The sequence below is a fragment of the Chaetodon auriga genome, chromosome 12 (genome assembly GCF_051107435.1).
Source record: "Chaetodon auriga isolate fChaAug3 chromosome 12, fChaAug3.hap1, whole genome shotgun sequence".
NCBI lineage: Eukaryota > Metazoa > Chordata > Actinopteri > Chaetodontiformes > Chaetodontidae > Chaetodon > Chaetodon auriga.
Window position 1 is genome coordinate 20,770,419 of NC_135085.1, and position 142,400 is coordinate 20,912,818.

General features: G+C 42.9%; 8 protein-coding genes across 15 annotated transcripts in view; 1 reads left to right on the plus strand and 7 right to left on the minus strand.

Moving 5' to 3' along the window:
* Positions 1 to 1,797: 1,797 nt before the first annotated feature.
* vapal (VAMP (vesicle-associated membrane protein)-associated protein A, like) lies at positions 1,798 to 17,821 on the minus strand. Its single transcript, XM_076744517.1, has 6 exons — positions 17,666 to 17,821; positions 10,547 to 10,699; positions 8,235 to 8,338; positions 6,710 to 6,790; positions 4,455 to 4,634; positions 1,798 to 2,790 (listed from the first exon to the last, which is right to left on the minus strand). Exons 1-6 carry the CDS (start codon positions 17,721 to 17,723, stop codon positions 2,629 to 2,631), a joined length of 738 nt encoding a protein of 245 aa, XP_076600632.1. The 5' UTR covers positions 17,724 to 17,821; the 3' UTR covers positions 1,798 to 2,628.
* Positions 17,822 to 18,939: 1,118 nt separating this feature from the next.
* rab31 (RAB31, member RAS oncogene family) lies at positions 18,940 to 27,611 on the minus strand. Its single transcript, XM_076745648.1, has 7 exons — positions 27,393 to 27,611; positions 26,355 to 26,434; positions 25,485 to 25,566; positions 23,332 to 23,403; positions 22,832 to 22,938; positions 21,790 to 21,899; positions 18,940 to 21,178 (listed from the first exon to the last, which is right to left on the minus strand). Exons 1-7 carry the CDS (start codon positions 27,426 to 27,428, stop codon positions 21,081 to 21,083), a joined length of 585 nt encoding a protein of 194 aa, XP_076601763.1. The 5' UTR covers positions 27,429 to 27,611; the 3' UTR covers positions 18,940 to 21,080.
* Positions 27,612 to 28,586: 975 nt separating this feature from the next.
* Positions 28,587 to 37,268, minus strand: ralbp1 (ralA binding protein 1). Its single transcript, XM_076745389.1, has 10 exons — positions 37,162 to 37,268; positions 35,177 to 35,474; positions 33,596 to 34,027; positions 33,121 to 33,470; positions 32,403 to 32,564; positions 31,576 to 31,707; positions 31,073 to 31,183; positions 30,809 to 30,930; positions 30,600 to 30,720; positions 28,587 to 30,427 (listed from the first exon to the last, which is right to left on the minus strand). Exons 2-10 carry the CDS (start codon positions 35,424 to 35,426, stop codon positions 30,122 to 30,124), a joined length of 1,986 nt encoding a protein of 661 aa, XP_076601504.1. The 5' UTR covers positions 35,427 to 35,474; positions 37,162 to 37,268; the 3' UTR covers positions 28,587 to 30,121.
* An 815-nt stretch (positions 37,269 to 38,083) lies between these two features.
* On the minus strand, positions 38,084 to 52,155 carry twsg1a (twisted gastrulation BMP signaling modulator 1a). The gene is made up of 5 exons (XM_076745390.1): positions 52,043 to 52,155; positions 51,022 to 51,181; positions 43,291 to 43,390; positions 39,559 to 39,819; positions 38,084 to 38,557 (listed from the first exon to the last, which is right to left on the minus strand). Exons 2-5 carry the CDS (start codon positions 51,145 to 51,147, stop codon positions 38,376 to 38,378), a joined length of 669 nt encoding a protein of 222 aa, XP_076601505.1. The 5' UTR covers positions 51,148 to 51,181; positions 52,043 to 52,155; the 3' UTR covers positions 38,084 to 38,375.
* Positions 52,156 to 54,043: 1,888 nt separating this feature from the next.
* Positions 54,044 to 88,559, minus strand: ankrd12 (ankyrin repeat domain 12). Of its 2 annotated transcripts, XM_076744438.1 has the most exons (13): positions 88,368 to 88,559; positions 69,671 to 69,784; positions 67,043 to 67,193; positions 65,255 to 65,326; positions 64,715 to 64,852; positions 63,620 to 63,823; positions 63,229 to 63,371; positions 62,634 to 62,781; positions 57,782 to 62,202; positions 57,099 to 57,197; positions 56,693 to 56,836; positions 56,485 to 56,580; positions 54,044 to 55,339 (listed from the first exon to the last, which is right to left on the minus strand). In XM_076744438.1, the coding sequence occupies exons 2-13, from the start codon at positions 69,728 to 69,730 to the stop codon at positions 55,154 to 55,156; spliced, it is 5,862 nt and encodes a 1,953-aa protein (XP_076600553.1). In that variant the 5' UTR covers positions 69,731 to 69,784; positions 88,368 to 88,559; the 3' UTR covers positions 54,044 to 55,153. The 2 variants fall into 2 exon arrangements, with proteins under 2 accessions (XP_076600553.1, XP_076600554.1); XM_076744439.1 differs by lacking the exon at positions 65,255 to 65,326 and having other exon boundaries at positions 88,368 to 88,557.
* A 1,799-nt stretch (positions 88,560 to 90,358) lies between these two features.
* On the minus strand, positions 90,359 to 96,021 carry ndufv2 (NADH:ubiquinone oxidoreductase core subunit V2). Its single transcript, XM_076744630.1, has 8 exons — positions 95,778 to 96,021; positions 94,738 to 94,800; positions 93,403 to 93,465; positions 92,874 to 92,990; positions 92,560 to 92,728; positions 92,079 to 92,188; positions 90,642 to 90,718; positions 90,359 to 90,553 (listed from the first exon to the last, which is right to left on the minus strand). Exons 1-8 carry the CDS (start codon positions 95,817 to 95,819, stop codon positions 90,460 to 90,462), a joined length of 735 nt encoding a protein of 244 aa, XP_076600745.1. The 5' UTR covers positions 95,820 to 96,021; the 3' UTR covers positions 90,359 to 90,459.
* A 578-nt stretch (positions 96,022 to 96,599) lies between these two features.
* acss2l (acyl-CoA synthetase short chain family member 2 like) lies at positions 96,600 to 110,899 on the plus strand. Its single transcript, XM_076744631.1, has 18 exons — positions 96,600 to 96,911; positions 97,066 to 97,261; positions 101,641 to 101,732; positions 102,275 to 102,378; positions 104,119 to 104,191; positions 104,386 to 104,461; positions 105,034 to 105,118; positions 106,141 to 106,278; positions 106,733 to 106,903; positions 107,057 to 107,190; positions 107,809 to 107,941; positions 108,542 to 108,598; positions 108,905 to 108,985; positions 109,313 to 109,421; positions 109,650 to 109,718; positions 109,931 to 110,107; positions 110,235 to 110,309; positions 110,407 to 110,899. The coding sequence occupies exons 1-18, from the start codon at positions 96,788 to 96,790 to the stop codon at positions 110,532 to 110,534; spliced, it is 2,022 nt and encodes a 673-aa protein (XP_076600746.1). The 5' UTR covers positions 96,600 to 96,787; the 3' UTR covers positions 110,535 to 110,899.
* Positions 110,900 to 122,257: 11,358 nt separating this feature from the next.
* The window catches only part of mtcl1 (microtubule crosslinking factor 1), a 64,046-nt gene continuing 43,903 nt past the window's right edge, over positions 122,258 to 142,400 (minus strand). For 3 of the 7 annotated variants that reach the window (XM_076744506.1, XM_076744505.1, XM_076744504.1), the window contains 6 exons: positions 139,352 to 139,519; positions 135,563 to 135,835; positions 134,279 to 134,620; positions 132,896 to 132,972; positions 130,803 to 132,381; positions 122,258 to 123,539 (listed from right to left, as the gene is read on the minus strand). In XM_076744506.1, coding sequence (XP_076600621.1) covers positions 123,336 to 123,539; positions 130,803 to 132,381; positions 132,896 to 132,972; positions 134,279 to 134,620; positions 135,563 to 135,835; positions 139,352 to 139,519 — 2,643 coding nt within the window. In that variant the 3' untranslated portion in view covers positions 122,258 to 123,335. Of the gene's footprint in view, positions 123,540 to 124,371; positions 124,399 to 129,053; positions 129,112 to 130,448; positions 130,597 to 130,802; positions 132,382 to 132,895; positions 132,973 to 134,278; positions 134,621 to 135,562; positions 135,836 to 139,351; positions 139,520 to 142,400 lie in introns of those variants that run through there. The other 4 variants (XM_076744510.1, XM_076744507.1, XM_076744508.1 and 1 more) reach the window with 3 other exon arrangements.

Consider the following 142,400-nt stretch of genomic DNA (forward strand, 5'->3'; position numbering starts at 1 on the left):
CCCTGCTCCTACTCCAAGTGTTTCTAGGGCAGCTTTGAATTTATGTCTTAGATAGGCGTTTCAGGCAAATTGTACAGCAATGTACTTTTGTACTTTCAGTAAATTTTTGAACGCAGGACTCAATATTTTTATGCTTCTTCCACCACTGCTTCCTGCAAAGAATAGATGGGGATGTTTTCCATTGTGAGTGGCAACCGAGACCATTGGTTGATAATGGAAATCTGTCTCCTGCATTATGGATTTCTCCCCATGAGATTACGAGCACAGAAACCATAAAATAAATAGCTGTGCAGGAGATGACAGAAAACTGGGTGAGCATGTGAAAATACTCCTCAAAAAGCAAATCACAAACAGAAAATGAAGGAAAAATAACTAAATAAATGAAAATAAACAAGTTACGAAGCAACAAAATATACAGGGAGGCAGCCGGGAGAGAGAGATTGATTACTGATGCACAATGGTGGCAAAGCCTTAGAAATCTCTGAGTGTGATAGAAAAACATGCCCCCCCCCCCCCCCCCCGCCTTCCTGTCTCCCTCCAGCTGTCACTATCTAAAGAAAGCAGAGACTCGTCTTTGACGCATTACGCCAATGAAACTGTACAAAGTCAAAGGTAAACCCTGTTTATTTCTTTGTATATAACGTTACACTAACACTGTGCGACCGTGACTATGGAGCGACAGAAACAGGCCTCTGGATGAAAGAACCTCCTCCGCCTCTAATTTGGGCTCATAGCTCTTATTTAACATCTGCTTTGTTCATTATTTCCTGGACAATACTGGATTTTCAGGCCAAAATTAACAACTTTCAAACAGTTTTCTAGCACGATAAACACAAATATTTTAATAAGGATCCTTTAAATTGAGCTTTTAAATAATAATGAAAACATTTTACGGTGCTGTGGTGGAGAGCTTAGAGTATAACAGGGACATTCTTCATAACTGCAAACTTATCTTAGTTAATTAGAAAGTACAGAAATCATGTAAATACTGATATAGCTAAAATCAGCCTATAGACCTGCAGCCATGAGGCAACTCACAGCTCCTCTACTGCCCATATTAACAATCATGTAACTTTCAGCTTGTCACACACTCACTGTATCTCCACACAGTAACAGGAAAGCTTGTTTCATGTTATTCTCTCTCTCTCTGCTGCCAAGTAGAAAACAGAAAATACTCTAGTGGACTTTTCCCACGCTACCCTGTCCTCAGGAGTCAGTGTGAATCATATTACTTTACGCTTTAATAAAATGATTGCAGGTTTCACTTTTGGGGAAAATGCGCCTCTTGTAAAGGAGGTTCTGTATTTTAGCCATCATGCTGAAATGAGTGGAGTGTGGGGCCAAATGACCACTGCAGATTTTGGCATCCAGAATGCCGTCATGCACCAAAAATGTACCAAATTACCTCGACAGAAAAACCTCAAAAGTGGCAGCCTCTATTTTAGGAAAGATGAAGCTATTTAAATGTATGAAATCCAAACTTCCACCTTGATTATTCCGGTCGGTAAATAAAGAAATCAAGCCTGTATAATAAATTTTCTTCATTTTGAGCTCAAGCAGAGCAGACAACTGAAGCATTTTGGCAACAAGCAGCTGAAAATGATATTAGCCAAATTATATTAGCTAAAATATCAAGTGTAATTAAAACACATGGTTAGCTCACACACTGTACTTTGTTCTTGTTCTAAGAAAAAGCATCCAATACAAAATGTTGGCGTCAAAACTGACATTAAACTCGGCACACAAACACTTCAAATAGTGAATAATTGAGGGGGGAGACAGAGGAAAAGACTGCTATCAAAACCACATTTTTTCATTTTTATTTTTTCAATGCTTAATACCATGGGACAGGATTTTAAGAATGGAGACCTCATTTCAGTCAATATTTGCCTCAGAAGGAATATGTGATTTGTATAATAATAATAATAATAATAATAATAATATAAAGTCTGCATTGTGAGGAAAAGGAAAGGACAGAAATGTACAAGGAGGAGGCACATTTATCCCCAGCTGGACCTGAACATTCCAAGACAAGAAGTAGAAATTACAAACTGAACAGATTTACTTCAGAGGCAATCCAGCGACAGGTAGCAACGTCTTTTTGATGGAAGTTCTTTCCTTTTCTGTTTAAAAGGATTTTTAAAACAACATTTACATGACACCTAACATTCCATTCAATTCCTATTTAAAACAACAGAGAGAGAGAGAGAGAGAGAGAGAGAGAGAGAGAGAGAGAGAGAGAGAGACTAATCTTTTGACTGCCTCTTGCCCATGGTTTTCACTCTGGGTGCATCTTCCATGTTGACTGATAGTATACACCTTTCACACCTTTCACTGTCCCAGCACATTACCTGTATAATCCAGCCATCAAAAAAAAAAAAAAAAAACAGAAAACAAAAAAAAAGGAGCAATCACTTTTTGTCGCCTTTCTTTTCTCAGCCCTCTGTGTGTACTAACCGCGTGAGATTGTAAAAAGGCGACGCCTTCGAATGATGCTGTACAGATGTGTTCACTGTAGGCCACACTACCAATGATATGGCAAAGTCAACAGAAAGACTTCTCGGTTTTTCCAGGCCTGTTTCGTTCCGGAGCCGGGGCGGGGGATACGGCTGGCATGCATCTCCCAGTCTACAAGATGAACTTCCCTAGGAAGAATCCGATGAAGATGGCTGCTATGACGACGAGGAGGGAGGGCAGGGAGGCGGTGCTGGCTTCTCGGCCGAGGAGGCTGGTTGAGTTTGTTGTCATGTGGTCTGAGCGGGGTACCTTTCTCATTCTAATGCCTTCGTCCTGTGACAGAGGAAGAGGAGGAATGAAGGACATGTCAGTGCAGAGCAGAGCAGGAAACAGCCAACAGATCAGCGGAATACCGGTAATCTCTAACAACTGAGTCAAAAACCTCAACCGCGCTCCTCTGAAACCAAAGCCTCTCTGAAGAACACACTATGTCATTTTCACATTGGACACCACTTTAAGTACATGAGCTACAAACCCAAATCCACATCCCGGTGCTCTCTGCCCCATCTGCACAGATTCAGTTTGAAATCTTTGGGGTGGGTGTCTAACACTCCCCCTTTCGGGCGCTCGCAGCTGATCAGAGAAAAGAAATTCCTCATCGATGTCATCATGACACATGTATCTGGCATCGATCGTGAACTGACGGATTCCAGATACGTCTTCTGTTTCATGTCACTGCAGAGCAGATCTTTTTCATTCCAACACTTTTCCTACAACAGAGATTCTTTAATGTCTTCAGACATATGTTGTATTCTTCTGGCAACGGTGTCATTTGACAGAGAGTCCACTTTGTCAGCTGCCTCTTGGCGAAGAGGAGACGCGCAGATCCTTTACACACAGTTTAATCAGCTTCTTCGCTTTGGCAATGTTGAGAAGATGCCTTCAGGGCAGCTGTTCCTCCTGAATGCCAGGTGGATGCGAAAAAAAATGATTATTCATATAGCTGCCATGAATGCATGTATTTTTCCATTAGCAAGGGAGTGTGAATGAAAGACCTGCCTAAGGTCACCTTTTATTGAGCGAGTGGGCTTACTAACTAAATTCATTAAGATTTATCTCAGAATAAAAAAAGCACCTAAACTACTCTTCAACTGTCAAGCTGCAGGTGCTTTGGATGCAGCTGTCGAGTCAATTTATCGCTCGAAAAGCTTTCGTTACTCCACAAACCACACCACAGGCTCTGACAAAACCATATGAAATATAATCGTCTTTATGTTTTTATACGTTATGACATGACTTTGGCTTGGTTGTGGGCAGCCTAAATATGACTGACATCGCACTGGCATCATTCATTTCTCACTCAGGTGGTTGAGGGCAACCAGTTCTCATTCCCAATTTGTCCACTACAAACGCTTTGGACGAGCTGGAGATGAGAAGAGGTTGAGGAGAGAACATGGGGAAAGGAGATTAGCATACAATGTGTGTGTGATGTGATGCATCATCTAATATTAATTATATACATAAAAATAAAGTCAATGAGGGAACTTAACAGTCCATTTGCACACAGTAATAACACGCTACCTGTACCTCTTATCTGGATAAGGAATATGCATGTTAATGCCAGGTAAATACACACAGAAAGCACTGCAATCACAATGTATTTGCAGGACCGGTTGGACCACACCTGGAGGTCTAGCTCGCTTTGTGATTGGATCTCATTTAGGTATAAATGCAGTCTGTACAGTTTGGCCTTGTTCTAAAGAAAACACCTGACCAACATGTGAAAGTCACCAAATTCAACCTCTATAGACTCTACAGACACTACAGGCTGAGCCCTGAAGGAGCAGTATGACATCACCTTTCTGATCTTTGGATCCACTCTAAGCCAATCATTTCCTCTATGGGCTTCTTGCTCCACAACACGGTCCAAAAATCACCTTTGATTTCAGTTTTATTGTGTCATCATGTTATGAATGTCATTTATCAACACGTCCAACCTTTAATTGCCGGTTCTCCTCGACCAGCTTGTTGATCTCAGCTTGCTGCCTCTTGCACTTCTCCAGCACTTTCTTCAACTCCGTATCGTCCAGCGAGGCAGAGACGGGCACCGAGGCTGCCGATGCGTCGCCCTTCACAGAGTTCATCACCGGGGCTGCTTTGGTCGCCTCCACGTCATTCTGCCCGACAAGCAGAGGGAGAGAACCACTGAAGTGAAATCCAGCACGCCCTGAGCTAAGTAGGGAGGTTAGCCTCTAGACGGGAGCCGGTGCCAAAGAAAGGCAGCCTTGTCCGAGACCCACAAGCTCACAGCGCCAGATCAAAGAGACCAGGGAGGAAATGCATCCCTCCAGAAGTCATGTTTGATGTGGCTTTGTTTTGTGGGACAGACAACATGACGGCATGGGGAAATGAAGGGCCTTGTAATGGAAATACAACTACTGTATTGTAGTTGAAGGTTGACAATACACAGACAGGACATGTTATTTTCCCTTGTGCCTTAATCAAAGGCATGAATTTACAGTAGAAGCCCATTAAGGCCCAGGACGTTTTTAACCAAATTATACTGAGTGCTCCAGCAAACTAAGGATGTTCCTTCACAAATCAACAGGAGAGATAAACAAGATTACAGATGTGACCATGTATTTGATGTTGTTTCAGAAACCCTGCACACTGTCAACCAGCTGTTCTCTCAGGTAAAAGAAGTGGTCGACAGTGTGGGGAGTTTTTGCTTCTGTGGTGTGCGAGTACTTTGTAGTAAGTAGTAATTGTTACCAGCTTTGAGCACTTGACAGTTTTTATACTTGCTGGTACACACATATTACGTTGGTACTAAAAACACATCAAAGTTTATAGCCAGCTCTTTTTACACACGACAGAAATGTTGATCCTAAACATACGTTTCCCCATTGTAACATTACACTTCACACTACATCTCCATCCTAGTTCACATGCTGCACGTTACATACGAGCTACACATGCCAAAGCCGAGAGCAGACACCGTACTGACTCAGCAGTCCACACGCTCACACTGTAGCTTCTTAGCGTAAGCTAAATCTGGCCCTGGTGGTGTTTTCTCCTGAACTGTGAGGGCCTGCTGAGCTGTCCAGCTTATCCAAATCCTGATTACTCTGAGGCTCATTAATACAGGCTCACAGTGTTCACAGTCACCAGTTTATAGAGTACAAACTAATGCAATCCATTACAACAGACTGTGATAAATCCTATCTTTGTACAGTTTACAATGGTCAGGTTTATGTCGCCACTCCCTGTAGTTGTGTGTCTCATGTATGACTGTAGGGACCGACTAAACATGAGAAACACGTTTAATGTTAAGCAGTCCAATACAACACCACTACGAGCCAAGTTGAGGTCTTGAACTATTGTGTTCGCACAATACAGCGTTTGATACTTGACCGTAAACTAGTGGTTGGAGCAACCAGCTAAGTAAACACCCACATCATTCAAACTGTTCCTCTGACAGAGCTCTTCTCTCTCACCTTGAAATGGCTTCACAACAGCTGCTCGTGGTATTCACAGCGGACCACTCGGCCTTGATGTAGGCGGCATAGGTGACGTTCGACGTGAAAATGCAAATGCAGTGCAAAAGGTGGCTGGTGTTGTTGTGCTCCTCACCAATCAGATGCAGGCAAAGTATTCATGCACCCGACAACAGAGCACTGACAAACTATACGATGTGTTTTTTTACGCTGAAGAAACTATATTTACTTAAGCGGCCAACTCGCTCTGTTGACCTGGGAAGCATCTAGACCGTTATGTGCCACTACCGACACACTTGGACTTAACAGATGATTAGCTCACCTAACAGCAAAGAGTTTCATGAAAATAATGCTCCAGATCTGCCCGCAAAAATGACATTTTCACCACTTGAAAAAGGGAAGTATTTTAGGTTAGGCTTGGGAAAGACACAGCTGATAATTTATTGAAAGAATAAGCAAGAGAAATGCACATTAAAGGCAAGAAGGAAAACTTGGGAAGCTTAAGTTTTTCCTATTTTTGCACCTGGGACAGGGTGCCTTGGCTGCTTTTTCCACTGTAACTGCACTCTCTACTTATTTGATATTATAGTGATGGATTTTTTCCAAAGTTTTTGCTTTAATGGAAAGCCATGGCATTCTGGAAATATTCAAAGTTGAGCATTCGACTCAGGTCCTTGAGCGGCAAAATCATACTTTAGGATTTGATTTAAATCATTGGAAATAAGCTGGTTTTAATGTGCAGCAGTGCCTCTTACCACTTTATCGTTTTCAGAAGGCAGCTCGAAGACACATCTCAGCTTGGAATCCATGAGATCATCGGGTTTTGCATCTTTCCACTGGTGGAGATGAAAAATGGGCATGTTATTCATCAACTCAAACTGCTAGCAGCTGGATTCTATCCACACACACTTCAACCTACTTCATACTATTCACATGCAACGCAGCCTTGAATCTACATTACATCAACATAAAACATACAAAGCTTCATTTAAATAACAGTTATAATCCCAGCCTCATTTTCCTTCACAACATAGCCACAAACTGACATGCTGTCAAGTGTACGTTTTTCCATTGGTTTAAGGTCTGTATTTTTAGAATGACAAATTTCCATAAAGTCAGCTTCTGAACTCGAAGACATTTGTTTTGTGATTTTTGAAACTCAGTCACAAGGGTGCACGTGGTTAAAAGTGCTCATAAAGGGCAGTAAAATAAATAATCTGCGTGATAAGTGAAAGGTTATCGCACAGAATTCCAAAGAAGTTGAGTAACGCCATGGAATCAATCTGTCTGATAAAACAGTAACCTTATTAGATCCCAGTTTACTTTTCAGAGCCAGTCTGAACTCTGTTCCCCTCACTTCCTAAATTCTGCTCATCATTCAAAACAAGCCAGTTCAAGAACACCTCTGTGGGGTATGTGCATGTTTTACGGACTGACTTAGCCTTTGCTGCCCTCTGGTGGACAGCTGGAGAATGCATCTCAGTTTGTTTGACATTTTTATGATAATGGTCCAAGAACAGGTCCAAGAGCAGAGAGCTGTATGCATAGGACTCTTAACAGCAGAAAACCCACAGAAAACTGTCTTTATCTTTTATAACTGACAGATTTGAGAACAAAACACACACACAAAAGTCATATTGAAAATTGGAGTTTAAAATAGTATGTTCAGTGTAAACACTGCAGTTTAATCATTTATTGTCTTTATTATTACAGTTTTGAGACACTCCAGGATACAGTTTATGTGTGTTCTCCTCCATTCGGCTGTTCACTGTCTATTAAGTGAAGCATATTCTGAGCTGCTCTAGTGGCAAGAGTGCCTAGTTTCCTGTAAACTGCGGTGAACATTAACTTATTGCAACAGGAAACAAAATATTTTTTGCTATAAAATCAGTCTGGAAATCAACCGATTTATCTGCTCTTAAATAATCTCTTAAATCGATCAGCTTCTTGTTTGTTTTGTTTACTAAAATTGCAGCTGGTTTGGACCGTTTACTTTGGTGGGGTCACACTCAGTAATACGGTAAATACTGTGGGGGACCTACACACATAATCCAAATGAAACTGGTTTCTTACACAAGAATACACAAGAATACACTGTAACACCGGTATGTGAGCAAACACTTGTCCGGCTACAACTTCAAAGCATCCTTAGTGGATCTGCAAACATTAAAATGGCTAGTGACTCAACAACTGTTATGAAATGAAGAGTAGGTGCTAAAAGTGGGTTCCTCTATACAACATCTTTGCTAAAAGCCCTGAAAGCCAATGAAAGTCACTCACCAACGAATCCATGTCAGAAACATTTGGCGGGGCAAAAATCGTCTGCACCATGAATTTGTGTTTACTTTTCTCGTTGGGGTCATAGTCAAAGGGCTGTAGCATGACTGTAAATCAGAGATGAACAATGTTAAAACAGTTGAGCAGAGACATCTCTGCAAAGAAAACTGATTACTTAAATAGTCAACATAGTAAATCCAAAACATCCATTCCAGTGAAACACACGACCTCTCTTAAAAATCTAATTTGCTTAAATTTGATACAATTACACAACTTATTTATATAGTTAATTCTATTTAATGTGGAATTCTCAAATCAGTACATCTGACCCGCACTGAATCCGACTGTCATGTTGTTGTCTTTTTCCTTTATTGTTAAATTATTCCATGTGCTTTTGATCATGTTGTCGATCTTCCAAATTTAATTCAGTGAATGTGAAATGCCAACGCCACTGTCCATTTAAGGAGAGACTCCATCCAAAATTGAAAGAGTATCAGTCTCTCCCATGTAGCCTTGATGGATGGCTGCTCCATTATGGAGAACACCAGCTGGAGCCAGCTTGAATTATTGTCACTTATGCTGTATGATGGTAAATATGCATTCAAAGCAGCTGGTTAATCACTACACCACACGACTACCAAGCAACAAACGGAAGCAGTGTGTTTAGTCACATTCTGGATAACACATTTGGAACGCAGGGAGCATGAAGACAGAGGACTAGTGGATCATGCAACTGGACAGGTTTGAGGGACTTCTTTGGACATTTCAACTAACATAACAACTAACACAAACCTAATTTTGCCATCTTTGTACAGACAAAGATGTTTACACACGTTGCTTTCAAGGTTGTTCCACTAATATTCCTGTTGTCATGATAAAGTTCACATGCAACATTTATATTTCACCTTAATCAAATACATCTGTCATGATAGTACTAACTGTGACTAAATGTTTGTCAGTACTCAAAATCTGTTGATTTTTGTTGATGTGTGTGTGTGTTTGTGTGTGTGTTTGTGTGTGTTGGTCTACTTTACAAGTGTCGGTTATGTGTAGGGGATGCTAATGCCAAACTGTAGCAGGACAAATGCTGATGTTTCAGCTACGTTCTAAGTCTATTTAAAGCAGCAGTAGAGGCTTCAGTCTAGCTAAAACTAAGCCTTACGCCTTGCAATCATATACAACAGCCTAGTACACAGCCAACACCTGAGCAAGAAGGGCATCTGACACAGGACAAAGACTAAATTAAAAAAAAAAAAAACTGTCAAAATTAACACTAGATTTTTGTGACAGTCTTAGTGTGACTACTGCAATAAGACTGGTTTCAGCCGCTTCCTTTTAGGGCACAGACACACCCAGCTGATAATCGGCTGCAGGTCATTGTAACCTGTAGTTCTGGCGTCATGTACTGTTGACTCTACTCAACCCTTATCAGCAGCCAATGAGCTGAATCAACACGCTGATGTCTGAATTTGGGTATTCACAAAACTAAAATTGTCCTTCAATAATACAATTTGGAGCATTCTTCATGATTTACCATAATTATGGTTATCAAGAATAAATACAATCACAATAACCTAGTCAGACAACAGTGTTTACCTGGGCTCCACCTTGCTCACCTTACTGCCTTCATTGCATCTTGGCTGGATAACTGCTTTGCATTTAAAAGGTAGCCAGTGACCCTCCAATCAGTGAGTGTCTCATTTGTTTACAAAAATCTCTTGTCGTGTCTATTTAAGACTTCAAGGTATCCTCCTCTCCAGTATCTCTCCTTTTTGGACAAGAGACTCATCTTTGTCAGATGCATTATACAGCATATGCTTCCTCAGCCTTGGGTTACAGGAATTTACATTTGTTAAAGCTAAAAATACTGGATGCCAGTGCTCACTTATTTAACCGACCAAGCGAACACATTGTGCAATTATAAATGATAAAAAAAAAATTGTGTGCAAGTTATTAAATTTGGCCATGGACGTGTCCATTGATGATGAACGGTAGCTGTTACAGCCGTAGTCCACAACTGGTATAGAGGGCAGTTTCAGTTCACATCCAATATGTAGACTGTAACACTTGGGTCACAAGCGGAATGTGAACCGCAGATTTGTGTGGTAAAAACTGCTTCCACATATCACAGCTCGGGGATTTTAACACCTCAGCTTCAACCTAACATGTGGTCTTGTCGACCTATGGCTACATCTCCCAGACCTAGTTTCCATCTCAGGTTTCCCTCTGTCTCTCTGAATCAGCATAACAGTTTATGGACTAAAGAGAGGTCTCTTTCACTAAACTAAACGCTAAAACTCTGACTTAAAACTTACCAGAGATAACGACAGTTGCTCCGGCATCAATGACGCCGCTGTTTGGCCGTACACAGTACCTGCGCGGCGCAGTCGTCTTCACTTTGAAACATACTTTTCTGTCAGAGGGGTTTTTCAGTTTGAGGTTGGTGGTGACTACATCTGTGAAAGGACCTAATGGACACATAATGACAAACACAAGTACATTATTATTTTTGTATTTTGCAGTACATTCCTCTACTGTGCACACACCTCCACAGCATAACAGCAAATGGGAAATAAAAACACCAAAAAATATTCTTATAGCCGTACTTCTCTAATACAAACATACAAAGCAGTGCAGTCTACTACTTTAACATGTCTTTGCTATGATTAACCACTGAAAGAAAGCAGCACATCATGCGCAAATTACATCCAAACAGAGCTGAAGGAGAAACCAAAATGAAATTATCTCCTGCTGCATGAAACTGCAACGGAGACACGATAAGCTGGCGTGAATTGGCCAAATGTAGAGTGCCAGGCATTTAACTTAAATATGTTGCATGTTTATGTAGAAATGGGGAAATTCAATATTTCAAGTTACACCTCATCAGTGAGACAGACAAGGCTGCAGTGTCCTGGTGCCAAAGTTAAAAAATGTCAAGCTACAACTGAATTAGATTAACATGATTAAGACAACTAACTGGATAGTGATTTCCTTGGCTTGAACCTGGATGGCAGGATAGCTTTACCATAAATATTCTAAAAAAAAAAGCAATAGATGAAGAAATAGACAGTACAGCCCTGATATATTCACTTAAATAAGTGTTACTTCTATACATATCAATTATGACTCACATTATATTTTCTAGTATATGAAAAACTGTGTTAGTGGCTATGATTTACTATGGACTATAACTGAAGACTTTTCAGATACTCATTCGTAAGACACGCTATGCATAACTGAAAGTGGAGACAACTTTTCAAAGGTCGCTAGCATTTCCAAGTGGTATCACTGTTGGTGGTGTTGTCACAAAGACAACCGAATCACTTTCCGTTTTCCTTAGAGCAGCAACTACGAACAACACAACAATAACCTTCTCCATTTGCACCATTAAAACAAAGCAATCCAATTAAGATAGTACAAAATGATACTTACAACTAGGGCAGCAAGTAAACAGTATTTTCATAAAAATGGTGAAAAACATCAATTGGTATTTCCTAAAGCCCAAGATGATGTCCTCAAATGTCTTATCTGCCCACAACCCAAAGAGATTCAGTTTACTGTCACAGAGGAGTGAAAGCAGTAAATATTCACATTTAAAGAAAGTGAAAGAATTGACTTTTTTTAAATTACTCAAACTGATTAATTGATTATTACAATAGTTGCAGATTAATTTAGTAGCTAACTAATTGTTGCAGCTCTAATTAAAACATGAGTTTAATTTGCCATTGTAAACAGAGGCCAAAAGATAACATAATCATAAAATAACACTTTTCAAGTATTCATACCAGTGACACTACATGTAAACAATGCAACACACAGTCATCCAAGGAAAAGCAACATCAAATAATTTGTCCGATCGGTACAGCCATCTAGATTGCTACATCACTACTGGCTTGTTCACATAGCACAGATCTGCCTACTTATGTGAAGTTTGGAAACAGAAGTAAGAGACCATTATATACAACAATCTCTACAATTCGCCTGCAAAGCTAATGGTGGATACCTTCAAGATTGATTATGCTCCAAGATCGTGAGATCGCAGACCCCAAGTATAGCCTTTTAGCAATATTTCAAGTGCAGCATAAAATATTTAATCAAGTACACAACCCTGATGAAGGGGCACTACTACCAACAAATGCAAAGCTGAGCTCATGAGGATCAGGACCTCCAAAAATTCCCACACGCCTTGCATGTCTCCAAAGGAGATAGGCCAAATCACCTGATTCAATTATGAGTCTTTATCAGACAGCTAATTTCATATACAGTAGATGACGTCCCATGTTCATTTTGGAAATTAAGGTCCTTCTCGACTCAGGTCATATATCAGGACATCAATAGGTAGTCCTCAATCTTGTGACAGAGTTTACTTCAAATTAAATCTTTAACCACAGTCACCACCACCCAGCTTTGATGAGCCATGTCCTGTCAACAACACAACTGGAAGTCAAAGGTATGCAAAACTCAATTAGCTTGCAAGTCTGGGGGTAAACAAGCCCCACAATCACTGGCTGACATAGGGGGTTATGGGTGAGGTTTACGGATTTTACCTTCTACGCTATATGCCCATTGTCCGTCAAGCGTTTATTCTGATGTCGCAAGTTCTAATATAAACTTGGGTTTCATAGAATTTATCTAATGCAACCAGGGGTATTTACAAATTATCAAGCATTTGAAGGTTGAACTCGTGATAATAAACAACTTCGCCCTCAGATCCTTTGAGGAACACACCCTTGTGAGATCTATTCCAAAGAAGATTCAAATCTCTAGACTGGAACAGAGCTCAAACTTTATATTTTCTCAATTGCTAAACCACTAGTTGTACACATCACAGTGTCATGCGGGGCGAAACAAACAGTGCAAGTTGTAAGGTCAAGACAATCACAATTGACTGGTTGGCTATACAACTTTATTTTGATTTTGTACTGAGAGGTTACACTCCTGCCTGAGAGGTATTTTACTTAGTTCTTAAGAAGGCCAAATAATATGTGATGAAAGAAATTACAACTTTTGTGCAAAGTTACCAAAAGTTTTATCCAATAACTCTACATTATTACAAAATAAACTCTTACTAAATAATCATCAGGTTTCTCTTGTGTCTTGATCTACAAGACTAATCGTGAAAACATCTCATTGTATATAGTTGTCTTTGATGTCACCAGAGTCAAATATGATTGTGATTTGCCCAAAGATACATAAAAACATGGAAAGAAACAGAAACACTTAAAATATTCTTTTCATACTGTTTTACAGCTTGGCTGTAGGTCTGGAGTTCACAAGGCTACACTGAGTCCTCCTTCACACAAAGTGCTCAGAGAGATAAGAAGCAATGCATGACCAGATTGGAGTGGCTCCACCCAGCAAAAGCTAACATGTAGAGTTTATGGTGATGACTGAGGTGTTGTTTTCAACACAGGTGCGTCACAAAGGCATTCCTACAAACCTGAAAAACCTCGACACAGGCACGGTGTCTGCAACATCTGATATTTCTTTGTTCATTCTCTGCTTTTTCCTGAATAGCTTTTTAGAAGCAAGGGGCAAAGAATATAAGACGCTGCCTGCTGTGATATTACCTGGTTATTGTACGAAAATTGTTACTGGAGTGAAGTTTGATCTATTACCATATAACTAGCAATGATGTTGATGGACAGTTAATTAATGTTCATGAGGTTGACTCAGAGCAATAATATGAGTCCATTTCTTAAGATGAAATAATGACCTTCCAGATGACTTGGCACAGTTCAAAAGTACATTGCAGGCATGATAAGTACGGCTTGTGGGGCAAACAGGAAACAGTCACTTTTGACTAATGCACTATCCATATGAAATTATCAAGAGCAACACCTGCACTTTCAATGACAAAGACTAAGGAGGTAAAACGTCTGTTTATTTATCAAACCCTCTTCTGTAACACAAGCTCAACAACATTTAGACCTAAGACAACTGAGCAATTCCTTCCACAAAAGGATTTTAAGGATGTCTGAGATACAGTGCTACACTATGTGTGTTCTGTACACTGTGAGCATGACTAAAACCAATCCTGAAACAGATAAAATGACTGGGAAGCAGTTGTGCGCATCAAATGTACACCCACATAGCCTGCATCCATTGCCTAACTCTGAGATGCCACCTTTGCTCAAGCAGCGTTAGCACCGTCTCTCTCATCTCTTTGCGTGTATGCTGAGTTAGGGTCCCCCAGGCCAGTCCTACTCTAAAAATACCAGCCAAGGAAAGGAGGGCTGCCCCCTCTAGCTTGTTGGAGGAATCCCAACAGAGGCTCTAAAACAGACCAGCTCTCAGATACACGCAGACCGATTTAGATCGGCCTCTGTGACAGTAAGGGAGCTGTGGTCATCTTCCATCTCCTCATATTGCTTCTCAAAGGCAGAATGGAAACGTTTTCATTTCCCTCTGTGTTCCTACTAAAACACAGAAAACATTGAAAACAAATATGTGTGATCCTTTCTCTTGCAATATAGTGGTTTGGAGGTGGTGGTAGTGGTGGTAAACAATTAGACTGGGGCCAAGGCGCAAAAATGAAACTTTCTGCATAACACTTGTATTCAGGCTCCAGCCTGCGTAGACAAGAGGTTAAAAAGCAGAGCTATTCAAATTGTACTAGAGCAGATGCAGTGCTTGTGTAGCTTTAAGTTAACTTGCTATAATCCTCCTACTAAGACGAAATACCAATATATTTGAAACTGTTTTGCATTTTGATTTACATTTCTTCTTCATGCTTCAGATTACACATTTTGTTTGGCCTAACAGAAAAGAACACTTGTTTGATTATTAGTTAATGATCAGTATCAACATCACCTTGGTATAACTTTGGAATATAGCCTTGCATGCAATCCAGTGTACAAAGGGTAAAGATTTAATCTGATGACAGAAAACGTAAACCGTGTGACTGATCAGTAATCAGAATAAGTCTAATTAGTGCAGAATTTCTTAATCAGGTGAAATGAGGTCCATGATCAGATTATGATGGACCATGTCTCTGTCATCAGACTAAATATCACTTATCAAGTTAAGGTTCAGCTGCAGGACAAACATTAATTTATGTATATGGGTATATCTCTTGACCCCTTTTTTTCATGTATCCAAAACAAACTGACTGGACTGAACAGTGCAGTCAGACATCTACTCTCCACCTTTTAACTATGTGAATGAGGAAGTTGACTGTTAAAGCACCAAGAACTTGTTGCATAAACTAAAGGCAAGTTGGATCAGATGCTTACAATCATGTTTTGTTGTCAACAGTATCATACCCTTGCAATTTCAAAGCAAAGCAGTGCCTCATGCAGGAAGGCTCTATTCACCACCAAACATCATGCACCTGACAATCTTGGAACCCATCAGGTATCATCTGACAACGATTTAGCCACTGGTGGGAAAAGCCCATGTATCGGGGCTTCTGGTATAGTCAGGAGAGATCCAGATCCAGATATAGATACAGATATCTCTTCTGTGTGCCAGTCACTGTTTACAGTCCAATAAGTAACGTCACTTTGAAACTTGAAAACATCTTCATACACAACAAATCTACATATGAATGCAGATAAATTTTAAAACGCTGTTAAAAAGATAAATCATTGTCAGACAACAGTTGCTGGGTTCTGAGACTGTATTTTGGCCAATGTGTTCCATGTCTTCTGTGCTTCATGTGGACCGTTTACCTGCATTCAACCAAAGCCCGCTCAAGTGTGATTGGTCAATACTACTCTGACTACCAAAGGAAACGTACCAAAGGAAACATGCATTCATATGTAGATATCTGTTTATAGTGCCCATGCACCTGATGATGAAGCCAGAAGTGGCTGAAGTACTCATGATATAAACAAAAAGTTGATCAGTCTAATAAAGCCCAGGGAGTGAAGGGGTTGGGATCAACATGAGGCTTTCTTTCTTCTTGTCAGTCTGAGGTATCTGAGCTATGTAATCGTTTATAAAGGTGTGACAAATCAGTTGCACATAGAATTCCTCATCACCAAAACATCTCTGCGACGTTACCACACCCAAAACTATTCTGTGGGTCTGGTATTTGAACTAGTGACCTTTCTAACAATCCTGTCAAGTCCAGGCTACAATCAGCATCTACTCATACCTAGCCCTAACCAACAATAAGTCTCACAGGATCAGCAAGACAATGGGCTGAAAGATTCTTGGTTCCATGACAGTGGTATATTCATCAGCAATAAAACAGTGTCTCATTGACAATAATGCCTACAGCAGACATAGAGACCAGGAACTAGGACAAATACAAGACATGCAGAGGAGAATTCCAGGTTTAAAATGAGTAATGCTCATGACAAATAGCTAAAGTGATGTAATTATATTACAATACCATGGCCTTAGCATACTAGCTACACTAAAACGTGTACTCAAATCAGTACAATACAGTTTCACTGCTAGTTGTTACCTCTAACACTTGTAATGGTCACCTAATAACAAGAGCAACAGTTGAAATCACACGAATGTCATAAACTTCAACGCCATCTAGGAGTTTCTGGAGCAATGAGACGAGGTTGACATCTGTGCAAAATGCAAAACACGACCATTTGTCGTTGGAGAGTAGAAAACAATGTAGCTAGATCTCAACTTTTGCATTAGCCACCTAGCCTAGCTATCGTTAGCCAACGCTGGACTGACACATCACTGAACGTTATCACTGCCGGGCAAGCAATCAGTGGTCACCAAATGTGTGGATTACTTTGATTTCTCATGAATGAGGGGTGAAAACAACGCTGTCCGTCAACATATTTTACTACGCAAATAAAACGTTTACGGGAGAAACGAACTAACGTGAGCCAAGCGTTGCTGAAAACTGCCTGCCTGTTCGTTATTAACCTTAGTTAGCCAAGTTTGCCTTTCTGTCAGTCACTTTTACTGCCTGACATGGCAAAGTGTCTGCCAGAGGTGTGTCAGGCTGGACGCTGCATTTGTCGGGAAAAAAAGTTAATTTCCTTCCATACTACGTCCGGGTTGTGAGCGGTAAGCGTTTCAGGGACTAGGCTGAGCCCCAAGGAAACAACAGTTTGGCGTCGCTAATACTACTAGCAACAGCATAACGTTAGTAGCTCACGTTGCTACTAAACTCCAAGCACTTGCAAATACGGTGCGTCCTGTGCTCACTATAATTTCGTTTTACAACCACTGACAGTTGTCCCACATTCTCCCACGTCTTTGCTGGGTGTTGTCAGTGAGCTGGTCATGAATGGCAGGCGGTCGAGATGCACGCCACGCCGGCTATCCACGTCACTACAGTGCGAGGATACAGCGGCCCGTCTTGTCCCTGGCTAACTTAAAATGGCGGTGAATGCTAGCTAGCTTGCTAGCAACGAAATTCGCTTGAGGGAGTGTGAAATCTTTTCAGTCAGGTAATTCTCCACCACCACTCGCTGGACATTTCCCACGTCAAGAAATCCTGATTCACCTACCTTTAAATTTGAGGTCGGAGGGAGGGTCAAGAATGAGAATCTGATCCAACTTTGACATTTTAGCTGGGGGGATGCACTTGATTTCGGTATCGGGGAGTAACTGACAAGTGGAAGTCCTAGATCCCCTGCCACTACTGAGTCAAACGCTGACTGAGCGCTGCGCACGAGCATGTGGGTACAAATACTTGAACGCGCGAGCGCACAGCCCTGTTGCGCGCCCTCGTGGCTCAGCACCTGATGTGATTATGGAACAGTAAACTAGTTCAACTGGGCTGACGTGAAACTATTTGGGAGGAAAAACACTTCACAAGATGAGAGGAGTCCTGATTTGACCCTTATTCAGAGAAATTAAGTTTCTTGCTCTGTTTTCAGGTTCAAATACACACCAAAGTCCATTTTGTACACGTACACTTTAGCTAAACATGTGGGAATTGTTTCACTTTCGGTTACTTCCCACACTTAAACTCACACGTTGTCAACACATGGTGACTATGGTACATTTGGCTTGGCCTCCCTTAAAACTATTCTCTTTTTTTGTTTGTTTGTTTGTTTGTTTGTTTGTTTTAATTTATACAGTAAAGATAAACCTCAGAATATGTAATTTCAGATGGCACACAGGAGCACAGGAGTAATTAAATGCAGGCTTATGAATTAATACAGCAAAGTAATATAGCAAAGAGTACAAACAAAAGTATATTTTCCACTTGTGTGACTTTCAGGACTGCCATTAGTCTTTGTGACCATTGTTAAGTAGATCAAACTGCAGGATCACTTTCTGATCTGTCTAGATTCCAATCAAACACAATCAGACATGTTTGTCTATGACTGTGACTTTGTCTATTAACTATTTATATCCCACTTTACTGTCTTAGAGACCACTGACAACTGTAGCTACGGTTAAATCCATCTCCGTGACAGGAAGTGGAGACCTCCCCTCTGTAAGCTGCTGAAGGAGTAATCCACCGCAGTGTACTGAACGGGACTCTGCATGCAGTTTGTGCTGTTGACAGCTTTTCAAAGGGTCACGTCAACCATATATCTGCAAAAATAAGGCAAGATTAATATGTTGAGTGTTTCTTATTTTGGGGTTAAAGCAAACAGGTTGTGGGGAAAACAACACTACTTTTCCAAAGTTGGAGTTTCTTAAATACTGCTATTACTGGAGTGAAAGCTTCATGAAAGCCAGACTGTAGTCCTTTAAAAGTCATATGATGATCTTTAAAAACACGTTATCCTTACAGTGGGTGAACGTAACACAAAAAACACAACAGAGCAATACAATAATCACTACTTTATTACACGGATTAATATACAAAAGTTAATCTGTCCTACAGAGGATACAGGGAAGCATGACGTAGGCACACAGTATAAGGATGGCTGCAGATAACTGGCAGTTTCAACGTTGACTGGTACACATACAATTAGTCTGTACTGATTTAGTCAAGTCAGTCATGCATTATTCTAGAAGTACGCACTTTTTAGCCACGTCATACGTTTGTTTAGAAAAACATTAAAAAGGCACTTGTGTGGCAACAATATAATACTTGTTGAACATGTCAACATTTGATCTCTAATAACATTTCGTCATGTCGTTTTCTCTCGTCTGGAGGTAACATCATGCCAAACTGCATTGAAAAATCTGCATTTCATGAAATTTGTCTCAGTCTATACATCTGAGCCATCGCGCAGCTCCGACTTCAGTTTCAACTTTCAATTTCAGCTAATCACCGTGTGACATTTTAGTGGAGGTTGTAGTCAAATGTATAAATATTTGCATGAAGCAAAATATCCTTTAATATTACACGTGACATGTTTTCATGTGGAAACTCTGGATTCAGAAGAAGTCAGAAAGTCAAGAAATTAATTGGCAGATTTTTGAAAGAAGTTTGGTACGACTTTCCAAAATGAGTCCATAGTTGCATTAAAAACTACAAATTTAGCTCTAATATCTTCTCATACATGTTGGTAAAAACAGTACATTTTTAAATTACTTTTTAATTTGTACTATCAAACATAGGCACAAATGTAAACATGTTTTTAATCTATGGCAAGGCAGAACCAGAAACACTGTTCCACAGGAAACCATGATGTATTTAAGTCAATGTTCATGTTTTATCAAAAAATGCTGTTAAGGAGTACTGTGACTGTTTCAACACTTACAAAAAACTAAGAGTGTTAAAATGGATGCAAAGGTGCTGTTATACATCTCTCAAGTGGTCAAATCCAAGGGTCCTACTGCCGCAGACACAGAGGCCAACAATACAGATAATCTTAGTTTACACAACTGGGCTAAAGACTATTTTCATCGTTATCCTTTTTCCACTTTTTTGCAGGCTAACATTGATTGGTTCAGGGCCATATGCCCATATGTGCTTCTCGAGATTGTTAGTACAAAGAACGCGACGCTTTTGGAGCTTAAACAGCTTTAGAGTAAAACACATGCAGGTCGTTTTTCCTCTTAACACTATAAATGTAACCCATGTTCGAGTAAAAAAGAAAAAAAAAAACTACATGGAAAACTCGTGTTTGGCAGTCGTATACAGTCACTAAAGTGAAATCTCAGACAACACATTTCAGCATGTAGAATATCTTTAGCACTATGTAAACAATTCTAGTATTGATCACAGTGTTTCAACAGGGCGTGTCATACTGTATTTACGATGTAGGCCTTTAAGCTGTTCACTCTGCAGCATTACAGTTAACCCTTGTACAGCAAATGTGGGTGAGAACACATGACGAAGTGGAATGTAAAGCCGCTGCGTTTAAGCTACAGAACTGAAAGCTTGTCTGAGGTTTGATGTCGACGACCTCTTCAAAATTAAATTCTATACAAGAGTGATACATACATGTACATGAAAGTGTAGTCTCGATAAAAATGAATATAAAAACAACCCCTCATTTTAATGTGTGCGACTTTAGAGCCACAGTGCGATGAAAATCTACGGAGCAGTTGACTCTGGAAATGAAAATGCAAAACCTGGCTTTAAAAAGCACATCAGCTGGATCACTTGTTGTTAATTTGTGCTAAAGTTACTGTGGAAAATGGGATAAAACCAGCTTTTTGTAATGACCTACTGTATGGAGCATCCCCGCACAGACAGAAATCTTAATGTAATTCAGGTAAAAACACCACCAGAGGGCGACAGACTGGAGACTCTCTGCTTTCTGGCCTCATCAGAGTCCACACTGCTACAATTAAATGGAATAACTGTGCAATGACACATATAATACTGTTGGTAGGTTTTTCTGTTTCATGTTGCAGTTGACCACACGTGCAGGCTGACCTCTGTCTGTCCACTGTCTTGTCTTTCCCAGGTGTAAGACACCGTGAGCATCGTGGACAGCGTGCTGTGCTGTGCTGTGCTGGTGGGGTCCGTGGTGCTGAGGGAAGTCATCTCATCAGCCTCTGCTGGCACTAGCAGCACCTCCTGGCGGGCGGAGCGGGCTGCCTGGTGAGTTTAAAGGACTCGTTGCTCTCCACCTCAGGGTTTTCCAGGGGTGGAATCTGTTTACCTAAACACACAGCGCAGGGGCATTTAACTCTTTCAAGCATGTCAAGTGTTGCATTACTACCACTGTGATGTATTTGGCAGTGCATCCTCGTAAACATCCACTACAAGTAGCCATGAAACAAAATATGATCTATCTGCAAGCCAAAGCACAACACCAGGAGTACAGCTCAGCCTAACACAGTACACACTGTAAGACCAAGACATGCCAACTCCACAAAGTTATTCAGATGAGAGAGATATTTCTAAACTAACATTAATAAAAAGATATTTAATGGCATTTGTCTTTCCCACATTATGGCAGAAACCTGCAAAGCTGAAGAAATGACAGCAGTAAAGGCACATTGACAAACCACCAAAAGTCCTTAGCAACACAAGCAGGAAATGAGTCAGATTGATTTAGTCATCGGACTGATTTATTTTTTATTTATTTATCTTATTTTATTTTTTCTTGTGTCATACCATTAAACTGGTCCATCCCTTATGAGATTACATGGCATGTAAGGAAACAACGTATAAATACTGAAAGGCAGAATACGGAGAGGCGTCTCCAGCCTGTCTATGAGCACATGCAGACACATGTGACACAACACACAGTAAAGACGTGGAACCTACTGATTTTCTGAAAGAGCTCCTCAACATTGACAGCATTTCTGGCACTGGTCTCGATGAAAATAGCTGCAATTGATTCAGCAAACTCCTTAGCTTCCTTCATAGGAACTTCCCTGTGAAACAGAGGGACACTCATGTGCGTGGAGCGTGGAGGGAGGTTCACAGTTAACAAGGGTTCCATAAATAATCAGCATTTCATCGTCAGTGACTTCCACATCTCGAGCAGGTTTGCTCTGAGGTCTGCTACAGAAGACCAGACATGAAAGAGGGGTCAAGGTTTAACACTGAATGCTTTAGTTTCCCCTGTGCTACATTAGTGTGGCATCACCGTCCACAGAGCGAGCAGACGGAACAAAAATATGCCCAGACAGGACCGTGTGTACAAGTCCACTGCCATACTTTGAGACTGATGGTGGGCAGCAGGGACAGTGTTTAAAAATGGTCAAAGAGATACTGGAAAGTGTCTTAGGGATACATTTATCAATGTTTTGGAGGCATTTCTGTAGCTTTGCTGCAGTCAGCAGTTAAACAAAGAACAATCTGCGGTTTAAGTTCATTCTTTTTTTCATTAATGAAGTTATTGAGAGTGTGCAGAACAAAGTATTTGTCAGTTGAGTGAATATTTCTAAAGCCTCAGCTGGTTTCCACAGCCAGCCCTGCTCCAGTCATCTTACCAGACAATTGAAGATCACAATGGCAATTATTGAGACAGGATATTCTTGGCACAGTGGACTTGACGTGAGCTACGTAACAGGTATAACAAGAAGATTACCTTCTTGTTTTGTTCACAGTGATGAGTCTCAGCTGTGAACAAAGACACGGACGACTCGTTTGCTAAACCTGAAAGAGCGCGCTGTGCTGAGAGTCTTAAAAGGAAGTGATGCAGTGAAACGAGAGTCAGAGCTGAGACCGCAGTGACTGTGGAGGCGAATGATGAAGCAACACAGAGAAAGGGCATTTCTGCCAACGGGAGAGTGGTTCATGTTCTAGAACACCTAGTAGATACAGCATGTGACCGAGAACCCGAGAGTCTGGGAAAACTCACCTGATGTCTCCTAAATCATTCTTGTTCCCTGCTATGGCTACAACGATGTCCTCTGGACCGTGCTCTTTCAGCTCCTTCACCCACTTCTTCAGTGTCTGGAAAGAGTCCTGAACAACAAGAACACACGGCCCAACATTTTCTACAACTTGTGTCACACATTCACCGCGCTGGATGGTGTTTTTCAGACGAGTTTCCATTAACAGACCAGGAAAGAATGGCATTTGTAGGTCATGGAAGTAAAGCATCCCAGAGTGATGGAAAAGTAACTGAATTTTACATCAGGCTCATGGTGTGAAAGCAGCTTCTTCTCTGCTCCGGTGGTACAGTGAGGGTGAAGGGCTGCTGCAGCCCCTCAGAGAGCTGTCAGGCTTTCAGTCCAGGATTCTGTCATCTGGTCTGGGTTAAGGAACATGATGAAACCACTGACGCCGCCACCACCCACCTCAAGTTTAATTTACGGTCTCTGCTTTGACTTAAAGAAAAAAAAACGTTGTTCTTACCAGTTTAGTAATGTCATACACAATGACGGCAGCAGCCGATCCTCTGTAGTACATTGGAGCTAATGAGTGAAACTAAAAAAAGACAACACATTTACAGGAGTCAGTCAATATATCCGATCAAATCTCATTTACATAGTACAGATGTCACCCCAAATGCTTTTTAAAGATGACTTCAACAACAGTGTATGGCCATTCAAAGTGAGCACAGACACGTGTTAGCCCATGAAAGTCGAACACAGCACGCTGTACTGTGAGCAGACTATGTCCATACATTCTTCAGAGATGAGTGGCCGACGGAAAGTTTCAGCTCCTCGTGAACGTTGCTCCACTGTTAAGAAGAATGTTCTTATAGAGAACTGTTTACAGCCTCTAAATACTATATACAAACTGTATTTAACTGTACCTTTAAGAGTTTTCACTAAAAAGGCTTTTGTTTGCATGACACCAAAATCCAATATTTATATCATTAAGGCCTTAGAAAACATGGTGAGCGTGTTTTCTTCACCAAGAAACATCCAAATCTTTAGTTTAATGTTTCAAAACCTGCTTCACCTCGCAGTCCTCTCGTCTTTTACTGGAGCACTTCACAGCACGTCAACACCACCAACTGTTAATATGCATCACCACCGACTGCAGTCAGCACAAACGAACATCCCATCATCCCTCTGCCCTCCCTCCCCCTCGCGGCAATACAAGCAATAAGGACAATAAGGAGGCCTGCTCTTCAAAACACTGCACTACAGAACCACAGTACAGCGTCTTTACGCTGCACTTTCTCTCTTGGTTGTTCTATATTGAGAGTTTTGACTGTGTCTTATGTTGTTCCCAGATGTTTATGGTAGATGATGTGGTAAATTACAGTCAGGTGTGATGAGTATAATATTCGTCACACAGATAACGCAGATTTTAAAAAGGTATAAGGTTAAAGATACGCCCACCTGTTGAAGGTCACTCCAAACAAATACGGGGCAGCATATCACCAGCTTACTACAATCTTTGGCTGCAGCTACTGGCTGCCGTTAGCTAGTTAGCTCAGTTAGCCGTGCAGTAATAGTGGCCCTATTAACTGAGTGAGTCTTCCCGGACCAGGAGCTCAGAGCACTGCAGCCGGACCAGGACAGGACAGCCTCCAAGACTGACAGAGGCCCGTCTGACCACAGGGATGACAGTGCCGAAGTGATTTATAGTGACTCTGACTCCGAGGAGGATGGAGACATAGCAGGCGGAAACAAAAGAGGAGCGAGAGGGAGGTCGGGCCTCAGCAGCATGGAGAGCCAGAATATTTCATAATAATAAAATTTGTTTGTGTAGCACTTTTCTTACCAAAGTGCTTCGCAGAGAAAAAACAGCGTACAAACAACTTACGTCTAACTCGGTAACAACAGTTTATTTCCACCAAACCAGAGCTGATGATCATTGGAACAGTTCAGACAAACCAAGACGGTTTTGTTGAGTTTTATTTTGTTTCAAGTCTGAATGACGTGCAGAAGTGAAGTGAAACTTGTATTCAGACGGTGTACAGTTATACGGCTCCTTTCTTTACATTTATTTGACTAAAAGAGCAGAGAAAGCTTGTGAAATGTCACAACCTCAGCACTCACATACTCTCCCAGCTAAAACTCAACTATCACCTCATGAGGCACAAAGTGGTGTGAGGAGACAGGACGGGCCGGGACTCGAAGCTGTCTCAGAAGTAACATCAGAACTGTTAGTTCTTCACATTCTGTCCATAATGCAGGTTCATCTTTTGAATGTTTTAGGTTCTGGCCGTGTCTTCCACACTGCACCTTTAAACCCTGGTTACAGATGTTTCAAGGAATCATTTTCACGCACAGGCAGAAAAAAGCTCGCACTAATTTTCCATGCTGTAAGCAGGTCTGGAAACCTTCACACCCCCACCGCCGCCTCAATTAAATGAATCACTGTGATGATACCACAGTGAACTTTGAACCTTAACTAAATCATCCTATTTCATGCCTAATAATAACTTTATGTCATGAGGACGACTGACAGTGAAATGATTGTGTCACTGCTTCCTCATGAAAAATGTAACGGAAAATTAACTTTTCCAGAAACGTGACTCATAGAGTCATGTGTGTTAACTTAAAGCTAACAGTAAGTAAATGAGGAGTTTCTGTAGTGAGCGCGCTCACCCGTTCCTGTCCGGCTGTATCCCAGATCAGAAATTTGTGCAGTTCGTTCCCACATGGCACGGTTTTGGTTAGGAAAGATGCTCTGTGGATGATAAAGATCATTTCACAACAATGCTGTTCTTTAAAAAGGCACAACAGGAAACAAATCAGTCCAAGTCAGCAGGAAACAAACAAGATGTCTGACAGTGAACTAGGGTTGGTCAGAGGCCCACACAACAACCGCCAAACAAGAAAGGGCCAACACTGTAGTAACAATGATTAGGTGGGCTCGAACGTTTGTTTAGAGATGACTTAAAGGGACAGTTCACCCCAAAATCACAAATACCAAATCAAAGCCTGGTCTGACGATGCTAACCTGTGGAGATTATCTTGCACCTAACTGATACTGCTAGCTAATGCAACAGCTGAGCAGAGGAGGGCGCCATTCATGTTTCCGTCCTGTGAGCCTCTCCTGCATGAGGAGACGCAGGCTACTGCTGCTCTCTGATAAGAGAGGAGACAAGAAGGCTAATCCATTTTTCAGACAGCAGAGTTCTTATTATTCCCTCTGTAAATCAAACTGTTTATCTTAAAATGTCTCTTTGTGAGGAGATTGAAGATCTGATTACTGTGGTCAGTTATAATCGTACCAACATGTCAGCTGACCTCAGCACTAGCATGAGAGATTTCATTTTAATTTTCCGTTTATTGAGAATAATTTGCTTGGCTTGACGCCCCATGTAGTCCAACTGATTGAGACTGTTGCCACTTCAGATGTGATTGGACATGATTTGACATCAAAGCCTGACTTGAAGCATAACGTTTCTCTTGTCTGATTGATTTCTTTCCTGCTGTTTCACTGTCTTCTGTGAGGTGTACCACAAAGCTTACCCTATTGTGGGACTTATGTTGTGGTCAAAATGGTCCTGGACGAATCGGCAGACAATGCTGGATTTCCCAACTCCAGTGTCCTGGAAGCAGAAGTTTGCACATCAGTCACAGCACTCTGGACAGATTCACTACATTGATCCCCATTGGTTAGCCAACTGCCTGGTCACATGGCCACCCTATCAGATCCTGACTGGCCATGAACTCCACTACTAGCTCTGAATTTAAGGTTAACATTACTTGCAGGACGGCACGCTGCATCTCCCAATCACCTAAATATCAGATAATTCAACATGAAAGCTTGCATGTCATTTATGCTCCATGTCATTCTGGTGATCCAAACATAACAACAGCTCTTCTCCATAAACTCCCCTACAGATCACACAGATAATCATGTGTACCCCTCCAGTCCAGAGGCTAACAAACGATTGGTAAAAACAGTTAAACGTTTGTTGTTGAAATACTTGTCAGCGGCCCTGTGGCGGAATGCAAAGGCCTGGTAAACGTTGAAGTGGCTCTTAAAGAAACCACTTCCCCTTTACCCCATTGATCAAGCACATCTGTGTCGTCCAAGCTGTCCGTGAACGTCCCGGTCACCGTCTATTTAAAGGCACCGCGGTGTTTTGCTAACGCAGCAGGAAATCTAACGGCCGGCACGTAGCGGTCGGTCTGGGGATGACGTAATGGATGATAAACTGTCAAAGCCGTTAAAAAATGAAGACAAAAACTTGCTGGAAAGTGCAATTAATCGATTAAACGATGAAAAACGGACGAAGACGATGAGGAAATAAACGTTAGACGACCGCTGCGCCCACCGGCCGATTAGCTGCTGGTTTTCAGTCAACTAGCAATCAATAGTTAAAATGTTAAGTTTTCAGACAAGGAGCAACACGATTAAAAAATAACCGACATTTAGCGAGACTTCGTGTCATCTGGACTCACTAAACTTCTGTCATCGTCAACATGTTGTCGGTTAGTTAGACTCGCAGCAGACAGAAGGAATTTCCCCCAAAGTGGATCAACAAAACATCTCCCACTTACCCCCAGAAGGCAAACTTTGAGCTCCCTTATGGCCATGGTAGGTTGTGAAGGTTTTTAAATCATTGTTTGTCAGTGTTCACTCAGTGTCTTTGTCCCGTCATGCTTGAAACTCAGATTTTTTTCCCTTCTTCTTGGATAAAAGAGAAACCCAGCCCCTGAGACAGACAGACAGACAGGGTGACCATCTACTCTAACCTAGTGTCAAGTGGTGTCGCTGACAAGTAGAACTTCCGCTGGTGGCTTTCAAAATAAGACCCGCAGCGCCTCATATGCTCCATATTGCGAATTTCCTTGAGAAGAATAGTCTCCTTGGTGTAATTATAATTATTGTTTTCCATAAAAATCCAAATAACTTAATTTAAAAGATCTTAAAACTAAACTCTTTCCCCATAGTATTTCAACCTGTAATTCGAAGTTCTTTACATATGAGCACTAGAGGCTTCAGATTTTTACATCACAGTTGCAATTCATAAAATCATGCCTGTACATAGATAACATCAATGCACTTTTAAGGGAAAAATTCCCCCTGCAGGCAATGCATATGAAAATTGCCTTCTAGTCTGAAAGCATGCACAGATGTTATTCTTCTCTAACATCCATGTGAGGTAATGATATGCAAAATACTACACATTTTACTGATGGAATAAAAATCATCTTCACAGACAAGGTCATTGTGTTTCAGTAAGGAAGCTTTGAAACTAGATATGAATTTACTCATCCATAAATGAACTAATTCCCACGTGAGACAAAAGAGACAAACTGCAACAAATTGCAGATTAAGGTCAGCCCGCCACGAACTTCTCTATTTTCTATCCAGTTAAAGTAAAGGTACACTTTAATTTTGAAATCAAGTTTACTTACATCCGGTCTCTTTCTCGCTGATTTTGTGCAACTTCACGCTGCTTCTTTCCAAATCGGAAACCGTTTAAAGCAATGACCAAAAAAAGTCGGGTGGTTCCACTATCTCTGAGCTATTAAGACTTGATTCTGAGTTAAAAACCCAACAAGGACGCGCCTCACTTCCGCATCATGGATGCACAGCTTTTATTTCCAGCCTCATTAGGCTGGGAGAGGGGAAAGTATTCAGAGAATGTGTAATGGAAAATAGGAAGTGCTAAATATGGACCACACTTCCAGCCAACATAGTTGAGCAAAAAGGTAAACATTTGGCTGTGTATCAAAGACAGATTCAGATGAGTTATTCGGATCGACACTTTATTCTTCACAGCATTATTCTGTCTGCAACAATAAGCTGCAAAAGCTTGGAACAATATGAAAATAACCTCATGAGAAGCTTCTGAACACAATCAAGCGTTTATCTGTTTCAGTCACAGGATTAATAACAAGTTGAATCATGAGTCCAGATGAGATTGATTTGATTTGCTTGTGACCAAAGCAGGGCAGTCACACTAGCATACTCCATACAGGTCATTAATAATAATAATAAAAAAAAAAGAAACATAAGAGCTGAAAATACAGTATGTTTGCAATTTTACAATAATATACACAAACAGTAAGTAAGTCCGGTCATGCCTTTGCTCTAAATATCACTGAACGATGACAGCACTTTGTAACAGTCATGGATCAGCCGTGAAATGAAATGATTGACTTGTAATCTTGAGTTTTTTCTTACTCACTTCCAACTGATGCCACGAACAACAGCTCATCACCAATAACGCATTAAGAGTTACAAAAAAAACGCCCGTGTCTCCGCGCGCGTTTTGGCGACAAGAAGCATAACTACAGATCTGTTATTCCATCATAAAACTGCACTAACGTCGTTTGCCATGTTTCCTTCTTTGTGCAAGACAGGCAGAGATAACAGAGAAGATGATTGCACTACAGAGCAAATGTCGTTTGACCGTGTGACGGTAACGACCCTGCCCTCCCAGCTGTTTGTCCACACGTCGCAGTGATCAAAGTACTTTTGTCATCCACTGGTCGGCTGCAACGCCACAGTGTTTATGTGCATCTGCTGTTCAGAGAAAAGAAAGCATCTACAATGTATTTATACACATATCCATATATTACTAAAAAGCTGAGATTTAAAATCAACGTACTTCTTGAACAGTCATCCGTATTCTTCAGAATACTACTTAAATATATAATATATAGACAGACCAATCGTAAATTCTTCATTATTCAAAGAGCTTTTGTATTAGTGGTTCTCTGGGGAGGCGGATCCAGTCTGGCATCTTCAGTTATGGCACAGTTGTCTCTGTCCTTACAGGTCAAATTAGCCTCTGGGTAACGGGCACAGTGAGATACAGGAACTGAGATTACATCTGGTCTATTCTCACTTCTTCGGCCTTTACCAGCAGAAAATAAACTTTGTCATGTACTGGCAAGGCGCCTACCTCCATCCCCTTACCTGCTTTCTGACTCCTTTCACCCTCCCCTGCCCCCCCGCCCCCCCTTACAGGCTTGGCACTGTGATTTTGATAAAATGCTCGTCTCTCTCAGCAGTAGCCAGTTGTCACCGCAGCAGCTACTCTACTTGTCGTTTTTTTGTGTTTTGCATTGGAAAATGGGAAACAAGGTATTTGATTTCCACAGACAGGGTAACAGATTCTTCCATGGCGGCCACTCAGTGGACACGATTACTGATGAACCCACGGATCCAGCAAAGTGAAATCTCCAGTGGATAACGAGTGACGCTACGGGACAACTGACCAGCGGCAGAGACGTACAGCAGCACAGAGCCACCGATGTGTCGCCGATGTGGCATCTCACATGTTGGTGTCTCTCCTGTCTTTGCTCGGTGAGGGCTTCGAAGGATCCTTCGCCACCTTGCCGTTGGCCGAGGCAGCGGCGTCTGCACCGGCGGCCACCACCGCCACCGCGGCCGAGCGTTTGGTTTGCTCCTCGCCGCGGGGCTCTGGGCTGGGCTGCGCGGGCGGGGCCTGCTCGGCCGGCGGCTGGACGGTCAGTTCCTGCTGCAGTTTGTGGCTCTGCAGGAGGCGAAGCTGGACGCGGAGCTCCAAGATGGCTTCCTGCTCCTCATGGATGGCCTGGTTCAGGTGGGTGTTTTTGTTCTACAGGGCGTTAAAAGCACACACGGCGCTTAAGAAAAGTTCATCTCTGGTAATATTTACAGAGAAAATCTTCATCCGATATTTGCTCAGAAAGAAAGTTTATAAACAAAGTGATATTCTAAAGTGTACTTTCAGACTTCCACACTTCACGTACGCCTAACGTCCTTCTCACCTCCAGTTCCTCGTTTTGCTTCTGCAGGTCTTCAAGAATCATCTGCAGCTCTTCCTCGTCTTCACTCTCACTCTCACTGTCTGATGAATATTCCTCCGTCTCGCTGCGGCCCTGCTGCCGGCTGAGGAGCACAACGCTGGGTTACCACTCAGACCTTTAGTCCACGCTGTGACGTCACACGACACCAGATTTAGGACCTCCTGTCTTACCTCTGTATGTCTGCAATCTCTGCTCGCAGTCTCTCGATTTCCTCCTTCTCCGTAGCAATCTGTCTGCGAAGCACCTGCTCCAGAGAGATCAGCTCCTCCTGCTCTGTCAGGATCTCATTTTCCTGATGATGGAGAGGAAACACGAGATTATTCCATCTCAGGCCGACATACACAGAGATTGGTTAGAGTTGAATCTAAGTGGACGATCTGTAGCACAACTTTTGTTGGTCAAAACACATTCATGTACGTTTGTGTGTGACTCACCTGTGCTAAGAGGAGGTTGATGACTTCCTCTTCATTCTCAGTCATTTCCTCCTTTGAAACATCTTCCTTTGAGAGGCTTGCTATCTCCTGGGCTATCTTACTCTCACACTCCTACAAGGCCAAAGCGGGAAAGACACGGGAATAAATCACAACAGTCAAACAACTTAATCCATCAGACCGTATCAGAGAGGTGTTGATTCGTGTCTGTGGTCATTTCAGAGGCTGTTCTTTGTGGTATGGTTGTACTGGATTGCATCATAAGGTGTTCTTCGTATTCTGACACCGTATGCATCAGTACAGAAATTACAAACGAGTGCAGAGCTCTTGAATAAAAGCAGCTCATTATGTTTATGTACATTAGCCTACACTGGAAATTCACATCAGTGCTGTGACTCAACAGGCGACATCTCGTAATATGTGGGTACGACTGTTCTTGCTCTTGTTGAATTACATGAAAAAACATCCATCAGCATGCATGCATGCAGTATCCAGACACAACTCACCTGACGTTTGGCCTCCCTCAGCTTGCGTTTTAGAGCAGTCAGGATCCTCTGAACCTCCCAGAGTCGCTCCTCTTTAGACAAGTCCTTCACCCCCGCCTGCAGGTCCCTGTGCAGGCAGTTGAGCAGGAACTCCTAAAACACACGTCAAAATTTTGTTGACACTCCAAAACAACTTCAGATGAGTGCAACAGTCAGATAAGTCCTTAATTACAGCAGTCAGTGAAATAAGGTGCAGAGCTCAGCTGAAGGGAGAAGAAACTTTAGAGACGTCCTTCAAAGTTCAAAGCTGCTTATACAAAGTTAAAGTTGTCTGCACCAGGTGTGCGTCTCCAGTTTTTCGTTTGTTTTGCAGTGTTCACTGGCATGAAAATAAATGGCGGGAACGTCTGGCACATGGTGACAAAATATGAAGTCGCGGCACACAGAGAACCAGAGGCCAAGATAAAAATGAGCACTGCTGACTAGACAATGTAATATAAACAGAAAATGCTGACTTTGCTAAATTGCTGCTGCAATATTTTGTATCTACTTTGTAACACTTTAATCTCTACTACAAAAAAATAAAAAGATTTGGAAATATTTCAGAGTACTTCAAAGTAGCATATTTCTCAGAAGACGTCAGTTTACGTGCAAACTTTATCAAAGGTGTCGTAAAGCAGGTGCAAGAAGCTCACATTTAAGAAGCTGAAACCGGCAAAAACAGCTCATCTGGCTCTGTCCAAAACTTTAAAAAATCCACCTACCAGCACCTGAAACACTAATAACTCACATGTTATATCTGGTTTGTTTAATCCATAGAAAACAAGCTGCAGCGGGGCTGAGCCTACCTGTCGTCGAATCTCCTCTTTGATGCTCTCCTGGGTCTCGGGCAGCGCCGGCATCGTTGCCATGTTGGACCAGCGGAGGGGCCGCACCACCGGCTTCAGGACTACGTCTCCAAACAGCTCCCTCACGTGCGTGAAGAACATGTAAAGAACTCGGTTCCCAATCTGAACACAAGGTAAACAAATGAGGGAAGGCGTGGATTTACTGCATCCTGTCCTGCGTGTGAGATGGTGTTTGTATTTTACGTGTTAGACCGCAGAATGGAGACAAATCGCCTCGACATCACCTTCTCCACATCATAAATTCCTGCATATTTACTCAGCCTGATTACACTGACCGTGGGCTCTGCTCGTTAAATGAAAGAAGTGTCTATTTCACAGTGTTGTGGCTACTGCTGCTGTTGGTTGAGAATAAGTGGAGCAGCCACAGAGACGTCCCCTTTGAGAATATATTAGCTTCACTAAACTGGGCCAGGGTTTAGGAGATGAACTGACTGTTTGATCCAATAAAAACTCGGGCCTGCTGCTAAGGGAAGGTTTCTTATCTTTTAGGTACACAGCCTGAGCCCTAGATCCATTTTTCTATTTGATGTTTCCTTTGCATGCTGCTGTTGAATTTACTTCTTCATATGATCATTTCTCCCCACTTCCTTCCTTTGTTATCTTTTCCCATTCATCCCAAATTCCATTTACTCAGCTTCGTCCGTCCTTCCTCTCTGACCTGTATGGTTGGGTTGAGGACAATGGAGATATTCTGAATATTCATCTTGGTGTCCGCCTCCCTGACGATGACGTGGTCCATGTGCGTGACGAGCCAGGAGAGAAGCAGTCGGCTCTCCGCCGGCACCTCGGCCAGCAGCCTCTGGAACTCCGTCACCTTCTCGGCCTCCACCTGCCGTCCACAGGCGTCCTCGAAGCGCTGGGCCAGATCCCGGCCCAGCAGGTTCTCTGGCAGCTCGCGTAGGTACTGCTTCAGGAGGCTGGCAACCGTGTGGGGGTCGTACTCCTCCAAGCAGGGGCACTCCTCACGGTCATATGCTGCTTTCAACTCATCCACCTTGGACTTCATGCCTGCGAGGGACAGAATCTGATGTGAGTATCAATCAGACATGCAAAAATTGAGATACACTCAAGTACTACTTACATCTTTTATAACCTTTTGGATGGAAATCAACAGCCTCCTAAAGTTTCTGTACCTGAGACTCGGTAGATGCCTTCACACTTCATGCCATAGCTTTCAATGTAGTCCACACACTCTCTGAAGATGGCTGGCAGCTGGAGGCCATCATACAGAGCTGTCCTCTTGACAGCTTCAGCCAGAGGTGCTCCAAAGATGGGCCTGAAGGTGGGGACCTCCACTGGGACGGGCTCTGCCTCCGTTGTCGGTTTCTTCTTCTTCTTCTTCTCTTTCCATTGTTTGACCACGTCAGCAGCCGTCAGGTCCTTCGATTTCTTGTCCTTGGCCTTGTCCTCTTTGGGGCCCTTCTCCTTCACCTTGAAGTCCTTTTCCTTCTTCTTGGAGAAGCTGGGCTTCTTGAACACGTGGATTCCTTTGGAGCGCTTCATCTTGGACGGGCTCTCTGCTTCGTCTGCTGAACTGTCCTCCTGGAAGGCGGCGTAGCCTTCCGCTGTGAAAGTAAAACAAAGAGGCAAAAATAGGGTTAGATCTGAGGAGAGAAACACCCCTTGTTTCTTATCCTCCTCCTACGACAGGACCATAATAACAGTGAAATAGAAACAGGAAGAGAGATGTGTGAGAGAGAGAAGACAGCAAAGGAGGGGGAGAATGGGGACTTAGAAAAGAGGTCAGCCACCAATTTAGCATAGCTCCCACTGCACCTTACGCCTCTCCTCTCTAGAACAAGCTCAGTTAAAACATTTTTCCTGAGAGCAAACAGCTACAGGGTGGTGTCAAAGATAGTCATGTGGCTCTTCACAGTTTTGGTCTTCCTCTAGTTATCTGCACTCTGGGTTTCCCTGAAAACAGACCCCGTTTCTCTCACCACTGCCGGAGACACACCTTCACTGGGCTCTCTGGGTGTGCTCTGAAACTGTCCATCTCTTCCTCTCTCCCACCATACCCTGTTGTTAAAGCTAAACACAGTCATGGAAAAACCCTGATAGTAAGTGGACAATGAGCCTGACAACCCCTCAGTGAAAAACATTCTCAGTAGAGGAACATCTCTCACCGCTACAGCCAGCAACAGCCAGCCGGATGGAAAAGTAGGAAGCTCTCTCTCTCTTTCCTCAACAAATACTACTGAGAAGATCTTCAGCAACATTACAATTGTGTTCTGACCTGAGCTGCTCTTGGCGGCCTGAAGTCGATGACCTATATGTACTTGGCAGCTCCATCATGTTACAGGATAAGGACAGTAATATTCTACATATTTCTTACAGTCAGCAAATCCCGTTAATACAGTGCTGTGTAGCCCAAAAACGACTAAAACACTGTTTAAAAGCACATCAATGAACACATACCCTTTACCAGCAAAAATGCCGTCTTCATTACTTTACTCAATTACTTCTCATTTCCATGCTAACCACACAGTGATCAAGTGGACTGAGCATGCAAGATTGCCAAAATGCTACTACATTAGTGGATATTACATAACTATTAAGGTCTTACAGTGTATATTACAGTGTAGAAGAAGAAGAAGAAGAAAATACTCCTGAACATTGTTTTGTTATAGACATAAAGCCTTGAAAATGTCCAATGAGTGACCTCCTGCTTTTAGTCAAACTGTCAATAATAAACCTTCAAGCTCATTTCTTACTCCTTTTCTCCTTCTTCTTGAACTTGTTCTTCTTCTTGCTGTGCTCTTTGTCATCATCTGAGACGTAGGCGTCAGGCGCCTCGTGGTGATGGCCATCATGGGGTGGCGAAGGTTCCCCGGTGCGGTACAGTCCGGGGAACTTGGTGGGACTGATCTCCTCAGAGCTGGGGGTCCGTGCCACGCCCCCTGGGTGCTCAGCCCTGCGCTGCTCTGCAGGGCTGCTGCTGGGCGGCAGGAAGCACTCCGTCATGGCTGCTCTGGTCACTTCTGTGACTGGCACATCACCTCGCCATCACACCTGCAGCGGGCAGAAAAACAGGATGTGAACACATGAAAACCCAACGATCGACTTCTCCGGTCATCTCCTGTGGTCCAGTTTCCACGGACTGTGTAATTATTTGTTATCTGCACCTCTGAGGATTTTTCAAAGTTTTTAATTTTGCTTGTATATTTATTTTTGTTGACTTGCAGTAATACAGATCATATATACAGATGTAATGAATTACCGAAGGATTTAAAAAGCACAATCGAAGGACTGGACTAAGTTCGTTGCGGTGTGTTTTATATCTTCTCTCCATTTTTTTCCCTTGCTCTACTAAGGAGGACGCTCTTGCAAAAGAGATTTCAATCACAATGAGTCGGATTGAATGAAGGTTAAGAAAAAACTGCTATTCAGAGGCTCTACTAAGACCTGCTTAGCACCACAGAAGAATTCACAGTTTTGGTTTCAGCAATGGGAATTTCACATTGTTGAAAGCGTGTCAGGGCAGGTGGATTAGGGGAACAACACAGCTGTAACACACTTTAAACAATTAAACACTAAAAACTTAAAGCTAACACAATTAAAATGCAGGCAAGCTGTGGCAAATAAGTTAAAATCTGAAGCAGATCGGTTGATTAGTAGCCCTTCCCTGCTTCTACTTCTACTTCTTCTTCTTCCTCCCTTTATATTTTAATGATGTCTGTATGAACAGAACAGCTGCAACAGTAATGTCCTCCCAGCAGATGGGGCTCTGCTACATGTATGAACAATCACGTCCCCATGTCCTACTTCTAACACGCCAAATCTGACATCAAAACTGCAGTCCACCTCATCAGTCAGTCGGTAGCAGTGATTTATCTCAAAGTCCTGATGCCTATAAGCAGGAATGTGTTCATCTGGCGATCTGAATTCTCGCGAGAATAATCTGAAACAACACTACGGATGTCTCAGCTGTTTATGTTAAATTAAGCACAAAGGGAGCTGCTCAGCAGGCAGGTTGTACATGTTTTAGGAAGTAGGTGAAATTACGTAACAACTGGAAGGGTGTTGTGTGTTTTACAAAGATAGGATTGAATTTGCCCGACTTCTTATTTCAAGATGTCTCTAGAACAGACACCGGGTTGGAAAGCTCCCATTACGTATTTAATAAAAATAAGTCAAGTGGTTAGTTTGGTGCATTCACGGTTTACCCAAAAAATGCGCTGCAGTACAATAAACAAAATATGATAAATGATTAAAGCACGACAGCTTTACGTTCACTTAAAGTGTCCTAATTGAAGTTTGTACACAAACATTATGAATAAAATCTGCCTGTCTGACATCTTAATCTTTCTTCGCTGTGAGCACATTACCTATTTACTTGCTTTGTCCTGTTTCCAGAGGGAAACTAATCAAACACAACCAGTCACGTACCATTAACTTATTGCTAGAACACCCTCCTTAGCTTCTGTATTGATGGATTAAATCACATTTATATTAAAAACATTCACAAAGTAGAAGCTGTGCACCTCTGAATGGAGGGGCCCTTATGCTAACGGTAGTTCAGCTAGCTGCCAACCTGCTAAGCTAGCTGATTAGCTGGCCTCTCCGACACAATTAAAGCTGCCGTTTCGTCCCGACCAACCAAACATGAGATACATAGTTAGCTACATGTGCTAAACTCTATTTTGCAACCGCTCTGCTGCCGTTGAACACACAAATCACAAAAGAAAAGAAACTTTACCAAGTACCATCCCGTTCGGTCAGTTTCAGAGAGTGGCTTCCGGATGTCTGTATACTAAATAAACCCATCTGCGCTTGCGCGGCAGCCAAAGTGCATGATGGGAAACGTAGTTCAAAAGCAAACGCTATAATTTCTTTGCGCTTTCACCGCAAATGTATAATCTATGTAGGTTTCTTGGCCGAGGACGATCTGGAATTAATGAAGAATGTTTAGGCTGTGGTGTCGTTCTGATCTTAACCACAAGTCTGCTGCAAGACAAACTGTCAAACAACATTTTGAATAGCAACTATAATCTTAATTTGGTGAAACCACTTGCTATTCTGAATCATGTGTACTTTCCCATCCGCTGTGGTTGGACTCAGAAGACCGGTGGTCATCCTGACATATGAAACACATTAGCCCTCTGATCTCTGTTGGCACCGTGTGCTCAAAACCCACAGCTGCAATGGCGAAATGAGGTCGTGATTCAATATCATAAAAAAGACAAACAAGGTCTCATTGTGCGTCTGGTACATTAGTCTGTGCAAACTGCTGTTGCATGCCAATTGGGAACAGAATCAGTGATAGGGCACCCTGCTGCCTTTTGAAAATGCACTGGCATTACAAAGAGCATTTGTGTGTGGCGGTGAGAGATTGGCATCAGTAAACGCTCCCTTTCCCCTCCGCTTGCATGAGACGGTCAGTGAGCACTGGAACACCTGTGGACCAGAATGGCATAATAACAACTTTGTTTCCCCAGGAAATGATGCGTTTCCTGACTCGGGCAACACTAGGCTCAGATTAGAGCAGGAGACGAGCAACCGGTTGGACAAACATTGGCTATTCCACTCATTCTATGCACTTTTCACACATCTTTTTAAGACAATACAGTAAAGTATGAAAAGTATTTTAAAATCAGACACATTTCCATAAAACAAAACAGTCCATGTCACCAAACTTTTCTTTATTTGGCATGAGACTGGGATTTAGCAGACCGTAATTGTAAAAATACATTATTCATATACACCTCTAGTAAAAAACACTATTGAAAACATATCTAAAAATATACAGTGAGACATAACAGCAGAATAAAAACAATTTGCAGGGGTAAAGGTGGGGTGTAGGGGGTATTTTACAAGGTAACTGAGGAACGCTAACACATAATTGTCATAGTTTCCTCTGCCCTCAGTCCTCTGGTATGGCCCAGACATTTGGTACCAATGTGTGCCCGCACGTCAGAAGAGACAGTTCATGCACTTCACGGCCTTGCTGCCGTAGTCCACACACTCAGGTCCGATGCACTGGCAGCAGGCGTTGTGAAACCAGCGGTACTTGGATCCTCCCATTGACTCACAGTATAGTTTACACTGACGGATAGACACGCAGTCGTCAAAGTAGACCACTGTGCACATGTTTTCTGAAATAAAAAGCACAGGCGAAGCAGAGGGCGTGAGTCACAGGTCCAGTAAACGTGGTCCAGAAAAAACAAGCAACATTTTAAAGTCATTACCTTTAACCCTCAATGTTCCTATTTTTACGACGGGGGTGAAATTCATTTGCTGCAACGAAGCATCACCCTTTGTTTTGGTGAGCTTAATGAGTGAACTGCTGGGCTCTGTGGGAACACTCTCATGATGAGTGTGTCTTTATAGCAAATAGGACCGGCTTAGAGGTGGACAGCCAAAACAGCCGCAAATGAAAATAAAGACATGGCAGCGGAGCAACACTTTCAACCCAGTTACAACTCCCTGAACTGCAGTTCTTTTTGGCATTTCAAAATGTGAAAGCCTGACCCAGCCTGAACTGGTCTGAAGACTTTGTAGTCTACTTCAGCTTTGGGTCGAGTCTGATTTTATTACCACGGGTCGTAGCGAGAGCCCATAAACGCAAATGAAAAATCTGACTGGACCTGACAGAACCAGACAGCTATGTAATAATAAAGCATGTGAGCAAAGCACGTTTTTTTCCTGATATAGTTAAACTTATTCAGAAACTTTATGAGTGAAGTGTATGTGGAGCAAGTTCTCTAAAGGGGATTAAAACCACCGAGAGGCAGCAAAGTCAAGTGGCTGACCACACTTTCCTGATCCAGGTCTATCAGAAACACCCGATGGTTTCCCTCCAGCAGGGCTGCAACTATCAATTACTGTTGATCACTGTTGTTTTATTACTCAATAACCTGTTTTAAGAATGCCGATCACAATATCACAGAGCCAAGAGTCAAAAACTCAAAGACAATTAATTAAATGTAGCAGAGCAAAAATACAATATTTCCCTCTGAAATGTAGCAAAGTGGAGGTATAAAGTAACATAAAATGAAAATACTTGTGTCTTTTTTGAAAGTTTTGGACTAAGTTCACACTGAAAAAGCAGATTTCAAACTTCCACAGATGAGGGACCAAACTGTTCGAGCGATACCTTGCGTGTCGTAGCTGGCGTGGATGCTGTTTCCAGGCACGGAGACGTTCTGGTGCTGGTTGTCGAGAGACTCCAGGAAGGACACCAGGTTCTCGTGATGGGAGAGCTCCTCGGCGACGGGGAAGGACACCACCATCATGTTGATCGGCGCGTCGCCTTCCGTGAGGGCGCGGAACAGCGAGGGGATCGGGCGGTGCAGCTCTTCCACGGTGCTCTTCGACGTGGCCGGAGAGTCGCTGTAGTTCTTGGGGTTACACATCCCTGATTGAAGAAGATGGATGAAGACATTAAAGGGTCAGGGTGCATCTTAAGAGAATTATCTGACATAACCAGGCTTTGCTGTCAACAGTGAATTTCTACCAAAGAAATAGTCCCTACGAGCCCTTTGTGGATTATTATTAGGAACTGTGACACTGTGCCTGCAAAGATTGAATTTCTATTCTGTTCAATACAATTGACAAAGCAAATTCCATTCAGCTCACTTGCATTGAGGTCAAATTTCCCCACAGCAGAAATACAACCACCTGAGACACCAACAAAAACTCTGCAGAAATGTCTTAATATTTAAAACGAAAAAAAAAAAAATCATATATAGTTTATTAATGAAACTGTTCAGCTGTATTTTCTGTAAATTCTATTTCGGTACTTTATCGTCCAAATGTTGTTTCAAGGCCTTCTCTACAATGCCAGCCATCAAATATCTTTCATTTAAATTCACTTCACACAAAAACAACTTTGAGACATTTAATCTGAAGAACGTAAACTCTTCTTCGCGTCATTAATTCACAGATATATTGGCCAGGACGTGTCGCTATAATCCTCGATGCTAATCACAGCCTTGACTGTGGTGGAGGCAGAAATCTCAGATCTTAAAACCTGGGGGAATAAAATCAAAACTATCCGCATGTCGAGATACAGCGAGTTTGTTTTTCTTTTGTGATTTGGGTGAACTGACCCCTTCAGCACACTGGCAGGGCAGCGAGTTTATTTGTAGATCATACTCAAAAAAGACAAGCTTAACAGTTAAATGGTTTCACACATGATTTCAGGGCAGTTTTGTAAAACCGCACGGCTGTCAAGAGTATCTTGTCTCAATTAAGGTCTTTTTAACACTTCATTTAATTTCCAAATACAGTAGTAATCACTTGACAAAGTCCCCACATCCTCAGATATGATCTTCCTCGCCCTTTGAATGAGTCAAAGTGAATTATAGCTAATGGGTAAATCATTTAATGGGGAACGGAGTTTGACAGAGGAATTGGATTACAAGCCAGTGCTCAAAGCTGAGCCAGAGCAGCTGGTTTAGATAAAGCATACACATGGGTCCTCCCTCTCTCCTCCTCCCCTCCTCTAAAATACAAACTGTCCTCTCCCCACCGCTCCTCCACTGGGCCGCTCTAACCACTCGCAGATACACACTTCAAAGTAGCCAGCGTTTGGCACAGTAACATGTTTGGAGTGGAAACTTACTTAAAGTGGTCATAAGGCTAGCGCTGCAAGAAAAAAAATAAAAACAGATAAATGAGAAATATACTCGCTTAAAGCTACAGGCCATCCTCTGTGTATTGTAAAACGGCCTGTCCAAGAGGAAAACTCCACCAGAACATCTGTGCAGCAGCAGCAGCAGCAGCAGCAGCAGCAGCAGCGAGTTCAGCGCTCTGTGTCAGATACTTGTATTTGTGTTCCACATGAAAGGGCTGTCGTCAAGCCTCCTTGTCAGCACGTACAGCAATATCTGTCTGTCAAAGCTGATCTGAGAGCCTACTGGTTTAAAATGGCCAGGCCAGAAGGGTTGCCCCCTCTCCCAAAGCACACCTGAGTCAGATAAAGGACCAAGTGCCCCTGGACCGGAACCTCCGCATGAAGTGACTGTTAACATGTCTCGTTGGAAAGTAAATCAAACGATGCAAAAGGAGCACAAAGAGAAGCTAAACAACTATGACGAGACACAAAGTGACTTCAGAGAGATGTAAAACAATGAGAAAAAGACACAAAACAATCAGAGGGAGATGCAAAATCACTACAAAGAGACTGAAATAACCACAATCAGATGCAAAACAGCCACACAGACACGCGAAACAACATGCAAAACAACCAGAAAGAGACGCAAAATGACCACAATGAGATGCAAAGTGACCAGAAAGAGACACACAACACTGTAAAAAAATGGGCACTAATAAGAAAGGCATAACAATTAAAAGGGAACAAAAAACAACCGCAACAGGATGGAAAATGACCACAAAGAGACAAAAATAAATAAATAAAAAATCACACTGGCCCCTTAAAAAAGAGGCATAACAACTAAAACTGAACCAAAAACAAACACAAAGAGACTCAAATTGACCATAATGAGATGCAAAGTGACCAGAAAGAGACACAAAACATGCAAAATGACACTAAGAAAAAACACTGAAAAGAAACACAGAATGACCACAGATTCGCAAAATTACCCACAAGGCCAGACGCAAAAAGACCCGAGAAATTAAACACAAATAAACTCAGAAGAGGAGTTTTTGTGTCCTGCTCCCATGTCTGTGTGCAGGGGTCTCATAAGCTAAGAACCAGGACACTTCTACTCATTTTACAAACACGTCTTCATGCTTTGAATCTGTGTCAGACGCCTCCTGTCAGAGGTGTCCGATCCCGCCCTGCTGGTTCGTTAACCAGCCAAATGTTTCCTTGTTAACAAACGCGGTCGTTTTGGATCTGGCTGGGAGTTTCACCCCCGCCGCACCTCGGCAGGAGGCCGAAAGTCAAAGTTCACTTGAGCGGGTCGGCCTCCTCGTCCCCTCTCTTTTCCGGCTTCTTCACGCTTTGATCTTCTGGAGTACCTCGCCACTTCCTGTCCACATGTGGAGGTGCTTCTCAGCAGTGACAATATTCCTTTAATTTCCTCTGCTGTCATAAGCGCGGCTCCTCTTGGCTCTGCTCTGCGTTAACCTCCACAGTGCTGCTCTTCAGAGGCACGGTCGGCGTCTGGCTCCACTCACCTCGCACTCGTCTTGTATCAGAGCAGCAGCACTCTGAGCAAACGGAGCGTCGGCCGTCGAGCGCGTTACAGCCACAGCCTCAGTTTTCACAGGGAGAAAGTGTTCTGCTGCAGATTAACACGACTGAGACTCAAGTGTCGCGTGTGTGGAGAGAGAATCATTTTAAACCCATATAATCCCACTATGATCAGTTACAGGGCTTCACTTCCTGTTATCTGTATTTAACTTATTCAACCGTGCATAATGACTTGTTTTTACATTGTTTATATTTTAGCTTTGGACGAGACCCTGTCGTGACATATAGGGGTCGGACCTCTAGCAGCCTCCTGAAGCCTTTTCAGACCCCTGATTGGCCAGCGTGGCTTTAGGATTTGGGTTATATGACCACCTGTTGATTTGGCTCTTTCCAGCGCTTCAATTGTGTTTTTGTGTTGGACAGAGATTTTATTTTAAAACAGTTCCTGTTCTTGAGAACAAAGCAGGAAAAGGTCTTGGAGATGTGACTTTAAACTGTGCCAGTCCGACACAAACCTAACATTTCAAACGGCGTCTTCGCTGGCAGACGTTCAGCTCAGCCGTGTGTCATGCTGACCTGCATGTTTGTACCTGCTAAGTCACTGTAAGTCCGTTTAAAACAGGAACGTGGGCTAAACCGTTAAGTTTTTCCAAGTCCAAAATTACATGCTGACTAACGGCGGTCAGCTTCGAGACATGGTGCTAATAAATGAGACGCTGCACTCACCCACGCAGTCGCAGCACTCTTCCCAAAGGTTCCCCAGGCAGAGCATGCACTCTTTACAGCACGAACAGTTCCCATCAGACGGACGACACTGGCACAGCTCCTGCAGGGCGCACACACACAGACACACACAACATTAAAGCATAAAACAGCATATTAAGCCTATTTAGGCTTTTAAATGAGGGTTATCCTTTGTGTTTTGGCTTTAGCTCCTTATTGTTTGGGGTTCCACAGATCGAACTGCAGTATCCGTCAAGATAATCATAATAACTGAACAATTTTTCACTTTTAAATGTTCCTTTCTTTTCTTCTGTCCTTGTGTTTTACAGCAAACCAAAGTAACACATCACTTGTGGCAGACTGAAACATGTCAAGCAGTTCAAAATCATGTTAACAAGCAATTATTCATCAAACTGGAAAAGTCATGAAGTAAAACAAACAACGTTAAGTGTGATGTTACGATGTGCAACATTAAAATTAAAGGCAATGCTTCAAATTACAGCCCCACAAAATACAGCACAGCCCGTCATAATCTACAGTTAGTCCTGGTACTATTTTTAGTAATACTACTACTACTAATAATAATAATAGAATAGGTACAGTATTTTTGAGTTCCTATGTTGTATTACCGTATTACCCAAGTTTTCATCATGTTTTCTTGTACCAACATGTATGTACTGTTATGTAACAGTGGATGTATGTACTGTTACGTACTGTAAAGGTACATCGTTAGTACAAATAATTATGCCATAAATCAGGAAGAGTTATGCCCTTCGATGCTTCCTCAGTCTTCTGTTGCTCCTGTCCCAACTTGTTCGAAACGTGTCGCTGCATCAGATTCAGAATAAGCAGATATTCACAGAAATCAATGAAGCAAAACATTAAATATACTGTGTTTGTGCCGTTGTACTGAGCTCACCAATGTCATTTTAATAAGACTGGAAAAAGCATCTGTCCATCACACATTAATATTAAAGGTCAATCTAAAAGCTCCGGCAGCGGCAGCATCAGAGTGAAAAAGCACACAGCAGACACAACGCAGCATGTAGACACGCTGTACAAACAGGAGACGTGCCATTAAATCATCAACAGCAGGTCTGCCTCATGTACAGTAACTATTACCAGACACATTACAAGACAACTGCACTCCACACGTGGCGAGCGCGGTATCTATCTGGTATCTATCTGGTATCTATCGAGGTACGTCAGCCCGTCTGCAGAACGCTGTGATACAAAATAAACCTCTGCTGTATTTCCATTCATGAACAAGGCAGGTCCCGACGGGTCAAAGGTCAAATCATTTTCATGAGTGGTTTCACACTGAGGCTCAGCAGACAGCAGGGGGATGTAACTAATCACTGCACTGAAGTACAAAGTTGAGGTACTTGTACTTAACTTATTTCCATTTTATGCTACTTTACACTTCTACTCCACAATACTTCAGCAGTACAGCATTAAATTAAAATTAGCTCCATCTTGATGTCATTCAGAAGCCGCTTTAAAATACCGATAACAAGTAAATAAAAATGAATGTAACGCTTTGACTGGAGCCACCTTGCATAACATTTTAAGAAAAAATAAAGACAAAAGAAGACCCCAGTTATCATAAACCAGAATGATCCTTTAAGTCAGGGATGAACAGACCCCATATGTTGCATAAGTATCTGCAACCAGCACTGAACTTATTAAAACGGACCTGATATCGACAATCTGATCCACATTAAAGACAGTTTCCAGAGTTTTCCAGTGAGTTTCATGCAGTGTGAGGAAAAGATGGCACTGAGTCGAGGTATTGGAAAAAGATGGATCTGTGTATTTCTACTTTAAGTCCTACTCAAGTCTCAGCTCAGACGTACTTAGCAGTTTTTCAACCTGTCAGCAAAACAAGGCAACATTTACAGGGTGCTTTGTGATGAAAAGAGAGGATGAACGGTAGGGAACTTCAGGCGTTTTAAGTGATTTCTCACAGTTTTTAAATGCAGATCTGGTTCACTGGGTTCGTTTTTGTATTGTGCTTCTCCATACGCAGGCTTGTCAACACAGGGAAAAAAAGCGCTCTTGCAGAAAATTTCTCATGTAGCTTTTTATAGACGGGAAGGTAATATTATTACAAGAGCTTCTGCAAACATCCAAAAACACGAAGCCTCTGCTGATCCCATAACTCTTCTGCAAACACTTAAAACCAAGAAAAAAACGCTTCATTCCTCAACTCCAGTTTGTCTCCGGGGGACACGGAGACAGTGAAGGAAACTAAAATGTGTAGGTGGGATTGAAAAGTGGGTGAGACTGCCAGAGGAGTTCCTCTTTCTCCCCCCTCTGCTCCCTCCTGACACAGAACAGGGAGCACATTCCTCTCAGTCAAGGTCAGCGCGATGAGGGAGGCAGAGGGAGGGAGAAGAAAACACCTGGAGAACAGAACATGGCTGCTGCTCCCCCCTCCGACAACACACTTTCCCCCTCCTTCCCTCCCTTTCTCCTCTGTTCCGTCTCTCCTCCCTCCCTCCTTTTTATACTCTTCTCCCGTCATGTTGCCTCACTCTTGCCTCCTTTTCTGTTTGTCTGTTTCTTTACCCTTTCTCTCCCCCCGCTGCTCCTTTATATCTTCGCGGAGGCCATCTCCTACACGTAAACAGTCCCAGCAATGATAAAAGACTCTCCAATGACTCACCAGTGAGGGATTGCAAAACCACACACAGTTCACTTAATCACCAGCCTCTCAATCCCCAAACCTCTGATCAAGATCTGATGCCATGAGTAATTATGACTCTCAAAGGTGGAATTATAAAAACTAAACAGCTGCCCCAGAGGAAAAACATGCAACTCATATTTCACAAATCAGATTTCTTTACTTTTAAAAGCCATTTCATGGTAATATAAGAGGCCGTAATGGACATGGAGCTGGAGCCAGAAGGTGGTTAGCTTCACTTAGCTTAGCATAGCGACTGGAAGCAGGGAGAAACTGCTTGCTTGGATCTCTCCAAAGTTAACATTCAAGCACCTCTGACCCTCTAAACAATGGGAAATATACACCTTCTTAGATGAGAAAACACCTCTCAGCTAGGAGGCGACAGCTTAGCATAAAGATTGGAAGCAGGGGGAACAGCTAGCCTAGCCTGACTCCATCCAAACCAGCACCCATAAAGCTCACTTATCAACATGTTATGCATTATTTGTTTAATCTGAACTCAAGCAAAGATGTACAAACTAAAATTTGTGGTTTTAGAGGGAGAGCGAGGAGGTTTAGCTTAGTGTAGCATTAGCACTAGTTAGCCTGGCCTGCAGTGACTTCCTGTTGTCTTAATATATGGAAAAACTGTTATACGTCAGTGAAAAATTACCTACTAAAAACTGCAAATGATCATTTTTACAATCACGTTAGTGTACGGGTTAAACAAACAACATATAATGTGTTAGTAAGTGAGTTTTACAGGTGCTGCTCGGCTAATTTTTGACAGAGCCTGGTTAGCAGTTTCCCTGTTTATGCTAGCTAAGCTAATTGTCTCTTAGCTTAGCGTGTAGACATGAGAGTGGTACCAATCCTCTAACTCTCATCAAGAAAGCAAATTAGTGCATTTCCCAAGATGTCAAACTACTCCTTAAAAGCAAATAGAGGAACGATGCAAACATAAATTAGTGGGTGTTCACTGAAATTTGTGAATTCTTTGGATTCTTGTCTGATGGCACCCCAAAGAAGATTTCACACAAAGCTAATGAAGTCATGAATCTTAATAACACACACAGAAAACTTGCAGAGGGACAAAGAGACATCAACTGCTCGAGCCTTTGAACAACTGGAGGCTGAAAAACGACATCCACGGTTTGATTTTGGCTGCAGACATTTGGTGCATGTCATTCCCCCCTCTCCCCTCTTTCCCTGTCAGCTTTCCAATGAAGACACAAGGCAACAATAATATTATAATCATTTATCAAGCGAAAACTGGCAAACGCTGTCTGCTTTGCTGCTTTTCTTTGTCTCAGAGTAAACTGACTCTCTTTGGCTTTTGGACTGTTGGTCGAACAACAGAAGTAATCAGAAGACGTCACCATTCTGACATTTTGCAGAATAACCTATCATAAAAACTACTGGACACGAGCCGTGACAATCAGTAGTTGCGACCCTCCAAACATCAATTTCCTCACTGAAATGGATGAGGTTATCTCGGCGGCTTGAACAGCTCTTACGAGGCTGCCTTTGCCTCTCAGGCGGAAACTGCTGCAATCAGTCAAAACTCAGCTGCAGCGAGACAAAAGGACTCTGGAGAGAAAGTGAACGTGTGCTGCCTCGTCCTGCCGAGCGACCGCTGCTGTGTGCTAACTTTGAAATCTGCTGCCACACCCTGCTAAACAGCCCGGCCTGCACAGAGCCGCAGGTCGTGAAGCTCGCCCAACTGTATATTTCCCTCAACCAACCTCCCCCCACAGACACACACACCTCCTCCTGACCTTAGCCTCCCCTCCCTCCTCCTCCTCCTCCTCCTCCTCCTCCTCCTCTCATGTTCTCCCACCCTCAGGGGTTTTGGGGAATTCAGACAAATGACTTGAGATGGCAGCAGAGCGTAAAAGCGAGCGTCGGACAGCAGATCCCACTAATCACTAGCAACATGGAGCTTCTACAGAGGAGCTATAAGCGGAACCGTTTCTCCTTCACGGCACACGCACCATCGCTCTCGCCTCTGACAGCTAGCGAGTTGGTGTCGGCGGGGTCGCGGAAGCTACAGAGCTTTGTTGTCCCGGCTGATGATTCATCAGGCGAAATAAGCCACCTGGAAGCAAAAGAGCAGGAGCAGAGCCACAAATGTTCACAGGAGGTTCAGATTTTGCAAAGTGAGCGCAGGAGGAACAGAAGTTTGTGGTTTGGTAGCAACAAGTTTGTGCCTAAAAATGCTTTAAAACACAGGCTGGAGTCTAAAAAGGGCCACTGGAGGCTTTACTGCCTGTGAAGACACGAGAAGTCTGGAGTATTATGTACTTTTCTTAAATCTTTAGCTTGAAAAACTATTTTAATAATCAATTGATTTAATAATTTATCAAGCAAAAATTCCATAGTCGTTGCATTCAATTGTTTTTTAATGTGACGTTTTCACCTGAATATTTTTGGGTTTTGTGTTATTGATCCGACGTGAAATTTGAAAACGTCACCTCTGCCTCTGAGAAATTGATCAATTGATCAAGTGTGAAAATAATTGAGAGATTAATCAATAATTTAATAAGCCATTAGTTGCTTGTGCATGTCGTGTTTGAGCAGCAGGTGTTACTCAAAGTCACATTTAGAAAGAGGAATTTTAGTTTTTGTTCTCGATGCAAAGAAAAGTTCAGAAAATTCAAAGCTTCCTTTGTAATTTGCGCTATTGTGTTTCTACAGTTATAAACTGAATTATCTATTGTCTCTTGTCTGCATGCCTTTGGTTTGTTTTTGATGGTTTCTGCTTTTAGAGTTAAATTTAACTGAATCTTTGCTTTGTTCATGGCTGCTGCAAGGTGAGTTTCCCTTGAAGCAACAAAAGATTTAGTAAAGGTTTACTTGGACAGAACAAGGCTGAATGACCAACCAAAGTGGGCAACTGTCCAGGAGCCGGAGACCCCTGAGGACCCAGATTCACTGGGGGCCAATAAGTTTTAGGTAAATTACTGCATATTTATGAAGGAATCTGAACCAGGAAACTGAGGCAGAACCTGCAGTGTTGGCTAATTTTGTGGCCCTTTTAGGCCACAAAAAAGCGACTTCATGTGGTTCAAATTAGGGCTGCGACTGGCAATTACTTGAATGATTGATTAGTCTGTTGTTGTTTTTTCTATTTTATAATTTGCTTGTTAAAATACATCAGAAAATAGTGAAAAATGTTGGTCACAATTTCCCAGAGCTCAAAGTGACGAACTGCTTGTTTTCTCTGACAAACAGTCCAAAACCCAAAGGGATTCAGTTTCTAATGTTTTATCAAAGAAAATCTTTTCAAATCTGTACATTACAAAGGAGTAAACATCTGGAGAAAATTAAGAGTCAAAATTGCTGCATATAAACTTTCTGTTGATTGTGGTGTCTTAGAGGATTAGCAGTAAATACTAATCAGTTCTTTTCTAGACTGAGACTTCAACAAATGCTAAAAAGGCAAAAATCAATCCTTAAAAAGTCGTTATCACTCTGTCAGTGGATTCAATCAATCGACCGACTGTTTCAGCTCTAGTAAAGGGTTGTGCCGTCTATTCTTCGTCCGCTCTGACTCTTATCGACGCCTCCTTTCCAAACAAAAACATCTATTTGCAGACAAAGCTCAACTTCCTGTGACTGACCTCAGCTGCCTGCAGCAGCTACCTGCAGCTCACTCACACAGGTGAAACGTCCACTGAGGTTAAACACAGTACTTTACAGATGTTAATGGGAGAGGCAGGGCCACTAAACACACACACACACACACACACAGGACAGAGGACAGGCAGCAGCTCAAATCTGACTTGACAGGAGGTGGAAAGACAGGCCAACACTCCTCTTGATTTTTTCCCTCAAAACAACAAGAACGAATGACAGAATGCGTCTCAACTCCGGGGTCCCGCCCCTCCGCCCCTCACCCGCCGGGCTTCAGCCGCCACGGAAAAAGTGACACAAAGGAAGTGATGCCAGAAAGTCAACAGAAGTCAAAAGTCAGAGGGTTTGATGTGAAAATAAAAAAGCGAGTCTTCACATAAATCAGACCGAGCGAGCCATTTCAGCCACTGGCCAAAAACATCACGACCTGGAAGTGACCTGCAGGCGTCGTGCAGGTAGAGAACAGGTGTGCACGCAGCCGCGCAGTTAGACTCACATCTCTGCTCCTCTGCTGCTCGCCTTCCTTGCAGACCTCGCTTGGCTTATCGAAGGAATGTATCTGCATTCTTCACAACAGATTCCAGCTTTGTTCTCCGGTCCAGATCCGCATCAGGACACGGGTCGATTTCAACTTGAATTTGGCTACTGCTGGATTTGTTTTCTTTTTTTTTTTTATCGTGAAGTATTTGCACGAAACCGAGCCGCATTAACAACAGCTGAGACACATTTTCTTTAGCCACCCGTCGAAGGAATGCTACTGCACATTTTGAGTCTCTCCTGGCAGTTTAATGCTCATTTAAACTGTATTAAAAACAAGTTAGGTTCTGACTGCTCTGCTGCGCTCCGAAACTGAACCGAGTCCGGCTGCAGACGGCATTTAATTTGTGTTCTTGTCAGGAGAAACAACAGTCTCTGTTTACACAAAACAGATGTAACCCTGGAGGATAAAAAGCTTGAACTTGGCTGCACTCGCATAGAAATTTCCAACTTTAATCAGCAGAAAAGCTCGGCTGAGTTCAGCACGCATAAGATTAGATTATCTGTCTGCAACCATAAAGTCACCTCAGCGCGGTGGAGCTCGTTTGTGAGCGGTGATGTGGAGATTTCTGGGCACATTTTTAAAAGAATCGTGGGATTTCTGATGATGCAAACCACATTTTCATGTAGTTCCATTGTTGTTTGACACTGACAAACAGAACTCCACAGATTATATTACAAATTTAAAGTATGGAAAGTAATATCTGCTAGTAAGGCTGGTTAGTTTTACAGATCAGTTGATTGCTTTGACTGTGAGTCAGAAAATCAGCGCAGCCACGGTTCAGAAGGGGAAGGATGAGCTGTTCATGGAAAAACTGTTGTGCAAATCCAACATTCAGCATCTAGCGCTCTCAGAGAAAGTGTGGACAGAGTGTGGAGACCTTGGTGTCCTTTACCTGGATGAGACACTTGCTGACGTCGCTCGCGCACAGGGCTTTGTTGCAGCCGGAGGTCAGAGACAGCCCTGACAGGAGGAAGAGGAGAGCGGCGGCGGCGGGGAGGATCAGCTCACCAGGCCTCATCCTGACGGCTCACCAGCACGGCACTGGAAAACACCTACATCAACACGAGACACGGGACCTCAGACACCAGGCAAAGACAAGCAAACAAACGTTCATCACTGACATTCCACAAGAGGAAGGGTGAGGAGCTGCATAACAGGACATAAAAGACACACTTTGAATATGTAAACCAGCAGAGAGGCTTTCCTCACACTGAGCTGGAGCCTCATCAGGTCTCAGCTGTAAAAATGATCTGTTTCTCTTTACAGTTTGAACTAAACGATAATGATGAATAAAGCGTTTCTTCTTATATTCTTTTGTGTGCTTCATGCAGTACAGGAGATCCGAAATCAACATTTTAGTGCTTAAACTCACACATCAGAGCTAGAAAGTGACGCAAAGAGGAGATTTTAAATGTGTAAGAAATACAGTGAAAATCACAGCTTTGTCCTGCACAACCAGAACAAACTTTGCAAGAATCACATTTCTAAAAAGGGCCTGCGTCACATTTCATTCAAAGCCAGCTCTCACTCACGTTACTGTGGAATAACAACACACACACACACACACACACACACACACACACACACACACACACACATCTGGCAACATCAGCTTCCTTCACCTATTTTTTTTTTTTTTTTTTTTTTTTTTTAGTCAAAGCACAGCACATTAACACACCGTCTAATATCGCCACTCTGCCTTTACACTTCTCCTCTTTGCTGCACATTGTTCCATTTCATGACGGGGAGAGAACATGTGAGGAACATTAGCTCCCTCAGTCATGAAGGCGTTTCTTCACCTCTTTCTGCGCTCATCGCTAACGCCAAAACTTTGTTTCACTCGCGCGCAGCTACAAGAGAATCGAGCGCAGAAAACAGCGAAACAAAACAGACGGAAGAAGCTTCAAACTCACCACAACGCTGTTGACGAGTTCACGACTTTTCTTCTTGGGAGGGAGTGCGGCTGTTTTCTCTTTGAACTTCTCCAGGATGGTGTTCTGCCGCCGCTCAAGTGTCCACTGTGTCCAGAGGGCGTCAGTCTCTCCGCAGCAAAAAGCGACAGGCAGTCGGGCGCCTTAAAGGCACACACTCCATTTTCTACCCAACGTCTGCGGAGCCAAACACCGGGCCTCAGGTCACACACACACCGGCTCAGTGTCTTCAGGGTAACGGGCATGAATGATCCGCCTCACCGCACCATAAACACAACCAAGACATTACATTTACGGTTGCGCCTCGCCGGAGTCGCGTGCGTAAAAGTCCTGTGCGTAAAATCTCCGTTTATCTCTTTTTAGCCCAAACTCCGGCCATTGCTCGGCTGTCCCGGTGGCCTGTGTTTGGCTTCTTTTACACAAGTAAATCTCTTCTCTGAAGGCCACCCCCACTCCATTAAACAGCCCTTTGTCTGTGCCCTTATCAGCGGCCTTGTGAGTGCGCTCATTAGGTGAGAAAGGGCGATTCGGAAGCTGTGAAGCTGCTCAGGCTTCCCGCTGAGGAGCGTCCCTGCGCTCATTTGTAGCAACCCTGCAGAACTGCTCTGATGGGCCATTTGACTCCACAGGTGTTTACACGTGTTTTCCCGAGGCTTCATCAAACCCACAACAGGCCCCACTTCCAGCCTGTAGGGCAGGAAAGTCAGCGGGGAACACACACACCTTCAAAGTAAATGTGAGCCAAGAAGAAGATGCCAAATCACTTAAACATGACCAAAATTATCATTGTATCTAAAACAACCTGAGTCATGACGCTAAGAGGAAGTATGAGTCACGTGTTCAATGTGATGGTTGTGGGTTAAAATGAGCTGTTTGAGGGGAAAGTGACTCAGTTTTACTCGCTCTAATTACACTGACACTGGTTTATCAAGTTCACTTTCAGTCACTTCGGAGGCTTTGTCTTGTACTGACGTGTGTTTATCATATTTAGTCTGACCCTGTTGATGTAAACGGGAGTTTGTATGTATGTGTCTCAATTTACCACTGGTGCAAGAAGTATTTTACTCACACAATCACCAATTAAAGAAAATTTTGAAGTCAAAGTTAAAGTACTTGAATAAGCTTTTGCCGGATTAAATTTATCTTCCATATTACTGATGCAATAATTCGTAATTTGATATTATTTAAGTGCTCAACTCAAATTCCTCTTCATTTACAGAAGTGAGATGAAATTAATCTTCTGCTACGAACAAATGCAAATTCATAGATTCTGGACTTATCAATGAGGAAGGAGATTTTCTTTTTAGGAATTTTTAACAAACTTTTTTTTTTTTTTTTTTACCTCTTTGTAGAAAAACTATCACACAAACAGACACAAATCATTCTTCCAATCAGAGTAATTTTATATGTTTTAAAACATGTCTGGAGTGAGACCCTTAAATATATATTCATATATTATATGATGGTAGATATATTAGTTTTGTTGGAAAGTGAAACGACAGTCAGAGCCTCTCCCTGCTGTCTGTAAGTACATAAACCATATGCCAAAACAATGAAAAGCTGCTGAAAATGTTTGACCTGCATGAATGCAGCCTCACTACACACTGGAGGCTGCAGCAGTGCTTTATTTTCTGAGTGGCTTTGTTTCACTTAACCTGCATCAGTCTGAGAAGTTATCCACAACCATCTAATCCCAACATCAAGTTGACTGGACGTGCAGTGCTGCGTGCAGCGACATCTACTGGCTGAGGACAATCCTGCATTCTGCAATCTGAAAAAGAAAGCTTATTGCAGTTTCTCAAGGTAACAGCTTTCAATTTTTTGTCTGAGCTAAAAAACTCAAAATATTCTATTTACATAAGAACACATCAGATTTGAGAAGCTGAAACCAGTGAATTAGCTGTTGTTGCTTCATAAAAAACAAAACGATTTCAGCTCTAATTTGTTGAGCAGCCTTCAGATGAATGACCCCAAAACCAACAATTTTAATTTCACAACAAATAAAATTTATTCAATTATATATTACAAATATGTACAAGTCATGTAACAAGTAAATATTAAAATAGACATTTTTTAGAACTATCGTTCAAAAGGCATTATGTTGAAAAAATAGGTTTTGTTGTTGTGATCTCACATTGAAACTTTAAAAGTTGTTTTTTTTTTTTGTTGTTTTTTTTTTTCCTTGGAAGCCACAACAGACTTTAATGCGCTTGAGACACAATGGACAACACATGAGGAGTGAGGCCGCAAAAAGGACATGACACAATGGCGCAAAAAAAGCTGGAACACTTCAGTAAACCTCACAATTAAGTCCACAGTACAGCTTTTTAGGAAAAAGTACAAACAACGCAACACATGCACAGCATTTAATTGCCAAAGTCAAAAAACACCAGCTGTGGCGTGGAGCTCCAGATGAGGAAGGAAGAGAAACAGTAAAAACAAAAAACACAACAAAAGCCAACACATGCTTAAGAGTTTAAGCCAACAACAACAAGAACATCACGGACGAAGAGGACACTCGATATAAAAACCAACTTTGGTCCATTAAAACATAAGACAGAACGAGTTTACAATCAAAATATCTATTATTTTTTGTTTTTACAGGTTTAAAACAATAATTACATGACTATTTACAAATGCACAATTGTTTATGTATAAAATAAGTTAAAAAATTAAGAGCACAGTCTGTACACAATGTATGAACACGCACTTTGAAAACAATTGAAATCTTTCAGTTGTGTGACCCTGCTTGATGAGGAGCAGTAGCAGGTGCTCGTCGTCCGTGCTTCGCTTCTCGCTGCAGCTCCCTGCACCGCCCACCCAGCTTTTGGTCTCTGCTCCCTGGGCTTCATCTGTGGCCTGGACCCCCGTGTTTTGTGCCGGGCACCGTCGGTCCCCGTCCCCCCCTCCTCCTGGTGGGCGTGCCGTTTTGGACTGTCAGAGCTCAGGAGTAAAATCGTCTCTTTTCTAAGTGCTCTTTTGTGTTACCGCCGCATTCTAAGTGCTACGTATTTCCTTTTCCTCGAATGTGCGGGCTGCCTCTCGCGTCCTTAACGTGGCCGCCGCTGTGGCAAAGCGCGTCTGTCCTACAGCTCATATCGGGGTGAGGTCAAAGTCGTCGTTGACCTCCACGAGCGGGATGTAGAACTCGGGGATCTCGAAGATACTGGTGGACTTGTAGGTGGCCGGGTCCAGCTCCTGCAGTTTGAGCTGCCACTCCAGACGCTGCACGGCGTTCAGGGCCGCCGCCTCGTGCTGCTGCCTCATCAGAAGACACGTCTGTGGAGGGAAGAGACTCCAAATTATCCTCTTATCCAAACAGATGTTGTTATTTAGATCAAGAAAGTCTATTTCTCCAGAAAGAAGCACAAAGACGAATCCAAAAAATTTACAAAATCCACCATATAGGCCAGGATGGTCACCTGACTACTGTTTAAAGGCAGCACCACCACAACACAATCAATTATCAATCGTTCTTTGCTTCCAAGACCACAAAAATCCCCACGTTTCTCTTAAATCTTATGAAACTACCAACTTAAAGAAACAAGCACAGTGTGACGCAAAGACACAGGATAACCTAATAATCTGGATCAAGTGTTCACCGAATGCCACAGACTGCAATGTTTACATCTTCAGCTTTGCCAGAAGCTCAGTTTACTCGTACAGAGAACAACATCCACTGCACGACTGCTGTTTGTTCCACTAATCTTGTTTTCAGTTAATACAGTTGTCAAAACAGGCCACTGAAACCTGTACTGACTGAGACCCACACAGCTAGGATGTCCCTTCATTTAATGAGCTGCTGTGGTTTGTACACAAGCACTGCTGGATGTTACTGTCTGTAGTCCAAAGCTTCCTCTGAACTGACTTCAGACTTTTTGACTTTCATGTGTTTCCTGCAGCAGAGTTCATGTGCAGGCAGCTGGAGCCCGGCGTTCCTGCCATCTACGAATCCTTTTGGTACGAGGTTAAATAAGTGAAACTTGTAAAATCAAGCTGTCTATCAGCGACGCCGAGCTGATTATGGCTGGAGTAAAAGAAAGACAGTGATCGGTGGCATCACCTCATTACACGTTTATCTGGCTGTGAGACATGAGAGGAGAACGAAACAACCTGACTCTGAGTGATCCTGTTCAGCCTGTTTCCAGAATATCAACGGTATGTAAGAACTTAGCCAGAGCAAAATTAATCAGTGCAGTGACTGGATGAGATGTTTTCTCCCCAGTATGACGTGCCAGTAACGACTGGCCAATATTTCCCATCACCAATCAACATCCAAACATTTTAAGCACCAGTGTTTGGGATTTAGTGGCGTCTAGCAGATGCCAGTAAAGAGATCACTCCTGACTCCACGCTGTCCTTCTCTATGACTGCACCTCGCGTTAAATGGAGGCGGGCGGTGGAAACAGACGCAGCGATCTTACCTTCAGTTTATCAAACTTGTCATCAACATCTTGTAACCAGGACATGAACTGCCTGGCGTTGAATCTGTCCCTCACTGACGTTTTGCCGTCATCGTTCTGTGAACCAAAGACAACAACCCGTCAAACACAGAATGTTTCCACACACTGTGTAGAAGCTGCTGAAGACCCTCGCAGGTGTGACTTTGGACCGCAGCTCCGTGATGCTTACCTGGACGTCTTGAGGCATGTTGTACACTTCAGCATCCAGTAGAACTGTACAGGCACTGAAAGGCAGAGTCTGATTGGCCAATGTTCTTGCCGCCCGGTAATGGACTCGTAAGACTTCCTGTTCGTTTGAGACAATCAGCTTTTCCTGATGGAAGGAACAACAAAAGTCCCATTAATCCTGAGACTCCGACCTTAAATGTAGCGTTAAAACATGTCGTCAGTATCTTGAGCACTGATGCCCCATTAAAGTCCTGAAGAGGGTGTAAGAACACACAGCTTCAAAATGTGAAGAGGGTTTTCAAAAAAGGCTTTTTTTACAATGTGTTCTGCAGCTACAAGTGGATATAAAATGTCTGGAGGTGATCAACCGAACAAAAACAAGGAGCTCCAGGAGTTAAACTACGTACCCTTTCAATGCTGTGCTGCAGTCGTAGTTTCATGCGGACCACCTCCTGTTGTTTGAACATCTCCTTCAGCTGCTCAGGTAATGACGGAGGTGGAGTTATCTGTTCAAACAGTGGAGAGGAAGACGGTTCAAAACGCTTCATCAACGCTGCAAAGTGATGTCTGACGAGTCACCGTGCAGATATCAGAAGAATATACTCAGTTCAGTTTACTTTTCCTTCCTCTTGGCAATATTTACTCAACAGTAGATAAACTGCTAATGTGGTTGATATCTGAACAGACTGAAACACTCCCAGATAAATTAGGGCGCGTTCTCACTGCAGTTCATTTCACTGTCAATTAATTAATTAAGAAATATAACTGTCACCCTGCATCATCACAACTACGTTTATGAATCGAGCAGGTTTGGTATGAGATGGACCTGAGGGACAGGAGGATCTCAAATTAGCATCACAGTAACTGTACAAGCTCACCTTTGACAAACAACATTAGCCTAAAATAATCAAATTAGAGTCAATAACAGGAATCATTGTCGTTTTGAACCTGCTGGAGTACGGCGCCAAACCCTCACAAAAATGTGTGCAAAATTAGGTAAAAGAGTCGCTTCCTACAATTAGAACAGGCCAATTTATGGGTTAGAGTTAAAACAAAAACTCTGCCCCAGTTCTACTAAAGAAGAACTCACAGTTGGTATGCAGAGCTTGCTGAGTGGGTTCCCATCTAACAGGTAGGATCCATTGAAGGTCACATATTCATCATAATACTGTGGTGGCTGGGGGGTGACGCTGCACAACACTTTGCGCTTCTCCTCGATCTTCCTCCGGATGTGCAGGAACTCGTAGTAAGGGTTGGCCCTCTCTGTCTGGTAGGGTTGGATCTCCTCCAGCTTTATGGAGTCCACAATAGCAGCCAGAGACTGCTGGCCTCTCTCCCTCTCCTGCTGAGTGGAGGAGCCTGACTGGGAGGTGGACACTTTAGGCATCTTCCTCTTGCGTGGATGGGGCACGTGGATGTCCACATCCTCATCGGAGTGAATCTTGACCTTAGCCCCCGAAGAGTCGGAATCCCGGTCTCCAGACTGCGGAGAGGAGCTCCCCGAGGCGCTGCTGCTGAAGTCGGTCTGAGCTGCTGACTGGATGGTGCTTTGACTCTGCTCCTCTCCAGATGAAGATGACTCTGGTTTCTCATCGGCAGAGGTCACCTCCATAGGCTCTGAGCTGGCCTCTGGTCTAGATTCAGAGGAGCTCTCTGCAGCCAGGCTGCCCTCCACTGACAAGCTCTCTGCTGGAACAAAACCAGCAGCACCTCCGCTGTTCTCCAAGCTCTGCGGGACGTCGGCCACCTCCTCGGCCTTGTGTTCAGGACTCGCGCTGTAGGACGGCGCTGGGGGCAAACCGTCCCTTTTCTCCACCTGAGCATCGAGACACGGACCTGCAGCATCACTGGAAGGTCTCGGTTTCTTGCAGTCCTGGTTGTTCACATCCATGTCCTCTTGAGCACATTCAGACTCTGAGCTCGATTTGCTAAAACCTGGCAAGGAGTCCCCTGAAGTGGAGCTGGGAATGTGCGAACTGGTGGACGGTACGGGACTTCCTGCACCCTCTGCTCTGAAGCTTTCTGTATCAGTTTGCACAATCTCTTGTTCTGCTCTATCAGCACTCTCCAGAGGTTTGTCTTTAGGGTCAGAAACATGTGTGGTACCCGATTCCGTCTGCTGCAAGCTCTCCATTCCAGAAACAGCGAGTGGTTCCCTTTGCTGGAAGGTTTTTGTGGTTGTGGTCGCTGACGGCTCTGCAGGTAGACAAGCTGTAGGTATCGATGGCTGATCAGAATCCTTGTTACTACATTCTGCCTGTGAGTTCTCTGTCAGACACGGGATGTCCCTCACAACAGGAGGATCAGAAGAGGAAAGAGGTTTCTGCTCTGTTGACCCTGGTTGAGATCCACCACACTCTGGAAGTGTCTGGTTTTTACTCTCAGGGTCTTTGTTTGACATGTGTGGCGTTAAACCACCGGAAGCGGCCCCTTCTCTCTCTGTGACTGAATCAGAAACTGAATTCGTACATTGTTGGCTCGTGAGGCTCTCCTCTGGGTCTGCTGAGGTCTCTCTTGCCTTCGGCTCCTCAGGAGGCTGGCTGGGTTTTGGCAGATTTTCAACAGCTTTACCTTCAGTTGATGAGTTGGCATCCTCGTCCAGAATAGCCCTGAGGTACGGTGATTCATGTCTGCCGGACAGCAGCGTCCGGTTACTTTGCAGCACATCTGGAAGACTGTTGCAATCTTTATCGTGAACAGACGGCGATCTGGTGGCTTGAATGACGAGGGAAGACTGGAGGAATGCGGGTTGAGAGTCTGAGGCTTCCAGGTTCATGTCAGAGTCATATTCAACATGTTTGGGTGTTAACGTCGTCGCCTGACACGAGTCCTCCGAGCTAGCGACAGAAACCAAGGACACGGACCTGGACATGAGGCCGCAGCGCTCGCTCTCTGGTCTGGGTGATCTGGTCAGACAGTTTTCAACAGCTGACATGACCTTTGCGCTGATAGAGGGCAGAGTCTTTCCATCAAGCGACACTGTTCTGGAGCTGGTGCCGTCCTTCAGAGGTTTATCTCTGCTGTGGACGTCGGACGCTTCAGAGCTTTTAGAGCGAATGAGCTCTTTACTCAAACACGCTTCAGTCTTCATTCTGTCTTTCGGCTTGGACTTGCCCGGATCTGCCAGGGGCCTCTGTTTAAGCCTTTCCCGCTCTTTCTGCTTGATTTTCTCCAGGTGTTTGCGATGCCACTGCTCAATCTCCTGGTCCTTCAGGCTGAGCATGCGCTCAAAGCTGGTCTGCATTAAGTCGTCATTCACAAGCCTTTTCTCTTTGGGCTTGGCGTCTCGTGTTGCCGGCGAGGCTTTTGATTTGGCCTTGTCTGCATCTGTCTCGCTGGATTTGGCCTTGCTGATTTTGGCCTGCTGGGAGCGGTCTTTGTGCCGGTCTTTATCCTTGTCCTTGTGTTTATCCGGGTCTCTGTCCCGGTCTCTCCGGTCGCGATCCTTCTCTGGTGTTCTCACAACTTCCTCCTTTGATTTTGTAGATAAGGACTTGCTACTCTCGGACAGATAGCTCTTCTTCTCCTCTAAAAGTAACTTCAGGTTGGAGCTCGATGAAGTCCCGTCTTTTATTTTCTCTCTCTTTTTGCGGTCACAGTCCTTTTCCTTTGAACGATCAGATTTACTATGATCTGCGGTCTTCTCCGCAGGTTTTCCTTTCTTATCAGAGGTTGTGCGTTCCTTCTCTCTGTGATCTCCAACACCATATTCTCTGTCCTGCCTGTCCCTGTCAGACCGCTTGTCGAACTTATCTTTATTTTTCCGGCTGTCCTCGTGCTTTTTTGTTGTGGATAAAGATTTCAGTTTTTCATTCTCTTTGTAGTTTTTATCGCCAGGCGAGTGGGAAGAAATTGCTCCCGTTTTTTCTTTTTCCTTCCAACGATCGACTGAATTCTGCGGCTCGGCTTTGTCAGAGTGCTCCACTTTAACCTTTTTTTCCTTGTCAGGATGCTTTTTCTCCACTTTTTCTGAATCCTTCTCCTTTCCTGGGAGCCTCTTGTCAGTTTTCTCGCGTGAGCCCTTCTCAGAGGGCTCCAGCTGTTCTTGATCAGCTGTGATCCCACTTATGGGTTTCTCCTCTGTCTCCTCTTTCATGCTGTTGCTCTGCAGCGTCTCCTCAGGAATCCGCCCTGAGCCGTGGCAGTCCACCTTCTCGTCACGCTCGCTCAGCTTTGAATCCTTTACCTTCTCCTCTTTACCAGCAGCCTCCTTCCGCTCTTTTTTCACCGCCTTGTCTTTTTCTCGCTCCTCTCTCGGCCTCTTTTCCTTGCTGCTGGAGTGTTTCTCCTTCGTGTTTCTCTCATCTTTGACAGGAGAGGAGTCAGAGGTCTTCTGAAGTGAGCTATTGTCTTCACCTTCCTTTTTCACTGGCAGAGATTCATCCGTCTCATCACTTTTGAAAAAATTTTCTTTCCAGAACTCTCTGTCAAACTCCAAATTCCTGTGGCTGTCTTTCCTGGCCTCCTTCTGCCTGTGGCGGCTCCTCTCTGCCTCGTACTCCCTCCTGTGTTTGTCTTTCTCCTTGTGTTTAAGTTTATGCTTCTTGACTACTTTGCCATCTAAGTCGGTCTTCCGTAAGGCACCTTCAGCGCTGTCTATACTGTTTCCTATGCTGCCGTCCTTGTAAGGACTGTCGTCCCCGTCTACGCTGGGGTCTTTCTGCTGATGTTTGCTCTTTTCCTTGTGCTTACATCCCTTGGTGCTGGAGCCTTCAGTGCAGTAGTCTGTGTCTGTGTAGTGGTTGTATTTGACACCGTCCACCGGACATGAGCTGTCACTGATGGAAATGCACATCTTAGTATTTTCCTGTTTGAGTGGTGTTTGTTTGTCAGTCAGGCTGTGGTTCAGTTTCGGAGACTTTATGGATGACAAATGAAAGAGGTGGACGGATGAGTCATCTTTAGGACTGAAAGACATCTTGAAGGAGTCTTCCTCCCGACCCTTTTCTGTGCTGTCAGACACAGTTGCGAGAGAGAGGACCAAAGTTTTGCTGTTCTCTTTCCCATCTTCTTGGTTTTCCTTGTTTTTATTCTGACTTTTGCTCTTCCTCTTGACTTTGCCTTTCTCCTTTTGCTCAGCATTCTCCTTTTTAGATCTTGTATCCGCCTTGACGCCCTCTGAGCTCTGAGAGCAGGTGGGGGAGTTCCTTTTCTCTGGAAGGCTCTCCATTTCATCGCTGGAGGTATCGGAGCTGCAGTGGACACGGGACGTCTTCTGCTTTTTGGACTTGGAGGAGGAATCCCCTTTGCCGCTCTGCTTTCCTGCCACATGATTCCTATCTTTGTCCTCCTTCTCCCGCTGCCGTAGTTCCCTCCGGAGGATGTGCCTGTCATTGAGGGCTTTGCTGAGGTCCTCCTCCTCTTCTTCGTCTTTGAACTCATACTCATCCAGCCCTGGAACGGACGACGACGCTTTTGTGGGCGGTTTGCCATCCGAGTCCTTTTCAGTATCAGAGTCTTCCATGTTGTCATCCACGCTGGATGGATTGACAGACGGTGGGTCCTCAGACTCTGCAGAGAGGAGATGATCAGTGTTAAAACAATACAGCGAAAGTCAATGAAACACTTTATACTTTAATACAAACACAAGCAGCTGTTGAGGATGACACTGTGTATCCAACACACGACTTATTTCTCTATGACATGTTCAATAATATCATTAATTTTCCCTTGTGGAAAAAGCCCTGAACAGTCAATAAAACGTTTTATAGTGCATATAAAACTTTCAAAATTGTGACCGCTTATCAGTCCATAAACACAGGTAAAGACCTGAACACACTGTAGACATTTGATTTTAAAGCCCCATCTGGTCCATCTAAAATAAAAAACACATTGTGCTGTGAGGTGCAGCAGCTACCAACATTCTGTCATATCAAAGTTAGCATGTTAATATTTGACTTTAAACGGGAGGTCAGCCAAAAAATAATCCTTCCTCTGCATACCTGAAGAGCTGTCGTCTTGGTCCGACAGCGGCACTTCTCCCTTCAATAGCTGTTCCAGCTCCTGAGAGTCCGCCACATCTACCGGGCGCTCGCCGCGCTTGTTTGCCTGGAAGGCGTTACCACCGTGTCGAAGTAGCAGTTTCACGATCTGAATGAAACAGAGCAAGAAGTGAGACAGAGAATCTCAAGACAAACATTACGTTTGTAGAGAAACATACAAAAACAAAAAGCTAAGACAGCTAAGCTAAGAAAGTTACCAGTTTCCTTTTTACACTCAATTCAAACAAATGCTTTTAATACAGTCTGACTGTCTGTTGCTAAACACAGCTAAGAATAACTGAGTGAGTTAGGAGATCATCTACTGTGGGCGGAAAACAGTTTATAATTTGATTAATGAAGGGGAATAAATGCACGCACAATCACAACTCTTAATAGAGATGCATCATTCTTCCATTATCCATTTTGACCAGGTGTTGTACAGGCAGACTTAGTGATTAAGGCAGTTTTGCTGTCAAAGTGACATCACTCCATCACTCTAATGTCTACATTACATTCACATCACAGTGGCAGGACAAACTTCAAGTGAAGCTCTTACATCTTTATGCCCGCTGCTTGAGGCATCGTGAAGTGGCGTGTCGTCATCCAGACCCTGCGTGTTCACCTCCGCACCCGCTGCTATTAAGACCTTGGCCACGTCGTAGTAACCGAGATTACAGGCTTCATGGAGAGGAGTCCAACCTGGTGAGAGCAGAAAACAGCAACACCCGAGAGTTTTAAGAATTTTGCATAAAAATAAAATATTTATAGATTTCTGTTGGGAGATGAGAGTAAAAATGAAACCACCTAACAAAAAACATGTGCACACATGATAGTGTCAAGCACACAGATGTCTGTCTAACACCTGTTTAGTCAGTTTCATGCTATTAATAGCTTCCATACAGGCATAATGAAAGCTGTTAAATGATCACCTCCTGGGGGCATCATACCTGCAAAGTCTTTGACGTTGACATCAGCTCCCATGCTAATGAGCTCTTTAACTTGCTTGGCATCTCCCCGGATGGCAGCCATGTGAAGGGGAGTCTCCCCTCGCTCGTTCCTCTTATTGACCTTGTCCTTCTGTCGAGACGAGGCACTGCTGGGGACTTTCTTCTGCACAGGGGTCGTCTGTGAGGGGTGACTGGGAGTAGAGTCTGGACACAGGCAGGCGCAGAGAAAAGGACTTAACTGATGCTTGATACAAAAGCCTGTCACAGGTTGAAATAACTACCTGCACTAATGTGCAAGGTACTGTAGTGAGTAACCGCAGTGAAACTGGTTTTACTGGGAACTTGAAAGACAGTGCTTATATGTGACTGTGTGTTTTAGTAGGTATTCATTGTTGAACAGTTAGGGAAATGAGCTTATTTGCTTTCTTGCTGAGTTAGATGAGGATCATACTGATCTCTGCGATAAATGTTAAGCTACAGCCAGCAGCTGGCTAGCTTAGTTTAGCGTAGATACAGAAAAGCTCTGTCCAAAGGTAACAGTCCCACAACAAAAACCCTCTGTAAAAAACACAAATTATCATATTTACACTGTCTCAGCTAAGCTAACTGAGTCGAGCTTCACACCAAACAGACAGACATGAAAGTGATATCAACTCATGGCATAAGCACATAAGCGAAGGAGCTCATCTCCCAAAATGTCAAACTGTTCCTTTAAGCAAGGCATTCGATTGAGCAACCACAGTGACAGTTGCTTTACTGGAAACCTGTGCTTACTTGTGTCTGTACTTTGAGCAGGTTTGTACTAATTGACATTGTCTTACAACTACTCAGGACCTATTATTTCCCATAACAATCTCAGTCAGCTGGTTCAGTTACGTATTTCATGTCAACAGCACAATATCACTGGGAAAGTACACAGAGCACCTTCCCGTCCAGTTCAGCAGCTACATAAATATGAGACATTTCCTTATTCTCAAACAAGCCTGAAATATTATGAAGCATGTTTGTCAAAACGCTTGGAAGCACGACTCATCCAGCAGTAAATATACTGTGAGGCATCCTGACGATTGAAAGTGAGAGGGCAGGCACACAAACCTGGGCTGTTGGCAGTCATCTGCATCAGGAGAGCCATCTGTTTGCGCTCTGACAGAGGATACCCAAACAAAAGGTTGGCCTGGGACTTCTTGCCCCCAGCCTCCTTTTTCACCTTCTTCTTGTCTGGTCCATCTTTATCTGCAACAAAACCGAGAAAAATCTTAGCTAACGGTCCAAAAAGAGTCCAATTTCATTTCAAGCAGCAATTTCATTGTCAGAGTGACATCGCTTTCCTCCTTCTCTTGTATCTGCACGTGGAGAAACAGATGACAAGCATGAGGTTTGAAAAAAGGACAAAAAAGACAGCATTCTCTTAAGCCAGCCAAGTGCAGACAGCACTCCTCGAACCCCCCCCTCCCCCAGTCTCCGTCGGTCGGTGGTTACTAAACACAGACATGCGTGAGCTGCAAAGGGGCGGATGCAGGGCGAAAACACACACACGTGCATGTGTGTATGTGTGTTTATAGCAGCATAGTGGCGCAGAGTGGGTGACGTGACTTGTAGAGGACACGGGGCTGAGAATCGGGCTGCAGCGATTACCTGCGTATATCCTGCAGGGAGGCACTAATCTCTCTCCCCAGGTCTCACTCGACTGGCCTGGGTCTGAGTCATCTACAGTGCAAAGCAGAGAGGATGGGAAGGGGAGGGGGAGGGGAAAGCAAGGGGAGTGTGGGAGGGGTGGAAGGGTGGGAAAGCACTGCATTAACGCTCACTCTCTCTCACCCTCCTCATCTCACATGTTCTCAAATACAGACAGGCACAAAGGCAGACTCGCACTCCACGCACAGATTATGAGTCATGGCAACACAGGAGACAGGAGAGAAGATCCGATCCGAGGCGGTCAGCGGAGTCATTACTTCCCTTATTCCCACAGCTGCTGCTCAACACAGGAGCTGAGAGGCAGGAGGGAAAGGCTGCTGAAAGGAAAAGCCACCCTCCATGCTAGTTTAGCTTTATAACCTGTGCAACATAAATTATACTTGGTGAATTCAAAAGTGATGGTTGTCGTCTGTTACAAAGACGCAGGACCACACAATGAAAATCATCACGTTGAGCTTTGCTCTACAGAGGAGATGAAAGTCAATCTACCGGACCTCAAGCAGTCTGTAAAATGCAATATTGCACTTCATTTACAGTGATTACGGCTGTGTAACTGACCTATTTTTAGTTCTCAAATCTAATCCAAACATACAGTTAAAACTTGTAGCTAAAATGACAGAAGCACAATAGTCTGTTTACACAGGTAAGAGAGGCAAGATTAAGACTTCAGGTTCACAGTGTCTCCAACGTGAAGCTGAGCAGTTATCTTTAGCATGACAGTTACCAGGAACTCAAACAGAGCAGTTATCACCACACAGCTGCACAGACAACACTGGGTCTGAAAGGATGAGGATGCTGTTCTATATTTTTGCATTTATATTTTATATTTATGTCAACAAATTCCATAAAAAGACCAAAGCAAACACATTTATTAGCCCCCCCTTCACTGTACTTTCCGTCTTTTCTACCCCGTCTGTGGCTCACAGCCCAAAGCCAACTGGTTCCTACTGATGACGTACATCTTTAAGAACAGGTCACAAATATACAGTGGACATGAATAATATGTGATAACTAGTTTATTTCATAATGCGTATCAGTAATGTTCAAAGAGGTGCATTTGTCAGGTGCATTAATCTACTGCTTTCAGCGGTGGATTAATACGCATTTAGTGCCCGAGATATGTGCAGCAGCAGGTCGATGTATGTGCAAGTGACTCAAACTACGGTACCAATGTTCAAAGTAATGAAGGAACAAGTGACCCAGGGCAACACTGGTGCTCGCTGATGTGTTTTTAATAGTTTTTGGACAACAATGGAGCTTTGTGACACAGAAAAAATACACTACATCAGGCTTTGGCTGCACAGGCTACATTTGTTAGCGGGATCAGTTCATTGTTGGTTTTGGTCTTTTCAAGGGATTTCAATGCCGTATGCATTCATATCAAGAACGAGAGAGCAATCTACTTTTTACGTGACAGAAGGGTTGGATGACCCGAAGTTAGCACTCAAACATAACTACATTTAGAAAGGCTTCATATTTATGTCTGCCCTTTCGCTTTTTTCCCCTCTAGTCTCATCATACAACTCTGTTTATATCTTGTTATTCAACACAACAGTCACAACTTCCTCAGCATCGTCATATTTGAAACCAGCTCCCGAACAAACCCCTTTGAGTCCCTTAAGGAAATGTTCAACAACAGGCCACCAGGGGGCAGTGTGAGGACATGGCAGCCAGCCAACAGCGTGGCTTTTGAAAAGGGGAGCAGGGAGGAGCAGCAACAGTTCTTACCGGTGTCAGAGTCTCGCTCCTCGGTCCGGAGCGGACTGGTAGTGAAGGAGAGCTTGCGCTTCATGGAAGACTTGGCTTTCCCTTCCTTCCCCAGCAATTCACTCCGGTCCAGCTTCGGAGTTTTGGTGAAAGGGGACAACTTGTCTTTGCTCTGTTTGAGGTGAGGAGGAAATAAAAAGCAAAAATCAGGCATGTCAAATGCTGCAAAGGTGTGGCCACATTTGAGAATTATGTGTATATGTAAACAGTCAGGACGGTAAATAAACTAGGCGAGGTTATTAAAAAAAGGTCTGTTTGCTAGCTCGGCTACAAAAGGGTCGCATTTAGTTTGCGGGTCGTATTTCAGATGAGACCAAAGCTTGCTTAAACATGACACTAACATGAGAAAAGTGCAGATGATTATAATACAGGCTCTGTTGTGTCTCTGCAACATATTGTTTGGGTCTTGCAGGCAGCCGGTTTGCCTGCATGACTCACTAAAATCTTTCTCCCAAGGCAGGGTCCCTGCCAAGTGAAGAGCAAAAGATCAGGAGCGACTTTTTTTTTGTTTGTTTGTTTTTTTAAACACACAGAAATGAAAATACAGAAGAGTTAGAGGTTTATTCTAATGGCACTCGGCTTGTAGCCGCGTGAGAATTTTCACACTTGTGCAAGTCGAACTAAAATAGCATTAAATACTAATAATTATTAGATTAATGGCTGAAGTCAGAGAGGCGTTGTCGGTCTAACTGTTAAGTAATTAAGTCAAGACTCTATTGGTATAATGTAATGAAACAGAGGATTCACAACAAACTACAAACACTGAAGACAATCTTGTCAATACACAGAAGGAGACTCAATGCTAAACAAGTCCTGCCACACTTGGGTTAGTTACATTTTCTTTGGTGTCTAAAGTCTGGGCCATAACAAAGCTAAAAACAACAACAACTCCCACATCACGAGAAAGAAAATGTTAAATCTGATCCCTCCCACTAGCAGCTGCTATTTATTTTTATGGATGTAACTTTGCTTTTCACTGCATCAATTAAAAATTGTTTTGCGTGTGCATGGAGAGGCTATCTGGATTCTTCAGAAAACAAAAAAAACTTATGGCAGGGGTGGCGATGAGGAAAAGTGCCCCCAGTGATAGCACCCACTGCATCAGGCCTAAACATTACACTCCTAATATCAGTATTATCAAACAGGCTTACAATTCCTGTTACTGGGTTCTTGCACTCTGGATGTGCAGACAAAGCTTTTTTAGTACCAGTATTATAGTGAGCAGCACTTTGGTGCAGTAAAATACATTTCTGGCAGGAGGAAAAATGTCTGCAGTGTGGTGCCTCTTTGATCTCAGTGAAGCAATGTGCCAGCTGTGCAAAGCTGAAGTGTCTGGCAGCGTTAAAAGTAGAAGAGCATTAGGATGAGACGCACTTCTGCCTTAAATATAAAAGCAGACAATAACTGCCTCTCTCATTTATGGATAAAATGATAAATAAGTGGTGTCGGTATACCAATGTGGAGGATAGAGTTTTAAAAAACTCACACCCTCTTACACGCTACATATTCCATTAAGTACCTTGTACTTAAACATGTTGTTTTACGATCGACACGCACAGTGAAGCATGAATAAACATTCACGAGCGCTCCTCACAATGTGCTGTGGCATTAGTGAACCTCCCATCAACTCACATGTTGAAGCGTATTGTTAGCTCACTGAATACCATCTGATAAAGTTACAATGTTAGCATCAATGTCAACATGTACACGTATGGCTGTCGGAGGGGGTGCATCTGTCTACTGAAAATTTCCGAAAGAATACATTTCAACATTTTAATTGTACTTAATTCGCCACCTTTTTTTAGTGTTTACTCACCAACTAATTTAATCTGCTCTCCCCGCCCTTACTGCACACACAGCGGCTTGCCCCACCCACCTCTGTTTCTCTCTACCTGTGTGTCTGCGTGTCACTGAACAGTGAAGTTAGGGGGTTTGACGTGTTTGACATGTGTTCCAGTGAGTGGGTAACGAGCACGCTTACAACACTGCAGAGAAATTTTTACAAATGTCTCTGACGGAAATATTATCATCATGATAGAACAAGAGCTGACCAGTCAATCCACGTGGCACTCCCAGTCCTCCATGTCAACACAGACTAAGCCAAACATCTAATATTACAACTGCTGTCTCAGGTAAATAATGCAAGACTCACATATTGACATGACTGACTTAAGTACCCAAACACGACTCGGGACCCTGAACAGCTACTAAATGGACCTGACACAAGTTCGTTTTCTCAACTGCTGTTTCCAAAATTATACGTCAACATGGAGAAGATATCCCTTACGTGCTCTAAAAAACTTGAAATTTGAACACCTACAGCTTCATGAGAACTGGGCGAACTCCATTTCCTGATGAAGATTATGCTATATGAGCTTCATCTGCTAAATAGACCATGAGGTCAGCTGGTCTCGGGATCTTAATTAGACTTAATTTTGAGGCTCAACTTTGGATCTGATTTTGTGCCACATATCTCTATAGCGTAGATCAGAATTGCAAATTGCAAAGTGAATAAACACAGAAATAAAGTTGGTACGCTTCTTCCTCAAGTGTCATCTTCAGTCCTATTTTGTGTCTGTGCTCACATACCTTCTTCCCCGCCTGCTTATCCACCATGGCTCCATCTCTGTCGCTCCCAGGTTTGGCCATGGTGTGGCACCTGACTAGCTTTGACAGCTACAGCACAGTAAGTTCATCATGCACCTGGAGACAGAAGACAGCAGCAATGAGAAGGATTTCAGCATTGCCACATGGCAGTCTGAGTGGATGATTGGCCAAGTGTTGTTGCACCAGACGTGGCCAAGAACAGGAGACATGTTTAAAAGGCTGGTAGAATTAAATGACAATTCTTGACGGAGACTGTTTATAGGCTACGCTTTCAGTCTGCATCACGGAGGAAACAAGAGCTAAGTACAGAAAGGTCACTTAACCCCAGAGAGGAGTGGAGGGCAGCATATGAAACGGGACTGCTACAAAGTGCCACTCAGCTGTGTTTCAGGATGTAGGTTGAGTGGATCAGTAATCTGGGATTTTTATTGAAATTTCCATTCCACTACTTGAGACTGACATTAAAAATCAGGCAGGAAACAACTACACAAGGCAGCATGAATCACAGCTACAGGAACTCTTTAAAGTTCTGCGAGGAAAACGTACCCCCTGCTTGTTGTCACTATGGCCTACTCATCAGTATAACCAAGCTTCTCTCTGATGTGGTTTGTGTCAGTGTAGTAACACACGCACAAGAGTCAATGGGGGCACTGTGGACGCCTACAGGGACCGGAGAAAGCATAACACTCAGCGGAACATGCGCAATGAAGCCGACATGGCATGTGTCAGTTATCTCATCACATGAAGATCACCATTTTCAGTCACAAGACCCTTTTCTCTGGCAACTTCAATGAACTCTCCCTTTTTCTTTTAATAGATGCTTTCTCACAAGCAGCACTGCGTCTGATTCTACAGAAATAGCATCTCTCAGCCCTATGAAAGTACCACAAACAGCATCGTCTATATTAGGAAATCTGAGAGCCACTGATAAGTTGTGAAGAAGTCTTCAAAATGAATGGGAGAGCCCCATTACTCAATATGCATCCAATTACAACTCAACTACGATCAATAAAGATTTAATTTACCTGGAAAAGTTTTTTTGTTTTCTTGCATTGCACTTACTCACTCAGGTATCAGGACTGGGGGTGACCTACCTTACTAAAAAGTACAGTACAAATTTTCACAAAAAGTCTGGGGATTTCTTCCAATCAGAAGCTTGTTTTCTCCATCGGAGGAGTGCCGTTACATTCAAACAGAAGTAATCAATTAATCCTTTGCTTGTCTTTTCTTTGCTGGTTCCAGCATCATTGTCAAATAAGGATATTTGCTGTTTTCTTAGAGAATAGAGAATAAAACCAAAGAGGGGCATGTTCATTACGTTCTCTTTTTGCTGGACCCTAAGTCCAAAGTGCAAAGATAGCAGTAAATTCCCACATTTAAGGTGCTGGAACCATCAAATGTTTAACATCTTTGCTATAGCTTTGAAAAACACATCAATCTCACAACCCATTTCACCTTGCCAGGTTTTAAGAAACATCCAGTGAACTTATACATGGACCATTTAGGTACGTAGGCATTTGGGTCTTTGTGTCCACGAGAGGGGCTGCAGAGCAGTTATCCTATGAGGCTAAGCGACACACCACACTATCCTACATGCAGTACACGTAAGGCTAGCAAAGGACTTGCTTTGCTAACCAAACAAAGATGTAAACAATGCCGTGGAAAAGTGGCTGCTTTGCAATTATAACTACGGCCGACAGACGCAAAGGAGGGAGGTAATGTTGCAAACAGCCCCTGGACTAAAAATGTGGAGCAAAATGACTTAAGAACCGAACATGTCAGTCCTGTGAAGAGCACAGGCAACAGTGACACAATAAACTACCATGTGCGTATAATCAATCCATGCTTATGCATGATACAAAAAACACAACGGCATTCCACTGAAGCTAAATGGATCAGAACAGACTGCAGACCTTCAATTATCGTCAAGATCAGCACGTTCTGGCATTTCATACACATCACCTTCACATGGGGCAATTACATGGTGCATCCAGGATTTATGTGAAAGCCACAAGTCTTACAAGTTTAAGCAGCTAAAGCACTTCAAGACAGAGGCATCAACAGCAAGAAAAGAGGAGGAAACGGCCGCTGTTGCAATTGATTTTGCGGTTGACACTTTTAAATGCACACACTGTTAGTTTATCTTTCAGAATATGGGATGCTCTGTGATCTTCGTATAGTTTTTTCCACAGCGTGAAGTATGTTTTTAGAACTGAAATGATGTTCACAATTGACCAGCCGACTAATCTAAATGTAATGAGCTTTGGGCTTTGGACTGTTAGTCGGATAAAACAAGTGATGTGAAGACATCACCTCGGTTTCTGGTAAGCTGTGATCACCATCTCACAATCATCTAATAATTTATTGAACAAACAATCAATGTGCAATTAATCATTATTCACCAAGTTTCTGGGATTGAATATATAAACACTACAACATTATTAAAATGGTTTAATCCTTATTAGACAGCAGGGCATGTTCAAGAAGTTACACATGCCATTTGCCTTTCCAAACAGTGTTCAGCCAGATTTGTTTTCAGCACTAAACTATCCTGAATAAAAACTCCAGACTTCTCAAAGGATTCCAACATTCTGTGTCTTCAGGTACTTTTGCAACCTTTGCTGATCCTGAGTAATAGCACAGTGTTGACAGGTATCGTTTTCCCAACACGCAGCCCTGCTGCTCAGCCGAGGCCAGAGAGAGGTCCATCATTAGTCAGCAGAAGGCAAATATGCAGCAGCACTGTCATTCAGGCAGCTGAAAGGGGGAATTGAGCAGCCCACAGTGAACATGTTGGTGTAAAGAGGCTAGTGTATTGGGGGTATTAAAGCGGTATGGACAGCCTGGGACCAGACCAGAAAACAAACGCTGACAGGACTCCAATCTGGTCCAGAGACGAGGCGAGGAGGGTGTGACTATAATTACAGAGGTATTTGGGCTCTCGCCAGTTTGGCATTCGCATTCACTGCGTTTCATGAGCAGCTCAGGGCTGCATAAGCCCCTGCAAGCTCTGCCATTAACCTTGGGCTGTTTCAAGCCTAGATCAAACCCTGCCTTGATGACTACTACAGTTCACAGAGACTAAAGCTGAGATTAGTTTGACATTGGATCCCGTGCAGTGAAAACAGTGATAACAACAATCACCTTACTCACTTAATTCCAATGAAACGGAGTATCAAACTGCAAAATCATGACTAGAAAAGGGTGAGAGTGCTATCGAGAGAGATGTGACACCAGGGACACTTGGGATGGCTGGTTCCCACAGCCTCAACATCAGCGATGCCGTAAATAATTCAGCTTCCAAGGCGAAGACACTGAAGAGAAAACAAAATATATTTGGGCTGCAACTAATGATTGAACCATTACTGATTCCCCTGTATTGTATTGTAAAAACTCATAGAATAAACATTCGATCAATAAAATGTTTTATTCTAGCACCAGTCGAACATTCAGTTTACGATGGCATGGGGAAAAGGGAAAAGCAGCAAATCATTACTTTGGAGAAGTCCTTTGCTGTAATATCATATCAAATAATTGCATATCAAAAAATTGCAACAACTTGATCAATAGTGCACCTGAAACAATCAGTTACAGTCAAAAGGTTGTTTGCAGATGATGTCACGTCACTCTTTTGTTGTGATGCGAACTGCAGATGGAGGGCTAGAAGTGACTGTCTGCTTAGGAAGCACGATAACACACTGAAAATGCCTGTTTTGCGTCATTTCCGATTGCTCAGATCAATCAAACCAAGAAACCACAAGGAGCTTTTATTAAGTACCAAATGTTGTTGTTCATAAGGGTGAAAAATGCAAGAAGCTGACCTAAAAACACCAGAAAAAATGTCTTGTAAACCATCTGTGGTTGGGAGGAGCCAAGTCAGATAAAAGTAATAGCTACTAGCAACACAACTAATACTTGTTAAATCATCATTAACGGTTTTAACATACGTACCCTGTCTTGTTACCAGACGATACACGTCATTAGTAGTGTTTCACTGGACCTTTGCGAGTGGTTAACCCAGCAAACAACCGTAACGTAAACGTCAACATTTAGCACTGCAGCACTAAACGTTTGCCGCTAGGTTAATCCACAGGACAATAAAAGCTACGCACCCTTGAAAAAAAAACCAAACGACAGTCATCCCGGAGCGCTTTGGTAATGAGGACGTGGACCCAACCACTAACAAGGAAGATGTACTAGTTTTAGGGCTGGAGGTCAATGTATTTTTACGATGCTGTGAATTATAAACATAGCAAAGTTTCTTAGCTACCCTCTCTAGGCCTGGACATGACAAACCACTAATAATGAAAAACTATGGCTCAGAAGTTTTCAGTTTCTAAATATCCACCTGCACTGACCGAACCCTTGGTCAAATCCCAAGTTAAGTGTGCTGGCTGCACCACTGGTCCTTCTGAGAAACAGATGTCTCTGTATTTATTTATAACCTGGTGTTCCTGCACTTAGACTCCACTGGTTCCTAACTAGCAACAATAACAACCATTCCCTGTAGTGCTGGAGCATGTTGGCCCTGACAGCAGAGGCGGCTGCTTCAGTGCATGTCATTGCGTGAGTGTAGTGGTTGGGAGGGAGCTGGTGTGGAGATGTATGGTGGGGGTGTGGGGGGCTGCTGAAAAGTGTGGTGGTGTAGCTGGGATAGATGAAGAGCACACACAGTACGGTAACCTGATCCACAGACTGCAGGATGGGACCGGGAGGGAAGAGGGCTAAGAATAGCACTGAGCCTGACACACAGAGCACAGAGTACGCCGCTGCCGCCACCACCACCACGACCAGCAGCAGCAGCAGCAACATTACTCCACTACAGCTTTCAGAGTACTGCCTGCTGTGTGCTCTCACACACACCATGTGGAAAATGCATGTGATTTTCCCCTGGTCTCCCATGTGGCTGCACTTGCGTCTGCACACACAAAGGAACCTACTGGAAAACAAGCTCTGCGTGTCACTGTGTTTAAAATGTTACACAGTGGAAGAAATAAAACCAAGTGGATTATTAGCTAGAATATTTGAAAATCTATATTAAAAGCTAGATTATTTTTTTCATACAATAGGAGGCAGGAAAATCTTGTAATGCGCTCAAGGAGACGCACTACGCTTGCTGCGACAGTAAACAGCCAGTCACGTGACTGTGGCCCTGTATGCCGTCAGGCTAAATGATGGGGGAGGTCTCTCTCAGCTGCGCATCCACTCCCAGCCTTCGTCTCCTCCTCCTCCGACTCCCTAATGAGTTGCAGGACAAAGCCAGGCGCAAAGGCCCGATTACGGAGACTATAAGAGAGGAGCAGTAAAGGCAACAATACCCAGCAAAGAGCCAGCCATCCTCAACATGATCACACACAAAGACAAGCAGCATTCACCGTTTTTATCACCGAACAATTTATGTGCCTGTAATATATAAATACCTCACACTTTGTATAACAAATCTCACAAATCTGTTATGTACCCTAGAAATGTCCAGTTCAATTATCTTCCTGTGGACAAAACAAAAAGAAAATCCTACTCCTCAGCACGTCAGTAATCCTAATTATTTCTAAAATGATGGAAAATTGACCATTGTATTGAAGATGAATTATTCATTCAACGTATTAATCTCCATGTTTTTAACAATGAATTATTCATTCAATTTATTTATAATGTAATAACATTAATTATCTTCTGGTTGAGCTTATTCTTAATGTTTTTAAAAGTAGAGCACTGGATTTGTGGCTATTAGTCAGACAAAGTAAGCAATTTAAAACATCAAAATCAAATATCTGGTAACTTTCGCTGTTCATATTTAATGGAGCAAGAGATTCATTGAATAAAAGAATACTGGATTAATTGGCAATGAAAATAATAGTATGACTAACAAATACCCTGTATTAATTAGTTCTTGTTGTGGCTTTCATCAAAGACGCAAGTAAGGAGTAAAAGTCCACAAAATCACAGACCTGCTAATTACTTCTAAATATACAATAATAATAATCTATTTGTGACATCCATGCACTCAAAAGCAAAAAATTTCCCACAAAACCTAAGTGCGGTTCTTCCCTGTCGCTTGGGTCGTCTGAACTGAAGGCACATTTCGACATGGACAAACAAACAGCAAGTGACACTGGATGCCTCAAGGCGTCTGTTCACCTCTCACTACCCTAACCCCAGACAGACAAAACACGCCTCCTCTGACCAGAGCGTCTGGCCTTCATTCCAGTCGCTGTTTGGTTGCACAAATGAGCCAGTCATGTTCCTGGGAAGAGGTGGAGAGCTCTGGTTCAGTGTCTCCCACATGGCAAAAGCATGAGCTGCCAGTGCAAGCAGTGGTGAGTAAGCATAAGTCAACCAAGTGGACAAAACGGTTAATTTTCTGCCCAATCTAGAGTACATGAAGCATATTCTTCAATGTAAAGACAAATCGTGTTGGTTTGGCAAAAATACTTTCAGGACACCAAATTTTCTGGCTTTATTCATAATAATCCAAGCATTAAGCTGTTGTAAGACCCAGACATAATGTACTTTATGTGTCCTAAATGTGTATTCTTATGTAAGAATGAGTGCTGAACTGTTTCACAGCCTTATCCATCACTTAAAAGCTTCCATAAAAACAGGAATAGCTCTAAATTTACAAGGCAGAGGCTCAGGGCATGGCTCGCACACAAATCAAAAGCCTCATAAAATAGCTAATGTTTGTACACGAGAGGCGTCAATAGGGTTAACTTTACTGGCAGGAAAAAAGGCTCAGCCCACTTAAACACGCCCATTAAATTGGTCTGAGGGAGACTCAGAGGGCCGTAAGGAGCCTATCGCCACTGCTGTGAATGTAGGTCAATGATCAGATACCCAAGAAACAGACAAGAACAATGAGGCCTTTACTACTGATTACGGGTTAAACAGGAGGGGAGAGGGAGTGGGGGAGGGATTAGAGCAAAGGTTAGGACCTAGGCGTGGGTCTTGTTCTTATTTCCACCACTGAATCAAGCTCACATGACTGAGCCAAACACTGGAGAACTGTTGCTGTTCAACTTTCAAAGAAACGTCTCAACAGGAGAAATCCAGATTGAAAACCTAATTCCAAACTGCTAAATAAGCATAAAGAACACCTTCGCATCAATGTCAGGTAAACAAAGCTTAATTATTTTTAAAATACTGGTCAGTTTTCAACTCATGCTGACAAGAACAAGTGCAACAATAAAACATTCAATTTAATATCTTTTCACCGAGCAAATGAATAAAATTGCTTAGTCATCTTTGTCCCTGAAGGCACTTGCATGACTATAAAGGAAACACATCGCCAACACAACCGCAAGGAATCATCAAGGAAGTTAATATGAGCAACTAGCAGGCCTCAGTCTTACAAATAAACCGGGGGGGAAATGCTGTGTCAGTCTTCATTACGACATTCAAGACATGACTCCATCTACACCTGCCACATCCTATTAAGCTTGATGACATGCCGATCCGATCACAGGCCCGACACATGGTTGCCTGAGCTGTGCCAAAACCACAGCTTTACGGTACTAGACTAAGCCTCGGCAAGGCCAGCGTGTAAAGGTTGACACAGCATCTACATCTTCAGACTGGGAGGAATAAACAGCCTACTGAGCAAACAAAGTCTTTCATCAACAGTCGTGCAGTGTGCAAGATAAGTAGTTGTTTCGTTTCAGTGTATTCACTATTGGGCTGTTAAGATGGTGCAGATAAACCAGTCATACTGTGTATAAAACACGTTCAGCGGGTTCACACTGACTACTTTATCGTGCACATTAATATCATAATAAAACAAACACAAACACACAGATTATTTGCTTTATTAACTGATGGTTGGAAAAATGCCTATCACCATTTGGTCGCAATACTACATCTAGATACTAGGATCTGTGTTGTGTTTGTACAGTCAACACTAGATCACAACCAGCATATTCATTATCAATATTTCTATATTTAAATGGTTTCTCAAGTTAAAGGACATAACCCCAGACAGAGTGAAAGAGATGAACTTCTGTGTCAAAGATGCAAGCTTAACACTTAATTGCTGTTTATCTGCTGTATCAGGGGTTCAAGCCTTTACCTTCCTTTCGCCATTCTACACCGCCTGCATTTCAAACATGAGACCTTGGGCATAATTTATTCCAACTGCTACTGAACTGCTATAGAATATGGACAGCTGGCGTGACAACCTCACATTTTAACACTCAAGTGCACTCAGTGTGTGAAACACCATTTCAGATACAAAAGAAGCCTCGTTCATTGTGATTTCAGATTTTGTGTTCTTTTATGTGCTGCTGAAGTGGCCAATAAAGGCAAAAAACAAATCTATCCCAGTATACCACCCCTCGTCTAAATATATCACCAAAAACTATTTCAAACTCTTACTAGTTACCAAATACATACATGACGTAGTAGCTATTGGCAGCACTAGAGGGCTTTTACTGTGAAGCAGCTGCAGCCATGAGACATATATCAAATTGTTAAATAAACAAAGCCACTAAAGGCCAACTCGCTTCTAACTAAAGGTTGCTCTTAATCTAGATTTGGATATTTTTCCATGCATTTTTGTCAGGAGGGAGAACAGGGCATGTATGTTCTTATCTGGAAATGGGAAACAATTACTCTGATGTTGCGCAGCTACTCAAGGGGTGATGCACTCGATGATGTGAAAATACAAACATCACCTAAGGTGTTGTCATCTTTTTCAACCACCAACATAAACTAGGGTTTAAGAATATTTTAGAGCTAGTTGAAATCTGCCATCACTATCCAGGATACGGATTCTTTTTAACGCTGCTCTCTCTAAATTTGTTGTAGAGACTGTTTGAATTCTATTTCAATGTTGACGGGTTCGGCTTTCATTATATTCAAATTAGCTACCATGTCGTGTAAATTTGAACAAACCAACTGTTTCCATTTCTTATTAAAGCTTAAATGTGTGTAAAGCACTCTGAAACAGCCTTTTGTATGAATTGTGCTAAACATCATTACTGTTCTAAATTATGGTAAAATAGCTGATAAGACATTCAAAAAGCAACCAATTTAAAACCTATTCTTAAAACAACTTTAACTTTGATCAAAGTGTTGTTAGAGTACACTACATATTGCTTTCTTGATGTACACCTTGATATATGCAGCTGATCTGAAAACTATTCATAGACCGTGGCCATGCTGTTTTAACTTCAGTTTATATATATGCAAACTGAAACAAGCAGACCTGCATAGTGTTGAAGCAGGACCAATGGTAAACCATATCAGTGTCAAAGATTAACCAACTTTGACCACATTTCCGAAATATAGTTCAAGGTCAGAGAAATACTATGCTTAGTCCCACACAGCACGGAGAGATGCAACAAATCCAATCAAACCATAAGAAATGTACAGAAATTGTCCTGTGAATGAAAAACTCATTAACCTTTTTTTTTTTTTTTTGCAACAGGAGGGTCCTTGGCCTTCAGCAAGCATGGTCACTGTGAGCCAGAGTAAACAGGATATGACTGCTTTCTTAGGCATCAGTTCAGTGAACGCAGCCAAGCAATGAAGAAAGCAAGCCACACACCTATCGTCAAATTGTCTTTCCTCCTAAACTGTCAGTGCACTCTTATGTCTCTCACTACTCATTCACAAAAGGAAACTGTAAGAGCTCATTAATAATTAAAAACTAAGAACACTGGAATATTACAACCCTGCCTTTCCTTCCACCTTTTTGCGTCGTCATGCTGTATTCTTCTGCAGGAAGGTCACAGGCTCTCAAATTGTCAGTCTTTCAAAGCACATGGTGGATTATCACGGCACCATCAGCCGTTACACACCGAGATATGCACTCAACGTACCAAACAAAAACAACACTCTGCACACATTCAGCTGCTGGCAAAGGCTAGCACATGTTGTGTAATCAGGAGGCTCCACCCTCTTCACACAAAGATACACACGCACAAACGCACATTTGCAGGGCCCCTCGAAGACGCAGACGCTCAATTGATTGAGCCAACTGCACTCAGGCTAGAGGCGCGATAGCATGAACAGCACTAGCGTTTTAGGTCTTGTTTGTACTGCAAAACAAATGAGGTCTATAGCTTGAAGAGAAAGTGATACAGAGCAGAATAAGGCTGTGCGATATGACGACATACATAATTTGATGATGTGGTTTCATATCATGTTCCATCACAGGGGTTCTCAAACTTATCACTCAAAGGTCAGCAGCTGATTAATTCAAGGTCAGAGTTCCGGAACGATTGACGATAACATTAAATTTGATCAATTAATTAACATCACATCTCATGATTGGGCCGGCACGAAATCGAGGCAGACAAGGCTCAGACAGTTACTCCACATTCATTTCTGACTCTGATATCAGACATATTCTTACACCTACATTTACATTTGTTGCAGAACTAGACAAAAGGAGACGCATTCAGTATCTGCAATTTAGGAACTAATAGCAAATTCTCCAGTGTAATGTTAACGTGTGAACTCAGCAGCAACAACACATGACACCGTCTCCGGCAGTTAACGTTGCCATGAGAACAATGTCAAAGATAGGGAAATAAGCCACATTAAAAGCACATTCATGCCGGTACAGGGCCACTTTGAATGATCTCCAGCTACACTGTATATTCATCATCATTAACAATTTATTGATCAATAGAAAATTTCAAAGTAGAAAACATTACACTTCATAACATATTGTAGCTGATACATAGCACTAAGTACAGGCAGGCGTCCTCAACTACATTTGTCCAAGGGCCAGAATTTGTCTGAGCTGACAGTGTGGGGTCAGTACTCCACCAAGACGGCAGCCAGTGCCCAATACAAAACCCCCAAAACTACCAATGAATTAGTCCTTATCTCAACAAAAAATCCCTTCTTGGGAACCCTGAAAGCAAACAAAAATACTCCGTTTGAGACTCAATACAACAGTTGGCCAACGAAAACAAATCCAAGTGTCACTTCTTGTATGTACCAGACAAGCTTAGTTATTCTCCTTCAACTCTGGTGTTACCACCAGTATCCACAGAGCGCTCTGCTGTCGGCTCCAGGGAATGGCGAGCCTGGGAGCTGAGCGGTTTGATGGCGGGTCCACGTGTAGGAGGATGAGAATAATCTGATTCTGAATAATGGGTGTACTATGACCTATGGACTTTCAGTTTGTTGCCAGAGGTTGGCAAGCCAATTGACAAGAACTCTCAGGACGGACTTGGCCTCCTCCACCAGTGATACCAGTTGATGATGACTGATTTATGGGCTGTATCTGGATTGACTTGCCATTCAGTCCCGATGTGGACTGAGGTCAGGACTTTGTGAAGCCCTGCAATATCACTTATTTCACTGTGTTGCAAATAACACTCTTTACAGCAATACTGTGGTGAGCAATGTGGAATGAGAGACAGGAAGCAGCTCTCAGCAATGTCAAACTTTAATGACATTCACCACAGGACAAGTACCCAAAAACATAGTAGTAAAATACTGCTGGGGTCAAGACGTTTGACAGCAACCTCACTAATGGTTAAAACTAGGGTTGGGTGATATGACAGTGTATACCATGCAACTGTTTACCATGTTATCACGTGATGTGAGAGTTGCAGTTCATGCTGATAATGCACCTCTATTGCATCTGTTCTCATTTGGAACCTTAAAACGTCCATTTTTAAAGAAAGTTAGTCTTACTGTTTTGAGTCTTTTGTTTTTAACTCAAATGTTATCTCACACGAGGCAGTTTTTTGTACAGAAATCCCAAAGAGGAAATAATCAAATGTGATGAAGAATGGTACAGTATGGTTATCTTAAACCATTTCTTAATTGAATTTACAAATATTACTGTTCCATAATATAAATTTCCATTCACCATGATAGAGGATCTTGGCCATATCGCCCACTCTTAGTTAAAACTACGCATCACCGGCATAAACTATCATGTTCTGAACAGATACGTTTCAAACAAACAAAAATAATTGTTTGTATTTTCAAACATAAATCTGCAACCTTAAACTACTCAGTCCAGTACAAGGGATGACGGGAAATTTGGGCCGTCGCTATAACACTTTGCGTTCCTCCCCAAGGCACGCAGGATATGCGCATGAAGGCAACACAAGCAAACATGGAGGAGAGTGAATGTGACACAGAACAGCGAGAGGGAAGAGGAGAAGGACAACCAGCAAAGAAAACACAAGGAGGTTGTACCTCAAAGAGGGGCTGCTTCTGCCACATGGAGTTCGGTTTGTCAGTAGGATTACAGAAAAACGACTGGCCCGATTTTTATGGACCATGGTGAAAAGGTGATGCATGGATCAAGGAAGAACCCATTATATGCTGGAACGGATCTGAATTGTGTGCCAGATACACAAATCAGGTTTCACTTTGGTTAACATTGGGATAAACAGGCCTTTTCCGTGTGGTCATTTTAAAGTAATTTACTTAATTACAGAGAATGTGCTATAGCGGAAGATGTGTCTTTATCCGAATGTATGATGTATATTTTTACTATATGGCACAGGCCTACAGCACAATCTTAGGTTGCCTGAAATAGAGGAATCAGATCATTTCTGCCTTTAGCTCTCTGTCTTTGGGGTATTTTAAAATCTACTCCAACCTTCCTTAAATGTTGCAGTGACTACCAATGATTAAGGTCGAGGAATTCTTAAAGAAACACCTGAATTATGAGCGACATAGACCATCATAAGTCAGTGACAGTAATTTGGTAACAATGATGGGGCGCTGGTCTTCACTTTGCTGAGGGGGAAGATGAATTAAAAAAAAAAAAAACCCTCTGACCGTTTTGGGGGGTTTCCCTGAAGAAACTGCTCTGGTGTGATCACTCAGAACAAAAAAGAGGAACTGCAGTATACTACAATATACTGTAGTATTATGTAAAAAGTCAATACTTTCTTAGCTTTATTACAGCCAAAATTCATATCTCTGTGCTCCAAGATGGTATAAGGATTAGACCTAAATCCAAACATCTTACAGCCAGCTAGGATAAAGTTGTCATGAGAAAGGTCTTGAGCACAAAGGGTGCCACCTTCATGAGTCATACTGAGCCCAAACATTCAGTGAGCTGAGGTTCACACTGGAGGAAATTTGTTTGTCCACCATTACAGACCTGTGTAAATTCTTACATTTCATAAGCATTTCTATCTTTTCAGGTAGAATAATGATTGCTAAATTGCTTAACACTTTCTTTTCCATTTCAGTGATTTGCATTTATACCCTGCCACATCTTTCTCATTGTGAAGGTCACTCTCCTGCCCTGCCACCTCTCATTTTGCTTCTCTAATTACGCAACATACCATCCAAAAATGCGTGATGCAAAAAAACTTTTAACATGGACAGATCCATCAGTCTGTTACGGTATGCAACAATCTATAAATGTGTAAAAACTGGTTATGTTGGGCACAAAAGCAAATGAATAATAATAATAATAATAATAAATACTAAGATAGGAAAGCCTGTTTTGTCTTACTGACAGCAACAAATCCACTGCAAATCCATCCTTATGAAAAAGCAGCATACTGGGGAATACTGTATGTACTTATATAATTGTTCCTGCTTTACAGCACCTTGGTCAATACCCTATTCTCTAACAAAGAGGCTTAAAGTATGTCTGGAAAGCCTTCAGTAGCCATGGTATCGTGCCCAGTCATACATACAGTGGGACCTTTATGTGCTAGTGTTTGGTTCGGTTTGACTAGAGTGGACATCAGCTTGTAAGGAATATGTTAATGGTCAATATTTCAAGTCAAACTGTCCATTATGTTATTCTCGAGGTTGTATTTCTTTACACGAATCTGCATCGCTTTTTGACACTCTCTCCTTCACTCTGCTTGTACGAACATTTGCCTGGGCTGAGTGTGTAAAATTGATGTGACTGCATACCCTCCCTCATCTGATTTTCACGATCTGGCAGAAATTAGAGGAAAATCTGATTTTTGTGTATCCAGTCCTGTCACTCAACACATCCGGGTGAGATCAGAGGATGAATGTTGGCACTGAATGTTGCCAAGGTAGACGGAGAAAATAATATTTCAAGAAGACCAAATCTACTCCCTGACTGAATGTCAAGGTTCTTCAGACAAGCACCACAGCAGGACTGCAACAAACAATTTTACACCAGTGTTTACATTATTATTCCATGTATCTAGTTAGTCTAGATTGATTGATTAATAGTGTTATTTCACAGCACAAATAAAATGCTCTAATCTTCGAACTGACAAAAAACAAAAACTATTCATGTAGAAAAGCAATCAACTCTTGAGGCTCTGTGAAGCTGTAACCTGCAAATAATTTCAATTTTTACTGGGCACTTAAAAAAATTTACTTTGACAGATTTTTTTGTCAATCAGATAATAATTCATTCATTCAATTCATTTCTGCACTGCACCACAGATTATACAACATCACAACACAAACAATTCCACCAATAAAGCTCACTTGCAATCTCATCTCATTCATACATGACAACAACTAAAAGTGTGTTTGCATTCGTGAGAGATCCTTCAAATCAAATGATCCCAATTGCTCTCCAACTTGCACCAACAAATGACAAGAATACGTTACACCATGTGACAAACATGTGCAATGACACTGTGGGCACCAATAAAAACAAATGGATGGATGGATGAAAGTGAAAGAAAAGGCTTTGGAGGAGCAGCAAAATCAAGATCAAAATGAGTCAAAGAAGAAAACCCTGCCACAAATGATGACAAAGAGACAAAGATACTGCACTCTCCCTCTGCATGTCATATTTTACCAACAGTGATCAGTCAAGGTCAACTGATGTTTGGCCATTGGCTGTTTCACCTTACACGTGTGGTACACATGAAGAGTTAATGGTGGCATTAGTCAGTTGGCCATAACAGTCAAATGCACATACTGTGAAAGTAATGTTTTGTAATTGCTGCACCACATGGCACTGCTTGTTGTAGTATCACTTTAAAATACAATGAGATGAAGTTACCAAGGCCATTAAAACTGCCAAACCACTGTCACACAGTGGGTCTTACCTGTTGGAGTTAACAGGAGAAAAAAATGGCTTCTATAATGACAGACACTGGCAGTCTCCTAGATTAACTGGACAAGGCTTCAGTGGTTTGGGCACAACCTCCATCTGGCTCGAGGTGAACTATTTATCACAAATGATCAATTTCAAGAGTCTGCAATATACTGTAGTAAAGCAACATGTTTTACCACAGTGTAACATAATGCAGTGACATTGGTCCTGTAATAAAAACTACTTCTGTCAGAGAGGTATTGGTTCAGCCTTTAAGTTTAACACAGCTGCATTGTGTAATTTGATATGCAACATGGATGCCCTACAACTCAGACAGCTGAAGTGATAAACATACAGTAACCAGAATGTGCTAATCCTGAAACCAAAAGTGATAAATTTGCTCCTCGTCTGGAACACCAATATGAGATTTGTAGTAAGTGAATTAAAGTCGTACAGTAGTAGAAAGTAGAAATATTTCCCCACAAATTACAAGAGAAAATTTGTTACAAAGGTGTACAGTGTATTACAATATTAGCTAGACTAAAGAGTAACATATACCCTTACAGACACAAGATTAAATCGAAATTAGTTTGACAGAGGTTTATATAGAAGCTTAGACATTCAGCCTTTTCTACACACACGGCTATATAAACACATGTTAGCATTTCAATGTCAAACATCTCTGCACTGGCAGAAGATTGAACTGTCAGACAGCCTACCCCTTAAGAGTAACTGCAGAAAATATAAGGATACACCTCTACCTCAATGACACAAAAAAGGGTACCATGGTACGGATGCCAGAGTACCCACAACACATTGTAAGAACCCGTACGGTTTAGTCCAATTATCCAGGTTTGAGTCAAGTACGCAGAGGAAAGACAGTTTCTCCAGCTGCTCCCAGGTCTTTGAACGGCTTCTTCCTTTGAAGTGAGTAATCGCAACGTAATGTGGATTGAAATTTTCTTTTAGTGAAAATGGATTTTATGAAACTGGTGTTGAAAACATGTTGTTCAGGAACTGGCATCAAAGTAACTGGTACCAACAATTCCATAGCGATATACAGCCCTTCCTAACTTTATTCTCAAACTATAACCTTTTGCAATGTGGAAATTCTTCATTCGCAGCCAAATCACCATCTGATACGTCATCAGTTGCCAAGTATACCTGCAAGATCTTAATGCATTTTTATTTTGGACCAGCAGTTTTGTATTGACAATAGCATAAACTCATTGTGGACACTAAAGGAATACCTACTAAAAACATGCATCGCGGTGAATCTGTGAGTTAACCTGATTACAGCGGCACATTAACGAAAAGCTTGCTAATCACACCACAAACAATTAACTAAGACCTGACGCTGATGGCAGATATCCTTCTTGTATGATACACATTCACGATAACAAGAGAAGAATGAGATATAGTTTGTGTTTTCATATGAAAAACAGTGTATGGTCTCTGCACTGCCAGGGCTATGACTTACATCATTCTTGTTAAAATGATGCTGACAGTCTCTACTTCTACTGGTGTCATTTATAGGTGGGCTCTTTGTGTTTGGCTGTCTGTGTCAGTCTGATACACACCCACAATGATGAGATTAAAAAATAGCCAAATTTACTGTATGTTTGATCCTTAAGTACATTTAAAAGCAAATGCTTGAGCAGAATTTTGAGTTTGAGGCTTCTTGAACTGAATAACCGTTGATCGATTTGTTAAAATAATTTTGGTTCAAATTTTTCTCCAGCCTCTTCTTTAGGTTTTGGATTCAACTTAATGCCTTATCGCAATGAAATGTACTGGAACAAATGTATTTGTGTGACAAAAAGGCAATTTATCATTTTGGCCAGTAAAAAACAATATGCTTGCCCGGTGGATTTTTTCATGTACAAGTCCAAAAGTTAATTTTGGACACTGACTGAAAGTATGCACGTTGTCATTCAACCCCAACTACATTACCACAGTTTCATCAATGAGTTCCTCGTCTCTGGCTTAACATGCAACAATGAGTGAAATGACTGTGTAGTTTTTAGTTTTAGCTGAAACTACAAACCCTCCATCTTCCATGTTACTTTGACAACACTACAGCTTTTTGAAATGAGTGTATGTCAATCTCTGTAAGAATATGTGGTGACTAATTAGACAAGAAACACAGAATGCCACCAACCAATTGCCACACAAAGTACAGTATGAATTTAAGTGCAAATGCCTAAATATTGGTTGGCTTTCTTGACTGTGAATTTTCACAATTTCTTTTGGAAGATGTATACAAATACTCGCTGTGGTTGATAATGCCTTCCTGGGCAGTCAAATGTTAATTTTACATGAATTCTAATATTAGGTCCAGAGAGATCATGGGTTGAGGGGGTTAAGGGGGTTTACGGGGGGGGGGGGGGGGGGGGGCTTTTTGTTGTTAGAAACGATATTTTTGATGACTCACTAAGACTCCTCTGTGAATAAACTGTTTAGACTGTTTGAATAATGAACAGTTTCTGTTTTCCTTTCAGTTATTATATTGTACATGGATTACATGTATGCCAAAATGTAATATAACTCCGTGGCAAAATATTTATTTCCCCTCCCAATTTCCCAATTAGTAGTCGATCATATGAGTGTGAGATGACTGGCATTTAAAATACTGGCAATTTTACCATGATCTGGTACTGCTTGTAATGTATGGAAAGGTTTTATAAGCTTCATTAAAGTGTATATAAATGCAGTCTTTACAATAAAGCTATTTAACTTTAGGTATTTTAAATTTAAGGCTGACGTTTTGTTGCTTGAGAGCGGTCGTTGTACGGCCAGCCATCTAAAAACAGGCAGCTTTTGTATCAGGCAACACACCCCCAAGATGTCACAGGCACTGGCTGGGAGGCGCAAGCTCTTGGTTATTCAAGCTATGCTAGTTCCTTGTATGAATTAGCAAGCCATAACTACATTTTACACTAAATTGCATGGCTAGTATGCCTTCACCTAAGCTGAGTATTAATAAACGGTGGCGTTGGCGAGATCGTTGCAGACAACACCACCCACCTCACGGTAATGTCGCTCGTACTTGCCTTCAATGCACAGACAGAAATATGTTGTTGAGCGCTAAAATTTTCAACTTGGCTATGGTTAGTAAACACAACGAGCTAATGTACGTAATGTCCTGAAATACGTTCCACGAGTAAATGCACTGAGTAATGTAACTCTGGACAAAGAATATTCAAGTTCATGCTTTAATGACCAATATTCAATACGAGAGCACAGCACAGCCCGAGACAAAAGCCCACTGCAGCCCCTTCGCTGCCCTCACAACGTTCCCCCTCCCCAGCGCTTAATCTAGCTAGCTAGCAAGCTCGTTTCCAGCCCGACACAGCCTCGCTGGCTGGCTGGCTGGCTGACTGGGGCTAACCCAGCTCACTCCGTTTCGCCCCGACATTTTCCTATCGCCTTTCTGTGCTCTCGCCTCAAAGGCAGTGAGTTATTAAAAGCAGATACGGGTGAAATTTCAGTTAGCGAAGAGAAAGTATTCAATGCGTGTAACGCACGTGGCACACAACTATACCGAACCCACGCAGACACATAACATTCCATTTTCGCACGCAGTTTACTTCACGTTACCTTCACATTAGCCTGCTCGCTACAGAACTTAGCCAGATGGCTAACGTTAACTAGGATTTTTAGCCCTTAAGATCCGAGGCAAGGAAACAACAAACCTTGTTTAGCGCTTACCTTTACACTGGGTTACACGTTCCCACCGACTCATTCGGGTTCAGCTATATGTGAATATTGCGCAATGTAACAGTTATTTCCTAAATATTGGACGTTAACCGTAGCCTACGGCTGTGTGACGTTCATCGCTGGTTTTGAAAACATCCCAGCCGTTCGTCGCCCGTCCTCTCGGAGAAAAGCCGAGCAAAACATGCAAGCATCGCTTTCATTGGCCGAGAACAGTCACGTGACCTGTTGAGCCCCACCGAGCTTATAAGGTCTACGTCTGCTGGATAGACTGAGATGGGTATGTGTCAAACGATTTAACTCTATCTTATCGACGCTGTGAGTAAATACGCACCTTTAATGTTGAGAATGTTCTCTGTGCTTTCACATTTTGTCAGCTAGTGGCGTGTAAGACATCTATCGATGGCTATTAGCGAGTGAATTTGGACTGAAGGGAATGGAGAGGGAGAGCAGTAATGGGCACTTGACGTCATCTTTTCCGCTGCTGTGTTGCGGTCAGTGGGAATTTTCTCGAAGATCACGGTTGAGGTTATCAGTGGAATGGCGGCTCCTTTTTTCTAGTGAGCATGGCTACAGAGTTTGGCCCCACTTTCTTTAGGAAACCGATCACGTTAATTTCCATTTCGGCCCGCCAACTCATTGTATCGGCCAGCCCTGACTTGGTTGCGCAGTGACATTTGCATCGCGATGTGCGTTCAGCGCATGCGCTGTGATGCATCATGTTGTATGTTGCAGAGCAGGCTTGAAAGTCGCAAGAGGAAGCCGGAGTGGGGGAGGGGCACCGGCTAGACACGAGAACGCCACCCGGGCGTGATGGAGATGACAGGAGCGGTTGTAGGAAGGGGGCTGTGTGTTGAAGGCATTTAACAGCCTGACCGGATTAACCTTACAAACATAGGCGGAAGTCTGTGGAACACATGTGTAGGCTTAATTCAAATCTAAGATATCCTTAATTACATTTTGACTTGTTAAAGTGATAATTTAAGATACCACTAATTACATTTTGGTTGGTAAGTTACTTCTGCCATGAAGTTGTAGCCACTAATTAATGATATCCAGTTCAGTTTTTAAGTTTGTGAATTGTAGATATCTTCATTAATCAAGACCACTAGACACAAATAATTCAAGACATCTCCAGTGTACTTCTAACTAGTGATAACTGTCTTTAGAAACAATTCATTGTTCAGTTACATCCTGTTACCCTTTCTGGATATTTGATACTAGGATGATCATCTGAAATGGAGTTGGGTAGTCCTAAATTAAAAGCAGAAAGCCCACCTGTGATCTGAGTTCAGTCAAATTAATATGTGATGAATTAACATCATTACATCCGCAAATTTTTTCTAAAAACATTTATTTGGATATGTTTTGGCTTTTTTTGTGACCAAGTTTGTGTTAAATGATTTCTGTTTTGGAAGGTGGACCAGTTTTCAAACATTTCATGTGGCACAATTTAAACGCAGGACTCTGGTTGTGAAATGTAGTTGTATGTTTATACTGTTTGATTGATCGTCACATTGAACCCTTTATAAGCTCGGCAGAGAAGGCTTTCACTTAAGTAGCATTGACAATGGAAACTGTAAGCTTCTTTTGTTTTACAGCACAGTATTATGTGGTCAAGATAGGTTACACTTAAAATAAAATAGTATTTTCCCTTCAACACTATATATTACAGAATTTAAAGTGTAGTCCAGGGCAGAAAATTGCCAAACTTAACTGCAGTAAATCTTTACCACCATGAAAACACACAACAGAATCATTCTAGAAAATACCAGATTATTAAGAACCCCAGAAAATATCTACAAGATACATAGTTTCAGGCCTGTGTACTGATACGTCAAGCCCTGTTGTCAAGTGGACCTAATGGATGCTGTAGTTGTCGTCGTAGACCAAATTATAAATGTACAACCCGTACCATTAGATCTGCTTTCAGTTATTTTATCTTTCCTGTGTTAGATCCTGTAAGTGACACACTGAGGCCAAGAGCAGAGGTACATGAACAATTTATTTACACAGTATATTTTTAGTTAAACATAATTATCAGCTTCAGGGACAAACTGATTTTGAAAACGATGGCTGAAAATGTCTACAGGTCCGCTCTTACACCGAAGCCTGGTCCTTTCGGAGGCTCTGTCAGAGAGGTCAATCCACCTGCAGGCTCACATGAAAAACGCCCGCTCCTGTAGAAAAAGGAAACGACAGTATGCTTATATCAGAGCATATACAATGTTTTAGTAAATATTACAAACAAATGTCATTGGTATGCACCTTGGCCCGGGTGGTGGGACTCTGCCTGCTTTAAGTTCATCAATAATGTCCTCAATGTCTTTAGGTGTGAGGTCCTCCTGGAAACAAGATGAAAGGAGAAATGAGGAGAAAGAATCTGTTTTTCACACCTTCCCATCCTATTACATTCACTCAGAGGGAGAGAGCAGGAAAGGGTAGTAGCCAATACTTTAAATACAACTTTTTGCAATACTGCAAGAAGCTTACGATGATTGTAATGAATTCTAAGAAAGCAATAATGTTTCAGACATATGAAAGCAGGTTTTAACTCTCAAAATCAAAATGACTAGACTTTCTAAATAATAACCCTTTTAAAATCTCTAAATAACTGTGATGTCAGGGATAAAACGTCACCTAAAATAGTTCAGTTCAAAACTGAATTAGATATACTGTTTGTCAGTATGTTGCCTGACAGTTTTTTGTGCCTGGAAAAATGTATTATCCAGTATCAGTTCAAATCTATGTCATTAAATAACTGTATGGTCTTCGTAAAGTCAGTGATGAAGAGGTTAAAACTGGATGACCAAAGCAGGTTTGCTTCTGAAAGATTCCACACAACAGAATCACACAAGGTGGTGTTTTATAACTCCTGATGAACATATCATCTTCTCCAACAACACTCGCATTAAATAAGGGCTCAGTTACTGCATTATCTTTATCTAAAAACAGCTGTGTTAATGTGCATTAAGACTGACTCAAGACATTTAAATTGTGCCTGCTTTCCACATTTAGAAGCTATAAACAACCTGTTCACATCCTGTACCATCTTGAAAAAACTAAATGTATGTAATCAATGACTGAATTAATCTAATACCCAAAAAGACTGCATGGAGAGTGCTTATTATTCTTAGAAGATGCTAAACTCAGTACCACCTTACCTTTGGTGTTTACACTTTCTACCTTTTCTACCTCTAATGATCACACCTCAGCAATTTGAGGTGTTGTGAGAAATTCGTCCTTTTCTCAGTCCTATTTACTTTAATTGGGTCATTCACTTGTGCTCAGCTTGCAATAACTTAATTCCCCACGGCAATTCAGCGCAGTATTAGTTGCAGATCATTTTAAACCACAAATCCAAAAACCAAGGATTTCATATCGCATCTGGCTCATAAGGCTGATCTTTTTCCAAGCTGAGGTCATGGATGAGACAACACTGTTATTCCTGCCATATCATTATTAATTTAAGGATTTTTTTTTCACTCATTTCCCCCCTGTTTTTTTTCATTAGTTTCGAGCCTTGCAAGTGTCAACTGTACCACACCTGCACTGGCTTCCAAAGGAAAGAAAAAGAAGCAGCCCTCTTGAAATGGGGCTGAGAGATGTATTCTCTGCAGACATGCTCATTTCAGGTTTTAACCTAATTTTGTTAATTTAGTTATGATACTGAAAACCATCTGCACAGAGTTGTCGAGCACTCACGTAATAGTTGTCATTGATCTGGACCATTGGCGCATTCACACAGGCGCCCAGGCATTCCACTTCTATTAGTGTGAACATCTTGTCTGCAGTAGTCTCTCCAACCTTGATGCCTGTGGAAAAACAAAGAAAACATGCTGATAAGCTGCAGATGATGTATAACTCAAGATGTGTTACCTGACATTACACAGCGGTAACAGAATGTGTGAGTTAAAACAACAAGTTTAACAAATATGAAGGTGGTCTATGAAATGCCACAGACTGAAGTCGGTTAGCAGTCATCTGGCTTGATGTCAATCTTCTTTGTCTTCTTGTTTGCTGCTACAGCTCACTGTTGTTTGACTTGCAGAGACAACTGTATATTTACATGTTTGTTCCCAATTTCTGTTTATCTCAAATATACACAATAAAAAAAGATTGTTTTCATCTGCGTTTTCATCTCTTAATTGGTGTCCCGCCGTAAAATGGAAACTCGCTCTCCTACCCAGTTTGTTTTGGATGGCCTCCAAGATGCTGTCTGAGTTGCACAGCATGCAGGGTGTTGTTGTGCAGATCTGAATGAAGTATTTTCCCACGGGTTGACGCAGGAACATTGTATAGAATGTCGCTACTTCATACACTCTCATTGGAGGGATTTCCAGCACCTCAGCGACCTAAATGAGGACAATTACAGACATTCAGAGAGGTCCCCTAATGTGACACATAAGGCATTGTGGATGTAAAACATTTAGCAGCCAATTTCATAAAAATGTTCAGAGTGGTGTCACACAGCTGTAAAACATCAAAGAATCACTGTGCCTTGTTCATGGCGGAGATGGGGAGCCATCCGTGTTGCCTCTGGGCTACATCCAACACTGGGATGGTGGCTGCTTGCTTGTGTCCAACAGGATACATTGAAATGATGGCCTCAATCCTCTACAGGGGAAAAGAAGACATTTCACCACGATTGTGGAGTTGCTCAGGATAAGAATTACATTCCTCTTTTGTACATCAACACTGTGACCAATTAAAACTATCAAGTGATGCTCACAAAGAGGCACAAATATTTACATGAGAAGCAGTTAAACATATATGGATGACACCTGCTTTAAAGAGTAGAAGAAGAAAAGTTGAACCTAACAAAATAATCTTTTTGCTGTCTTGGTGACAATGATCAGGTGCTCATATTTTAGAGTCCATTATAGTGGTAAATATCTATTTAGCAAAATATGAATGGAAAACCCATCTTTCAGCTCTTTAAATCAAGACAGAGTATGGGCACTGCCATCAAACAATAATCACAGTGCATCCCCCTTGATGTACTGCTCAACACAGACGTCAACCTCACCTTTTTGTTCTCCGCAGTAAACTCAAAAGGAGTATCGGGGTTGTTGTCAGGAGTATCTCTGTGCTAGAACAGAAAAGCCACAGTGTTAAAGGACTTAAACACCAAAGGTATCATTAGCCTCAGTCATCTTTGAGTAACATTTAGCAGACAATTTACATTCATCCTGTTCAGAAGACACTGATGCTGAAGTTGCTGCTTTGTATGAATTTTTACTCCCAAACTACCACTTTCCTGTAACAGGCTGATGAGCAGTAGTATCAGATAAAATGTGAAGAACCTATCCTGCAAGTCCACAGGGGGAAACAGTTGCTGCTATCAGGCCGTACAAAACCCTCAACAAAGATAACAATTATTTCTGCTTCTGCATACACTGCCCCCTTGTGAGCAGCAAACACATTTTGGCAATTAAGAAAAAGAACAGCTTTAAATTTAATGGTGTTTGAAGTTAAAGATGTCAAAAACAAAGTTAATGATTGAAGAGGACTGGTTCAAAGACAATTTAGCCAAACTGAATTTCCCCAATCACAGACCAGAAACATCTTTACCATCAAGGGACACTGAAACCATGGCATGTTTCCATTACATGAAAATATCACCGGTGATGTTTTTGTTGCAAAGCATGGCTCTAATGGGCTCCAAAGGCTGCTCCCAAGATAAATTATGAGCTTTTGGAAAACGGATGCCTTTGGGATTATTTCAGCAAAAATTGAAGCACAAACACTGCTGAGTTTGCGTTGATCATATTTACAAACTAGCTTTATTGGCTAATTAGTTTTGAAACAAATACAAATGATACGACATGTAAATAAAAGATAAATACAGTGTATAAAACTAAATGATTTAAGTTTGTGGTTGTGGAAGATTTGTTTATGTTGGTATTATTGCTTGAGTAAAACAGGCCTAATGCATAAAGACTAAATCAGATGTACAAATACTCCATCTCGTAAATATGGAATACAGAATGAAGCAAGGAAAGCTGGTTTTGATTCATCCCTGTTGTTTAATCTTGTTTCATGAGATCCCAGCCCCATATCTGCTTTCTGAAGATAAAATGTTGCAGCTGATTTCTGTTCGAACTGGTAGCTCAATGTATTCACTGCTTTCGTCCCTGATTTAAAAGCTTGAATGAAATCTGAAAGAACTGAAAACCCCTAATATCTCTGACCTCACTGACCCATTAACTTCACCATTTATCTCACAAATGGGGTGAAGCACACTGACAACATGATAGTTAATTCTTACAATAATAAACTTTCTCTGCCGACAACATGATCATCAGCTCTTGAACAACAAACTCCTTGTGCACTGCTCTTTGGCAAAGAAACTGCAACTCACCACAAAGATGCCACCAGCTCCAGCGCGCACAGCAGACCGATGCAGATTCCTGACCTGCCTGGCCTGCAAACACAGAGAGAAAGAAGACTGCTAAAAAAAAATCCTGGTAATGGTATGGTATGAAATGAACCTCCCTTGAGAAGGGCCTTTGGTGGGTATGTCTTGTTTCATAGCTGAGAGGACTGTTAATGGGGAAACTACATGGAAAAAGAATAACTAGGGATGCTGTCAATGTGTAGACAAGACAATACAATTCTCAGGTCAATTAAGACAAAAATCTGACTGTTTTGGTCATGCTATGTAACTATTTACCTATAAGAAACTTTACACATCACATCACGAGTTACCCTCACATAAACATAGCTTGAGCATGACCAATTTGTATTAGCTTCAGAGCTAGATGTCAATAATCCACACATTGTCAATGATCCAATGTTCGGAGATTAGTAGAAGTCAGATACTGGTAGAGTTGCATTTTTACTCATGACATGTTTGAAGTATTGGAGTAATGAAATAGTATCAGCCTAAGCATTTGTTAAGCACCTGTATCAATGTCATCTGGTGAGTTTACAGAAAAGCCAACCTCGCAATCCACAGTGTGGAGAAAAAAGGCTTTTGGGTCTCACTGAATACTGACTGATTCAAGTACCGCCGCTTTGCCATGTTGTACAACTACAATGTCCACTGACACACTCACCCATAGCTAACAACACGAGTTACGTGTTTTAAGCAACTCACAGTTGCTCTATGCGAAATCAGAGTGGTACTCATTGTCATATAACTGTGGAAATAAACTTAATTCTATTATGTAACTAATCACGTCCAGAGTAAATTTTCCTTTGCAAAGCTAATTTTGTCTAAAGATCACCTTGTTTGCCAGCAGAAAGCTAAAATAGCTGACATGCTAATGTTACCCAACGGTAGTTAGCTTAGCGGCCTGCACTGCTTGCCCTTGTGAAGAGTCATAGCTATTTCTTTCCAATTGATCAAAAGGGCATTGAAATTATTACCCAGAGCCATAAAGAATAGCACAATCTTACCGTCTGCGATACTGCAGAGCGAACAGCAGCAGACAAAAACATCTTAGGGCTTCAAGTTTGGTCCCTGTGCGCTAGCAAATGGACGGGACAGCGACAGCCGACATCAACAGAGGCGCTCACGCTCGATTCAGAGGGTCTGACGTGGGATGAAACGTCTGTCAGTTGCTGTCCAAGTGAATCGATCCCAGATTGAAATTTGAGATCAAAAACAAATGATACCAGCAGCCATTTGGACATTTCCTCTGAGCTATGTTATGTAACCTGCACGGTAGTTCACGTTGCATGTTTACCAGCGTTTGCCAGGGACAAAACTTCCAAAGCATAAAACGACAAAATATTTCTCATGTGTATTACTACATGCACTACAATAGTAATTTAAATAATAATAATGATTTTTTTAACGTTTTGAAAATTAATGCCACAAAGTGCTTCTCTTACATACATACATACATACATACATACATACGGACGTGTATATGTATGTCTGTATATCATGCAACCTAAATAAATATGTACCTATAAAACACTTTGGGTGCTATTTCAAGAGCATTTAGCGACAATGCCAAGAGGATCAGGCATTTGTTTTTTTAACACAATGTTGTCTCTTCTCTCTCTCATCACCCTTCCTGTCAAGTAAAACCTCCCTGTGCCTGCCTGAATCCCTGGCATTCATCCTGCTGCACACGTCCTTCTCCTCCTCCTCCTCCACCTCCTTGCTTGGAAAAATAATGCCACCACCAGGCCAGGGAGGGCTCATCCAATGAAAAAGTGGGAGTGCTGCGCCATGTCTGCCGATTGGCTGCTCTGGCCCTAAGCAGACTTGGAGAGAGCCTGCAGCTCTGGGATTAGAGGTGGGTCTTATGCATGCTAAATTGTGTTGCTTCAGTGCAGAAGGCCTTGTAGTGTTCTTACCTTACCCAGGAGGATCCAGACAGATCAGCAGTGACTCCAGATTAACCCATATTCTGACCCTCAGATGATATAGGCCCGTCGACATCTGTTTTTCCACAATGGTTGTGCCTGAATCTCAGGACAAAATGTACTACCCTCCTGATGACATGAAGAGGGATGCTCATGTGCCTGATTTCAACTCCTATCTGGCACTGTACAGGAAGTCTCTTGAGAATCCAGAAGGTAGGTCAAACACAACTGTATTTTTAGTGCACTGCTTGCAGTGTTTTCTTGCATTTTCCCCTCCACCAGAGCTTTTCTGTATTCAGATTCTCTCTGTGTTTATCTGCTCTGTCTGCAGCCTGTAACACTGACATTAAGTATCACTTTGTTTCAGCTTTCTGGAAAGAGATTGCTGATGAGTTCTTTTGGAAGAAGCCAGCAACAGGACCAATGATGCAGTACAACTTTGACGTGACAAAAGGGAACATTTATGTCAAATGCATGGAAGGGGCCAAAACCAACATGTGCTATAACGTCCTGGACAGGCTCGTGAGGGAGAGGAATCTCGGTGAAAAAGTTGCCTATTACTGGTAAGCAGCAATGTCTGACTGGGATGAATGATGGCTTTGATGGGACATACTGCCTGCAGTTATGTCAGGTATTCCAGTCAACAGCAACTGTTGTGCCCCTTGAGCCGACCCATGTGCACCAAAGCAAACTTCAGCTAGCACAAGTGCTTCAGTGTTTCCACCCTCTGAATCAACATAGAGTATTTACTAGGATTTGTTGCCAACTTTTCTCACATTTCATCTGATTTTTGTACAACACTGTTTTACAATCTAACATCACAGGAATTTGTAAGAGTCATCTAAGTCTCATAAAAACAAGGTTTTGGTGTTTTATTACCATACAAAAGCTGATGTCTACTTATATTTTGCCAGAATCTTCCAATATGAAAAATCCAATAAGATCCTAATGGATTGTTTGCAGAACATGACTGTTTTCATTGAAATCAGAAATCAGAAATCAAAATCAGAAATCAGAAAAGCTTTATTGCCAAGTACGATTTTACACATACGAGGAATTTGTTGTGGTGAAATTGGTGTATGATACATCTACTAAAAGAAGAGCACAAAATATAACAATTTAAATATATATACACAAGTCCGTTTTTTGTTGTTTGTTATTTTCCGGAAACACAGTCTGTTGGCTATGCTTTGGATGTAAACACATAAATCTTCTCACAGAAGGCTTTGAAGCTTCTGACTTCCATTTAAGTCTTGACATTACTTTTAACTTACAGTAACGTGCTGTTTACAGTAGAGTCTCACACCCTCGACTACCCACCATAGATGTTTTATGATGTTTTGAGTTGATATTATGACACATCTTTGCTCTGTCAAATGAAGAGGCTTGGCAAACAAGAAATAGTGGCGCAAGCTCAGCAGTAATAGGGGTTCAATGGAACTGGGTACAGTGGAAACCAGCCATCACACATACAAGTGTCTGAACACTGTTTGGATTACATAAAGCAGTTGTGTAATGTATCTGCTCCAGTGTTTGCCATGCCATTTTCAGCACACCATGTGAGGAAGATGTAGTCTGTGTCATCTGTGTTATGACCAGTGTTCTAAATTAACACCCGCCAACCCGCCAAATGCGGGTTAAAATTCATATTGGCGGGTGTAAATAAAAACTTACTAGCCAATTTGGCCGGTAATGCATTAGGCAATCATGTCAGTCAGAGCCGTTCTACAGTTCTTGGTCATTTGTCCCCCGGACAGTCCGTCCTACATTTCCCATGAACACTGTCGTAATGCTACGTGATGACGTACAAGACGCCCATTGGCTGTGCGCAGGCACACTACAGTTTGTAGTGCAACCGGCGCGAGAAACCACGGAAACGCAAACACAAAGAAGAAGAGGAAGAATGAACGGCGGCGTATAAACTGTAAAAGAGGAGACTGAGCTAGCTAAAAGTAAAAAGTAAAGTTAAACTAAATGCTGCGGTGGTTGGGACAGACGTCTGGGGGCGAGAAGAGGAAGGAGGCAGGGGATGAGAATGTCGACAAAGCGTGCGAAACGAAGAAAAGAAAGTTTAACGCTAAATGGCTGACAGGTCGTGAATGGCTTGTGTTTGATCACGAAAATGCCGTCATGTTTTGTAAGGATTGCCGCATGTACACGAAAGAAAAAAACAAGACGAATAATTTTGTGGTGGGGACTAATAATTTTGAAGTCGAGGCAGTAAAGGACCATGAGTGCCCGAAGTCATCAGGAGAGCCTTAGGAGTCTGCAATACTGACTGCTGCGCTATTTGTGTTTTCTAGTTGTACATACATAGTTCAGTTTATTACCAATGCAATTTTTTGCAAGTGTTTAAGTCATGGCTGTTACTTATATATATTTCTTATTAAAGAAGGAAAGCAGAAACACTTTAAGTTGAAAGGAAAAATACATTTTATTAGGAATGTAATGATACTAAATACTGGAAAAATGTCTTTTAGAAAATAATAAATCTGACAGCATTTGTTGTTTGTATAAATTAAATGTTTGCACTTTCTGTGTATATTTTGTTTCATGTGTTGTACTTTCTGTGCATTTTTCATGCCAATAATGTAAATAAAATGATCAAATGCATTCAGTGGCACTCATAATCTCTCTTATTTTCACCGGGAAAAAATTTGGCTAGTGGAAATTCTGATTGGCTGGTAACTTTAGAAGGTCACCAGCCACATTGGCTGGTGATCAAAAAAGTTAATTTAGAACCCTGGTTATGACCATGTTTATATTCAAGTGATCAGTAACCAGATGGTTTGGTGTGACCTGTAAAACATTTACAAGACTCACACCTTGACCACATAGCATTTATAAAATCTAAAATGGTACAACACTGCAAAAAATAAGACACCAAAAAGTATTTAAAGGTAAAATGTTGGTCATTTTGTTTGACTTTACTTGTTAGCACATCGATGATTTGCAGCTACTATAATCTACTGTCATCTGATGTCAGTGCTCAACAAGAAGTGGCTGTTGTGGGTTTTATAGTCCTGATTCCAAAAACGTTGAGATGCTGTGTAAAACATAAATAAAACATAATGTGATCATTTGCTAATCCTTTTTGACTTATGCTCAAGTGAAAACAGTATATTATACTGTTTTTCTGAAACAGTATGAAGCAACACATTAAATATTATTTCAAGTTTTGCTTCATCAGCTTAGTTGATTTTTTTGTACACTTATTCTGAATTTGATGCAGCAACACGTTTCAAACAAGTTGGGACAGGAGCAACTATAGACTGAGAAAGATGTGGAATGCTCCAAAAACACCTGTTTGGAACATTCCACAGGTAAACAGGTTCATTGGTAACAGGTGATAGCATCATGATTGGGTATGAAAGGGGCATCTTCGAAGGTTCAGTCCTTCACAAGCGAGGTTGGAGCGTGTTTCACCACTTTGTAGACACATGAGTAGATAAGGAATAAAAACGGTTGTCAGAAACACAGTTTTTTGTTTTGTTTTGGTTTTTTACAAATGATTGATTACTGTTTTTATTTACATTTCCCACAATATCCCAACTTTTTGAAACTGAAATGAATCAAATGCAGACTAAAAGAAAAACAAAGTTGAGAAGATGAAAGAGCATAATAAACAAAAGACTGAAATTCATGTTGCTTATACAAACACTGCACAAAGTCCAAAGGCAGTGGTGAACATTCAGTGTATTTGGAGCTTTGATTCATAAGTATTAAGTGTGGACTGGAGTCTGAGATATTCTGGAATTTGTTCAAGATGTCTGCAGCACATCAGCTAAAAGCAGCTTCACCATGTTTGGATTTTATGGATTGGTGGGTTGATACCGTACCCGCAGTGTTGTGCTTATAAATCATTTGGTGATTTATAACTGAGTTGTATTAGTCAAATATATTTGTCATTCACTACAGAGATTTTGAAAACTGGAGTAATGTGCTAAGTTTTCCTGGTCTTTGTTAGGTCTTAAGCAGCAGCAGGCAGCTGTCAAGGAGGATTTTTAGAAAAACCTGAGAAAATCCTATTAGAGCAATCCAGCCTACCAGAGATAAAGACTTGGATTAGTTTTCCTAAATCTTGTTTGTACATACCATCTCTAATTCATGCTATATTTTAATGTGATAACAAGCTGCTTTGTTATTGTCCCAGCATGGCCATTCAAATTAAGGTCTGAACAAGTTTTCTCATTTACGTTTTAGCATTCAGCAGCAGACAATAACGACTTTCAGTCATCTCTCACACATAAAAAGGTAGAAGCCCAGTTTTATCCTTATTTAAATGTAGGATCGACACATTTAATCCTCGCTCTGCTGAATGCACATTCAGAGCTAAAGGAAGCATTTCAAACTGAAGTTAAAGCGTTCCGAGGATTGAACCCTGTGGAACTCCACATTTGATTTGTTTTGCTCTGGTAAAGATTTGCAAATTCACACAAAGTAGTAGGTAAACTTGTTCACATGCTGACATTGTCTAGAGTAGTACAGAGCTCTTTAGCACCACTGTCGCATCATCAGTGCACTGAATCAATAGCTTATTCATCACTGTAATGATTCATTTCACCACTGTCAGCCTGGAGATAAAGCTGATGTCAGGTTGTTGCAGTGTTTTGGCCTTGATCCCGCACCAGAGGCCTACCATACTGTCTGCTTGCCTGTAAAATATTGTGACACATAGTTTTCCAAACAACTGTCCTGACAAACATCCAAACCTAATATAGACTGAGCAAAAATGGGAACAGGTTATCTCCCCTGTGAACTCATTGAGCTCACTGAGAAGGTTCTTTTGCAGTAAACAGTCTGGGAGGTTTCTGTGTCCATAATGAAATTACCGAAAGGCCAAACCCCTGGTACAGACAGAGCTTCACACCATCTCAGACAGGTTTTGCATTACAATAACAGATTTGGATTGTGTTTTTTCTCTTGTGTGTCGTCTTCTCAGGGAGGGGAACTCACCTGACCACCACCTGGCCATCACCTACCGCCAGCTGCTGAGCCAGGTCTGCCGCTGTGCTAATGCCCTCAAGCAAATGGGTGAGAAGCTCAAAATCTTACATGTAAACATTATTGCCTAAATATGAACTGCCTAATGGCAAAAGTAGAGTTGCATGATCCTTAGAAATTATCTGTTACCAAGCTCATTGCATAATTCCAATGCGTTTTAGCTTGTGGATTCATGAGGGGAAAAAATACATAATAACCACCTCAAAAAGAGTTTCAAACATTATCATTTTATTTTCATGTAAACTGTAGCCTATATCTCAAGTATACAGCTTCATAGATATAAAAGCATCATCTAAAATCTTTCAAACATTGTGAAATTACAAGGACAAATATTGGCGTTGTCATTTGGCTCATAACCAACATGGTGCAACTCACCAGATATGGCTCTGTGCCCTGTCTGCCCAGCACGCCCAGTGTACTTGTTACATATCAGACATACAGTACAGTATCTGGACCACATCCAATATACTTAAACTCACCTTAAAGCTACATTGCTATTGCTAGTTTGAATTAAGAAGTAACCTAAATCTGGGCCCGATGAAAACCTCAAGTTTGCTTTTTCTTTGTTCAAGGTGTAAAAAAGGGAGACAGGGTGTCCATCTACCTTCCTATGATCCCAGAGCTGGTCTACACTATGTTGGCCTGTGCAAGGATAGGAGCTGTTCACTCCATTGTGGTAAGCAGCATGATGAACGGCCTCTTTCATGATGCAAATGATGTTCAGCCTTAGTTTCACCCATTTTGGGGAAGCAGATGAGTACGGCTTGCTACAAACACGGCGTTATTTAATGTCTGCGTGTTTAAGAATCCAGGATTTCTTGCAGAAACAGTCACATGCAGGTTAGCGGTATTGCTAGCATTTGCTGCGTTGACCCCATTTCAAGCACAGAACATCAGCTGAACTTAGGCTCCTGCTTCAGTTGGTCCTGACTGCTCTGCTCCTGCAGTTATCAGCTGTTCCCTGTGTGAACGCAGCGCTGGCAGCACCTGCACTCAATATATGGGTCAGACATTTACTGGCTGTATCCAGCTTGGGAAGGCATCAGAGTCAGTGCAGTTTTGCAAGCAAGCAAACGCTATTTTAGCGTTTTAACCTTCCCGTCTGTGCAAAGGTTAGCAGCCTTGTTAAAAATATCTCCAGGTTGCTCCAAGGTGGGTTTTTTATGGCTTGCAAAGGCCTGTTTTTGGAAGGCTTAAGAATGAGCGACCTTGTCTGTGCTCCCCCATTGCTGCAAATTTTCCATCTGTGAGTTTTTATCGTATTTGACATGAACATCAGTTAGTAACATGAGGATCTTTGGGATAGCGCCAGCTTTTTGGATTCTCATGTGACCATAAATATTAATCGTAAATTAGGTTGGCATGAAATTAAATCATAGATGGAGCCAGACAGGACAGCCAGTGCCATTCATGCAGTGACATTTTGCTGAGTCCAGAGTCGTCAGTGACCTGATTCATAATGCTGTCATCAACGCTGAAACTTTATGCTCTGTGAACCATTAACCTTCGGCAGAACGCAACTGTCTGGCAGGAGATGATCATACAGAAGATTAGATATAAATGTCTGGTTCATTATGTAACACTGAACAAGGTGACATTACACGGTAATGAGGAGGAACAGCATGCATCAGACCGTCTGTTTGCTCTTTAAGCTGTATCGTCTGCAGCCACAAGCAACAATTAAGGAATAATGGAAGCTAAAACACAACTGGCTTGTTATCGACAGTTACACGACAGCACACACAAGCCACTATATGCAACTGATAGCATCAAAACCCTTAAATGTACTGAACTAAGCAAGGCTGCATTTTATTGCTTGTAATTGTGGCTTTTGGTTTGTGAGATGAAGAATGAGTTATTTCTTCTTTCAAAAGATGTCGCCTTGCTTTACATGTAAGTTACAAGTCAAACTTGAGACGCCAGCGCTTGAGTTTTGATTTTGGAGAAGGGTGCTCACTCTCTAGTGTCATTTATTGGGTCGGCATATTTTTGCTCAGTGGTCCGTTGTTAATGCAACATGTATGGGTTGAGCTAAAGGTACAGCTTTAATCAAATGCGAAAATTTAAAGCTTTTAAAGGACATTTTGTTGCAACTTGCAGCTTTTTTTGTAGCATTTTTGGAAATGCAACAACATTGATGACATGGCATCTGACGTGAACAGTTTGATTTCACTCACCTTTGATTTTACCTCCAAATAAAGTGGTTTAAATAATTTGCCTAATCTTTTAGCTTGTTTCTTGGCACATTGCACTTTGCTGTGTGTCATCCATGTCGCCAGGTTCCCAATGTTGGACAAAACTATGTCAGTAAGACTCAAGTGGTCATGAACCAGATTCACCCTTTAGAGATTATAGGTGCTACGACATCTCCTCTCAGCTTTGCCTCCATTTTCTGTCTTGTCTTTCTCCTGTTCAGTTTGCAGGTTTTTCCTCTGAGTCGCTGTGTGAGAGGATCATGGATGCCCAGAGCAGCGTCCTTGTGACAGCAGGTGGGTCCAGAAACCAACACAGCAACACCACAATGTGATGCGTTGCAGCGCTCAGAGGCTGTAAAGATGCTTTTCCGTTGTAAAGTGACTCAGTGTTTAAATATCTTCTCCCTGCTGGTTCATAGACATCATCATCTGTCTCTCCATCCACTCGTCCCTCACTGTCTCTCCCTCCATTTATTTGTAATATACAGATGGTGTTTATAGAGGAGAGAAGCTGATCAACCTGAAACAGATTGCAGATGAAGCTCTGGAGAAGTGCCGGGAAAAGTAGGTCCTGCTCACAAGGCCAACAGTGTCTCGCTTCTCAGCAACCGCCCTTATTTACACTCGCTGCTGGTAATGGGACCCTGTCATACGAGTTACTGGACACACACACACACACACACACACACACACACACACATGTGGCAAAGCCCTATCAGCTGTTATCAGGGAGGATGAGGAAGCACACTGCCCAGTTTACACATTATGGGGCTGCCAGGCAACACAGGCCACTCTGACTCATCAGGGAAGCCCAAGCTGATCGCCCCCCCGTGGCCACATGAGCCTGACAGGGGTGTGAGCTGAGAAACACAGCATGCTGGGAATGCTTATCTGGAGTGTCAGGGGTGTAGATATGTTTAGGGGTATCATCTGAAAATAACCCGTACAGTGATATTTACTGTCATACCAAAGCCTCATCTGACAAAACAAAGTTTGCCTGGAAGCACTGAGCCCAAACCTTTGTTTACTACGAACGTGCCACTGGTACCTTTTCTGTAGAGTTTTTCCTCATATGAAGGGTCAGGGGACAGAGGGGGTTTTACTGCACCTCACACCTTTTTTCCATCTCCTCACAGAGCGTCATCAAGTGTCACGAAATGCCTCGTCGTCAAGCACCACGCACTGAGGACGAAAAGCAGAGCTGCAAGCAACAAACTGCAGGTAGATACTACAGTTTCTGTGAGCAGTGGTCTGATGTGATGTTCAGATAAAGGTATAAAAACTCAGTAACCTGCAGTAGCACAGTGCAGAAATACAGAGCTCTGACTGTCAGCTCCAGCGCCACCTTTCTAGAAAACAGAGAGTGAATGAAGTTTTCTGTGGGCTGTTTTTCTTCGCTCATGAAAATGTGACACTTTGAAGATAAATAGGTTTCACACAACAAATCTAAAATATACATGTAAAACCAGTCTTCGTTTGAATGAATCAGTCTTTCATATCTGTAGAAATCTACGTATTAAAGAACAGACAACAGTCGCTGCTGCAAAACTAGAGGTTAAAAATCAGATTTGGCCCGTTTTTAAGGCTGTTACTGTTTTCCTTCATTTCTCCTACAGTCCTCAAAAAGTCTGGATTTAAAACATTGTTTTAGCATCATGATTAAATGATCACTGTTCAGCGAATAAAGAGTCTGACTGATGTTTTCGTGAGCCAATATTAGAGCCTCTCAGGGCGCCACACTGAAAGGTGCACATGGTTAAGTCCTCTCCCGCAGTCGGGTGGACAAGAATAGTTTGTCTCCAAAGAAAAGACTCCCAAGGCGGCACCTCTCTGACACAGATGCTGAAGACTTCAGGTGAACTTTGAAGCAATCATGTCTTAAAAAAAGAGAGTAAAATCAAGCTACAAACGGGGAAAAGAAGGAAAACAATCAGAGGGAAAGCAGCCGATGACCAAATTCTTCTAAATGCAGATGAATGAGGGCCTTGTTTTTGTGCTACTCCACTTTCCACAGACCATCCTGTAAAATTTCTCCTGAGGCCAACACAGGAAAAGAACATCACCGAAAAACATGTCTTCCAATTTAGGATTCAGAATGTGCCTCCAGGGGGGGCACAGTGAATTACAGTCGCCGCAGAATTGACATGGTGTGTTGCTGCCGGAGCTTTTGGTGCACGGCGTGAGTGGATCTAATGAGGGTTTTTATGTGTTTCATTCATTCCATGTTGCTGTGGTGCGTTCAGACCCCCTGGGACGCAGAGTGCGACGTGTGGTGGGATGAGGCGATGAGACACTCTCCTGAAGAGTGCGAACCCGAGTGGCTGGACGCTGAGGACCCTCTGTTTATCCTCTACACCAGCGGCTCCACCGGCAAACCCAAGGTAAGACGCAGGCGTAGGCAGAAACCACTTTTATAGTAGCTGAGCGAAAGAAAAAAATAAACATGATCCTATAAATCACAGCGTCTATTTTCTACTCTGATAAGCCTGTAATGGTGTTAACCATGCTGGCTTTTACATAATCTGCTGTCTCTGCTGTGAAATAGTGAGGATTGATGGGTTTCTAATGCTAAGAGGCATAAATGCAACCCTAGAAAGTTAAAAGCGACGTAATTGCATATGTGTTTCCTATTTTGTGTGTATTATTGGATATGTTATTAGTACATAAAACACAGGGCTCAGAGCATCCGATGGCATGAAATCAGCTGTCACACACACGCACACACACTCACTGCATGCATGTCTCTTCTACCAGGACCCTTATTTTTGCTGTCTGCTGTCTTTGTGTTGACCGTTTACCTCCTCGTTCATGTTCCCGTCCTCGTGTGCGGTACAGGGTGTCCTCCACACTGTTGCCGGGTATCTGCTCTACACATCGCTGACCTTCAAATACGTTTTTGATCATCACCATGACGACGTCTACTGGTGCACGGCCGACATCGGCTGGATCACCGGCCACTCCTACATCACCTACGGCCCCCTTGCGAATGGCGCCACAAGTGTCCTGGTGAGTCTGAAAGAGGTTTTATTCCTTTTATTTCATTACAAACCACCACAGTGCCATTCGATGACATGTTTGAGCACAGAGGCCCCGTGAAATGACAAACCATGACGGTGTTTTCACTCTTCTCAGAGATGCATGTGTGTGTCTTTTCTCCAGTTTGAAGGTATTCCAGTCCACCCTCACGTCGGCCGGTTCTGGGAGGTTATTGAGAAGTACAAAGTGACCAAGTTTTACACGGCTCCCACAGCCATCCGCCTGCTGATGAAGTATGGACGGGAACCGCTGCAGAAGTGAGAGAAATCCTGATTTTCCAGAAGCTACAGCAGGAGTTTCAAAACACGGCTCGACCTGATAGGTGGTCCAAGTGTGTTTTTACAACAGTTTCCCAGATTTCATATGGAAATTTCCAGCTTTAATTTCCAAAACCTCCTCTGGTTTCACTTCTTATGCAACAGACTCCTCGGTGGTGAGGTGAAGAAATCAAACTGTATGAATAATGATGATGATTCTGCGTGAACATGCCTTGTTTTTCCTTATTCAACACAACCCCCATAGAAACCACAGCTTGTTGTTTTTCCACCTCAGGTTTTCAATATGTTGTGTTGGTCAGTGAGTTTTAGAGATAGTGCTCGGCAGCTCTGGACAGAGCTAACAAAGCGCTAAAGGAAGCAAATAAATACTTTCTGTCACAGATTAATATCTAACTTATTCAACCAGTTTGTCTCATTAAGATCAAAATCTCTTTTTCACAAGGCCTGAGAACAAGAAACAGATCATAGTCAGAGAGCCACACAACCAGCAAACAAAAACAACACATATATGACAAACAGCCAACAATCCAAGCACAAACACAGGAGTCACAGAAATCTAGAGCATATACCTGAAGATTTCCCTCCTTCCTCTACCAGGTACGACCTCTCCAGCCTGAGGATTCTGGGTACTGTTGGCGAGCCGATCAACCCGGAGGCGTGGCTGTGGTACCACGAGGCCGTCGGTCAGGGCAGATGTCCCGTGGTCGACACTTTCTGGCAGACAGAGACCGTAAGCGCCGGCCATCTGCCTGCAATTAACGCACACCTCAGCTGGTCGTAAGTTAGATTTCAGGAGTCCAGATGTCAGGATGGAACGAGCGTTTCAGTTAGATTCCAGTAAAATCAAAGCCGAACTGCAGAAGCAACACAGCCTCATGTTGTTGTTTGTGGTGTGCACAGTGTAGAGGAACAGATCTCACAGCCGTGAGCTGAATATTAGAGACAGAGGAGCAGCTCCATCAAGTTCAGTCCAACAAGAAACCACATTCAGTTGTTTTTAGTGCTTTATCAATACACAAATCCACCCGACAACTCCAGAAATGAAGCTCTGCATTGCTCTGACCTGATAATATAATACAATGGTGTCCTGAATGATGGTTTTCATTAACATTAATAATCGGTTTTCTTTTTATTATTGTTCTGCATGCTTATAAATGATCTAAATACCTTGTCATTTGAATATGATATTCTGTTTTTAGGGTGACTTTGTAACATCTTTGGCATATTTACAGCAATGTTTATTAGATAAATACAATTAAAAAATGACATCTAGGTAAAGAATAATGCATAATTAATACTATAAAGACGAGTTTGCTGTATTTCTCTGCAGGGCGGCCATGTTTTGACTCCCCTTCCTGCTGCCATGCCGCTGAAACCAGGCTCTGCTGTAAGTGACAACACCTCCTTCAACACTGGTTGCGTCACACTGTGACACATGTTTATGTAAATGTTAAACACACCTGCATATGAGCTTCATCTACACATGCCTGTACGGCAGCGTTTGACCTCTGTGTGTGAGAACACATCCATCAGTACGTTGAATTAAATCAAAGCAGGAGCCTGTTTTCATTTTCACTTGGCTTTTCCTCGAGTAGATTATGATCCAGGTTATGATGTGTAAGAGACGCTGTCGCCATGCAGGAGCTGCTTAATGAAAAAATACAGCTATCTCACATTAAATCTCGTGTTTCAGACGTTTCCTTTCTTCGGGGTCGAGCCCACGATCCTCAACGAGCACGGAGAGGAGCTGGAAGGCGAGGCTGAGGGTTATCTCGTAAGTTTCAGTTCAGCTCTGCAGAACTTTATTTATCCCTGGAAGACAACTGTATGCAGCAGCTCGCCACCCAGATCTACAGATACAGCACCGTCGATACGAGAGCAAGAAGAATAATCATCATTCAAACGCTATAAGCTTCAAAAAACTATATGTGGAACTTGCTTAATTTAACTGTAGTTCTGAATTGTTTTAATCTTGATTTTCCCTTGTAAAGCACTTTGTAACTTTGTTCCGAAAGGGCTGATAAATTAAGTGTATTATAAGGTTTATTATTATTAATAGCAGCAGTAATACCTCTTGTGTTCTCTCTGTGTTTCCTTGCAGGTATTCAAGAGGCCCTGGCCTGGAATAATGCGCACTGTGTACAGAAGCCACGAACGCTTCGAGAACACCTACTTCAAGAAATTCCCTGGTTTCTATGTAACTGGTGATGGTAAGCCACAAAAATAATATCTCCTGTCTGGCCAATCAGGAATGACAGAATATCAAGTTCACCCCGCTGCCACAAAGATTGTAAATCACTGTGGATTAAGCAAGAGTCTAAATAGCAAACACACATGTTGATTTCTCACTAAAATACCGGAGAGCCTCCTGAGGGGAGAGAAAAAGATGCTGTAAAAACTCTTTTGGAGGTTATGCAACTTGTTTTCTTCTCTCTCAGGCTGCAGGCGGGATAAAGACGGCTATTACTGGATCACAGGACGGATAGACGACATGCTGAATGTGTCAGGTACTGTACTGCCTCAGCTTCTTTAAAAGGGTTGTTATTACAGTACCAAACTCTTCACTCTGTTATGCAATATTCCAACAATAACTTAATATCACAGCATCACTCGCAGCCTCTTCAGCGCATCGTTCCCTCCCCAGAAACCTTCAGTTTATTCATCTCTCACATGATTATGTTTCGTCCGTCATGACTTTGTGTCTTCTGGCGTCTCTCAGGCCACCTGATGAGCACAGCGGAGGTGGAGGCGGCCCTGACGGAGCACTCGGCCGTGGCGGAGGCTGCGGTGGTGAGTCGGCCTCACAAGGTGAAGGGCGAGTGTCTTTACTGCTTCGTCAGCCTCAAGAGCAGCAGGGAGTTCAACCACACGCTGGTGGGGGAGCTCAAGACTCTGGGTGAGGCTCGCATACTCGAGGGTTACATCAAATTAATTACAGGCTTCATTATACACTTTTACGGTGTATTTCCTTATGCTCACATAATCGATCCTTAATTCCTCTTTTGCACTGATTCTTTTTCCAGTGAGAGAGAAAATTGGACCAATCGCCACACCAGACTTCATTCAAAATGCTCCAGCGCTCCCGAAAACTCGCTCAGGTAACAGCTCGACACCTGTTTAAGCCACCGCCTCCTCCTCTGCTCTCCTCCTCGCTAACCTCTCCTCCTCCTCTTCCTCTGACTCGGATCCCTTCAGGGAAGATCATGAGGCGAGTCCTCCGGCAGATCGCCCGCAACGAGAAGGACCTGGGCGACCTTTCGACCCTGGCCGACCCGAAGGTGGTGGAGGTGCTGTTCAGCCAGAGGTGTGAAGCTGCAGCCTGAACAGACACCTCACCCCATACTGATGAAGGCCTTCACACACTGCTGGTCCTGGATCAGTGTTTATGTGCACTCTTTGGGACTGAATGAAGGGGCTGGGATGAGAAAATCACACCACTGACATTGAGATGTTTAATTTTGTTGTTTTATGTGGAGAAATGAAAGTGAAAAAGTCAAATCTGTTGTTGCTGTTTGGGCCAAAATGGGCCAAAAAATGTATTTTGTATTTTGTTAAAAGTCTCTTAGTTCCATGTCTCATATGGAAAATCTTGAAATTTAAAAGTCGGCTTGTGTTCGTCTGACCACTGATGTATATTTTCAATCTGTGCTGCATTTCTATGAACTGAGAATAAAGTGTTTAATCAGTTTTCTGCCCTTTTACCTCCAAGCTCAGCAGCTGGTCGTCGCCCTCGTGTGGCAGGAATCGTCCTCTGCAGCCGCTAGCTGATGGTTTACTGTAAAAGCCTTTTCACTCTCCTGCTAAGGCTTTCTGCCTTTTGTCTTTTAATGGTGCACGGAGCGCGCGCACACACAGACACACACACACACGCCTTTGATGATGTGAAGTGCAGCAGGGAGCAGCGATTATGGGGGACGGGCAGATCGAGAGAAAAGAGAGGGCTGCTTTATCTTAAGTGCACTGGATTCTTTTGAAATGACAAGCATCAGCGGTCTTAAAAACAGGAAAGACGGAACAATAATCTGTTTTTTTTAAGGGATTAGAGTTCAGCAGGTTGTTGTGAAAGTGGCTCAGAGAGACCGCTCTCATATCTTTCTGCTAATGTCAGGTCGTTTAAAGTGTGTGGACTTCCTCTGGTGTCTCCATGTCACACACAGCCGTGTGTGTGTGTGTGTGTGTGTGTGTGTGTGTGTGTGTGTGTGTGTGTGTGTGTGTGTGTGTGTAGGTGGGGTGTACAAGGAGAAAAGAGCCCAGAAACACAGCAATGGGCAATGTGACATCATCACCCCCAGCAGCAGAGGAGTGGTTACCATGGCAACGTCTTCATCCCACCACCATCACCACCACCACCACCACCAGCACACCATCATCGCCCCCTCAACCCTCCTTCTTCCTCTGACCACAACAGCAGTCTGCAGATGTTTTGTAACCTGACAGCACACACACACACACACACACACACACACACACACACAGACAGTAAGATTGTAGTGCATTATGAGGAGAGGTGCACTCCTCTCTGAGCATCTTCTCATTCATCAAGTGATAAGTCACAGTTCATCCTCCGTATACACACAAGCCAAAACGTCCATCTCATCCTTACAAAACCTAAAACATAATGAAAATAACATCAGCAAAGCCGCTGGAGGAAAGAAAAACATGTATACAAAATTCATACAAAAGTCCTCAATAGCTTGACAACAAAAACAAGCGGATATACCCAAGAACAAAATCTGCTCGACCGATTCAATAATCCCTCCAAAACTGGAATCCTCACAGCTGAAAATGATGATCCAGATCTGGAAGAAAAGGCGGCCAAAAACCTTCCAGCATCCAGCACACCAACAGCTCTGCTTCGCCAAAGGTCATTTCACAAATGGCAAGAGCTGTGGTGACTGTTCAGGGAATAACCATGGATGTTTTTCCCTCCACAGTCATAAAATACACGTCTTTTCTGCTGCATGGCGTTGAACAGACAGACAGACAGATAATCTTTAGGATGCAGCAGCAGTTTATTAATAATTCACTGTGTGCCATTATGCCATCCCCCTCTTTTGTTTGCAGTCTGATGTGTCGTCTCCTGTCGACATCCAGCTGACTGACACTTCGTCAGGGCTGCTCCGTCAGCACTGACCGGCTCCTCCTTCCAGCCAGCGATGCTTTAAAGTCCGACTTTGTGAATTTCAACCTCCTTAATTCACAAACAAACGCTGCGTGTGTTCGACTGATAACTGAGGCCGATAACAGACTGCAAGAAGTGGAACAATGGATACCAAATATGCGTCTCCCCTGCTCTCCCAACGAAATTTAAAAGCCCCTTAAATTCAGGGGAAAATCAAAGTATACTGAGTGATTGATTTATCAGTATCACTCTTCAAAAACACATATCACTTCAATCACAGTGTACTTGTATTACAAACACTGTGGGGACAAACATTTGGTCACACGTTCGGGGCACTCGTCTCCAATTTGGAGACAGAAAAGGTCCCAAAAGGTTAAGTATTAAATATTAGGATTAAAACTTGTGCTGAGTCTCAATCAAATACTACAAACTAACTCCGTACAGTATGTCCTTATCTTAGCAGTGTGCTGTTTATGTGGTTTTTCCAAGACTTTAATTGCCGTCTTCTGGCTTTCTGAGTTGTTCCTGGAGCTGTTTCATCACCTTCCACTTGTGTTTTTTCCAGCTGTGAGCAGCTTCATTGCATTATGGGAGAATACTACCACATCGCACTTGAAAATCAAGTGTTTTTCAGCCTGTGTTTTTGTCTCTTTTCCAGTGTGAACAAACAAAACGCTCTAAACCTGCTTAGAATTAATATGCAGATGGATTTGGGACATGGCTTTGTTTCTCTGTTTATGGTTAGAGATGAAGCAGTCAGGGTTAAAGTTAGGTTAATTCTCCAAAGAATGAATGTAAGTCAATGCCTTCACAATACCGATGGAAAACTGGGAATATTGCAAATACACTTTCATATGTTTCTATCCTCATCTGAGAGAAATGCAGAGCATTACTGCACACGAGGCATTGTAACTCCTCTCAAACCTTCGTCAACCCTGAGCCGCCGGAGGATTACGGCCCAAAATCCCTCGTCATTGTTTTTGATGTGGCATCACAGAGAGAGAGACTCAGCCTCAGATGTTGTGGGACCCGGAGGTTTCACCACTATACATCCCAGCCTGTGCCGAGGCAGAGCCCCACTGTGAGTGACACAAAGATGTGAGCTCTGTGTGTGTGTGTGTGTGTGTGTGTGTGTGTGTGTGTGTGAGACTGGGCACATCCAAAGCAAATTACAGAGACAAAAGAGGAATCAAGGAGGCACCAAATGAATGGCGTCTTTTTGTTTTTGCTCTTCAAAAGACAGACAGATGGTCCAACTGAACTTCAAGCCCGCTGGATATTTTGTTATTTTGAAACGGTCTGCATGTTGAAGAGGAGATGGAGGTCAGTCAGGGGTCAAAGGTCAGCCAAAAACTGAAGCCTGCACTGGTTAAAGCGAGCAGGTTTTAATAATAGAGAGAGTTTCGTTTTTCTCATTTGGGAATACTCCATTTTTGGCTCCTTATACTTCTTCTCCACCACATTTCAAAAGGAAATATTGGACTTTTTACTCCACTACAGTTATTTGGCAGCTACACTCACCAGTTGCTGTACAGGTTGAGGTTTTACATTAGAAATATGAGTTCATAAGTTCATAAAACACCATAATTTTTAAAGATTAAATCAGTGGTTGCCAACCTTTTTGGCCCACAGTCATAAACTGTATAAAGAGTGGATGTGCTTCTGGGTTTGAAGAGTGAAGCCAATGTTGGAGTGTCCTCAACCTGCATTCTTTCTAATGGCCAGCAGGGGGTGACTCCACTGGTTGCAAAAACAAGTCCAATTGTGTGTAACCTTATGAGAAAATAACCCTAATTCTCACTTGATTTATTACCTCAGTAAACATTTGGCTACTGAGTTCATGGTCTCACTTGCTAGTTTCAAGTCTTCTTCAACACAACATGATGTTCATTTTGTAAATTAAGATCCCATTCAGAAAAAATAAAAGATAAAGGACGGCATGCTTTAGGGAGTGGCTACCTTGTGCTTCAAGGTGGGGGCTCAAGGCTATATTAGCCGCTACTAGCATAACACACCTGAATCTCTGACTCTCAAATGTCAAGTTGCACTGTGGGTAACGTGGGTGCCATGTTCTGACGAGGAAGATAAATGTATGGGATAAAAAACAATATTTCTGGTTCTGCTGTATTGATTTTAAAACGTGGAGAACTCTTTTAAACCTTTCTGATGGTTTCTGTTCGAGGCCAAAGAGGTGAACGTATCCACAATCTCACAAAAAGCACAGTTAAAGAAAAGTTTGTGGTGCCGAATTATTATTTTTCTTCTTTCCTCCCTCATAAATCATCTCACAACCCCTCAGATTTATCTTGCGACCCGTAAGGGGGCCTGACCCCTACGTTGGGAACCACTGCACTACCAAACTGTAGATAAAGAAAGTTTAAATTAGCTCCATCTTGACCTGCTACAGCTTTAAAATCCAGCTAACACACTGATGCATCAGTATTAATCTAATAAAGTCATATATGATAGAAATACATCAGTCCCAGGAGTCATCAGTCTGCAGAACAGGTACTTTTACCTTTAATACTTTTACACATTAACAGATTTTTCTTTGTCAAAAACTGGCACCTTCATTGCTCACAGTAATGTAGTTTCTAGCCACAAAAGTGCATCTTCCTTCACATGTGAAGCAGCACCTTTAAGCACAATCTCACTGACTTTCTTCTGTACTTTCACTCAAGTGGAATTCTACTGCATTCTACTCGTAATGGAGTATTTGTAGATTGTCGTATTGGAACGTCCTCCTCTCCTGATTTCCCCAACAAAACAATGCTAAAATATTCTGTCATATTTCTTGTTCAGCCGCCTTCATGTTCTCTGACAGCTTTCCTTGCTGAACAGATTGTTTCTGATTCGTCGCCAGCCCAGCGACGGTCCTGCTGGTGCAGTTCAAGGATCAAGCGGTCGTCACACTCCTCGGCACAATGGGGCTGTCTGTTTACTCGTACAATAGTGCATTTTTTGCGTAGCTAAAATCCACCCCAACCACAAACACAAAAGTTGACATCCAGCCTCTGCCACGCTGTTGTCCCAGCTTGAACACCCTGGAAGCTGCCACCGCTCCGGCCTCGACGGGAGCCCGAGGAAGAGGACGGGCGTATTTTCTCACATGAATAATGATGTAACAGAAAGTAAGGAGAAGTGAAGGGCCTCCAGGCAAAGCTCTCACTCAATGTGAATTCTCCTCGCGGTCAAACCTTTAGCTCACGCCGAGCGTGGGGCTTTTTGTACTGTTGGCATGACAACCTCTCCGTTAATGGCGCAGCCAGGTCCATTGTGTCGCTCATTGTCTGATTGAGGCCTGCGCGCACAGCTGCAGCCATGTGCAATTTGAGGGCCAATTTTTGACAGATTGGATGCTGAACGAGGCAGCATGGAGCCTCAGAAAGGTTAATTCTGTCAGCGGGACGCGTGAGGAGGGAGAGCAGTTTAGTAAAATTGATTAAAATACGTCTTTATCCAGATTAGATTGAACATGCTGTTATTTAACTGCCTGGACGGCAGGTTACTTTACTTTTAATACCTCTAAAGAGTGAACAAAGGCCCTGATTCTTTCACTGCTCTGAGAGGATTAATGTGTCCTTGATATTTTAATTTTCTAGCAAGGTATACTTTATAAAGGGGTGAAGCCTACAAGTAGTTACCAAAGGTTTATAAATGTTAATAAACATGAACACTTATAGCTCAGCAGTAAGCTGTTAATGAGGACAATTTGGGGATGCTAATGGTTGAAAGTCCAGTTGGCTGGTGGCTTGACGACCCCAAACCCCTACTCACAAATTAGTAATCCATAAAGCATTAATGAATAATTTATGATCGATTAAGCTGTTACAGGGGGCAGTCTGGATAAAAGCTTTGGTTTATATAATGTTCACAAAAACCAAAAGACAAAGCAATATTAGCAGCTTTCTTTCTCAATGCTAACATCAGCATGCTAACATGCACACAGCGACAATGCTAAAGTCGATTTGTAAAGGCTCAGTTATGCGCACACTTGAATTAAAGTTACTTCGCTTGAATCTATGATCAAAAAACGGGCTTAAAGCAGCCATAATGAGTATTTTTACAAAAACAATGTGTGAATGAACGTCCATCAGCTCATTGTTTAGCTGTCCAACCAACAAAGTTTGCTGATTTGGTTCAGTCTGTCAGAGCAATTTTCAGCCCGTTCGTTTTCAGTGAAAAAGCTCCAAAACCCCAAAGTACACAACCTGCTCAGGACTGGACAGCAGACAGACGTAGTTAGCGACCAGCTGGTGAGCAAAGTGGAGCATTTAGCAGCTAAAGAGCCAGATATTTCCGTCGGGAGTTGGTAGAGAGCAAAAACAAAGCTAAAAGCTAAAAAGTGATTATATGTCAATGTTGTGCTCGCAAGTTGTTTCTGCTGCCCCCTAGTGGCCAGAAAATCAATTAGTGCAGGTTTAAGTTGTGGTCACATTCATGCAAACATCCATCTTGAAATGAAGCTCGTATGACTCTTGAATTGTTTGACAAAGGAGATGTGCGTGGTTGAACAGCGGTAACACGCTGCGTCCTGACAGCTGAATGGTAAAAACGCTGTAACATCCCCAGTTTGAGTCCAGGGACCTTTGTTTGGGGGGGGGGGGGGTGTTACCCCTCTTTCCTGTCTGCTTCCATGCTGTCCACCGTCTGAAAAGTAAGACGAACAAGATCGTACCTTCAGAGCAACATGTCAAACAAATCCAAAAGGACCAAGACAGGAAGTAGATGACAGGCTCATCACAAACAGGACGGAGCTACTGGACCACAAAGGCAAGAAAGTAATACTGACAATCCAGCTCAGAGTAACCAGGCATGTACCTGTACACATAATGTGGGGCTAATGGGGAAATGAGGAGCAGCTGTGCAGGGAGGAACAGGGTCAGGTGAGTGAGGGCAGCTGGCAGACAGGTGTGGAACGAAAGTGCATGAAAATACAGCGAGACACGATCATTTTTAAAAGGCTAAAGGTCAAAAAACTTTTCCTTTTTCTGACGGATGTCATCATGATTTTAAAAAATGTTGTTGTTGTTGTTCCTGTCAGATATTTTGATGTGAGGAAGCAGAGTCCTAATGAGACCTGATGGGAGACTCTGCTCAGCTGCAGCCTGACTGTGATTAATTTAATAAGATAGCATATTTTGCTTTCTGCTGCTTTTAAGTAAACTATCTGCAAAAGAAACACATCTGTCTGCCCTCACGGAGGCCGCAGTTTGGTGCGTTACCCTCCGAGCTGCACATTGATCCCCAGCGTTCAGACTTAACCGTCAGCTGACTCCTCAGACAGCAGCTGCAAACTCCACAAAACAAGGAACCCGAGGCTCGTCTCATCTGTTTAAGCAAACACACAAAGATTTGGGAACACGAGGGGAAACTGCTCTAAACAATGTGACAGCGACGCCCAGACAGCCGCCGCTGCATTATTCATCACAGCTGGAGAGGAAAACACCGCCTTTTCATCCTTTTCAATCACAGTCAAATGTCAGAGCACATATTCAAAAGCAGCTTCGTTTATAGAGGTGGTTTAATGCTGAGGAAGGTTAGACACACACGGTTTAACTCTGCATACTTCAAAAGCCCATCTGAACTGTTTGTCACCCCTGCCTGGCGAGAGGGAAAACAAATTCATATTGGTTATTCTGTCAGAGTTTTTCCTACCAGTGAAATTAGATTTAGTTTGCAACAAGCGTCCTGGAGCTTTGATTTATTCATGGATCAGCATTTTTGGTTCCAAACTGTCGTCTCCACATGATCAAAGCAGTAAAGACAATGCAGTGACCCATTAGAAAGTTTCCACACGTCTGAAACTTTCTCATAAGACGAAGTCACTCTTCAGATAACTGGAGCGTCCTGTCAAAGACGCAGTAATCGCTTTGGATCAGCAGATATTTGTCACCGAATGTCCTGACGATCCTCCAGTAGCCGCTCTGATGCCTCATTTATTTTTCTTATCATTTAATTGGATCAGTTTCAGGTGACTTTGTAAAGTAGTGTGTGATTTCAGACATGCAATAACCTGAGAGGTGTTTCCTAATGGTAAGCCTCTGTGCAACAGTGAACAATGCTTTTTCAACTCAAACCTAACATATAATAAAGAGGAGGTGACGGCATTGAACTGAACATCAGTTCAGCAAAGATGGCCGTGGGATGTCTTTTGTATTCATCCTTTGTTCCACCAGCACTTATTGTTAGATATAACTTTTTAACTTTGAGAAAGCAACTGAAGCTTGTAGCATGTGATCAGATTTGGAGGCACACAAAGAAGACATTCAGACATTCATCACTTTCCCATTTCTGATTCTGGCACCAACTACTGTGGATTTTTATCTTAACAGTGATTCAACGCCTCTGCAACTCCTTTACAGCGTCTGAGGGAGCTCAACCCACCGCTTCACTGAAGGAAAGGACGAGCAAATGAAGAGATCGTCACCAGTTTGACGATGAATGCACAACAAATACAGAAAGTATGAGTTAGTGCTGCTGGCTGTGCAGACCAAAATGGACTTAAGACACAGAGGAGCTTTCCAGGAGACACTGAAAATGTATTGTGTTTGTGTTTGCAGTGTTTCAGGTCACTGTGCAGTTCACATTTATGGTTCCAAACAATCAGTGTCTGATTAATCTTCTCTATGTCAAACCTCTCTGTCATATAAAACTCTAATAAGGAAACCAAGGTCGAAGCAGTGTAACAGACAGGTAAATAAAAAAAATTAGCCTGGAAGGTGGAAGCTGGGATGTCACAACAGATAACCTGGTACTAAAGCTAAAGAGGTGGTATATATACTGGAGGGCTGATGAATTGGGTTCAGGTGTGCAGGTGGGTGTGGAGAACAGGAGGTAATGACCAGCAGAGGGACAACAGAGCGAAAGAAGACTGTGGCCGTGACGTGTTGGTGCAGCTGGGAAGTGAAGTTCGAAGTGCTTTACAGAAAATATACGTCCAAACTGCACAAGCGCTGACGGTACAAAGAACTTTACTGTTAGACCAACAGCAGAAACAACAGGAGACTAAAGCAACAAAAAGATAAAACACACAAAGGTTGAAGCAGAGGTCAGTCTCAAGTCCTGGCAAAATCAAGTTCTGAACTAAGTCTCAAGTGTGTGTTCGGTCCAGATCCAGCTGTTCTCACTGGGAGGCTGCTGAGCCCGACTCTGTTGACCACTGTGTAAACACCAACACACCCCTGGCTATTAGGCCATTAGCGCCACTAGCTGCACGGCTAACAGCAGCTAGTAGCTACAGCAGACAGTACGGTTAGCAGCAGTTAGCGGTCACTCTGGTGTTATGCTGCCCCCTGTTTGTTTGGAGTGGCCTTCAACAGGCGGCCAATTCTTTCTCACTGCACCTTTAAAGATTCATGTCTTCAGTCAGAACGAGAAGAATTAAAGACGGACTGATTCGGTGCTGGTGCTGGATTTTTCACAGGATTTGAGAAAAAAATATAGAAAATGTTACCCTTATTTTTAAAAGTAAGAGAAGCAACAAAAGACAAATATCCAAAACAGGAGTTTAATCCTGAAGATATAAACACTTTCAGCCGCCGTTGGTCGTCCAGCAGGAGATTTGAACGCCTCACAGGCTGAAAGGTAAACGCTGCCACACAAACAGCAGCAGAGAGCTGAACATTCAGCATGAGCGCCACCTACAGAAACTTTACTGCCTGAGAAAGTCCCAGATTCAATTAAAAGCAGCCTCGTCCGTCTCCATGTACTTCAGGGCGTCGGCTGTATTTGGGTGCGACTTCTCTCACAGAGGTCACCCCCTTCTTGCTGCAGCCGACATTAAAGCAGAGTCCAGTGTTTAGAGAGTAGCAGTGTGTGTGTGTGTGTGCCAGGACTTCAGGCCTGCTGTAAATTATTCAGCAGTGGTGGGTTTCTCTCAGGGTGGATGGAAGTAAAAAGCAGAGCATCTTCTTCTTCCCTTCGCTGACCCGCTCAGTGCCATCAGCAGCGTGCAGCTGGGTCGCATTAATTATTCATGGTAATAACTCTGTGAAAGGTATACGGAGGCCTTCAGCTCTGTGTCTCTCCCTCTTTATCGCTCCCTGTTCCCCTCCCTCCAGCAGCCGGCCTCGCTCCCTCAGAGCCAATAAAAGCTCGGAGTTCTTCAGTAACAGCCCAACCGTTTGAGTTCAGAGATTTAAGTCTCGAGCCGTATTTTCTGCTCAGACGTGAAAAGCTGAAAATGAGGAGAATAAAGAAATAAATTTGTGTGATTTGTCTCGATTAGCTGGCGGCTGCACCTTAAGCATGCACACATTTTAGACCTTTTCTGTCCATTCGAGGATCAGTTCTGCTGAATTACAAAAAGACGTAGTCTCTCTTTTACCTCTCGTCAGCGGTGGAATGTAACAAGTACATTTACTCAAGTACAAGTGTGAACCAGCTTTACTCGAGTCTTTTCATGCTGCTTTACACTTCTAGATTTCAGAGGGAAATCATGATAATCTAATGATACTGTATATAATAGTATAGCAGTCACAGGGGACATTTTTCTGCATTGAATAGTTTTACTTTTAACCCTTTTTGGTGTTATTTGTCCCGTTTTGAAGACGTCTGTCTCTGAGATTTCTGCTGTCCTCGGCATCACCAGAAAAACTACAGAACTGGTCGTTTTTTAACATTTAAAAGAAAAAAATGTTTACGGTTTCCTTACAAGTCACCTCTTGTGGTTGTGGAAATGGTAACTGTTGCTTCTGAGGAGGAAGGGCAGAAGTAAGGCGACATCATAACTCCATAAAAACCTCTTACAACCCAAATACGATGTTTATCAACAACAGGTGTTCCTGAGTCCATGCAGTAATATCCTTTATCCAATCATGTGTTCACAAAGTGGTGAACCTCCCTCCACCCTCGCTTGTGAATGACTGAGCCCTTCCAGGTAACTATCACCTGTTACCAATGAACCTGTTTACCTGTGGAATGATCCAAACTGCTGCATCAAACTCAGAATAAGCAGATATTTACAAAAATCAATGAAGCTGATGAGGGAAAACATTAAATACATTGTCTGACTGACTGTTTTCTACCACATTTCTACCTATTCTGATTCACACCACACTGTTTTTGGAATCAGAGTTGCAGGAAAGAGGCTGTAACAGGTGCTCTAACGTGACTTTGACATTGGAGATCTGTTACCAGCAGTCAAACTGGTTTCTTTTAACCACGATCATCATCCTTTTCCCAACTTTAACCAGCAGTTTCACTCACCTAAACGTAACCACACCTTAACCCTAGAGTTGACAGACTGGAAAACACTCACTGACGCTATTTTTGTCATTCAGAAAGGCTTTAACAAACTGTTTTTGGGGACGGAGTCATCGTTAATGTTATTAGTAACACCTGTGTGACAAGTCAAAATGTCTGCAGTGAAAACGGTCTTCAGGTGTGGAGGCGAAGGCAAATTCCTCCAACTGTAAAAGCAAAAATATTAATAATAAAAAATAAAAAATAAATAGCATTATATATAGATAGGGCACATGTTCAGCAGCTCTTTAAATGAGCTATTCTGGGTTTTTATTTCCGTCCTGTAACTTGCGTGACAAGCTGAGTAACATGAGTAAGGTGGCACATGTATGACCGTGATGCAAGAGGATTTGACTTCTGGGAGGACACAATCTTCTTATTCACATTCTGTGTGTGTGTCTGTCCCCCCTGACCCACTGTAATCCTGTGGTCTGCAACTGTAATCCACACACACACACACACACACACACACACACAGAGTCAGGATCAGTCTCTGCCAAGAGCACAAACTCAGGTCTAATGAAAGAGCATGTAATCTATCATGGCTGTATCTAACCTTTATTATGGAGAGATGAATATACAACATGACTGACAGATGCACACACACACACACACACACACACACACACAAACACACACACACACACACACACACAAACAGAGAGAGATAGGAGGAGGTCTTGTAAATACACATTCATGTTTATTACCATTTATTATTTACATAAGACTATAGATCATTAGACTTTTTGACATAGACTTTTCATTTAAAACATTCAGATTTTTTTTTTCCCACAATCCCTTTTTCCTGTCAAAAGAAAAAAGTTATTCATATCCAATAGTAACAACTGTACAAAGACAGCCTGGTAGGTACAATAATTTACTTAAAAATTCTTATTTTAGTCAATGCAAATCATGTGACAACAAAAACAACAGCTCAAGAGTTCCCATCACAACGTTTTTTTTCTTTTTCCCCACAGCGGAGCCGAGTGATCACAAATGACTAGAGCTCGTATGTACATGCACTAAAGTGCTAGTGTTCAAAAGGCATGCAAATATTTGACTGATATTTGTACAACTGCCTTCCAGTTATGCATAAGGTTATTCAGTTTGTCGTCAGCCATCTTCTACACGTTTACGGAGCCAAACGTTCATCCCAACGTAAAAACAATCTACATCAGCATCAGAAATGACATCATGTGTCTCTGCTTCGGACCCGATGAAGCAGAGGTTGGTTTGTGTTTGTTTGCCTGTGTTGTCTTTCCTCTCCTTGAAGCTAAACAGAAAAGTCGAAGGCTGGCAACACACAGATGAAGGTACGCTCTTCTCGGACCGACGCGGGACGACGTAAAAGATGGTTTATGTAGCAAAAGAAAAGTGTAAACAGATGAGAAAAAAAAAGGTGTAAACTTCTGACCGACAGTTTTCACCTGAACAAAGGTTCAGAATTGTGACTAAAACAAACATATATGTATTAAATACATGTATACACACATGTGGGGTGATGAGTAACTCAAGCGTGTGCAGGCACCTCTTATGGAAATGTAGTTTATGTCCTTTTTTGATATTACAGTACATTCCAGGCTCTTCTGGAGAGAAGCTCTGGTTCCTCGATGGTCAGCTGGTGCTACTGGGTGGATCACGACCCCCCCCCCTTCAGGCTCCGTCTCGTGGGAGTCTCTAGACTTGGAGGGGGTTTCTGAGGTACTGGGTCTTTTAGGCTGAGGTGGAGGAGGGTGAGAGGAGGTAGAGGACGGCCTCACGCTGGCTCCTCGCCCTCCAGGATGGTCTTCCGGTGTCCCGGCGGCGGGAAGGTGAACCTCCTCTTCGAGCCCTCGCTCCACTTAGGGGAGGAGGAGGGGGAGCGGGCGGCCCAGCGTGAGGGGGGTCGGCGGTTGGCCGGACGGGCCGGTCTCAGGAAGCAGGAGTCCAGGGGTGGAGCCACCGGAGAGCGAGGCAGGTCCTGCCAATGACAAGCAGGCGTCAGAGAGGGGGCTGGCTGGTCGGCCAGCAAAGAAACAGGAAGTGAACAGATTTCAACTGAGAAACGGAAAGAAAGTGAGAGAAGAAAGAGCAGGGCGAGATGTAGAAATGATGCAACCAAAAAAAAACAGGGACTGATCTCCCACTTTAACCAAAAAAGAGCTGAGAAATGTGTGAAAAAAGGACAAGAAAGACATTTTCACATCTTTCTACAAGCATCACTTTAAACTAGAGGAGAACCTGTTTTTTGGTACACCTGCCCAAGCTAATGCTGCAGTAGATCCTGATGAGGACGAGTACGCGTCAACTGCTGTTTCCGAGGTCAAGACGGAAGTAACTGTCTACATCAACCGTGCTGCAGCAATTTTGGCTTTTTAGACATCTAGATTACATGTACGAGCATTGTTTGAATGGAGTTTCACTGATGAGGACCTGCTGCACAACAGAAAATTCAATATAAATCTACAAATTTTTCAAACAAATTTGATCATAATTACAGTTAAACCTTTCAACCAAATCAGTACTTAAGGGTAACTTAACGTTTGAGGCTGCAGTGTCTGATTCCAGACGTCTAACGTTCTGTTCCCCTCGTATGAAAAAGAGGGACAGAAGATTAGAGTCAGCTTTAAACAGATGAAGCGCCGGCAGCCCGTACGAAGGGGTGATGAGCGATGGAGCGGCCGTGGATGAAACTGAAGAAACAAACCTCACAAAGTTCAACAGAACCAACTAAAAGCGGCGGGAAAATGAAGCAGTGAAGCCTCGCAGCGAGTGGCGCTTTAATTTCTCAGCCTCACCTAACTGGAACTTACCATCTGCTCAGGTAAGCATGGGGTCAGCTAAACAGGTGCAGGCGTGCAAATAATACACAAACAAAACAGTCATTTAGGGTTGCCTAGTTACTGCTGACACTGACATTTACCTGTGGACACACACACACACACACACACACACACACACACACACACACACACACACACACACAAGCTCTCTCCATCTTTACTGCAGGACAGTTTCACCTGTCCCTCCACACCTTGACGGTGCTCAGTCACTCGCTGATTAGAGGAGCTAAGGACGCACACCTGTTTCAACCGATCTGCTCCGAAATCACCAGCAGAACATGAATTTTAAAAACCACATTTAACAGATTACACGACCTAAAACCAAACAGCTTAAACGAGCTTTTGTTCTGCTATTTGTGTAGCTGATTAACTGGCGAAGCAGTGGAGTAAAAGAAATGATTTAACACAAGAATAATGTCGGGGAACAAGGCTTGTGTTCATTTCATATCGTTTATTTCACCTCATTAAAGTTGGAATTGCTCAGACTGTTCAGATAGCGGTGATATATTCCACTTGGCACCTATTAATGGAGAAATATCTGGAAACCAACAAGGTTGCCTCAAATCAGCCAAAATCCCTCGTTCAAAGTATTAAAAGCCACATTTTCATGGATATAATGTTACACTGTCAATGCACACAACCAGCTCTGCAGCCATGACATGATGACATGTGGCATTTGTGACATCTGAAGGAAGCAGCCTTTTCAAAATAAAGTTCAGAGAAACACGAGCACAAACTGCAGCGTCAGAAGTGACCAGAGAGCTGAATCGGCACTTCTCTGTCTGGTTCATACAGGTGTGCAAGAACACGCAAGCTGCTTCGGTGCTGTCTGCCCCGCTGGAGTCCTGGGTTACATCCAAACATGGATGTAGTGTGTTCACACATCCATTTATTATAAGGCAAACACAGGGGTATAAGGTGTAAAGTCACACTGGCGGAGATGTATCACAGAGAATAATGCAAACACAGTGGTTATCAATCTGGTTCAAGGCTGTGTTCGCATATTCCGGCTGTGGTTTATACACAGATTAATGTTGCTGAAATTACTTTTATGCATCTGTCCCCTGCATGAAAAAAGAAAAAGCGAGGAAAAGAGGACGATAAGACGAGAGGAAGGAGTCTGTGGGCGAGTTTCGTTCCCCCTCAGAATGATGCCGGAGTGTGACTGAGTGAACGATCACACCGGGACATCACACCACTGTCCTGGTTTATTAATAGCTCATCTCCAGGCGTTAGATTTCGGCTGAAGGATGGTGGGACATCGAGCCCGCAAAGCAACAATCTAGTTCTGCTAAAAATACACGGCATTGAGGCTGCGGTGGCGTGAGAGAGGATGAACTGAAGGAAAAAGGAGTCAGATGGATGAAAAGATGGATCCACCAGAGAGCGATGCGTTACACAAAGTCACAGAGACGGATGGGCGGTGTCTCCATCAATAAATAATTTGTTTATGAATGTAAGCGATGGATTGCGTACACACCGGAAACACAGACAAGTGGTTGTTTAATGGGCGGCTTGTGGGTTAATACAAGATCCCCTCTGTGATGCTAATACATCGACGCCACGGATCATGCACCAGTAATGCGTACAGGAAGTCAGTGTGCAGGAGTGGCTACTGAGGACAGCAACGTACACAACTTCACATCAACCCTGACTTCTCAGTAGCTTCTACCTTAAAGGAGAAATCCACCTTAAAACACTCTGACACCGTTAAAACAGATCATGTGATCGCATCCGTGGGCACATTATGTTCTTTTTTTGTCACCGATGGATCAACATCGGAGTTATGCAAACAAATACAAAGACATGGTGAGTCTAGACTGACCACAAAGACAGGAAGAGCTCTGTTTCCTCACTGGCAGCACTAATACAGTATACTTGCTTTAAACTACTCATTTCAACATGCATCATGGTTCATGCTGCATCCCTCAGAGCAGCGCTTGTGTGTGCGTCCTCAGAGATGAACGCCACAGTTGGGGCTGTGCAGTACATCAGGGTGTGAAGTAAAAGCAGCAGCAGACTCTGTCCAAATGTCAGCAACGACGACAGAAAGTTCATATCTGCTGTGGCTTTTTCTGCTAACAATATGTGCTTTCGTTGTGCAGAATTTAAAGTAGAGATATTGAATTCTTTTCCATCCATCTGCAGGTTCATGGATATACTTTCTGTCACTTCAGGTATGCACGAATTATGCAGGGAAATAGTGAACAAGCAAGCGAATATGTGGCAAGACTTCAGTTTCAGAAAGAGCCTGCAGCATTTTACATCAAATTCACATCATCTTTCTCACAATAACCATGTTTTCATTTTGTCTGTAAGTTTGACTTTTGCTTAAACAAATTATAATAATGCTTTTTAGCTGCCGACTCTCAAATCTCAAAGGTTCTCTCAAGCCCTTGAGCTCATCAGCGAGGGGAGATCAAAATGAGACTCTTGGCTCCAGCCACCTCCCACATCTAAACACCAAAAGTTTTGACGTTTTTTCCTGCATATTTTGTGTTTAAATTTTGTGTAATGTCAGAAATCGCTAACTGAATAACAAGCAGGCGAGGGAGGTTGAGGAAAACCAGAAAACTAAATTCCTGCTCTCTTCATAAACACGCGCTGACAGGCTGTAATATGTTGTATAACAGTGTTAAAGTATCTGATGGTGGATTTTTCCTTCAAGCATGCAAAATGAACCAGAGTGACCAGTTAATATCCACCAGGCCTCTAACACAACCCCGTCAGGTAACAGAGTATAGAAAGTGATGAGTGTTAGCAGCTGTCTTCTTCAGTTAGTCTTTGGAGGACTTGTTAGTGTGAGAGGACATGGCTAAGGGGAACTGTAAGAGGGAAAAGGAAAGAAAACACTGTGTGGACAAAAGAGTGAAAAAAGTAAAACATCACAAGAAAACGTCACAGTCCATCCAGTCGCACACATGGTGACACAAAGAGAAGGACCTGGTAGAAACACAGTGTTAGCATAATCCAGATAAAGCCATACAGGTCCCAAAAGACAACAAACAACCTGCGCCGAGGAATGAACCGTCCAAGAGTCGTCTTTCTCTGGGTCGTGTTTACTGCTTCATAGCTTTTATGATCAGTAATCAAGACACAATCTGGTGACTCTGTGAGTCACGTGAGCTGAGTTTGTGAGTTTGTTTTAAAGGACCATACTGGCGGTTTTGCAGGATCTATTGCATTAATTGCAAATTAAAACTGGTTTCATTTCTTTTCTGTGTGGTATGACAATCAACTTGCTGAAACTTGAAAGCTGCTTTAGATGCATACTCCAGAACAGTTAATGTTTCAGGTTTTTGCCAAGGTAACGTTGCTAAAATGCTAATTTAGTGCACTGAGCAGGAATCATACCGAAAATTAAACCTTTTTATGACTTTAAGTGCTCACTGGAAAATCCCACATCACAGTTTTGATCACAAGAAACTCAGATTCATATTGTTGTAGGAATCTTGATCTCTTAGCTTATTGTTTGTTTTTTGGGTTTGTCTCTAAGAACTAGCCACCTTGCGCTAGCTAGCAATAAACATGTACATGTCAGCTGAGGTAAGACTAGCTGGCTAATGTCAACGTTAGCTCTGTTTTTGTTTTTTTTTGTTTTTGTTTTTTTTTATTATTATTTAGTTACCCTGAGTTTTTATCTTAATCTAAGCAAGTAGCCTGAAAAAGCATTTGATGCTGAATGTTATGAATGAATGCTAATGTTACCTCACATTTGTCCAAGTATTCTTTTTAAAATTGTGTGCGACTTTCTGGGCTAAGCTAACATTAGCTCACTACATGATGTTAAATCAGAAATATTTTTTACAAACAGATGATAGCTGTGCTTGAAATAAAGTCAACTGTAGCATGTTTGCTATTCTGTAGTGTTATTTAGCATGTTCACCAGCAATTAGCGTACATTGCACATTGTAAAGACAAAAATAAATGAATACGATTAGTGTCCAAAATCGACTGTCACATATTATTGTCTTCCAGGTTTGTCTCTAGGGACTAGACTTGGCTAATGTAAGCAGCCTATGTTAGCTAGTCATCAGCTAAGCTAGCGCATGTGGGCTAACATCTAGCTGTGCTTTTTGAGGTCGACTCCGTAAAGTAATGAACTGTGAGTGAGTTGATGATTTCAGACGCTGTTGGCGACACAGTTTATGAAGCTTTCCTGTCAACATTTCTCATATTTCTGGCCCTCACTGAAACAAACACAGCTTAATAAATGTTTGCTGTAATTAATCTCATGCTAGTGTCCCAAAGTTGATTTTCATACCAATATTACTGGCAGAATATTTGATTTCAATCATTGTTCTATAAATGTATGGTATGGCATTGGAAAACAGTAGATGTGATTTATGGTTAATGGGCTAAAACATGCAAAAACACTGTTATGGTCCTTTAAAAGAACAGATGATCTATACTAAAACTGAGCATGCGTGCATTAACACGAAGAAACAGATGGATGGCCGTCGCACAACTTTTGACACCACTCCGATGGCTTCACACACTGTCACTCTGCTGTCCTGTGAAGCATGCATTAATGAAGAGAGTGAAGAAGGGGGGAGGTCTGCGGGGCGTGAGGTGAGAGGTCCGTGTGGCTTGTGAACCCACCGCCAAAGGTCAAAGGTCGTAGAGGAAGAGGAGGAGGAAGAGGAACTTACATCACGGAGACAAGCAGAGTTAGAGTCCCCAAGGAGTTGTTAGTATGACAGTGTGGTTCTGGATCGGAGCACAGCGGACAGGGAGGAGGAGGAGGAGGGAGAGATAAAGCCCAGAGGGGAGGAGAAAGGGGGGAGGAGGAGGAGGAGGAGGGAAGATAGAGCGGGAAATGTTAATCGGTAAAATCGGGCAAAGAGGAAAATAAGTCTGGCATATCAAAGGCAGAGAGGTTGACCAGGAGTAATAAGGTGGCTGATATCAGCCTGCAGACCACAAACAGACAGCAGTAAACACACACCCATTCACTTTAGACCTGGAAAAAACACAAAGGGAACTGGGACGCTGACCCTGATGCAGATGCATGCAGGCCCGTCACACAGTGCTGGAGAGACCAGATATTCTATGTGAACGGCTGTAAATAAACACAGCCAGAGTTGGGTGATGTGACGCAGGCAGCTAGCTGCAGCTAACAGAAGCACCTTGATTTTACAGGTATTTCAGTGCTGCTCATCCTCACATCGATGTTTCAGTTTGGTAAATTTCAAAAGGTTTTAGAGGGCATCTGTTATGACAAAGTTTTCCTTTCCTTATGAGCTCCATATCCAGGTCTGCATTACAATATTCACACTTTGCTTCCTTAAGGACAGTCCCAATCCATTACCTTGCTCTGTTCAAGCTGTGACCATCATCCACAGAAGTCACGGCTTCATTTAACGAATGACTGCAGGAGACACACATTCCGCTATCGTCCATAAAATCACATATCGGACTTTAATCTCTCCCTGTTCTGCAGATCAGTGAACAGCAGCTGGTGAAACCCTGATGTTAGTGGCCATACTAATCACCATATGTGGGATTATGTTGCTTACTGTTCACGTTATCATTTCACATATACAGTACGTGTTTGGTACATTGTTTTAATGTACAGCTTTAGTACTGCGTGACTTAATTTTTTGGAAGTTTTAATCCGTGTCTGCAAATAAGAGGCGTGCCAGCACATACAGTAAAGTGGATGCATTTCTCTTTCTGTTTTATCTTTCAAACATGACCAGAAAGATGGTTCCCTGTCTGCCATTTATTGTTCCCACAGGTCAGCTGAATGGGTGGTGACACGTGTCCGACCGACGTGTCTGTGCGCTGATTTCACGAGTAGAAGTATCACTTTTCTTAGTTTGTTTTGGTATGGGGAAGATCAAATTGCTCCAAAAACTGGAGCTATTTAAAATTGTGGTTGAAGATTTAATTGGAGAGTGCTGATAATGATGAATTATGTAACTACGATCCCACTTAGATCATTACTGTGAGATCATTAATTTCATTTCTGCAGTTATCAGGCACATAGATCAGGTTTCGGTCGGGCCTCAGAGAAAGTGAAAGCAAAGAAATAAAAGCCACACTACAAGAAAGTCACTACAGTGAAGAAGAAAGTACAGAAGAAGAAGAAACCGTAAAGAGTGTCTACATATAGAAATGAAGGAAAGCTCAGTATTATTGAAGAGGGTCAAATATTTTGACATTACCATTGCATCAGTCAGTGCTTTCGATCTGAGAAAAGAGCATTAACATTTTAGTGATATTGTAACGTGGCTGATTGGCTTTTTCTCTGATTAAACACAGATTTTTTAAAGTTTGTCTTCAACCATTACAAGGAACAATCCCAGGCAAAGTCATAAATATCTCTGTGTCATAAAACACGGGCCCCAGATCAAATGAATGATGAAGCGATGAATCCAGTGCGCCTGTATATTTACCTCCATACATCCAGACTGTCCTCTGTCTGAGTCGGCCTGCCTGCTGCTGTCTCTGCTGTGGCTGCTCTGTCCTCCAGCCTGCAGCCTCCTCTCCTCTCTAAAGCCCTGCTCCTGCAGCTTCTTATTAAGGATGCGGGCTGCGTTTTCAGCCAGCGTGTAGCCCGGCGGGGCCGACAGGTCCTGCCGTATGCTCACCACCTCTGGGTTTTTGTCCCCCTGCGTCTCCACTATCAGCTGCACGGGGCTGGGCGAGCGCCCGCGAGCAGTCCGCAAGCACTCCTGCACGTTCCTGGGGTCCGTGGCGAGGGCCCCTTGAGCCGGGCTGGGCTCGGCGGTGGAGGGAGGGGTGGGGCGGGAGCGACTGGGGGACTTGTTGAACTTCTGCATGGAGTCGTAGGCCACTGGGGTGTGGTCGATGATGTTGAAGAGGCTGGAGAGGCCGTCGTTGATGGTAGTGTGGACGGGGCTGTCGCGTGTGGTGGTGGAGCGGGCCCACGCCGACTCGCTGTTGCCCTTCTGCGGTGTGGTGGGGGTGGGAGCACGGCTGGCGTTGGGTAGATCAGCCTTGTTGGACGTGGACAGTTTGCGTTGGAGTTTGGGCGAGCCGTACTTTGGCGAGCAGCAGGGTCGCTCAAACTTGCTCTGGACGACAGGAGAGTACTGAACCTTCCTCACGCTGCGTGACGGGGAAGATATAGGCGTGCCGCCGCCTTTCGGGGTGAGGCAGCGGTGGGGGCTGCTGGTCAGGTTCCTCAGCAGGTCCGTTTGCAGGCCCACACTGATAGTCTGGGTGGTCTGAGTGCCTCGCGTGGTGAATCCGTTGGTCTGGCAGGCAGTGTCCCTCACGGCGGGCCCTGGAGGTGAGCGGATGGCGTTCCTCACAGAGATCGCCACCTCCTTCATGTCGTCACTCATGTTTCTGGAGAGCTGAAGCTCCAGAGAGGAGGTGTAGCCCACTGTGGGACAGATAGGAGACTGGTTGGGTGAAGTCCTCAATCCCCCACCGTCCAGAAGCCCACATGCCCACCGCCCACTGCTGAACACCTCTTCAGCCCCGCTGGCTCCCACCCCAGCCTCTCCTCTGCCCCTGGCTTTGGTCCCTTTAGCGTACAGGAAGTCCGGGTCTTGGGCAGTAGGATGCTCAGCTGCCCCAGATCTGGTGGGGCTATGGAGGATGTGAACCCCACAGTGCTCCACTCCCACCCCTGCTGCCCCTGCTCCATTGCCCCTCAGCGGGGACTTGTGGCAGTGCTCAGGGCTGCTCAGGGTGCTGGTGGTCAGGGTGGCGCTGGTGGTGAGGAACCAGGAAGCTGGCTGGAATGGATCAAGAACGGGCTCCCCTCCCCGGGCCTCGGGGGGTTTTTCTGTCCACACTTCCCGGGCGGGACCCGGGCCAGAGGTGGATGATGGGAAGTCCCAGCCCTTATTGTTGAACTCCTCAATGTACTTGAGGTCGTCCGGGGACAGAGGCGGGGTGACGTCGTCTTGGCCCTGGTCACCATGGCGAGTCTTGTCGGGCAGGAACGGCGAGCTGTCCATCAACCTCTGGAAGTCACTCATGGAGCACACTGACTTAGCTCTGCACAGAACACACACACACACACACACACACACAGACACAGTTAATTTCAGAGTTCATTAACATCAACCTCTGCTGCCACACTAAACCAAACATCACCAGTCATGATCTCACCTCCTTTATGCTCCTGCTGCAGAAAAAAATTTCTTGTGTATTGTCTTTTAAAAATCAACTTACTGCCTTTAAATGTTTTAACTCTCTGAATTATTTAACGACACAGTTCTCTGGATCACTTCCTAAGAGAAACTTTCAAAGAAAAGTCACCGGGGGGAAACTCACTGTCACTTCAAGTAACAGTTAATAGAATCAACAGCCGATCTCCGCGGGGATCAATGTGTATGTATGAGCAACAAAAATGCAGCAGGAGGCTGAATAATCCGCCGCCAGTCAGACCACTTCATGGTGATGCATTTACTGTTGACATCTATGAAAATGCATCAGCTTTTAAAGAATAAATTGACTGTTAAAACTCTCTTTGAACTCAGTCTGACTCGCAGCCTTGTCATGAGGTTACCTGAGCAGACTACCGCCGCCCATCTCCTCCTCTGGGTACTCAGGATCACCTTCTCTCTCCGAAATCTCATTTAGAGCCTGAAACGCAACAGACAGAATAATTGTATCATGGGGCAGTAAAAGAATGGCAGCAGCATATTTTGAAGAGAGTGAATATCTACCATTGAAGAACAGAGAAATCTATAAGAAAGCAACATTAAGATCAATTACGCTCGCTCTTTGGCTCATTTTAGCACCACAGTTTAGAGAGGATTTAATGTGAGAGACTGATTTTCATCTACCTCCAATTGTAATATACTTTTAATTTACTCCTTAAAGTCTCACTTGAAGTTAATAGCTTCTCAAGATCTCAAGATACTTCAACTTATTTTGGTAAAGCGGGTAATGAAAATCAAATGAGAAGAGATTAACCAGTTACACTGTATGCTACACACACAATCAGTAATGAGGATGCTTCTCTCAGTGTGAGGACTCTGTTCCAAAGGCTCTATTTTAAATTAGACTTTGCATTTAGATAAATTTCTGTGAAAGAGAAGAGTCTTCCACCTGAGCTCCTAAGACCTGGTTTTCTCCACAGGGTTTGGGCACTTTATGTTTACTCGGTGCTGTGAAGTCCTTCAAGGACAGTAAGTTCAGTTAGAGTGTTGAGATGGAGAAACATAAAATGTTTTCATCTATTAGCTTTTGTCCTTGTGTGACCTTTTTTAACTTTTTTAGCTCTGGCCAGCAGCTCTACAGCTCAGTTTGTTGCTCAGTCCACAGAAAATTGCCCACGTATTTGTGGCCACAGCTGTCACCCTTGGAGGCTGAAACTTGGCATGAAGGTCAAGTGTGTGTGTGTGTGTGTGTGTGAAGGTGTGTGTTTGTGTTCATATAAACTGGCTAAAAGGGGGTGTGGCACTTAGAGCGGCCAATCACAAAAAGGCGCGTAATTTCCAAATGGATTCACAGACTTTCGACATTTGTTGAAAAGTTGGTCATGAGTCAAATGACAGCTGATTATCAGTTAACACCATGTGAGGTTGTGTGTGTGTGTGTGTGTGTGTGTGTGTGTGTGTGTGTGTGTGTGAATGCATGGATGCGTGCACATGGTGGTCACAGCTATTGCGGATCTGCACTTGCTGTTCTTTTTATTGAGTTGTTTGAGGGCTACAGCTGATGAAACTGTCAATAGTTATCAACTAATCTACCAATTACTGTCATGACTAATAATTTTGTCTATAAAATGTCACAAAAGGGTGAAAAACTGCCACGACACTCATGACGATGGCACTAGATGGAAATTTAACAGATCCCACAAATGACTGCAGTTCCTCCTGAAGGAGAACATGGAACATTTATGCGTTAAAGTAGGACGTGTTTATCTGACTGGTGCATGTGTTACCTCCTTCATGCAGGGGAACCTCTTCTCGCTCTCCAGCCTGGACGGTGGTGGGACCTCCAGGCCACTGAGGGGGTCCAGAGACAGCGCGTCCAGGAACAGGTTCTCCGTGGGGCCTTTCAGCCTCATGGCGGTCCCCTGCTCCTCCAGCATGGCCTCAGAGTCAGAGTGGGAGCGCATGGGGGGGACGGGGACAGGGGTGGACATACAGGGGGAGCGTGGGGAGCGAGGTGACCGGGGGGCGTTGCGGGGACTGTCCTGAGGGGAAAACACACCCCTGTGGCCCGAGCCGCCATCTTTGGCGTCTATGCTCTCGCCTCGCCGGGTGTTCAGCTCTCTCTGCATCTGCACAAAGAATGACATACCAGTATGAGGAGCCCAGCGTGGTGACTGGGGTTAAGTGGCTTGCGTCAGGCTCAGGGTTAAAGGAGAACAGCCACATCACTCGGTCTGAGCAGTTGAGTTTTCGACTCGTGCTTTATCGTTTGCTGCAACGTCTCTGAATAATGCATCTCGGCTTCCTGCTCTGTCTCTATTCAGCGGTGCATCAGCATTTTTTTTAACTGTAAAACTGATCCAGAGTGTGTTCCTCTTATTATTCCAGTGCCTGCTTTATATGTTAATACTCTCACGCTCATCTCATATTAAACCAGCGCTTGTTCCTGCCTCCTGCCCCGAACATCACACACTAGCGAGGTGAGACGCTGCAGTTCGTCTAATTAAATCTCACAAAGGACATCAATTATTCAGTAATCCTCTGTATTTTTTTTATCGCCTTGGGTGCTTTGTCACTGTTTCTCGTATCTACTCGAGCACAAACACCCCCATGCATCGCTTAACAAGGAAAGGCTTCAGATCTTTAGCTGTGCAGTGTTTTCCTGGTTAGATCTGGTCAGAGTGTTTCATATACTGCAGCTACGGACAACTTTTATTATCCATTGTTCTGTTGATTACGTTTGTTAATCGTCTGCTAATAAAATGTGAAAGTAGTCAAAGATTGTGATAAAAAAGCCCATCAGCAAGTCCTGAAATTTAAGACGATGCCTTTAAATGACTTGTTTTGGCTCACCGATAATAAAAAGATGCGCATTTCCAGTGATAACAAAACAGAAAGTCCAGTAAAAAAGCCAAACATAAACTGTTTTCGGCATCTTGAATGTGAACATTTGCTGCTTTTCTTTGTTGTCTGTGATTGTAAAATTAATATCTTTGGGTTTCAGATGGTTAAGACTTGTTTCTACTTTAACTCTCCTTCCTCCTCTCTTTCCATCTCCTCCCTTCCCTCACCCTCTCCATCTTGCGGTGGAGCTCCCTCATGCTGCCGTCCCACTCCTGCCGCTCCCGGTCGAAGCGCTCCAGCAGTTCGGCCCTCTCGCGGCCCCACCTCTTCTCTCCGTGCTGCAGCTTCCAGCGGAGGTCCAGGGAGGTGCTGTGGCTCTCGGCCAGCAGACGCCGGTGCTCCTTGCGCTCCTGGTTCAAGGCCCACTCGGGGTCTCTGGCGAGTTCCCCTTCGCCTCCCTGTGCTTCGCCTCGCACTATGCCGTGCGCCTCCTCCTCCAGCTGGTCGTAGAGCAAAGAGACAACAGCGTTTGGGTTAATTAGTCATTATTCAATAATTATTATTCTGTACAGTACGTATACAAAGAAATAATGAAGATTAAGGCAAAGAAAAACTGCAGGTGTTTGAAATAGATTCAACTTAAAGGGTCAGTTCACCCAAAATGCAACACTATTTTTATTGGAACTACTTTTTCTTGAAGAAATAGTCCCTAGAGAACAGGAAGGTTTGTTGTTATGCACAGCAACAAGGACACTAGTGAGATGTTAAAGATGCTGCTGTTGAATTATTAATTGCAGTTTTGAAATTCTGGGTAATTCTCAGGATCAAATAAAACCAAAACTCCTGTATCTGCATAAAGATAGGTTAGAACATCTGAATGAGCCTCTGCTGAAAAGAGCCTCGACAAACTTGTTCTGGTCTGTTTTTGTTGCTGTCCACCCTGAAATCAATACGTTTCAAAGTTTTGTAAAAATCCAAACAGTTGAGATATTGCACATGACCTACAGACAACAACCTCCTCTGATCTTTACCTTTTCATCTATTATCTGTTTTATCTTTTTAATAAACTAGTGTCAAAGCAGATTAGATCAGGATGAAAAAAGTGCTTATTGTGAGCAAATTAACACAAATTACGAGCAAGCCAGTGATGAGACGGTTCACTGTGGCTGTTTATTGAGGCAAACAGCTGAAACAAACAGGAGAACAAATGAAAAAGTCTAAGTGAAGATCGGTTCCTGACGTCCTGGATCGTATTTCAGTGTCAACACCAAAAGTGGAAGAAGTATTCAGATCCTTCACTTAAGTAAAAGCACTCATACCACAAATGAGCATTTAAGTATTATCAGCAAATTAAGTTAAAGAATTAAAAGTGAAAGTACTCATTGTGCAGTAAAATGTCAGTGTTTTTCTATCCTATCTGTGTTTAATATTACTGCTGTTTTCAGCTTTGTGATGATGCATTTTGCAGCTGATCCAAGAGTCTTTTTAAAGAGTTTATTTATTTTCAGAAATAGGAGAAGTTTTCTGGATCTGAACAGTAACTACTTACTAAATCTGTCAGACAAATGTAGTGGAGTAAAAAGTACAACGTGTCTCTGAGGTGCAGAGGAGTATAAGGTATAAGGTTGCATAAAATGGAAATATTCATGTAAAGTACAAATACATCAGATTCGTACTTTATGCACCGCACTTGAGTAAATGTATTTAGTTACAATCCTTCACTGGCCAGCGCGCGCACACACACACACACACACACACACACACACACACACACACACACACACACACACACACACACACACACACACACACAGGGCTGCTCTCAGTCTAAACTTCTCAGTGTTTGTTTTGTAGCCGACAAGGACACACAGTTCAGACGTGCGCGAGAGCTGCAATCCTAATTTCATATTTCACACCACTCGCTGGTGAGGGGACGTGAACCGAGGATTCGGATGCACTGCAGAAATCTTCAAAGTTGTGGAGCGACAGAGCGAAGCCACTCTGGAAGCTTCTCTTCTCCGGGCAGAACACAGCTTTGTAATCTTCCGACGGGCTTTGATCCCTCCACATAATGGTCCAGACCAGAGTCTGAAGTACTGGAGCTGTGTGAAGAGCGAGTCGAGGCTGTCTTTAAACATCAGCTTACATAACTCCCATTCATAAATGTTTGTCTTGTAGACTTTTATATGGGGGTTTTAAACTGATTACACACTGCAGAGGATAACGTGCAGTAATAGCTGCTGACTGAATGGCGAGAGCCGAGATGTAAGACATTATAAATATAGACAGTTATTTAGGAGACTTCACACTGTGACCAAAGCAGAGTACGAAACATGAGCCAGCCTGAGCAGCGACGCTAATATCTGGTGACAAAAATACTCACTACTCATATCCACATATAAATACACAGGTGAGGGTAATCTCCAGTTCTGCTCTGCTCTGCTGGACTGTGTAATAATCAAGGATAAAAAACGCCGGCGGCTCGGAGGAATACTCCTGACGTCTTAATCAGGACGAAGCACAGTGAAGAATTCAACATTATCAGAGGAAACTAAGCAAATTAGTTCTGGTTGAGGCCCTCAGCGACCTCTGCTCTGAGGAGGGATATGAACCATGCGCTCGCCGTAAAGAGCAGGAGCCTCCTGTAGCTCCAACTGCTTAATTGGCTCCCAAAGCTGAAGCTCATCAGATAAAGCTGAGGAAAGACGCTGATCTCTGGTCTCAAATTTTATCTTCCAACACTGTGGTCAAGAAACAACATGTTCAATATCCTCGAATTGATTCTAAGCTTTGTTTTTTTTTTTTCCCCCAAACTGTTGGCTTCCAGTCCCCGCCGTGCTCTGCCTCTCAGAGGGGAGAGAAAATCTGCAGTTTAAATCAGACACGGCAGACGACGAGGCCTCCGACGGCGATGCCAATCTGTACCACCAAACAACGCAGATTCAATATCCCTCTGAGCCACACCGGCAGATCCACTTCCTCTCACTGCAAACTGGATCTTTTCGTCCACCGTGAAAGCAGCAGACAAATAGTCATGATGTCCACTGGCAATATAACAAAGCTGGTCCTGAACGGCACAGAAACAGTCTGTACATGTGAGGGCGTGTGAATCTGACGTCACTTTGTGTTGAATTTCTCGTTTTCCCACAGTGCTGACGCCCCACGAACGTGACGCGGGGACACTGAGACGAGTGGGCTGAAGGCATGCGACTGCACCAACTGTGCATCAGGCTGCCTGTTAACAGGTGGTAACGTGAGCAGGGTTATTCAACAGTTAAACAAGTATCACTGCACAAACTTCCCACAGCTGTAAAATCCTATCTCACGATAACATAAACTTAAAGCTCCTCCTGTGTTTTAATGGTGTGTTTCTGCTCTTTTGGTCTGAGTGTGAGTTTCAGTGTCCCACTATGCTGTAAATGTTGTTTTACACAAACAGTGTCCGAAACACTTCACTGTAATTTCAATTTAAATATTCTTGATATTGACATAAACTCCTGTCTCGGCCGCCTGGTACCAGCCTTCACGTGCTCCTATCAGTGGAGAATATAAAAGAGCGCTTTCACAGCTGTTTTGAGTTCGGTAAGAAATGCTTAGAGGCATATCAAACAATTAGGCACAGCGCTGAATTAATTAGTTTGCACAATGACAGAATATACCCATTACATAGTGCCAAGCAAGTGATTCATCATTTTTTTTGTCTTATTGGAAGCTGTCCTTCCGCTTTTAATTAAATTATTGAGGGCTGTGTGATATGGACTAACACACAACTTCATTTCATTGCTGCTCTTTCAAAATGACACTGATTGGCCCAAGAGGGGAGGCTGAAACGACGGGTCGGAAAACACAAAGATTTGTTGTTTTCCACTTGTTACCGGTTTGACCTGAGTGGGAATTCATCCGTGGAGACGGCAACATGTTTACTGTCGCCTTGCTGCTTCCTGAATGCACCACTAGTTTGCTACACCAGATTGTGTCCTGTCCCTTTAAGGTGGGCGCTGAGACGCCATCTGTACCTGGGCGACCTGGCACTTCATCTCTGCCCACTTGACCTCCCAGGCGGCTTTGTCATTGGCGTAGGACTGCTGCAGTTGGCACCGCCGCATCTCTTCCTCTTGCAGCTCCTCCCGAAACTCCTCCAGCAGCGTCCGCAGGGCCTGCAGCACCTGCCGGTTCTCCCCAAACTGCGCGGAGGGAATTGAGAAGAAAAACATCAGCTTAAACACACAGTTTAGAAAGGTTAAACCAGCACACACTCAGACACACCTAAACATGGCACGTTGAGCTGGTTCTGTCCTTATCTTGATGTCTCGTGTTTTTATCTGGTCTGTTGTCCTTTGTTTCTCTTTAAAGCCCTTCAGGACAAACCTGCTGTGTAAGTGCTTTATAAATCAATTTGACTTGAACTTCTCCATCATGTTTCACATCTCTCGTCTTGTTTGTTAAATCCTCGTCCTTTCCCATCTACCCTTGCATGACTCCCACCATTAAAGAATTAAAATGTGCATATAAATGGGTGTAGATATAAAGTTGCTTTCAAAAATCCGAACTGAAATTAAGTGAAATCCCCTGAGAACCTCTGAGTTATGCAGCAATTAAAGCTGCAACAAAAACCTGTTGATGATGACTTGTTTTAGTCCAACTGCGATGCAGGGGGTTTGAGAAAGCTTCGACATTTAAGATCCACATTTGGGTTTCTAGCGGCTTCAGGCGATATGAGTAACGACATGGACTGGGTCACAGAGAAGAGAACAGCGTGTTATTCCTGAAGTGTCTGCTCAGAGAGCTGTGTGGAGAGCTGTTTGCCTCTGGTGGTCCTGCTGTAGACAGTCTTCAGGTCTTGGCAGGAGGCAGTGAAGCACAAAGGAGTCTGTGAGTAAAACATCACCTCGAGGTATCACTACAGCACCGCCGGCTCTGCCAGCCGAGGCTGAGAACACGATATAAGCTCAGGTGCGAAAAGGCCAGCGTACTTCAATACAGTCTAAATATAACAGGAAGTACATGTAAGTGGAGCTCACTTGGGTTTTCTTTTATGAGGGCAGATAAAACCACACCATTATTCTGAGCTTTCTACTGTTGTGTATCTAAACACACATCCTACGAGTGGCTATATATCTTTATATTGAGGCCATTTACTATATTTATCATTTCAGGTCCTGTGTAATATCCCTGTTTGCACTGAGTTACCCACTGAAGCAGCGTATCCTCGTTTTCAGATTTCACTGGCTATACGAAGCGCCAGTCATCTGCACAATCGGCGCAATTGGCTCAGTCTTTACACGAAAGGAGAGAGCAAGACTCTCATTGGCTACTGTCGGCAATGTAAATGAAATGGAAGATCTTAACTGGTCAAGCCAGGTGTCAATCAAAAGGTCAGATTTTTGAGTTTAGGACTAAATATTTTACTGAACTGCCAACGACCCGCTTAACTACCCAGCTAACTAGCTTCATTGATTCCACCAATGTTTGCTAGGTAGCAGTAGCAAAGACATTTAGCCTTTGTTTGACACATGGAACAGAAATGTGACTGAAAATGAAGAACTGGACTGGTTTACATTGATATGAGTCTAAAACACCTGGACCACCAGAATCAGCCTTCTTCTTCTTTGGTGTTTTATGGAGGTTGTCATCGATATGTCTTACACTATCGCCACCTACTGGATTGTAGCAGCTTCACGGTGTCCACCCCAAGTGATCCCACTCCCGACACTGTCCGTCCTACACCCACATGCAACTGTCTGAGTCGGTGTAAATCCTCCCCTCAGTGTGGTGTCAAGATCTTCTTCAGATCCGTCCACTACACTTAGGAATCTCCTGGCAGCATAAAGCACCACCTTTATTCTTCCTGACCTCCTCTGTAATTCACAATTTATCACCATGCCAATAAATGCCAGAAATCACTTTCCTGTCCATACAGATGTTCTCCTCAGGTCCATTTCTCTCTCATACAGCCTCACCCCTGAGCACACATAGTGAAGATACACTCATTCTCTGGCAGTTCCCCGTCCAACGAGCTTTTCTGTGAGCGTTGTATTAAAGCTCAAAATACTCATCAAAATAGCTCATTAGCACCAAATGGTCAAAAGGTCCACAGCGTCCCTTTCATCTAACATTTCCAACTTGGGCACCCCAGTGGTTACATCAAAAAAAGCCACTGTGCAGACAACATTAGGCAGATTCTACCCAATGATTGGACTGAAGGCAGCACAGACAACAACTGAGAAAATTCATCTGGTGCAACTATTAAGGAGCAGCAGTCAGCATCCGCGAGCTCTGGCAAGATGCAGTGAGTATGCTTAATAATTCACACGCATGTCTGTCTACAGGAGGAAACTCGTGTGCCACCCGGCTAAAAACATCTCTGATTAATTAAAATTTCCATTGTAAGTGTTGTTCTCGATATTTCAAGCTGATCTGAGAACTGTGATGGCACTGTGAAGACCTCGCTGAGCCGTTTGGAGTAACTGAGCAGAGTGAGCTGCACTGATTGAGATGAAAGTTCACAACCACTGTGGGAAAAGTCTCATCATCTCGTCGACAGTGTTTACAGTATTTATATATACTTCAGAAGTGTCACACATTGGCAGTACCAGAGGGTATGAATCAGGATTTTTCCCTCACTGTTGCCAGACTGCCAAAATCATGTCCAAGTCTTGACTGAAAACTTTCAATGACCTCTTTATGGCTGAACATGTCATTATCTCACTGCAGGAGTTATCAGCTGTGCTTGTGCTCTGCTGTAGTAGCCGTGTGTCCACGTGTGCTCACTAAAGCAAGACCGCATTTCTGCTCTCATGCATAAAGCTTAATATAGTCTACTGGGCACGCTTGTTAAAACTGGAGAACTGCTCGCAGAGCAATGGGACGACGTCAGATCACTGTACGAAACCATTTCCAAGATGTCGTGGAAAAATCAAAACACGAGACAAAGTAGAGCACTTAGGGCTGTTTAATAATGCATCCAAGCCAAAACGCTTACATACTTTCTTTACTTTTATAGAGGGACAAAGTGGTCGTCAGACGTACCGAAAGCAGACCTCAACACACGCTATGTCTGAGTAA

What these genes read in the sequence shown, in the direction of transcription:
- vapal (XM_076744517.1), bottom strand. Translation starts at nt 17,723, where the DNA reads ATGTCAAAGTTGGATCAGATTCTCATTCTTGACCCTCCCTCCGACCTC. An exon ending in AGCAACTGTCGTTATCTCTG is followed by an intron (nt 8,339 to 10,546) that starts GTAAGTTTTAAG and finishes TCTGATTTACAG; the next exon opens with TCATGCTACAGCCCTTTGAC. An exon ending in AGGAGAACCGGCAATTAAAG is followed by an intron (nt 2,791 to 4,454) that starts GTTGGACGTGTT and finishes CCTCTGTCACAG; the next exon opens with GACGAAGGCATTAGAATGAG.
- rab31 (XM_076745648.1), bottom strand. Translation starts at nt 27,428, where the DNA reads ATGGCCATAAGGGAGCTCAAAGTTTGCCTTCTGGGG. An exon ending in ATACAGCCGGACAGGAACGG is followed by an intron (nt 23,404 to 25,484) that starts GTGAGCGCGCTC and finishes GTCTTTTTTTAG; the next exon opens with TTTCACTCATTAGCTCCAAT. An exon ending in TGTATGACATTACTAAACTG is followed by an intron (nt 22,939 to 23,331) that starts GTAAGAACAACG and finishes CTTGTTGTTCAG; the next exon opens with GACTCTTTCCAGACACTGAA.
- ralbp1 (XM_076745389.1), bottom strand. Translation starts at nt 35,426, where the DNA reads ATGACGGAGTGCTTCCTGCCGCCCAGCAGCAGCCCTGCAGAGCAGCGC. An exon ending in CAAGAAGAAGGAGAAAAGGA is followed by an intron (nt 34,028 to 35,176) that starts GTAAGAAATGAG and finishes TTACTTTCACAG; the next exon opens with CGGAAGGCTACGCCGCCTTC. An exon ending in AGCAAAACGAGGAACTGGAG is followed by an intron (nt 30,428 to 30,599) that starts GTGAGAAGGACG and finishes AACGCCCTGTAG; the next exon opens with AACAAAAACACCCACCTGAA.
- twsg1a (XM_076745390.1), bottom strand. Translation starts at nt 51,147, where the DNA reads ATGAGGCCTGGTGAGCTGATCCTCCCCGCCGCCGCCGCTCTCCTCTTC. An exon ending in TCAGCAAGTGTCTCATCCAG is followed by an intron (nt 43,391 to 51,021) that starts GTAAAGGACACC and finishes TGCGCCCTGCAG; the next exon opens with GAGCTGTGCCAGTGTCGTCC. An exon ending in CGCCAGCTACGACACGCAAG is followed by an intron (nt 38,558 to 39,558) that starts GTATCGCTCGAA and finishes TTTTTATTTCAG; the next exon opens with AAAACATGTGCACAGTGGTC.
- ankrd12 (XM_076744438.1), bottom strand. Translation starts at nt 69,730, where the DNA reads ATGGCCAAACCTGGGAGCGACAGAGATGGAGCCATGGTGGATAAGCAG. An exon ending in CAACGTCAAAGACTTTGCAG is followed by an intron (nt 63,372 to 63,619) that starts GTATGATGCCCC and finishes TGCTCTCACCAG; the next exon opens with GTTGGACTCCTCTCCATGAA. An exon ending in CAAGCAGCGGGCATAAAGAT is followed by an intron (nt 62,782 to 63,228) that starts GTAAGAGCTTCA and finishes TGTTTCATTCAG; the next exon opens with ATCGTGAAACTGCTACTTCG.
- ndufv2 (XM_076744630.1), bottom strand. Translation starts at nt 95,819, where the DNA reads ATGTTTTTGTCTGCTGCTGTTCGCTCTGCAGTATCGCAGACG. An exon ending in GCTCTGCAGTATCGCAGACG is followed by an intron (nt 94,801 to 95,777) that starts GTAAGATTGTGC and finishes CTGTGTTTGCAG; the next exon opens with GCCAGGCAGGTCAGGAATCT. An exon ending in AGATCAATGACAACTATTAC is followed by an intron (nt 90,719 to 92,078) that starts GTGAGTGCTCGA and finishes TCTTGTTTCCAG; the next exon opens with GAGGACCTCACACCTAAAGA.
- acss2l (XM_076744631.1), top strand. Translation starts at nt 96,788, where the DNA reads ATGGTTGTGCCTGAATCTCAGGACAAAATGTACTACCCTCCTGATGAC. An exon ending in GCTCCACCGGCAAACCCAAG is followed by an intron (nt 106,279 to 106,732) that starts GTAAGACGCAGG and finishes TGTGCGGTACAG; the next exon opens with GGTGTCCTCCACACTGTTGC. An exon ending in CTTTCTGGCAGACAGAGACC is followed by an intron (nt 107,942 to 108,541) that starts GTAAGCGCCGGC and finishes ATTTCTCTGCAG; the next exon opens with GGCGGCCATGTTTTGACTCC.